The 118,464-nt window shown below is 48.8% G+C and overlaps 4 protein-coding genes across 26 annotated transcripts; 2 read left to right on the top strand and 2 right to left on the bottom strand.

Annotated features, from left to right (window-relative positions):
- Nucleotides 1-353: 353 nt before the first annotated feature.
- Nucleotides 354-42,493, top strand: PKD1L3 (polycystin 1 like 3, transient receptor potential channel interacting). Its single transcript, XM_039913627.1, has 31 exons — nt 354-651; nt 7,575-7,618; nt 8,388-8,753; nt 9,863-10,012; nt 10,988-11,119; nt 12,492-12,668; nt 13,180-13,307; nt 13,392-13,518; nt 14,842-14,970; nt 16,236-16,467; nt 18,367-18,560; nt 19,070-19,300; nt 19,865-19,966; nt 20,688-20,866; nt 21,725-21,871; nt 24,087-24,289; nt 24,932-25,131; nt 26,364-26,550; nt 28,506-28,695; nt 28,870-29,104; nt 30,811-30,910; nt 31,131-31,274; nt 32,924-33,109; nt 33,944-34,259; nt 34,992-35,125; nt 36,192-36,313; nt 37,751-37,911; nt 38,806-39,016; nt 39,421-39,522; nt 41,595-41,726; nt 42,212-42,493. The coding sequence occupies exons 1-31, from the start codon at nt 354-356 to the stop codon at nt 42,356-42,358; spliced, it is 5,406 nt and encodes a 1,801-aa protein (XP_039769561.1). The 3' UTR covers nt 42,359-42,493.
- On the bottom strand, nt 41,982-62,740 carry IST1 (IST1 factor associated with ESCRT-III). Of its 4 annotated transcripts, none has more exons than XM_029075982.2 (11): nt 62,644-62,739; nt 54,028-54,200; nt 52,851-52,950; nt 51,847-52,027; nt 51,210-51,297; nt 50,894-50,977; nt 49,196-49,306; nt 48,671-48,868; nt 47,813-47,905; nt 45,204-45,252; nt 41,982-44,595 (listed from the first exon to the last, which is right to left on the bottom strand). In XM_029075982.2, the coding sequence occupies exons 3-11, from the start codon at nt 52,936-52,938 to the stop codon at nt 44,396-44,398; spliced, it is 1,092 nt and encodes a 363-aa protein (XP_028931815.1). In that variant the 5' UTR covers nt 52,939-52,950; nt 54,028-54,200; nt 62,644-62,739; the 3' UTR covers nt 41,982-44,395. The 4 variants fall into 4 exon arrangements, with proteins under 4 accessions (XP_028931815.1, XP_028931818.1, XP_028931816.1 ...); XM_029075985.2 differs by having other exon boundaries at nt 45,204-45,210; XM_029075983.2 differs by lacking the exon at nt 54,028-54,200 and having other exon boundaries at nt 62,644-62,738.
- A 9,666-nt stretch (nt 62,741-72,406) lies between these two features.
- Nucleotides 72,407-102,200, top strand: ZNF821 (zinc finger protein 821). 19 transcript variants are annotated; one of them, XM_029076230.2, is made up of 9 exons: nt 73,161-73,171; nt 74,469-74,543; nt 80,391-80,507; nt 83,663-83,702; nt 88,610-88,735; nt 95,228-95,376; nt 97,163-97,267; nt 98,767-98,933; nt 100,243-101,241. In XM_029076230.2, exons 5-9 carry the CDS (start codon nt 88,654-88,656, stop codon nt 100,895-100,897), a joined length of 1,158 nt encoding a protein of 385 aa, XP_028932063.1. In that variant the 5' UTR covers nt 73,161-73,171; nt 74,469-74,543; nt 80,391-80,507; nt 83,663-83,702; nt 88,610-88,653; the 3' UTR covers nt 100,898-101,241. The 19 variants fall into 19 exon arrangements, with proteins under 19 accessions (XP_007670482.1, XP_007670502.1, XP_016084027.1 ...); XM_029076227.2 differs by lacking the exon at nt 73,161-73,171 and adding an exon at nt 73,465-73,593; XM_029076229.2 differs by lacking the exon at nt 73,161-73,171 and adding an exon at nt 73,765-73,953.
- ATXN1L (ataxin 1 like) lies at nt 83,574-118,160 on the bottom strand. 2 transcript variants are annotated; one of them, XR_003762991.2, is made up of 4 exons: nt 118,073-118,160; nt 113,342-113,409; nt 109,589-111,826; nt 83,574-84,974 (listed from the first exon to the last, which is right to left on the bottom strand). XR_003762991.2 is itself a non-coding variant. In XM_029076217.2 (3 exons), exon 3 carries the CDS (start codon nt 111,716-111,718, stop codon nt 109,658-109,660), a length of 2,061 nt encoding a protein of 686 aa, XP_028932050.1. In that variant the 5' UTR covers nt 111,719-111,826; nt 113,342-113,409; nt 118,073-118,160; the 3' UTR covers nt 104,453-109,657. The 2 variants fall into 2 exon arrangements, 1 of the variants encoding a protein (XP_028932050.1); XM_029076217.2 differs by lacking the exon at nt 83,574-84,974 and having other exon boundaries at nt 104,453-111,826.
- Nucleotides 118,161-118,464: the final 304 nt, after the last annotated feature.

Genomic DNA, 118,464 nt, shown 5'->3' with positions numbered 1-118,464 from the left:
GCACAAAAGATAGTTTTGCAGCTTTGAAGCAAAAGCCTGAATAGAATAATGAAAAGATCTGGCAACGTAGGGCAGACTTCCTGCTTTGACTCTGCAAACAACATCTATTCTACAGCTAAAACTCTATTGAAATATTGAATGATAATCGGGGCTTCAGTTCTCGGGGTTTCCCGTCACCTGATTGGTCTCCACTGTATAGCCTGCAGCTGCTAGAAACCTGAGCTTCGAGCTTTTTGTTTAGCTTTGGCTCTTTTCCCTCATTGTCTAGGGACTTTAAATTGAAAATCAAAGCTAAAAGGACCAGACCGCTGCTGAGGCAGCCCAACCGTGCGTTGGCAGAATCTCCAGCTATGATGGTTTTCCGAGCAGGAGCCTGGCTTTGGTTCTGCGTCGGGCAGGGCGTGATCCTTAGCGGGGGAGGGCTAACGTGCCCAGAGAAACATAAGGAAAAGACCTGTTTTGAACTTCACTGGCTTACTCTTAACTTTGGGGAAGCCCGGAACTACTGCCGATCCCAGGGGGGGCACCTTGCTTACACGTGGAACCAGGACGTTCAGGATCTCATCAAGGAATCTTTGAGAGAACAGGAGAAGTGGTGGTTTGGACTGAACTCAGGACCGCCAGTAGACCATCAGGGAAAAGGCAACCCAGGTAAGGTTCCGATGTTTAGGGAGGAAATCTGCCCCATTCTGTGATCCGGGCCAGGGGAGCGGTGCTAAATTGTAAAAGTTCCTTCGCCTCCGTGTACTGCACTCCTGCTTCTTCCATTGGTTTGTGGAGTGGCTTCATTTCCTTCAACCAACCGATCAATCGGTCGTATTGATTGAGCACTTACTATGTGCACGGCACTGTTCTAAGCACTTGGGAGAGTCGGTAGGCATGTTCCCTGCCCTCGAGGAGCTTTGCCTCTAGAGGGGGAGACGGATATTAACAAGAATAAATTACAGCTCTGCCACTTGTCAGCTGGGGGACTGTGGGCAAGTCACTTAACTTCTCTGTGCCTCAGTTACCTCATCTGTAAAATGGGGATTAAGACTGTGAGCCTCACGTGGGACATCCTGATTACCCTGTATCTACCCCAGCGCTTAGAACAGTGCTCTGCACATAGTAAGCGCTTAACAAATACCAATATTATTATTATATAAGAGCCGCGGGGCTGAGGTTGAGGCGCATAAAGGGTGAAAATCCAAGTGGAAGGGCGATGCCGAAGGACGTGGGAGAAGGGGAAATGAAGGCTTAGTTGAGGAGGGCTTCTCGGAGGGCTCAGGGATCGCACGACTATCAATCCCCCAGAATTATGGCGCAAAGAATATCTGCCTCATTTTTCCAAATGCTTGTATGCTATTCCTTCCCCTAGAAGCAGAGGTCAACCCAGAAGAGAGAGAGAAACTTCCATTACAGTCAGACAGTACAAGCCTGGGAATCGAAAGATCCAAATTCTACTTAGCCTCCTTATCGATCAATCACTAGGATTGATTGAGCATCTAGTGTGCGTAGCACTTTGATATCTTCTAAGGAGAGGAGAATTATTAATTTGGGGAGGTCAGTCTCTTCGTTTCTCCTGGCCCTTTTTCCCATCTGTAAAATGGGGAGAAAAAGTCCTACGCTCCCCCTTTCCTCCCAAGGATAAGACATGAAACTCTACAATCCTTAGATAAGGAGAGAAGTGAAAATCATTATTCATCTGAAAACCCTGGATGTGTGTCAAAATCTTGTGATATCTTGTGAACTCTGATGTCTTAGGTTAAAAAAGCATTTTAGAATACTCAAATCATTATAATATGAGATATTTCTTTGCCAGGGGCTTCTTGGCACCGTTTTGTATCACTTGCCGCTGGCTGATCTGGACTTGGTTTCTTTCCCACAGATGCCCCTTCCAGCCGGACTGCAATAAATGGATCCCCCCCTTCCAACGGTTGTGTTTACATTTCCAGAAACTCAGATTTAATCTCATTCAGTGTGAACCCATGCTCGGTGAAACAACATTTTATCTGTCAGTATGGTAAGTGATGAACCCACCCGACTATGGTTAGTCCAGGGTGCGGATCTACCTGAAGAAGGAGTAAGGGAAGCAGCATGGCCCTATGGAAAGAGCAACCGGCCTGGGTTCTAATCCTGTTCTGCCATTTTAATTGATCAATCAGTGGTATATTTTGAGCACTGTATTAAGTACTGGGAAGAGTTGCTGGACACGTTCCCTGCCCGCAAGGAATGGAGTGGGAGACAGAAGTTAATATAAATATATTTCAGATACGTACCTAAGCGCTGTGGGGTGATTATCAAGTGCTTAACGGGTAACCAGACCCAAGTACCTGGACGATGCGGACGGAAGGGGACGTAGGGGAAATGAGAGCTTCGTTGGGGAAGGCCTCTGGGCCTCCGTAATCTATTTATTGTACTAACGTCCGCCTTCCCCTATAGACTGTAAGTTCCTGATGGGCATGACACGTGTCTACCCACTCAGCTGTACCGTACTCTCCCAAGTGCTTAGGACAGTGCTCTGCAACGTGGTGAGCGCTCAATAAATACCGTTGATTGATTAGCGACGTGATTTTAATAAGACTCTGAAGGTGGGGAGAGTGGAAGTCTTTCCTTTATGAAGGGAGAGGGAATTCCAGACCAGAGGAAAGATGTGGGCAAGGGGTTGGCAGCCAGACAGACGAGATCGAGGTACAGTGAGTAGGCTGACGTAGGAGGAGTGAAGCGGGTGGGCTGGGCTGAAATAGAAAATTAGCAAAATAAAATAGGAGGAGGTGAGTTGATTGAGTGACTTTTAAAGCTGGGCTGTGATAGAGAGTTAGCAAGATAAAATGGGAGGAAGTGAGCTGATTGAGCCATTTAAAGCGGATGGTAAGGAGTTTCTGTTTGATGCGGAGGTGGATGGGCAACCATCGGAAGTTCTTGAGGAGGGGGGAAACATGGACTGAATGTTTTGGTAGAAAAATGATCAAGGCAGCGGAGTGAAGTATGGACCAGAGTGGAGAGAGACAGGAGGCAGGGATGTCAGCAAGGAGTAATCAAGGCGGGAAAGGATAAGTGCTTGGATTAACATGTTAGCAGTTTGGGTGGAATGGAAAGGGCAGATTTTAGTGATACCGTGAAGGTAGAACTGACCGGATATGCAGTGCTGAGCGCAAATTCAACCACATCGACTATGTGGATTGCACGAGAGAGACGAGTCACTTGTCACTTGTCTGCTGTGTGACTTTGGTTGTCACTTAACTTCTCTATGTCTCAGTTTCCTCTTCTGTTTCGTTTGTATCTTACCCCAGCATTTAGTACATTGCCTGGAACATAGTGAGCGCTTAACAAGTACCATTTTTAAAAAACCCCAACAACCTCATGCCTCGGGCACAGTGTCAGCTTCTCCTACTGGAAAATCGGGTATTTTCCCCCTAGGCTACCGAGGTCAGAAGCGTGGTGACGGGTCCCTAGGCTAGAGGGAACGTCCGTTGGGCCGGCAGCCGGAGTTCTGGAAATCTGTATGATGTCTGCTCACTGGGCGGATATTAATCCTGGTCTCGCCTCTGCTCCTCTTCTAAAACACGTGTGTTACGCTCCGAGATAGGAGCCGGAGAGAACAAGTGCTTCCGACATTGATTGATTGTGAATAGGAGCGCATCGCATTAGGTTAAGTGTAGTTGAAAACATTTAACCAATTCCCTAAATACTTTAATATTTAACCTGTCAAGATAAGATGGCAGTCTTCCTTTATTTGACGGAAAATGACTTCCAATTAGAATCCCCCAGAGAAGCATTTTCAGGAAGCTAAAAACGAGAAGGAAAAAGTCGTTCCATTTTAGTGCTGTTCTGTAACATAATTTTCAAAGAGATACGCTTACCGTTCCAAAGACGATAGATCGCCCAGCTATCGTCAGTACCTCTCCGTAATTAATTTAATTACCTAAAATCTCCCATTTTGGGTATTTTTTTGTACACGATAATTCATCCATTTTTATTCCCATACGGTTGGACTTCTGGGCTCTCGGCTCCTTTATTCTTCCATCTAAAATCTAGCAGCTGACATGGCCATTTTCATTTTTACTCCGGTTAGCATTTCAAAGACGCGTCTGAAGCAGCTACAGTAGTGCTAAGCATCCTGTGGAAGTTCAGTAAATACCTGGTGATTAGATGAAACCTATAAACCATTTCCAGTCCCAGGAGCAGGCAGCACACAGGGAATACCACCTTGACTCAATCAGTCAGTGATATTTATTGAGCACTTGCTGTGTGCAGAGCACTGAACTAAGCATTTGGGAGAGTACAATCCAACAGAGTCGGTAGGCAGGTTCCCTGTCCATTTAGCCCGGGAAAGGGACACATCTGGGGAAGTTGAATATCCCTTTCCCCTGCCTCCTGCCTAACCCGGAGAAAGGTATGATGTCTGCGTGCATAGTTTCCACATATTTTTATTTTTCTTTACCCTTTATTCACTATCTACAACTAGCACTTCCATTACAGAAGGCTTTCTAATTGCCAGGGCTTTGAACGCTTTTTTAAAAGTATTTGGTAAGCGCTGTCTACGGGCCAGGAGCTCGTGGCTCGGAGGAAAGAGCCCGGGCTTGGGAGTCAGAGGTCGTGGGTTCTAATCCCTGCTCTGCCGCTTGCCAGCTGGGTGACTTTGGGTAGAGAAGCAGCGTGGCTCAGTGGAAAGAGCACGGGCTTTGGAGTCAGAGGTCAGGAGTTCAAATCCCAGCTCTGCCACTTGTCTGCTGTGTGACCTTGGGCAAATCACTTCACTTCTCTGTGCCTCAGTTACCTCATCTGTAAAATGGGGATGAGGACTGTGAGCCCCACGTGGGACAACCTGATTCCCCTGTGTCTACCCCAGCGCTTAGAACAGTGCTCTGCACATAGTAAGCGCTTAACAAATACCAACATTAAGTCACTTCACTTCTCTGTGCCTCAGTTACCTCATCTGTAAAATGGGGATTAAAACTGTGAGCCCCACCTGATCACCTTGTATTTCCCAGGGCTTAGAATAGTGCTTTGCACATAGTAAGCACTTAACAAATAACACCATTATTATTATTATTATCATTATTATTACTAAGCGGGGGGGGGGGTAGAGACAAGCTAGTCAGATTGGGCACAGTTCCTGTCCCACATGAGGCACACAGTCTTCATCCCCATTTTGCAGATGAGAAAACTGAGGCACAGAGAAGTGAATCGACATGCCCAAGGTTACAAAGCAGACCAGTGGCAGAGCCGGGACTAGAACCCAGGTCCCTCTGACTCCCCGGGGTCCCTCTGACTCCCTGGCCTGTGCTCTAATTAATTCACATAAATAGTGAGAGTGAGCTCACTCAACAATAGTATATAAGCTGGACCCAAAGGAAGAGGAAAGCAGTAAGTAAAGGTCATCTCTCTTTAATAACGTAAGTCATTTCTCATTTCTCTTCTTTTAGAGAAGCAACGGGGCTCAGTGGAAAAGAGCCCGGGCTTGGGAGTCAGAGGTCCCACGTGGGCTCTTGGGTTCGAATGCCGACTCTGCCACTTGTCAGCTGTGTGACTGTGGGCAAGTCACTTCACTTCTCTGTACCTCAGTGACCTCATCTGTAAAATGGGGATGAACTGTGAGCCTCACGTGGGACAACCTGATGACCCTGTATCTACCCCAGCGCTTAGAACGGTGCTCTGCACAGAGTAAGCGCTTAGCAAATACCAACATTATTATTATTTAACATGTTCTTCCGCGGGTCTGATCCAGAAAAGGAGGCCTCTGGGAAAGCAACGTGCTCCTGCTCCTGGCTACGGTAGTTGAGAGGGTGGGCTTTCATTTTTTGTAGTTTTTCAAATGTTTTTATTTCACTCTGCTATCTAGAGGGGCCACATCAATATTGTTCCTCTTCTGACTGGAGCCCTTTCGTCCCGACAGAATGCCGTCATTTTTAGTCCGTGGGCTGGCCGGATGTGGAATTGATATCCCGATGAAGGGAGACAGGTGCTTGGAGGGGTCTTCCCTTAGTGGGGGGGGCGGTTACAGAGTCAGAGAGTTGCCGGGAATGGGAATCTGCCCAGAGAGAGAAGTGACTGCCTGGTAACACTGCATTATCCACTGAAACTATGACTCTTGGCTGTATCCGGTGGCCCAGCTCTGGCCTTTCTACAAGTTCGGAGGACACGGTATCTATTTTTTTTGTTGCTGTTCTCGGTGTTCTACAACTGATGCCCGTTTACCTGTTTTGCCGTCTGTCTCCCCCCATCTCGACTGTATGCCCGTTGTGGGGACGGATTGTCTCTCTTTATTGCCGAATTGTACTTTCCAACCGCTTAGTACAGTGCTCTGTACACAGTAAGCGCTCAATAAATATGAACGAATGAACTCGTCGTTTGTCTTTCGTATGTGTTCTTTCAAGCTGCTCTCCTCTCAATCTCTATCCTTTCTTCATCTTCCCAGTTCCTCTGCTCTGCCTCTCTCACCATTCTTCATCTCTCCCAATCCTTTCTAAGACTGTGAGCCCCAGGTGGGACAACTTGATCACCTTGTATCCCCTAGCGCTTAGAACAGTGCTTTGCACATAGTGAGCGCTTAACAAATGCCATCATTATTATTATTACTGTTGTCTGTACGGTTCCTGCTGCCTCCCTTTTACGTCAATTTTTATCGTCTTTGACAGAACGTCCTCTCTTCTCCGAGGATAACTAAGTTTTTAAAAATCAATTCATCGATGGTATTTAGTAAGTGCTTACTCTGTGATTTTTTTTAAAAAAGACTGGGGGCAGAATCTGGTCTGAATCTCCTGTATTTACATGCTCACTGACCTGATTCCTGACCGTCCTAATTTAGAGGCTTATGGGAATGATAGGTATTGAAATATGAAATGGTAACTATCACCCCAATAATATTCATAGAGTAATCATTTTGTAATTCATTTTATTTAAATAGTAATGATGGCTTTGGATAATGCTCCTTAGGCTTAATAGTATCTTCAATAATAATAATAATGACAATGAGGTATATTTTAAGCGCTATGTGTCAACCCCGTTATGAGGTAATCAGTTTGGGCACAGTACCTGTCCCACTTGGGGCTCACGGTTCTTAATCCCCATTTTACAAGTGAGGTTAACCGAGGTACAGAGAAGTGAAGTGACTTGCCCAAGGTCACGCAGAAGACAAGTGGCAGAGCTGGGATTAGAACGCGGGTCCTTCTGACTCCCAGGCCCATGCTCTAGCCACTAGACGATGCTGCTTCCTTGAGCAATTTGTCGAACCCAAATGTAATGACTCTGCCCCTTGTCAGCTGCGTGACTGTGGGCAAGTCACTTCACTTCTCTGTGCCTCAGTTCCCTCATCTGGAAAATGGGGGTGAAGACTGTGAGCCTCACGTGGGGCAACCTCATTCCCCTGTATCTACCCCAGCGCTTAGAACAGTGTTCTGCATGTAGTAAGCGCTTAACAAATACCAACATTAATGACACCTTGACAGGAAGTGGGAACGAATGATCTTAGGAACCCCATGAAAATGATTCTCTTCTTCATTTGGCTGAGTTTGTTTTCCTAAAATATAAGAGTAGACTTTATACTCTACATCCTGGTCTCTTCTTGACCTTAAGCTATTTTCTTTCTCCAGAGTTCACGTCCTCCAGAGGTCAGCATGCTCCTCACAATACTCCGGTAAGTGATTAACTTCTCGACACACAACTTGGAATTGAACTGGTCCCCTCACCGCTGCTTATAAAATCGGTCTGGCCACAGTTACGTCGAGATGACTGAATTCTCTTTTGTGTTTACACGAGGCCTGTAATGTGCAGGCCATAGAACTGCAGAAGGAATTTTGGAAATTTAGTCTTCCCCACCCCTCAGCTTCCAAGTGACACACAGAGCAACATCCTAAAGTGATTACCGTCTGTAGTCTGGTAGCCGATAGTCAGAACAGTGAATAGAGCCATTTGTCGGGCCGGAGCCTTTGCCGAAGGTCCACTGGGTATACGCTGAGCCCTGGACTAGGTGCTGGGAAGGTTAGGGATGAAGAAGAAAAAGATACATTCACTGACCCCAAGAGATTTACAACCTAATGGCGATGGCACAGTAAGCATAAAGACAAAAAAGTAAGTAAATTATACAGACTATAATAGTGCACGCTACTACACAGAAGCACAATGGCAAATGGCATGGTGTGGGCTGGCTCCTTTTCTTTGGCTCTCAGTTAGTGCAAGATTATAGAACTCCGCCTGCTAGCCACGCGATAAAATCTCATTTCTGGAGCTTCTCGGCATTGTAGCCTTTGCCTCCTCTATAAGGGCGGTAGGCAGGGGTGCTCACTAGTGAATTCATGTCACGGAGCACATGGGGAAGAATGAAATAGAACCGCCAAGATCTTTAACTACTCGGAATTATTTTGCAAAAGCAGACACTTTCATTTGCTCCCTTATATCTTTTCTAGTCAAAATTGTTCTGCAAAAGAATTTGCCAAAAAATCACCCTTCCGACCATTAAACCAAAGACCACCCAGGAAGTTGTTTCATTTACATCTGTACTTGACGAGCGGTCTGTTCCAGTGACACAAAAATACATCGAGCCTTCATCGATTAAACCAAGGACCACCCAGGAACTTGTTTCAGGAACAGCTGTACTTGACAAGCAGTCTCTCCCGGTGACACCAAAATACATCAGACCGTCATCGATTACTCAGCCTGAAAAACCTCTATCAGAAATAACCACAGTTGCAAAGGAAGAGCCATTCCTGAGGTTCTTGACTATTCTACTCCAGGGGTCATTTCAGAATAACTCCACCAAAGAGGCTATTCAGGTAGGAATCATGAACTATGACCTCATCTGGCTTATTCTAACTCGGGGTAGCGACACAGGAATAGAGATTTATTTATTGTTCCTCACCATGTGGCATTTTTAAACTTAAGAAGACAAAAGTTTCTGGTTCAAGGTTTCAAAGTTAGGCTGGCTCACCTTGGTATCTAGTGCCTGGCACATAGTAAGCGATTAACAAATGCCACGAGTATTATTATTATTATTACATGTTATGGTGACCTAATGGAAAGATCCCGTGGCTGGGAGTCAGAGGACCTTGGTTCTAATCCCAGCTCCGCCGTTCGTCCGCTGTGAGACCTTAGGTAAGTCACACTTAACTCCTCTGTCCCTCAGTTTCTTCATCTGCAAAATGGGGATTCAATACTTGTTCTCCCTCCTACTTAGACTCTAAGTCCGTGTGGGACCTGATTATCCTGTATCCACCCTTCCCGCCAGCGTTTTGTACAGTCCTTGGCACATAGTAAGCGCTTAACAAAAACCATAATTATTATTAATATTATTATAGCTTTTATTGTATTAGCCACTTACTATATGCCAGACATTTACTAAGTGCTGGGATAGATACAAGCTGATCAGGTTGGACTCAGTCCATGTCCCACAGAAGGCTTATAATCTTAATCCTCATTTTTCAGATGAGGTAGCTGAGGCCCAGAGAAGTTAAGTGACTTGTCCATGGTCACACAGCAGGCAGTGGCCGAGCTGGGATTAGAACCCAGGTCCTCTGACTCCCGGGCTCACGCTTTACCCACTAGGCCAATTATTATCATTATTATGATGTACCTATTTTTGCAATCGTTCATGTAAGCATGTGGATGGAAGGTCATATTTGGTCTCTACTTCTGCCTCCAAGGAAGACTTCTGCTGTGTGACCTTGGGCAAATCACTTCATTTCTCTGCACCTCAGTTCCCTCATCTGTAAAATGGGGAGCGAGACTGTGAGTCCCAAGTGGGACAGGGATTGTGTCCAACCCAATTCGCTTGCATCCACACCAACACAGTACAGTGCCTTGCACGTAGTAAGCGCTTAACGAATATCATAATTGTTATTATTATTCCCCTTAAACTCCCTCAGATATTTATCCTGTCTTTCAGTACTTCCAGGGAAGTATGCCAGAGCCTCTCTTAGTCACCAATTCCAATCTCTATCAGTCCCCACTTTCAAGACTCCCAAACTTACGGATGACCCAGCATCAGATCTCTACTAACCGCTCTGGAAACAGACAAGCTTCTAAAGGAGGGAAGGCAAAGCACAGTTCTCTGGGACATTCTCGTGAGGGGGTTTATTTCTATATCGATTCAAAAGCACATATCCTTGAGCTGCGAGGCCACAGCGAAATGTATCACTTTGCTGTTCCAGAATTATTTCAGCCACATTACTCCCTCCAGCCTGCTGTCATGGGCTACTTCAAGCACTCCTGCACTAAAAATCTGTTCCCAAGCATTAGATTAGGAAAATGAGCCTGAGAGAAGAACAGTACGGAATTGTAAAGGGATTATGCTTTTTTTTTAACTTCTCTCACTTCGGATAGTACCAAGGAACTCCAAACTCAAGTCCTATTTCTGGAGTTGCAGCTACCCTCATAATAATAGTAATAATTGTGTTTTTTGTTAAGCACTTTCTATGGGCTAAGGGCTGGGGGTAGATCCACTGCAGTCAGATCAGGCAGAGTCCCTATCCCTCATGGGGCTTACGGTCTAAGGAGAGGGAGAACAACTATTTACTCCCCGTTTTACAGATGAGGAAACTAAAGCACCGAGAAGCGAAGTGACTTCTCCAAGGTCACCCGGGAGGCAACGTGGCAGAGCCAGTTTTAGAACCCAGCTCTGGCTCCTCGACCTGTGTTCTTTCCACTAGGATGCACTCCCCTTCATTTCCTTGGTCAATCGCTGTTTAGCCGATACGCTGTTTCTCCACCAGCGTGATGGTATTCTTCTATCTATAGAAAAACTGCCGGTGTTAATCAGTATTTCAAGAAAGCCTGATGATTCATGTATTGAAAGTGTTAAATTGCAATCTAGTAAAACAAAGTCAGGCAGCCCAATGGACAGGGGCGGTGCCCAATCTGATGACCTCGATTCTACTCCGGCATTTAGCATAGGGCCGGGCACCTAATAAACACTCAGTAAATACCAAAATGATTCTCACGTATAAAGTGTTCTAAGTTATCAATGCTGCTGTGGCTTTGTAGCAGCCGTTCGGTCCTTTGTTTCCAATAGGCTATGGATGAAGCAATGGGAAACTTGAGGGAAGCAATCCGCCATCTGGAATCTTTCCCAGCGCTTCAGACAGCTTGCGAGGCCCTTCAGAAGTTGACAGACCTCAACTTACTTTTCTCCAGGACAGCCCAGGTAAGGAGACAGTGAGTAGAAGGAGAAAAGAATAAAGGAGAGGAAAAGCAAAGAGCAGTGAAGAGGGCGAATGGAACCAAGAAAGGGACAGAGTGAAAGAAATTCCCTTTGACAAGGAAAATCTTTATCACCCGTCCTCCTTGGGAATCAGTATGGAAGTTGGTCTTATTAGGCCTGTAGAAAAATTAGCAAAAACGATTTCCTTTGGGAGCCTGGGAACTATTTGACTAAAAGCGACTGTGTCGAGTTTTCCTGATTAACGTGTCATCCTTAACATTGTTGTCCTTTAAACATTTGTGGACCTACAGGGACTATTCCAAGCAGAACAGAATGAAGTTTTAATGACTACTTTCATTAGTCCTAGGAAAATAATAAAAGTACCTACTGATTTATATACTCTGTTATTTAAGTACTTCTTCCTCCTACCTGTAAATTATTTTGTGCTTCTCTCCCCCAGGAGATTGTAAGCATCTTGTGGGCAGGGATCAGATCCCTTGCACTGTGTGACTGTGGGCAAGTCACTTCACTTCTCTGTGCCTCTGTGACCTCATCTGTAAAATGGGGATTAACTGTAAGCCTCACGTGGGACAACCCCATTACCCTGGATCTACCCCAGCGCTTAGAACAGTGCTCTGCACATAGTAAGCGCTTAACAAATACCAACATTATTATTATAGAACCTATTGAACTCTCCTAAGTACTTAATACAGTACTTAGTATCTGGAGAAGAAAGTCCAGATAGCCAGGAAGAGGAGTTAACACAAGTAAACCTCGCTAGGGCTAATTCAAATGTGGGCTATCATATTTATAGGCCTAGTGGGTCTCCAGACCTCAACAAGATGGATGACAGGCCTTATTTCTTTCAGTCCCTAGGCACATAGGCCAGGGCTTGCAGCCCCTCGGACAGCTTTTCTCTGAATTCATTTCATTTCGTCTAATGAGGCACCGCAGGCTTATGCATTACAATGACTAGGAAGTTGTATCGGATTCTTACGACAGAAGTGCCGTGAGATTATTCAATTTACAGCCAGTAGAAATGAGATCATTTCAGTCCTACCAGATCTGGATGATGAAATTAATATTCAGGAGCCAGTTGAGCTTTGAATCGCACTTTCAGCACCTCAGTGGAAAGATTCCCAATACCTGTAAAATATTTTTTAAAAGATCTCACTTAAATGAGGTTTTATATAAGCCCGTCAAAGAGCAGGAACTGTCCCTATCTGTTGCCAATTTGTATATTCCAAGCGCTTAGTACAGTGCTCTGCACATAGTAAGCACTCAATAAATACTATTGAATGAATGAATGAATGAATCCTGCTCCTCATATGCCAAGGACCAATGCTCACTTTAGGTTTGCTTTTGAAATTTCCAGATCATTGTGAGTGATTCCCTCCTCTACCTGAGCGAGCAGTTACTGAGGGTCCCATGTCAGAACGGCAGGTCTTTTGACTCCAAATTCCCCACAGCCTCCTGTCTTTTTCATTCCTTCAATAACATCATGAAAGCCGGAGATAGAAATCTACCAATATCGGAGCAGGACACCAAGGAGGTAAGAGAGGTATCCGAAGCTAACTGGCTCTAGAGTTAAATCCTTTTTCGCTCCCTATAGATCCTGCTGCCACCTGTCCTCCCCCTGATGTGACCCAGGCCTTTCACAAGATTTCAGCTGTGGCATTCGCTTACCGCAGAAACCATCCAGCCCGGCCTGCATCTGGACTTTCCCACAGAGCAACACTGAGCTTCCTAGTGTCACGCTAAACTATCCTGTCCAGGAGGTAGCAGTCTGAAGAAGAACAAATAGCACCTTCCCCTTTCAGTATACAAATGTTCTTTGAGGATATTTAAGGATTAGTTCTTAGGGTGAGGAGTTATTTTACTGGGAAGAATCCTAGTTTGATTTGGTGGGGAAGAGGTGGACAGACAGACAGGTTCCTTTCTGGGGAAACATGGACTCTGAGTATCATTTTAGCCAGAATCATTTTTGTTCCCTGTTCCGGCCCCGAATGTGTCAACACTAACATTTCAGTAGCATATTTTGAAGGTTTCCTTTTCAAATGCAGATGGAAGACTTGTTGGCTGTTTCCCTGATAGTCCTAGAAAAGATACAATCTGTGTTCTTACAAGGTTGCCTGAACTCAGAAACCTCAGTGAAGGTGACCTCATCCCTTACCACTATGCTGCTGAGCAGGTAACAGAGAAAGAAGAATTTTCATATATGCCTTTAGAGAACACTTGAAAATGAATTCTCATTTTCCTTTTTTTTTCCCTTTAGCCAAAATATCTCAACTCTCCCTTTGAGTTCTTACACCCTGGGTGACCCAGCCCCAGTGAAATTAAGCTTCCCTTCAGCCTCTGCTTTGAATGATCTCCTGAATAAACATCCAGGTATTAATGTTCAGGTAGGTGAGAAACTGTTCCTGCCCAGTGCTAAAATGGGAGGAAGGCTACTCAATGAAGTCTTGGCTAATAACTAGGGCACTTATTTACATAGCTCACTCGCATAGCCAAAATTCACATTAGGAAAGTTGATGTTCAGTAGTAGTGTTTTCCATCCTTAATCGGGAAGGGAAGGGAAATTTTTACAGAAATACAGATCTGTAGAATTCAGGAACATTTATGCCTACCTAGAATTCAGCTGCAAGGTCCCACATATGAGTTGAACATTTTCAACCCTAGTCCATTACAGAACATTTTCCTTCTTCCATTTCTGCCCAAACAGCAGCTTCTTCCAAAGGACACAGATTTACAGCTCTTATTTGGCAGCATAGAAGTTGGGGAAGCCCAAAATAACTGCTGACCTAGAGCAGTAACTTGTTTGCATGGAAAAATGGTATTTTATTCATCATTTGCCAAATCACCATCAGTGCCAGGAGGGGTGGATTTGTCATTTATCTTGCCCTTAGTCTCTCAGTTATAATCACACTGCTCCTGAGGTAAGTCCCTTCAAAGACACTGTGGGGAATCTTACCACCTTGAATCCTGCAAACTCTGGATTTCAAGGTGTCCAGATTTTTTTAGGGTACAAGTTGCAATTGCAAAAATACATGATAGGTATTGTGGTTTTTGTTATAGAAGGGTTTGGGGGCTTGGGGTTTTTTTTGAGAGGGGGATACTTGAAAATTGCCAAACACCCCCATAATTTTTCTGCTGAGGGCCTCTAGGACCCATTGGGAAATCCAGCCCTGAAGTCAAGCCTCCAGTTGTTAATTGGGACAAGGTCAAGCTGCTGAAGGGAGCTCAGCTGCCTGTCTTGCATCTTTGGCTTTTTCACCTATCTGATTGTAAAAGAATGTTACCAGATAGCTATTTGCCCTTAATGTCTTAACCTAACACATTTTAATTAGGATTTTAGCATTGACCTAAACTTGTGCAATCAGGCTGATGATGATGTTGGTATTTGTTAAGCGCTTACTACGTGCAGAGCACTGTTCTAAGCGCTGGGGTAGATACAGGGGAATGTGAGGCTCACAGTCTTCATCCCCATTTTACAGATGAGGGAACTGAGGCCCAGAGAAGTGAAGTGAATTGCCCGCAGTCACACAGCTGGCAAGGGGCAGAGTCGGGATTTGAACCCATGACCTCTGACTCCCAAGCCCAGGCTCTTTCCACTGAGCCACGCTGCTTCTCTGATGAAGACTGAGGGACTGGTATTTGCTAAGCAACAACTTGTCATTTCCCAAAGCCATACCAACTGACAAGCTGGACTTTTCTTTGTGCATCAGGTAATGGGACTGGCTTTCAACCCTTTCAAATATTTGGACCAGAGGAACATTGTCGGAAGCATTGGAAGCGTAGTACTCACCTCTAATTATCAAGCACTCCAAGTCAGCAATCTGCGAGAGGACGTTGAGGTGCGTATTGAATCTTAGTCAATCCTCAAAAAAGATGAAGGAATATGGCAACCTGGAAGGAAATCATTTACTGTTTCTTTTTATTGTTGTTTTTTTCCTCTAGGAACTCTAGCAAAAGAATTAAAGTACCTTCATTCCCGCTTTAGAGTAATAATAATAATAATGTTAGCAGAGCACTGTTCTAAGCACTGGGGTAGATACAGGGTAATCGAGTTGTTCCATGTGAGGCTCACAGTTAATCCCCATTTTACAGATGAGGTAACTGAGGCACAGAGAAGTGAAGTGACTTGCCCACAGTCACACAGCTGACAAGTGGCAGAGCCGCATTCGAACCCGTGACCTCTGACTCCCAAGCCCAGACTCTCTCTGCTGAGCCTCGCTGCTTCTGTAAACTAAATTTCTAAATTAATAGTTCACAGCAAAAAGAAGGATCTCTAAACTAACATTCAAACCTATGCATTTGAGAGAAATAAGTAACGTGGATCTTAGGACTACTAAGTAAATTTAGGATACATAGTATCAGTATTCTTTGCATCTTGAGCCCTTGGAATTATAATGTGTTACTACATTTCGCGGAGAGAGTAGGAGGGGAGGAGAAAGAGAGAGAGTGAAAGTAAACTCGTTGTGGGCAGGGACTGTGATTGTTAACTCTGTTGTATTATACTTTAATTCATTCATTCATTCAATCGTATTTATTGAGCGCTTACTATGTACAGAGCACTGTACTAAGCGCTTGAAATGTACAAGTCGGCAACAGATAGAAACAGTCCCTGCCCTTTGACGGGCCTACAGTCTAATCGGGGGAGACGGGCAGACAAGAACAATGGCAATAAATAGAGTCAAGAGGAAGAACGTCTCGTAAAAACAATGGCAACTAAATAGAATCCGGGTGATGTACATCTCATTAAACAAAATAAACAAAATGAATAGAGTGATGAAGATATATACAGTTGAGTGGATGAGTACAGTGCTGAGGGGGTGGGACGGGAGAAGGGGAGGAGGAGGAAAGGGAAAAGGGGGAGAAGAGGGTTTAGCTGCAGAGAGGTGGGGGAGGGCGGGTAGAGGGAGCAGAGGGAAGTGGTTAGTGCAAGCCTCTGCACATAGTAAGTGCTCAATAAACACCACTGATTGATTGATTTAGTGAAAGAGAAAGATAGAGAAACAAAGAGAAAGTGAGAGAGACATAGAGAAAAAAAAGAAAGAAAAGAAACAAAAAACCAAAGCTATCTGAAAGCTCTAGTCCCAGTTTATTTTTTTTGTTCCAGCTCATGCTCTGGAGAGATGACAACAGTGACACTTCCCCCACTAGATTCAACATGAGCACAGACAGTTTTGTGATCACAGTGAACATCACGTCCTTGGAGGAATCTCTGATAGTCCAAGTGGAGCCTGAAAATCCCCTGGAAATCACCCTTTACCTGGGCTTTCTTTTTCAACCAAACAGTACTCACTTTATCCTGAACATCACCCTCCCAAAGGACAAAGTGTGGCAGAAAGGTAAAACCCTAGCAGGAGGGTTGAGAGATACTCCAGTCTTGATTCAAGAGACTCCCTGGAGGCCTCTGGGGGTTTCCCTGAAAAATGGTGACATTCGGCACTAACCGCATAGGCTATTCTAATAACACTGCAAAGCGGTATCATTTAGTGTTATTCTTCCTTCAGACGGAAGCATTTGCAGCATCCGTTCTCGCTCATTGCCCATCAATTATTGGTATTTATTTACCAGTCTTTAGTGCTGTCGATGGGCCCTCCAACCGACTCAGGCTGTGTACGATATTTTCCCAGCTATTCAATCTCTTTGGTTCCCTCTGATTTCTTGCCTTGTCCTGTGACTCATAAGAGACTGATTTTGACTTAGGTAGAAGTATATTTTGGGTTGCTTTTTTTCTTGTGTCCCCTCCGTAATTTGAGCTCACAGCCCCCTGTAGCACTCCTGTACATATAAATTTGCACACTCGACTCTTTACGCACTTAGTCATTTACATATTCATCTTTCCTAATTAATTTTTCTCTCTCTTCCCTATAAGGTTAAGTTCCTTGATGGCAGAGATTGTGTCTTCTAAGTCTGTCGTACTCAGGGGTGGAATACACATCCACACGTGTACACGCACCCACACACGACTCCAGCCATGTAGCAGAAGGAGATAGTGCCTCAGGCCAAGCCAGAGGCCGATTGCCCCATCTTTCCCTCCCCATCTCAGCCTTTACCTGCGGAACAGGGGACAGAAACCCCGAGAAAGGGGACATTCGCCTCCCCACACTCTCCCTTGAGGGGAGGGGCAGCTGGAACGGCTCTCCCACGGGCCAGCGGGCTTAGGCTTAGTCAACGCCTCCCACTCAAACCTGAAGACTTCCCCCTCCTCCCTGGGACAAATCCCCGCTCCTCCCACCACCTCTGAGCACTCCAGTGATTGTGGTAGGAGGGAAGGGAGGCGGGAATGGGCCATCACTGCCTTTTATCCCAGAAACCAGATTTGGGGTTGGCAGGAGATAGGCGATGGCAGCATATACCCAGGTGGGTGGCAAGATGGTGACTGGGCTGGCAAGGCACCACATGAGGGTGATTCCGTACTCCTTGCGGCGTAGTTTCCGGCTAATTCCCCTGCCGACGGTTACTCCCTGCCATCCTCGAACCACTCACGCCACTGCTGACCGCAGCCCTTTCCCATCCCAAGCTGGAGTTCAGGGCCTTCCCCTTCTCCTAGTGCTGCCACTCTCTGCAGAAGCAGAGGGTGCTGCTTGGCGTGGCTCAGTGGAAAGAGCACAGGCTTGGGAGTCAGAGGTCATGGGTTCGCATCCCAGCTCTGCCCCTTGTCAGCTGTGTGACTGTGGGCAAGTCACTTCACTTCTCTGGGCCTCAGTTACCTCGTCCGTAAAATGGGCATTAAGATTGTGAGCCTCACGTGGGACAACCTGTTGACCTTGTATCTACCGCAGCGCTTAGAACATAGCAAGCGCTTAACAAATACCAACATTATCAGTATGCTGCCCATGGTCACCACCTTGCACCTATGCTTTGTGTATGCTTCCTGGGTCCGTAAAGCCCGATGCCGCTGAGGAAAAGCTGGAACAACTGGTTTTAATTTTCTTGCCAGAGCCCTCTTCCGGTGCATTCCTGGTTACTTTCACCCCTGATTGGATTCTCCCGAGATCTTCTACAGTGGTCTGCACGTAGACCTTCAGTAAATACTACTGACTGATCGATCGGTCTAAGGGTCAGAACGGGGGCTCCAGGTATGAGCCCCGGGGTCTGTTGCTGCCTCTTCCGCGGCTTGACGCGTGATCTTGAGAAAATTACTTCCCATCCAGCCTCAGTTTCCACATCTCCAGAGGGTTCTGGAGCGTAACTGCGAAGCGTGTGGATTTAAGATGTACTGTACTCTTTTATGTTCAAAGATGAAGAGTATACTTGGGTGCTCTCTCCAGCAAGTCTTCAATACGGAATGGGGACTTACTACGTAACGGTTGAAATAGCTCAACCCAAAGAGTTCAAACTGCAGACTCCCATGGTATTCTCTGTCATAACCGCTGCCACTCAATGCTGCTTCTGGGACCATTACAATAAGACTTGGAAAAGCGATGGATGCCAAGTAAGAAGTAAATGATTTGTGTTGTTCTTTATAGGAAATATGAGCCCAAGCTAGGCAGTAACATGAAACTCTAGGGGAAGACAGAGAACTGATGCCAAATCCCAAGAAATACATCTTGCTCACACCGCTCAGTGAAGTCTGGGATGGGATTTCAGATGACAGAATTGTTCAGCTGGGATTTCCTAAAGCAATTTTCATTATTCAAGATCCAAACCGAGACTCAAATCGGGAGATCCCCCCAAATCTCAGATCCTGGTGTCTGTCCCAGGGTGGGAAACAGGGCCCAATCTTTCCTCTGCCCTCAATTCTTTTATGAATTTAAACTGCAACCCTCTCAGAGACTTTAGGTCCTTCCCTGCTGAGCAAGTTATTGGGGCTAAATACTCATTGATTAATTGGCTGGTTCGCTCATCCATAGCTCAGAGTCCAACCTCTGCCCGTGTGCGGCCTTGTCTCTTCCTTGGCTAACCCACTGAGTTGATTGTGAAGTTAATTTTCTGTTATTGTAGGTAGGACCGCAGAGCACCATCACAAGGACCCAGTGCCTCTGTGACCACCTGACCTTTTTTGGCAGCACGTTCTTCATCGTGCCCAGAATGGTGAATGTTAGGGATACAGTCCAGTTATTTCTTGGAGTGACTTCCAATCCTGTTGGGGTGTCTTTGTTGGCCAGCCTTTTGGGATTCTATGTCATCATCGTCATGTGGGCTTGGAGGAGAGACAAAGAGGACTTACAAAAGGTGAGGTGATACAGAGAATTTTGCCAAAATACCTTTCCTTCTGTGTGGGGTGTCAGACTAGAACATTTCTCTGTCATCTCTCCAGGTACCATCTTGATAGGGGCTGTGGAAATAGAACAGCCTAGCTGTTCTGTGAACATATTTGACCCTCCAAAAATGATGAAGTATTTTCCTAAACCTCCCGCCTATAAAACCTATCATCAGAATATTTAGAATTATCCTTTTGACAGGGATGTGTGTTTTGCATAATTATTTTAGTCTGAGTAAACTTGGAAGAGAATTTCATAAAGAAAACTGAAAGATAAATGAAACATCTTCACAGCCTTTAGCATTCTGTATGTCATGGCGATCTCATAAATGCTCAATAGATAGGATCATAAGATGGATGGCTCCGCTTCTAACCCATTTTGCTCGTACCCATCCCAGCCCTTAGTACAGTGCGTTGCGCACAGTAAACACTCAATAAATACCGTTCGTTGAATGACTGACAAATGCGGCAGTGCTTTCTGCTGCGTTCTGTGTTTAGAAGAAGAATGTGACGTTTCCATTTTCTTCATTCCGTAGGCGAAACTCACAATCCTGGCAGATAATGATCCGGTTGCTCAGTTTTGCTACCTCATCCAGGTCTTCACTGGTTATCGCAGAAGAGCAGCTACAACAGCCAAGGTAGGTGAAACCAGATAGGCTTCATTCCTTCACTAGACTTCTCTGCCCTGACCCTAGTCTGACCTGGTGACTTCCTGGAGAATAGCCCCATTCCTATTTTGGTAGACGAGTCCAGGGATCACTGTTTCCTCTTTTGCATTTCTGTTTCCAAATCCTGGCTTCTGTGACGCCAGAGACCCTGCCGTTCCTAGTTAGGATCCAAAAAAATAGAACCAGATCGCTCTCACATAATAATGTTGGTATTTATTAAGCGCTTACTATGTGCCGAGCACTGTTCTAAGCGCTGGGGTAGACACAGGGGAATCGGGTTGTCCCACGTGGGGCTCACAGTCTTAATCCCCATTTACAGATGAGGGAACTGAGGCACAGAGAAGTTAAGTGACTTGCCCACAGTCACACAGCCGACAAGTGGCAGAGCTGGGATTCGAACTCATGAGCCCTGCCTCCAAAGCCCGTGCTCTTTCCACTGAGCCACGCTGCTTCCCCATCAACCCCCACCTCCTCTGCTGTGGTCCACATTTATCATGGATCTATTTCCCAAAAGTCTACTTTCCCAGCCTCACCCAAACATTTCATCAATCAGTCATATTTACTTAGCACTTAATGGGAGGATACAATTCATCACAGTAGGTAGACAAGTTCCCTGCCCACAACGAGCTTGCAGTCTAGAAGGGGAGGATGTTAGACACGCCTGATTTTATCCTCTTCTGTTGAATTTGAGGTTATTCTCACCCTGTATGGGACAGAGGGAAGGAGCGAACCGCACCACCTGAGTGACCCCCAGAAAACTGTCTTTGAACGTGGGGGCCTGGATGTCTTCTTGCTCACAACCAGATCCCCGCTAGGAGAATTGCATAGCATCCGACTCTGGCATGACAATTCTGGCCCCAGCCCATCATGGTAAATACTGTCACTTTGTTTGGGCTTGCTTCCTCTCTCTGCGGCTCTGTCTATCATCAGCTCTAGTGGGAAAGAATAGCAGACTTTTTCAGGAAGAATTGATGGTGCTGTAGAAATATATGCAAAATGGCTGGTTACCAACTTTATTGTGCTCCAGGGTCTGAGCTGTTTAGAGGGAGAAGTCTCGACCATTTTTCTGCTTGGCTCTTGGCAGTCCAGAGCCATCATTCACATGATTTTTTTTAATGGTTTTTTTTAAGCGCTTCTCATGTGCCAGGCACTGTACTAAACCCTGGGGTAGATACAAGTTATTCACGGTGGACATAGTCCGTGTTCCACATGGGGCTCACCGTCTTAATCCCCATTTTACAGATGAAGTAACTGAGGCACAAAGAAGTGAAGTGACTTGCCCAAGGTTGCACAGCAGACAAGTGGCAGAGACGGGTTTAGAACCCAGGTCCTTCTGACTTCCAGACCCATGCTCTACCCACTAGGTCATGTTGCTTCTCATTTAACAATAACAACATTGGCATTTAAGCGCCTACTATGCGCAGAGCACTGTTCTAAGCGCTGGGGTAGATACAGGGTCATCAGGTTGTCCCACGTGAGGCTCACAGTTAATCCCCATTTTACAGATGAGGTAGCTGAGGCACAGAGAAGTGAAATGACTTGCCCACAGTCACACAGCTGACAGATGGCAGAGTCGGGATTCGAACCCATGACCTCTGACTCCAAGCCCGGGCTCTTTCCACTGAGCCACGCTGCCATTTCATCAACGATAGCGAAATCCGCATTGCACGGCCATGAATTAGTTCTCACGCTATAGGATGTGATTATTTCCTCCTTCTCTCCTTATAGGTATGTGAGCCAGGTTATAGTCAGTGATGTGGCAGCAAAGAAAAAATGGCATTTCCTGTGCAACTCTTGGCTGGCTGTTGATATAGGAGACTGTCTACATGACCGGGTCTTTTCATCTGCTTCAAAGAAACAACTGTTTTCCTTTAGGTATCAGCCGTGCATTTATATATATATATATATATATATATATATATATATATATCACCTGAAATCTGCTTTTCTAGGGCATCATTTTTTACATCTCTTTACATCATTTATGCTGAGTGATATTTGGTTGCTACTGTAGCTTCTAAAGTAAATCATATCATTGATAAATAGATCTGACAGGTATACTCCTCCCCGCTGCATAATTATATTTTAAGAAGTCCTCCTATGTAGTCTTTAGGAACAGGGGAAATATAATGGGAATAAATCAGTCATGAAAATAAACATGTGCCCTGGGCCTAATAGGATTCAGGATGCAGATAATAAAATTAAACAGCACTCCTAGAAAAAATACGATTTTCTCTGTTTAAAGGAGAGAGGATAGGACTGGGAATGAGAAGGCCTGGGTTCTAATCTTGACTCTGCCACTTGTCTATGTGGGGTTGATTGAGTCACTAACTTCTCTTGGCCTCAGTTACCTCATTTGTAACTCCTTTCCTCCCTCTTAGCCCATGAGTCCTTTGTTGGGCCAGAGACCGTATCCAATATGATTACCCTCTAGACTGTAAACTCCTTGTGGGCAGGGAACGTGTCTACCAATTCTATTCCACTGTAATAATAATAATAATGATGTTATTTGTTAAGTGCTTACTATGTGCAGAGCACTATTCTAAGCTCTGGGGTAGATTTACAGGATAATCAGCTTGTCCCACGTGAGGCTCACAGTCTTAATCCCCATTTTGCAGAGGAGGTAACAGGCGCAGGGAAGTGAAGTGACTGCTTAGAGAAGCAGCGTGGCTCAGTGAAAAGAGCCCAGGCTTGGGAGTCAGAGGTCATGGGTTCGAATCCCGGCTCTGCCGCTCGTCAGCTGTGTGACTGTGGGCAACTCACTTCACTTCTCTGTGCCTCAGTTACCTCATCTGTAAAATGGGGATGAAGACTGTGAGCCTCACGTGGGACAACCTGATGACCCTGTATCTACCCCAGCGCTTAGAACAGTGCTCTGCACGTAGTAAGCGCTTAACAAATACCAACATCATTATTATTATTATTGCCCAGGGTCACACAGCTGACAAGTGGCAGAGCCGGGATTTGAACCCCTGACCTCTGACTCCCAAGCCCGGGCTCTTTCCACGGAGCCACGCGGCTTCCTACAGTGTTCTCCGCACACCGTAAGCACTCAATAAATGCCATCGATTGATCTTGTACCTACCTCAGCCCTTAGCATAATGCTTGGCACTGAGTAAGCGTCTACTATCCATTAGGCCACGCTGCTTCTCATTTTATTAATAGTAGTGAAATCCAAGCTTACCATCGCACAGCCATGAATTGGTTCTCACACTATAGAATGTGATGATCTCCTTCTCTCATTATAAGTAGAGTAAGCAGTGTGGCTTAGTGGAAAGAGCCCGGGCTTGGCAGTCAGAGGACATGGGTTCTAATCCCAGCTCTGCCTCTCGTCTGCTCTGTGACCTTGGGCAAGTCTCTTAACTTCTCTATGCCTCGGTTCCCTCATCTGTTGTAGCAGCGTGGCTCAGTGGAAAGGGCCCTGGCTTGGGATTCGAAGGTCATGAGTTCGAATTCTGGCTCTGCCACTTGTCAGCTGTGTGACTGTGGGCAAGTCACTTCACTTCTCTGTGCCTCAGTTACCTCATCTGTAAAATGGGGATTAAGACTGTGAGCCTCATGTGGGACAACCTGATTACCCTGTATCTACCCCAGCGCTTAGAACAGTGCTCTGCACATAGTAAGCGCTTAACAAATACCAACATAATTATTATTAAAATGGGGATTAAAAGTGTGAGCCCCATGTGGGACAACCCGATTACCCTGTATCTACCTCAGCGCTTAGAACAGTGCTTGGTGCATAGTAAGCGCTTAACAAATACCATAATTATCATTACCTTCTAAACTCTTTTCATTTAATTTTCATGAAAATCTGTCTGAAATGATTTGTTCACATTGTACCGGTATGGGGGGATGATAAAAGGAGACGAGGATCAATTAATCAATGGTATTTATTGAGCGCTTACTGTGTGAAGGCCACTGGACTAAGCATGGGGGAGAGAACAAAATAACAGAGTTGATGTTCTCTGCTCACAACAAGCTTAAAGCTTAGAGGGAGAGACAGACATGAATATGAAGAAAAGACATTAATATGAATAAAGTTGGATGGAATAGAATCCAAATTGTTTTTTCTCCTATTTTCTTCTGTCAGACACTTGTACTCCTCCAAGATCATAGAAGGATTCACTCAGGATTACCTCTGGCTCTCTGTGCTGACCCGATGTCCCTGGAATCCGTTCTCCCGGGTCCAGCGGCTTTCCTGCTGTGTGACGCTCCTTCTCTGCAATATGGTCATCAACATCATGTTTTGGAAAGAAAGGAACACTGGGAACACCAGGGTCCAGCAGGATATGGGTAAAGTGTTCAGTATGGGGGCTCTAATCCCGGCTCCGCCACTTGTCTGCTGTGTGACCTTGGGCAAGCCACTAAATTCTCTGCGCCTCAGTTACCTCATCTGTAAAATGAGGATTGAGACCGTGAGCTCCATGTGGGACAACCTGATTACCTCGTATCTACCCCGGCACTTGGAACAGCGCTTAACAAACACCATAATTATTATTTTTTATTATCACAGTGCTCTGCACATAGTGAATGCTCAATAAATGCCACTGATTATTAAAGCCACCAGGCCATAGGGATCTTAAATATCCTGCCTTCATCCCTCCCTTTAGAAAATACCATCTATAGCTTCCTTCCTGTGCTCTCTGAAACAGAAGACCCTTTTTCAAGACTACTCTGCCTTCCGTCATCTACTAATGATACAACTTGCCCAGAAGCACATGAGGAAGATGAGGGTTTTGGGGGGCCCTGGAAGGCCCAATACCGGGTTGATCATTTTTATTTCTAAGTTGACCCGCTAACACTCTCCCACGGATATTCATCCCCAACAGCGTGCCTAGTGAAACAGCCAAGTCATTTTAGAAATAGCTCGGCGATTCCGATCTAAGTGATGGTGAGGGGAGCTAACGAGAGCATATCTTCTCCGCTTTCACTCAGTGGGCCCGTTTGCCGTGACCTGGTCTGAGTTGTTTAACAGCGTACAAACTACGGCCATCCTCTTCCCCATCAATCTTGTTATTGGGAGGATCTTCCAGCTGGTGCGACCAAAGGACTTGACCCCTCCGTCCATTCCCATTCAGGCCTCCCCTCCTTTGGGAACTTCCTCCAGGGTTGCCCCCGTCACGCAGATCGTTGAGGTAAGTTCAGTGTCGTGATTCCTTCCTAGTGCAGAGGAAAGTACAGAAGTGTATTGTGCCCAGAATGACAACTCCCCAAAGACACTTGTGACCCCACAGTTCCCGTATAAATTAAAAGAAATCCTAATCTACAACCCCTTATCACTTCAGCCCATCCATCTGCCGACTGTAAAGCTCACTGTGGGGCTCAGGCTAGAAACCTTACATTTGCTTTGGGCTCTGCTTTTAAATGCTCTTTTTCTGACTGATCTTTTTTCCAAATGTCTTTGGTAAAGGTATTGACTACCTAAAGATCGAGTTTATTTTTTGCAAAGGAAACCTTCACGACACAACACATTCCTCTCTTTCTCAGTGCACTGAGAAACCATCCCTGGTTTGATACCTCTCACAAAGAATAAAGTGGCCACTTCTGGGGATGCAGGAAGGAAATCCAAATTCGGTTACTTTCCCTTCAATAAAAGATCACCCCAGCTGAGCTTCCTCAGATGTGCCTGAAGCCATTTTAGGTGCAGCGGCCGGATGCGCGAATCACCTACAGAGGTGACTACTGGTCCCAAACTTCAGTACGTTGAGCCAGTCCAGTCAGTCCACCTTCCCTTGGGCAAGCCCGGCTCCTTCCCCTGGGTCCCCGAGACCCTGGCAGGGGGATGAGAACACCGCCCTCCTGCTCCGCTTGCCTGAGTCACTTCATCCGATCCCCAGCTGTGCCCCGGCCCCTCTCCACAGTAGGGTCCAGCAACTGCTAGGCCGAGGGAGAACAGGGCCTGGATTGGGGAAAGACTTAAGTATCTGCCAGGTAGTTTTTTGACAGCCAGGTGTGGGAAAGAGAAAATAAGCACAATTTGAACTTCCTACTTGGAAGCTCAGAGGCAAACATGCAGTGTGGGGTAGCTAGCCGCCAACCACGCAACTCTCTCGGTTGACCGGGGCTGGCACACGCACCAACATGCATTCATCTGAAATGCGGTCACTACCCCTTGCCGAATGAGGAAGCGCTCGAGGTATTCGGTCACGAACCCCGTGCATAGACACAGAGCGCCTCCTCCCCGGGGCCACCTTTCTGTTGGAAAATACAGCAAAAATACTCAACGGTTTACATTTAAAAATCTCCCACTTGAAGAAAGCAGTGTAGGTAGCGAACGTAGAAACTTTTGTTTTAGCAGCGCATAATGAGCAGAACCAGGGACATGCCATCTGGTCACTAATGTTTCTCAACTTCATTCTACAAGTAGGATTTAAAGGAGACCGTGGGATTTCTATGTAGGAAAAATGCACATCTCCTTGAAGGCTGTGAAGAATTCACTTGGAGTTCAAACAACATCACTGAGCTGGTGAAGATTTTATCCTCACTCATCTACTCTCACATAAAGAGTCAAGGTAGCTGCCCAGGGCAACAGAGAGGACCCCATCCAGCAAATGGTAAATTCTGGGACTGATGCGTCTAATTCACTTGCCTCTCATTCACTCCCACGCACTTTTCTATTTCTGCTCCTTCATTCTTCTGACTTGCAAGCACAATTTAATCTCCCACTGGTTTTAGGGCCCTCGAGTCCACCTCTGTGGTAGCACTGAAGATGAAGTATGTTGTACTGTACTCTCCCAAGCGCTTAATATGGAGCTCTGCGTATAGCAAGTGCTCAGTGAATAGCTTTGATTGAAATACTAAGGTCTCTTCAGTGTTTCACAAGATGGAGTCTCCAGAGCTGCACAGGATACATATAATATCGAACCCCAAAAACATCCCCGCCAGAAAAGAGCTGTCCCGCTTGCTTGTTGGAGACCGTCACCCGCTTTTCTAGACCATGAGTACATGAGAGTCCATGGACAACTCACACAGCTTTGCTGTCCCAGTGTCTGCTCAAGTATCTCTCACACTCACCCTGATTCTCCTAAAAAGACCCAGTGGAGTTTTAAAAGTCTTCCTGTCAGTCCCTTCCTCAAAATCCTCCAGCGGTTGCCTATCAACCTTCGCACGAAACAAAAACTCCTCACTCTTGGCTTCAAAGCTCTCCATCCCCTTGCCCCCTCCTCCCTCACCTCCCTTCTCTCTTTCTACTACCCACCCCGCACGCTCCACTCCTCTGCCTCCACTCACCTCCTCACGGTCGCCCGTTCTCGCCTATGCCGCCGTCGACCCCCGGCCCACGTCCTCCCGCTGTCCCGGAACGCCCTCCCTCCTCACCACCGCCGAACTACCTCTCTTCCCCTCTTCAAAGCCCTACTGAGAGCTCACCTCCTCCAGGAGGCCTTCCCAGACTGAGCCCCCGTCAATGGGCAGGCATTGTCTCTGTTGCCGAATTGTACATTTCAAGCGCTTAGTACAGTGCTCTGCACATAGTAAGTGCTCAGTAAATACTATTGAATCAATGAATGAATGATCACAGGGTAAAGCTCTGTGAGTCATTTCAAATTCCCACCAAATGCCTTAGGGTCCAATAACTGTAAACAGTAAAAGAAGCAGCAACTTGAGGAGGTGAGGGTAATCAATCAATCAATAGTATTTATTGAGCACTTACTGTGGGCCAAGCACTGTAGTTAGCACTTGGGAGAGCAAATACAACAGAGTATTCCCAAAAGCAAGAGTAAATTTGCCCTTGTCAGCAATCAATATTTACATAATGCCCACAGGTGTCAATAATAATAATGTTGGTATTTGTAAAGCGCTTACTATGTGCAGAGCACTGTTCTAAGTGCTGGGGTAGATACAGGGTAATCAGGTTGTCCCACATGAAGCTCACAGTTAATCCCCATTTTACAGATGAGGTAACTGAGGCAAAGAGAAGTGAAGTGACTTGCCCACAGTCACACAGCTGACAAGTGGCCGAGTCGGGATTTGAACCTATGACCTCTGACTCCCAAGCCTGATTTTTCTTGTCTAAGAAATGAAAAGGAGAGTGGAGGAGAGAGCTGCAGCAGCAGGAGCTGGGTCAAGGGCAGTGGGAGAACATGGGAGAAAGTCAGGCATTTGGGGGAGGTGAAGGGGGAGGACTGGTAAGGCACCCAGTTGTGGGGAGCCTGGCTCCACCAGCTTCTCCTCGGTTCTACTGCCCAGTTGACCTCAGCCAGATCTTTCCCTGGCCTCGTGGCCATCCTTCCCAAAGTTCCCCAGGCCTGATCCTCTCCTTAGCCCTCCCTGGGGAGTGGGAGGATTCATCCATTCATTCGATCATATTTAGTGAGCATTCACCGGGCGCAGAGGTGGTCAGATGCTCATGAGACATGCCCAAGGGTGGCTGATAATCTGCCGACCTCTTTGCTCCGTTGATATAATGGATTGAGAATCATGACGCATGCAACAGGAGTTTCGGGGCATTTTCCTAGAGGATGTTATAATTGAGCAATAAATAACACGCCACTGTCGAATGTGCTTTCAGAGAGTCCTTCGGATTGCGGCGATCTAAATCACTACCTGCTCAGAATGCTAGAGAGGCTGCAGTCTCGGCTCAGATCGCTGGATCCCTCCCAGTCCGACAGTCCTAACAACCTCCTACCCTCTGCCAATCTCCTGCAGAAACTTAGGGAGCGGCTAGAGAGGCAAATTCTTTCCGCAGAGAGGCCTCCCAGGTAATGGGTTTCTGTCTTTCTTCTCCTTTTCTTCCTTTCCTTCATCTAATACTCCTTTTCCTTCCTTCCTTCCTTTTCTTTCTTTCCCTTTTCCTCTCCTATTATCTCTTTTTTATCTGTCCGTTTGGGAGCGTATTTTCACCGGCTCTAGTTAATCCTATCTTTGTCCCTTAGGGAGATAACAAGCTTTCCCATCTTGGACCCAAAGGAAGACAAGGTTACACTTGCCAGATACTTGCCCTATTGGTTCGTTTATGTCTGCTGGTTCTTCGTGGCTGCCACCGGCCTCCTCTCAGCCTTTTTCACGGCACTTTACTCCCTACAGCTGGACAGAGAACGAGCTACCAGTTGGGTAGTTTCGATGATGCTGTCGATCCTCCAGAGTATCTTCATAATACAGCCGGTGAAGGTAAATGGGGACAGATAATGGTCGAGATCTTGCTGCCATTAGCACAACCGGTTTGGGGGGGCCTCATTGAAAAAGGGATTACCAGTGATTCGGGATCAATCTTTGGTCAATATTGCGCATAGGGTGAGTCCGTCACAAATTTTGCCTCTTGATCCTGCCACCCGAAAGAAGGTTCCTTGGCCATCTGCAGCCGGGATACCGGTGCAAAATGGAGCAGTTGAGGCAGGGTCAGTGGAAGCTCAACCAAGCATAGACAACTTTGTGGGGAGATGCTGTGGCAGGAACTCTGGAACTATAGTGCCAACTCCCTTTCTGTCCTTCTCCTGCTAATAGAACTCAGTTCTGGACCGAGCGTATCCATCTGGGTGAGGGTCACGCTGTCTGCCTCTAGGTCTCTCTCTGCTTCTGGCTCTCTTCCCTACTTTTTCATCCTCCCCAGATGCTTGGATCATTATTAACTAGTCCCACTCTGGGCTCCTGAAAATGCAGTCTCTTTTCCTTTGATATATTACGAGGCCACGGCTTGAATTACCAAGGAAAGTGGTAATGCCTTCTCCTCTGGGTTATTTTAAAGAGAAAACCATGCCATCATGGGGCTAGAAATGACACTTCATGCCTGACCTCTCGAGGCCATGCCTACTCCTGAGATTATATCTTATAAATCTACAAGTCCCTCTGAATTCCCATCCAGGTATTTCTGAAAAGATTGGCAGCCATAAAGGCTTAATCAGAGGAACAACATACTAACCACCTTCTCGGGCCGGAAGCTGTGTGATTTACTGGTATTAATTCATTTACTGCAAATCAAATATTTTAAAGTCAGTGGTGCAATCCTCCTCCTCTTATTGAAACATTTACTTATTTACTATCTACCTAGAATATATAAGCTTTAGTTGATCGACTAGTCCTTGGAGGGGGCAGTAGGACAGTTATAAACAAAGAGACTCGGCCAAGCAAATCTTACGAATTAGCCAACGTGAACAAACGATCAATCAGTCAAATCACAACTCAAATCATCCAGCACCAGGGCAGTTCCCTAATAGGCAGTTCGTAAAATCAGTCTGGTGCCACGGCAGCATTAACGTCAATTTAGAAAAAGGATCCTCCGAAATCAGGCTCTCTGCTAGACTGAGCAGTCTCTTTCCCCGGGGGTGTGCTATTTTCATACTGTTAGGTGTCCTGCACGTGATCAGTGTCCAGGGACGGCTCATTCTAAAGGGAAAGACCTCAAATGGGAAGCAGGAATTTTTGGCCCCATCCCTGCCTTACATGTGTGCAGAGCACTGTATTAAGCGTTTGGGAGAGTACAATGCAACAGAGTTGGCAGGCCAGTTCCCTGTCCACAGTGAGCTTCCAGTCTAGAGGGGAAGGCAGGCATTAATATAATCTGTAACGTATAATTTATAGATATGTTCCTAAGTGCTGTGGGGTCCAGGGTGGAGCAAATACCACCCACAGCCTAACCTAGACGGCCACAGTGCCGGAGGGAAAGGAGGTGTCAGGAAGGAGCGAAGAGTTATGGAAAAAAGGAGGGTGATGCCATCAAGTCCTAGTAGGTTTCCACTTGGAACTGCTCTAGGGCCCCATAATGTCTGCTTAGAATCAATTAATCAATCAGTGGTATTTATTGAGTGCTCACTCTGTGCAGAGCACTGTACCGAGCACTTGGGAGAGTACAACAGAGGATGTCATCTATTTCCCTTTAGATAATAAGCCTAACCCTGTTGCTTTCACTGGTGCTAAGAAGAGTTCTGGGGAACAACAAGGAGAAAGAACAGGAAATGAAGATGATCCTGGCACTCGTAGGTAATTACGATTCTGCTTCTTTAGCCTATCGACGTCGCCATTGCAGGGAACAGTGGAATACCCAGTCTAGCGAATGCCACTGAATCGAATCATTCTTCCAGACAGATCCCCTGTCTCTGAGCAAGCAATACCGGACACTCCTGCTCAGACTAGGCTAAGTCAGTGAGCGGTTCTCAGAAGTGTAACTTTTTCCTCCCCTTTGTGTTTGGACATTCGGCAGTAAGATGCCCGTCTTCGGCGCTTCCTGGTTCAAGAGACGAGAGCGACCCCATCTATAGACCGCCAGCTGAGAGTAGCCCAGCTCGACCTAAGGGGAGGACCTCGAGAGAGAAGAAATTGTTCAAGTTTACCAGGGAGGTTGTTGGTATGGAGAACGCTAATCGTCATTACTCTGTTTCTCCACTCCGCAGGGGTGGAGGAAGAAAATACGGGGAAGATGAATGTAAGAACCTTGTGACTCAGAAGGCAATTACTTGCTCCTACCAGTGGAGGCAAATTGAATCCAACCTGTCCAAACACGGTATAATTGGTTCACTGGAATTATACCGAGCTCTACGGGGCAGTTTCGATACTGAATCGCTTCTTCTCTTCCGCCACTTTGAGAAGGGGCACTCTGCAAGCAGCTGAGTCCTGAGAACACAACTAAACCAATATCATCTCTGTGGCCTGCATGATACATTCTCTAAAATGAGAAATGATGCAGAACGCAGTGAAAAGATCCCAGGAGGACAGCTAAGCCGCACTCACTTGGGAAACTAGTTTTCTGAGGGGTGGGATGTTGTTTTTCCACACAACCCATTATGTTAATATAGTTATCTGGCTTCGCAGCTGTGTAGGATTATGGAAGAAGGGTCACCTACAACTTCAAGGGGTTCATATGGATTTTTTTCCCCTCTCATTTGAAAACTATCCAATTCTGATATTTGTAAATAAGTTACTTTCGGAATCAGAGCTGTCTCCTATTTTTTTTTCTTCAAATCCAAATTTTGCGATCAGGGAAAAGTTCATTCCACATTTTTCCAATTTTACTCTTTTTTTATGGTATCCGTTAAGCGATTACCATGTGACAGATACTGTTCTAAGCGCTGGCTAGATAAAAACTAATCAAGTGGGACCCAGTCCACATCCCATATGGGACTCACAGTCTTAATCCCTATTTTACAGATGAGGTAACTGAGACAGAGAAAAAAAGTGACTTGTCCAAGGTCACACAGCGGACAATGTTTCTAGATTGTGAGTCCATTGTTGGATAGGGATTGTCTCTATTTGTTGCTGAATTGTACTTTCCAAGCGCTTAGTACAGTGCTCCGCACATAGTAAGCGCTCAATAAATAGGATTGAAGTGGCCGAGCTGGGATTAGAACCCAGATCCTTCCGACTCCCAGGACCGCGGGCTATCCACTAGGCCACCTGCTTCTCATTATAACAATTCCCCTCTGATCAGCTCCATGGTCACCCTTATTTGGAGTCTGGTCTTTCCCGGTTCAATTGGAATTTCAGAGTACGATCACCCCAATTTTGGTTACTCCAAGCAGGACGGGATGAGGGTCCCAGAGTAGAGTGGACTAGGAGATAAGGAGAGAAACTGGGAAGAGAGAACTCATTGTGTGCTGCCATGCTGTTTCTGCCCTATTCTGTCCCTGTCAAAGCCACAGCACCTCTGCTAGCCAATCTGGGACGAGCCCGTTGAGGCAAGACAGTGGCAGTGGAAACCCCAGCTCTGGATCCACTGGCCTGACCCCCCGGGTACTTGTCTAGGACCCCTTTTGTCCCCCTCCTTCACCCATTCACCCCTCTTCTCTGCCCCCTAAATCTGGAGGGCGATGTATGTTGTCACACATCCCCCCTCTTGTCAGCCGAGACGCTTGAGCATCAAAGGGAGGCCCGCCCCTCTTTCATCAAGACCAACTTCTCTAAAATTTTGGTTCTTTCCTGCCACAGTGGGGTCCCTTTAGTTCACAGGACAAGGATTTCCCAGACCGGGTACTCAAATGTGATTTCTTTCACCAACAGTACAGGTTATTTTCCTTGCGATGCTGATATTTTTGATGCATTCTGAAAAGAGCTACAATGAGTTTTACTTCAACCAAGCCATTCGGAAGAGCTTCACTCACCAGTTCACAAAAATCAGGCTTCTTAAACACTTCTACAAGTGGGCTGACAGAACGCTGCTTCCTAACCTGTTCGGGAATTACAAAGGTAAGCGCTACAGAAGCAACGTGGCGTAGAGGAATGAGACCAGACCCGGGAGTCAGAAGACCTGGGTTCTTTTCCCAGCTCTGCCTCTTGCCTGCTGTGTGACCTGGGGCAAGTCACTTAACTTGTCACTGCCTCAGTTTCCTCATTTGTAAAATGGGGATTCAATTCCTGTTCTCCCTTCTACTCAGATTGTGACCCCAATGTGGAACAGGGGCTGCGTCTGACCAGGTTATCTTATATACCCAGTGCTTACTACCGTGCTTGGCACATAGTAAATGCTCCCAAAAAACCCCAACTATTATTATCGTCATTATTATTGGGGGAGTCAATAATAATTTTCCTGCTCCAACAAGAGTGATCCAACATGCTTTTATCAGCCTATGCTACACCTCAAAACAGGACCTTTACACCTTCGGTTGAAGAAAATGAAAGGAAGAAAAAAGGAAAACCCAAACATTTGCAATATTAATTCATAGAATTGATGCCTGGCACATAGTAAGCGCTAACAAATACTATGAAAAAAAATCATCATTAAAAAAACCCAGACACTGCCTCCTTTATGAAAGAAGAAATGATTTATTAATATAAGTTCTGTCCATGTGTCTCTCATACTCTCTCCTGCTTCTCCCGGTCCCTCCTTACCCACTTTCATTCTCCCAACTCTTGTTTTAAAAGCTACAGTCCCATCCCCATTTAGCCCAAGACAACCACCTCTACTCTCCCGGCTTGGTAGGGCCTTGCTCTGGTTGCCTAATTCTACCTAGAGAGCCCATGAGAGTTGTATCAAAACCTTTAATGAAGAAACCTCTTAATGGGCTTCTCTTTCTTCATCAGGATTCATTACTGAGGGGCACGCTCTCCTCCTGGGCACTGCAATAATTCGTCAGATCCGCCTGCCAGCTTTCGCATCCCTTCCGAAAAGAGCTTCTCCCCAAACACCAGTGCCGTCCTATTATTATGCCCAAGAGGACAGAGAGGATTATGGAACTAACTGGAGCCCACTTGACCAGAATAGCACAATTCAGGAGAGTATTTGGCACTATCAGAGTGAAGAGGAACTGGGCCGATATCCCATCCAAGGGCAGTTTGCGATCTACTCAGGAGGAGGATACGTGGTCAATCTTGGGCAAAGCTCCAGCGATGCAAGAAGGTGGGAAAAGAATCTCAAAAAAGGGTTTCCTTTTGTGTTTCCACCCACTGTCAGTGGAAAAATCAGACGTCTGCCCTCCCGTGTCTTCTACTGATTTATAGCAATAGCCAACCTGCCAACAGCAAACCTTCTCCTGCCCTTTTTTTAGGGTTTCAGTGACATAAGCACTTCTCTTAATAATAATCTTGATGGTATTTGTTAAGTGCTTAACTAGGTGTTGGGCATTGTACGAAGCCCTGGGGTAGATACAAGCAGATGGGGTTAGACACAGTCCCTGTCCCACATGGGGCTCACAGTCTCAGTCCCCATTTTACAGATGAAGTAACTGAGGCCCAGAGAAGTCAAGTGACTTGCCCACGGTCACACAGCAGACAAGTGACGGAGACGGAATTAGAACCCATGACCTTCTGACTCCCAGGCCCGTGCTCTAAAACGCCGTGCTGCTTCTCTTTGTTTAAAAGAAAGTTTTAAGAATGGCCAGCGTTTAAAATAAATGTCCCTTCTTAGTGAAAACATCCAATTTTTTTGGTCTGATCCGGGGTATTTAGATAAAATCAACTCCATTCCATGTTTGGAAAGAAACTGCATTCTCTTTTACTCCCCCAACTCACTGGTGCACACATAATTCAGATTGGGCCAAAGCCTAAACAGAGAAAACATGGGAGGCTTTGCTGCTCAGGTTGATCGATCACAGAATGAAAACGTTTCCCGTTTCTCCTCTCCATTTTTCAGTATTTTGAAGCACCTGAAGCAGGGACACTGGCTGGATAGACGCACCAAAAGCCTCTTTGTGGAATTTACTGTCTACAATGCTAATGTGAACTTGTTTTGCGTTGTTACCCTGATCATGGAGTCCAGCGAAGTGGGTAAGAACTTCTCTTCTTGGAGCTGCATGCTAAATAGCCCCTGAGATTATTTTTAATGGTATTTAAATGCCATGTGCCAGGCACTGTACTAAGCACTGGGGTATATGCAGGTTTATTAGGTTGGACACGGTGCCCTGTCCCCATCTGGGACTCACAGTCAATCCCCATTTTACAGATGAGGTGAGGCACAGAGAAGGGAGTGACTTGCCCAAGGTCACATAGCAGACAAGTAGTGGAGTCAGGATTAGAACCCAGGTCCTTCTCTGTATTCCAGGGCCATGTTCCATCCACTAGGTCACGCTGCTTCTCAGATTCAAGTCGCTTAACTTCTCTGTGCCTCAGTTCCCTCATCTGCAGAATGGTGATTCCAAACCTGATCTCCCTTCTTCTTAGACTGAGGGCCTCATGTGGGACCTCATTACCCTTACTGTACAGTGCTCGGCACATAATAGCCCTTAACAAATACAATCATTATTTATTATACAAGAACAGAATTTAAATTGTTGGCGAATCAAAGGGAGAGCCTCCATATTTCCCACCATTTCATTTTCTTGACACCTACCACCTCATCGCAGTTTTGGTTTTCATCATAATTTTCCTCAAAACATACTATTAGAATTTTTAACACTTTTCCTATTTTTTCTTCTTCCCAGTCATGCAAAAGTTAGAGTTCTAAATCTTTGTTACGCATTTGACTTTTCCTTTGTTGCCCGTCTGGAATGTTCTGCTTTTGCTACAGTCAGCCTCTCTCCTATATTCTTCTTGTTATTGTCAGGGGATCAAACTCCACCCCAAACCAGCAATAATTTTCACCCTTTCCTCATTGCCTTGTAGCGGCACTTTTCTTTATCTTTCAGACATTAAGCTTTCCCTCCTTCCCTTTTCCAGTCCACATAGAAACCAGGAACAACCACTGAGGAAGAATAGGTAGACTGGAGCTCGGGGGATCTGAGACTTGATGATGAAGGCGCACTGGGAAATCTGTAGAAGAATGGGGAAATTAACGGGAAAAGGACAAGCTACTTCAGGTGTTGGAATTGGACTCTCTCTGCCCTGTTTTTCCCAGGAGCATTCTCCACCTCTGTAGAATTGGACACTTTACATTTTCATTCTCAGAAAGGCTTCACCCAGGAGAATGCTGCACAAGTCATCTTCTGCCTGCTGCTACTTTATTACATCTTTCTTCAGGTGAGCTGAGCATGATCCTCATTAGTATGTCATCATTAGTGCTTGCCAACTAAGGAGTGTGGCCTAGTGCAAAGACGACAGGCCAGGAAGTCAAAAGGACCTGGGTTCTAATCCTGGCTCTGCCACTTGCCTGGTATATGGCCTTGGGCAAGTAACTTCTCTGTGCCTCAGTTCCTCATCAGTAAAATGGGAATTAAATAGCTGTTTTCCCTCCTATTTAGACTCTGAGCCTCATGTGGTTCGGGCACTGTGCCCAACTTGATTATCTCGTATCCACCCGGGCATACAGTACATAATAAGAGTTTAACAAACACCATCGTTACCATTATTAAGGATGATTTGGGACTTAATGGCCACGGGGGAACACTAAAACTGTGGCTTGAATTCTGACATTCCATCTTGTGAGACCCAGGTAACTGCCCCCATTTTCAGGCTGCTGCAAATCTGAGGGAGGAATACAGTTATGTAAAATTAAATGAAAAGCTCCACGTAAAGGGATAGCAATGTAACAGAACATTCATTCATTCAACCGCATTTACTGAGCGCTTACTGTGCGCAGAGACTCAGCGTTTGGACAGTACAATTCATCAATAGAGACAATCCCTGCCCACACTGGGCTTACAGTCTAGAAGGGGGGAAACAGACATCAAAACAAGAAATATAAATGAAAGCGTTCCTTTATTCAAGGGAAGAGCAAAGCGAGACAAGGTATTTTGATCCAAAACAACCATATCTTAAAATACAGCCACCCTTTCCTTTCGTGTTCACCCTCTGGAACAATGATCTATTTGTTCCAAATGAGGGAAACCAGAAAGTTAGGGTGGGGACCACAGCTTCTTTTTCTGCATAAGGTGTGTGGCTCAATAAATTCTGTGATTAATGAGTACTTGGGAAAGGAAGCTGAATGCTACGCTGATAAAGCCCAACTCCCTACTTGCTCATTCAGTTCTCTTTGATAAGGAGGAGCACAGCTCTGAGGGACAGTGGGCCATGACAAGAATCCCAACCCTTAATGTATGTTTCAATGTTTGGGATATTGAAGCTGGACTATGCAAAAGGGAAAAACTGCCCATCTTTTTTTTTTCTGGTAGGTCATTTTTAATGGTGTTTTTTTTAAGTGCTTTCTATGTGCCAGACACCGTTCTAAGCACTGGGGTAGATACAAGGTAGTCGGGTTGGACACAGTCTATATCCCACAGATGAACTAACTAACACACAGAGAAGTGACTCGTCCCACAGCAGACAAGTAGCAGAGGTAGAATTAGAACCCAGATCCTCCTGACACCCTAGCCTGTGTTCTATCCAGTAGATCATGCTGCTTCTCTAAGATAAGTGGCCCGTACAGAGATCGAACCCGTGACCGTGATTTTATTACCACTACGCTCCAACCAACCGAGCTAACCGGCCTGCAATTCTGACCCCTTCATCTGTGTTTAGGGCCGGCGGTTGAAACAACAGCGGAAGAGTTACTTTTTCAAGAAAAGCAACATTCTGGATTTAAGCATAATCCTCATTAGTTTTATAGTAGTCGGGCTCCACATGAAGCGTGACTTCTTGCATAAGAGAGATATGAAGCGATATTTCCGGGACCGCAGCAGGTGAGCAGCTAGCGTGGGTTTTCTTTTCCTAGTTACTGACCAGCGGCTTCCGACTACAAAGAACAAATAGCGCAAATGGGCCAAGCCTATAAAACTTTCAAATCATGCTAAGCATCTGCTTTGGGTCTGAGGGACTCTCACCGACGGCAATTTCTGACCCTCAAACGTGACCGTTCCAGGTTGGCAGTTCAGTTAGACGTATTTGCCATCTACTGGGCTGCAGAGTTGAGGAAGATGCCAGTTTACTGGCAGAATATCTCCTTGAACAGAACAAAAGAGCTACATATGCACTCCATTTGGCCAACGGGCAAGCACACGCAAACTCCATCCTTTATCCGGTCCACCCTTTATCATACACACTCCTGGCTTTAGTACCTTATGCCTTGGCACGTTGAAGATGGTTTCGGGTCCTTGTCCAGGGCCACAGTCCTGACGGAAGGGGCTCTCGGCCAAGCCACTGGGTCATCAGCTCTCTGACGATCTTCTGTTCCTCTTGGCTCCCCGGGCCCCTCCCAGGGCTTCGGGCTGGCCTGTTGAGAGCTTCCACAGGTGATGGGGTGCTACTCATCAACCACCATTCTTTTCTCCTTTTCTTATATGTGAAGAGCAAACTGTCTTCTCCAAGGACCTCCACACCCACCCATCCTCTATTAGGATAACCAAAGATTCTAATGTTATGTACCGAGACCAGTTGATTAAAATCCCAGTCCCTTCCTTATCTTTGCGGTACTGTCTTTTCTTTGACAGAGAACGACAGTTTAATTGTAGCACATCAATGAGTAGGATTCGTTAGAGAGCCTCGACGCTTCAGAAATCTGGAACAAAATTTGCCAACAGTGACGGTAACCTTCCCTATACCGAGCTGCTGAATGACCGTCCGGCTTCTTTCGGCAGGAACATCAGTTTCTACCAAACAATAAAAGTGAACTCTGCGCTCACTTACGTCACTGGTTTCCTGGTCCTGCTGACAATTATACGGCTCTGGACCCTGATGCGGCTCAGCGCCCGACTGTACGTGATCACCAGGACTTTGAAAAGAGCCTGGGACGAAGTCTTAGGCTTCCTGCTGATTATCACGATCCTACTAGCAGGCTACTCCATTACCGTAAGCTTCAGTCATTTGTGCTTTTCTCATCGCCTTATACCATATTTCTACTTCCGGAAGAAGGATTTCCACTGACCCTTTCAATCTATGAGTGGTATTTATTGCATACTTACTGTGTGCTGAGCTTGGGAAATCGCAATACAACAGAACTGGTGGATGGGATCTCTGCCCACACTGAGCTTCGTCAAGTCTAGGCCCCTAGTTTTTGTAAAGTGCAGCACAGAAAGCTAAGGATGCAGCTATGACATTGCTAATATTCCACTTTATGGGAATGGTGTTTTCAATTGCTTTTGGCCCCCTCAGTATTTACAAGCATGGGCAAGGCCCATGAAACGCTTGGAACGGTACTATACCGCATGAGTCGTGTCCTTCCCTGTTCTTATTTGTTTTTCTCCCTTAAGCAGTTTAATCTTCTGTTTGGATGGAGCATCTCTGACTACCGGACCATTTTTGATTCAACTGTGGCTATAATCGGTCTCCTGATGGGGATCTTTAATTACAACGAGGTGAGAACTCAGCCTAATGCTTAGAATTCTTTTTAGTTGAGTGAAACTATCAGAGTTTAACTTCAGCCCTGCAAGGCTAATAGGGGGAAGAGAGCCAGACAACCCTTTCCATCCCCGGCTCTATTCCACAACTCTCCTGAGTTGTTATAGTCTCCTAACCCCTCCCTTCCATCTCTAACCATGTTACAGGATATAGCCTGAAAAGTCCATCAAGAGCATCATAAGCCTTCTTACTTCTCTAACACTAAAGGACTCTCTCTTTTCAATGGTATTTATTAAGCACTTGCTATGGGCAAGGTATTGTGCTAAGCATTAAGGTACATACAAGTTAATCAGGTTGTACTCGGTCCCTGTCCTACATGAGGCTCAGTCTTAATCCCCATTTTACAGATGAGGTAACTCTTTTTCACTAGGTCACTAGAGAAGCAGCATGGCCTAGTCTATAGAGCATGGGCCTGGGAGTCAAAAAGACCTAGGTTCTAATCCCGACTCCACCACTCGTCAGCTTTGTGACCTTGGGCAAGTCACTTCACTTCCCCGGGCCTCAGTTACCTCATCCGTAAAAGGGGGATTATCCATTACCTTGATGCTTAGTGCAGTGTCTGGCACATAGTAAACGCTTAACAAATGCCATTAAAAAAAAAAAGACTATGTTGTAAATTGCAAATGAACACCCTAAAATACCATAGTAAAATTCCATAGTAAGCCCTTAACAAATGCCATTTAAAAAAAAAAACTAAGTTGTAAATTGTAAATGAACACCCTAAAATTCCAAAAGAAAGGAAAAACCTTCTTTAGTTATGTAAAAATGTGAGGATGGGTTTCAATTTCAGTAATACCACGGCTATAGACAGGAATATGTCCACCACCTCTTATATTGTACTCTCCCAAGCGCTTACTACAGTGCTCTGCACACTGAAACGCTCAATAAATACGATGGATTGGTTGATTCCAAAATATAACCTGGAACTGCTGCTACCCTGCTTTTATTGTTCTTATGTTACTCCAGCTCCCAGCACTGCCACAGAGTGGGATTCTTCTGGCATTTCTCACACGGTTCATTTCATCAAAACACGATCAGTACATATTTAACTACTTCTTTTGCCTCATTGCTCCTTTAAACCGAATTCTCCTGAAACGTAGAAGACAACTGCGAATAAAAATATAATTATGGGAAAGTTGGAAAATTTTTGATAGGAATGTTATAATGGAGTTTTCAACCCTGTAGTCATTTGGAAAAAGCCAAACTAACGGCAGTTCAGATGCAGGATCAGGCTGGCAATCAGAGGAGTAAGCATCTGTCACAAAAGGGAAAAGATGCTGCATTCCCACAATACTGTTAATGAGTCTGAGAAATGATTTCCTGAAATGGAAACCAAAAAAGAACGAAATGGAGCCCAGAGTTTTTCCTCGTTTTGGCCTTTGGAGAACGCAGTCATCCAGGGAAGAAATGAAGGAATCATTTTACAAGTCCTAAACCACAGATTAACTATTAAACGTTTATCTGGACGATCCAGTTGTGCTTAGTTTAAACATCCTCTCAGCTTGGGTGTCCTTATTGTACATCTGGAATTCTGTTAGCATGTTTCTGTTACCCCCTAGAACCACATTTTTATTTTTCTCAAAATTTGATTATGCTTTCTAAATTCTCCCATCAATCGATCGTATTTATTGAGCGCTGTGTGCAGAGCACTGTACTAAGCGCTTGGGAGAGTGTAGAGTACAGAGTCGGTAGAACGTCGGAAAAGGCAACGATCTTTTACAATTCCAAGCAGTTCACCATAGCCTTCTTGCTAAGACCGACAGCAACACCTCTTATTCCATATCACTCTGTTCTTTGGCCTTACCGACACAAGATTCTTTCCTTTTTTTTTTAAGCTCATCACTTTCTAAGAAAAATCCAAACAAGATAAAGTCCTTCTGGGCCTAGTTCTGAATCACAAATTGCTTCGAACAAATTCCGAATAGTACCATACCATTTTAATGGTTCCCAGAAGGGCAAGTAAACTAAACTACCACTTGTATTTCCAACCTTGGATGTAGTTTGGTTTTTTTTGTTCTTACCTCTCCAGGTTATCGACTTGGACCCAGTGCTGGGCTCCTTTTTGATTATCACCATTGTTGTCCTGATGGTGCTGGTGGTCATTAACCTTTTTATTTCTGCCATTCTGCTGATCTTCCGCACTGAGAGACAGCTCATTGGGGTAAGTCAGTCCCCAATTCGGTGGGGAAGCTAAACTCTGTAGGATGAGGTTAAACCACTTTGGGAAGAAATGCCCTGGGTAAAAACTGCTATGGTGCATCACCTCTTAACCTGTTACTGGGAGAACCCGGTTATGGTGATATTCAAAGGGCCAAGAAATTAATATCTATATAGCTGAAAGGAAAACATCTCATAGCTTGCATATATTCTGTGGGCAATTCTTCATGACAAGGCTGAGTCTGATGCTGTAAGAGGATTAAAGTATTAAGAAGTGATTTATTGATTTTAGACACCATTTGTAATAGTAACAGAGAACACGCTAAAGTCAGCGTTCTGTACTGGTTTCTACACACAGTTGGTCCTCAGTTACTGAACAAGTCAGGATTCAAGACAAACATCCCAACTCAGACAAAAAGACCGTGCATTCGTTCTTCCTGCTTTGACACTAGAAACAATTTTAAAATTCTCCCTTCCCACCACATCTAGGCACTAAAGGAAGCAGGGCTGATGGAGGTGCTGCTGCAAAAGCTCTCCAGTTTGTTGGGAATCCGGAGGCAGCTGAAGATCCAGACGCCAGCGAGAAATGAGACAAAAGTTTTCAATGAGGATGAATCTGCTCAGGAGAAAGCATGAACCTGTCCTCTTTCTTTGACTTTAATGTACTTATTTACTGTCCTGTTTGGGGGCAGAGGTAGGTGGGTGAATGTTAGAAGCACCTATGTACTAACTAATCCGTAAATTTCAATAAAGAACCCCCTCAACACTGCAGCATGATTTACTGATTCGCAGGGGAACTTGGTGTTAGTAGGAAGATCTGGCATTGGAAGGATTCAGTGCAAAGGCCCACATGACCAAAGGTACTGGATAAATATACAGAGAGAGGGTGATGGAAAGTGAAGAAAAAGGGGAACAGAGCTATATTTGGATTCTCTCTCAAGCCTTAGTGCGATGCTCTGCCCCCAATAGTGTGAACTGTACTTCCCAAGCGCTTAGTAAAAGTGCTCCGCAGGCAGTAAACCCTCAATAAATACGATTGAATGAATAAGCACTCAATACATATGACTGATTCAAGAGCGACCATAAGAATAACACCCACTGGCCAGAGGCCAAGAGCCAACTACTTGCACGGTCAAGTGACACACTACCACCCTGTTCCAAAGTCGCTTTTCAATGAATCAATGCTAATCTTTAATCAGAACCAAAAAGCTACTCCAAGATGCTGGTTAAGCTGAAACCTAAGTACAATCACTTCTCCAACAACATGGAGATGGCATTCCTGCAGACCCCAGGTTAAAGAAAACTCACAATTCAGTACTCATCACGTTGAATGCCCAAGACATGCGTCCAACCTTTCCGTCCAACCCTGCCCCGCATTCTACTGGAATGGCTGGTGTTGCGGCCTACCCCTCTGCCTCAGACAACCGATGCTGAGAATTCCCAACTCCACCCTGGCACTCATTCTGCCACGTCATAACCAAACAGCTGGGAGAAAAGGGCACTGAGTCTTTTCTTTTATTAATAATCACTACCCGATGATACAAACTAACCGAAGAGCTACAGAAGAGCTGCCTGAAATTATGTACAGGTATGTTACACCGAAGAGGGGTACGGCCTTCTGCTGAAAGAGAAGCCTTCCCACCTGGGGAGGGTAGGAGTGGCCAAGGACCTATCCGTCTGTCCGTCCGGGTCGACCAGAGAAAGAACTACACTGGCGGGTGCGTTTTGGAAAAATGATCAAGACTGATATCTTAGGTAATTCAAAAAAAGGCTCTCATTCGGCCTACCAGTAGACAGCAGTGTGAATTCGAAGGCAGGCTGGGATCCCACCCCAGCCTTGAGCTGTCCTGGGGCTGTAGTTGTTCGGCTAGTGTTGCACTTCAGAGGGAAACGCTTCAAAGAGCAATGGACTGAACGTGCTGTGGGCCAGAGGGGAGAACGTCCAGTGCTGGCCTCCTGTGAGAGGAAATCACTCAAAATGAAGCTGTAAAAGGCCACAGAGGGCTCCCTGAGAATCCAGCAGACCTAGAAGAGGCCACACGTTCCACTCGCACTTTGCCACTGGATCCAGATGCAATAGCATCCTGCAGCCAGGAGTGTACACGCAATGAAATCACCCAGCTTTCAAGAACTATTTGTTTCCGCAGCTTGCTCTATCATTCTCCCGCTCTTCTCCACCCCCAGTCTGAGGGAGCAAGCATCCACCGTGTCCTTGTGTGTCATACTTCACAATGTTCCTTGATATACAGATTGGGGGGTTGGGGCCCAGAACACAGGGGTAAGCAGCTTTATGAGGCACTCTCCCCAGTGTGCGGTCATTCTGACTCCCCTTAGGGAGCTTTCCCCTTTCCTTACCCCGGTGGAGTCGCTGTTGAAGTCGACACTGGATACGACTTGCAATCACACTCACAGAAGACAGACAGAGCTCATTTCAAGGCGCTTCCCATACCTGACAGTGTTTCTTATAGGGCCTCCATCAGTGTCTCTCTCCTGAGCGGCGGAGAGAAGGAAAGCAGCAGAATTCGGTACAAGGGGAGCAGGAAGAGAGCTCAAGAGAAAGAAAATTCAGTGAAGGTTAATACAGGAAACGGGAATTCTACGGGAATCTTCATTACAGGTGAAAAGCTGCTCAATCCCAAATCCCGGCCCCTGGAGGTACACAGTCAGAGAGTCTTATGTTTTCTTTTTCAGCTCTTCAAATCTTCGGGAGAGATCATCAAAGTCAATGTCTTCAGAGGCAGAGGTGTGGGTGCCGACAGAAGTCGTCGGTAACGTGTCCGGAACGGATGGCAATTCGGGTAACACGAAGTTGTCATAGTTGTCCACGGGCCTTGGGGTCGGCTTGGCCGAGGCTTCGGGTTTAGGCCCAGGACCTAGGCAAATAGCAGGGGGTTATTATGCGTGGCAGGTCTCCCGCTTTCCACAGAATCGTTCCGTGACATTTACTGAGAGCTTATTACGTGCAGAGCACTGTACTAAACGCCCGGGAGAGTACGATAAAGTCATAAAGACAATGAATTGATCTGAATAGAAGGAAGAGGGACAACTGGTTAAAATACTGATGAAAACTTGGATTACTTGAGCCAATGAGATGCCCCAGAGAGGCAATAATTACTGGCTAGTCTTCATCTATTTTTACTTTTTTATGGAGAGGAGAGGAAAGAGTGTCTTGGAGGAGTCAAAAGAAATCGGACATTCGGGCAAAGGGAGCGTTCACCAAAACTGACCGTCTCCTCTCAGACTTCTTGCTAAATTACCGTTACTCTGCAACCTGCATCAGCTCTCCCTCTGTGACCCTGATCATTCTGACTGCCCTCCCCTCTCCTCGGGTAGCACCCTGTTAGGTCAGAATCTGATTTTTCATTTTGTGGACTGTTTTTAAACTCTGGTCTCTGAGAGTGAAAAACAAACAAGCATCCAGGAAGAACTGGGCACTATCAACTCATAAACGTTGCGATTTCCAACCCCGTGACCCACTCACCAACAATCTGTGAGGAAGAGATATTCTTATCAGGATTATGGTCATCGACCTGGAAAAAACAGCCCATTACCACATTATAGCAAAACTGTCCTTCCCTTTCCCCCATCCACCTCGGAAAATGTACTATTTGCTCCAAAGTGTATCCTCAATTTACAGCCACTCACTCCCAGCAAAAGACCCAAGCACCATGCCCCAGGCTTCCTCTAGTTCCTCTCTACTGGCCGGACTTACAGGGAGCTCATTTGGCAAAGGTCAGGAAGAGAAAGGAAGGCTTTTACTGCTAAATACAAGCAGCGCTTACACTTCAGCCTAGGGGCTTGTGAAATTTTTCAGGTTGGAACCACCCCCGCGAGGGCCGCTTTCATCAAAAGACAACAGGATTTGCTTGCGAGGGGAGTGCACGAGTAAGATCTTCTCTATGATAGGCCCGGGAGTGAAGAGGCTTATGGGGAAACTAAAGATGTCGATAATGAAGCAGCGTAGCGCAGTGGAAAGAGCCCGGGCTTGGGAGTCAGAGGTCATGGGTTCGAATCCCGCCTCTGCCACTTGTCAGCTGTGTGACTGTGGGCAAGTCACTTAACTTCTCTGTGCCTCAGTTACCTCATCTGTAAAATGGGGATTGAGACTGTGAGCCTCAAGTGGGGCAACCTGATTACTCTGTATCTACCCCAGCGCTTAGAACAGTGCTCTGCACATAGTAAGCGCTTAACAAACACCAACTTATTATTATTAATGGTAATAACGAAAAGAAGAGAAACTTCGGAAAGTACTTAAAGTGTCCCCATAACTAATTTTTGACAAGACGGAGAGGGAAACAGAGGAGCAAATGACGAAGCAGGCTTCTGTCATAAACAATGGATGAGCTTCCGGCCAGTCACAAAAATTAAGGACTAAGAACTTATGTGAAGGGTTCCCTTATGGTGCTAGTCGTTTGTTTGTTCATTCTCATGTTCTCTCTCTCTCTCTCCCTCTCCCTCCCTCACCATTGCACCGAGTGAGTAACGCAACAAGGACAACAGCACACTGAATGCAAGAGGAGCAGAGAGCTGGAAGAATGGAGGGAGATTCCAATGACGAGATCCTTCTGCCACCGCGGATGGACTAGCTCTGAAAAGCTGACTGGGAAATGCTCGCCTTCCTCCTGAAAGCTTGGGAATGGGTGGGAAAGGATGGGGTGTTTGAGGAAAAGTAGCTCCTCTACTTCCAGATGCCATCTGCACAGGCTTCCTTGCCACTTCCAGGCAGTCCCATGGCTGCTGACAGTTCTGTCCTTTACCTTGTGCCCCAGAGCCACGGTACAGCCCAAATCAGTCCTCGTGGGCACCAAGTGGTGTCCACGTAAGCCAGTCCTACCCCTGGCAGCCCCTATTTAACATCCATTCCTTCTGCCACCTCGACTCCTCACCACGGGGAAGTATTAGGGCCCAATGGATGCTGTTGAATGGTACTATTTTTTAAAGATTATCTGGAAAATTTGACTAGATTAAAAAAAAAAAGACAGCTTTTCATTTCTTAGCACCCCAAATTAAGCATATTTTAGTGTTAACTTTGGGGCAAAGTATCCCCACAAACCCTGTACACTTGGAGACACTTCTGAAAGAAAGTCTGATCTACTTCAGCGAAAATAGTTGAAAATAAAAGTGACTGCAAGGGGTGAAAATTAAAAGCTTACTACATGTAGGTCTCCAGGCATAAGTGGCATATAAACGCCTCATGCACTGAAGATACTGTCCCTCCCTTTTCCCTACTCCAACGTCTGCCTGATAGGATCTTGATAGTAGTAGGAAGAAAATGGAAGACCGATTCACATTTTAAACATCGAAGAAAAAATCCCATGCAAAACTTAGGAACAGGAGGCAGCATTCAAATAAATGGTACATGCCAACCAGTGCCAACTGAAATACATCTTCGATGTCCCACCATCTGATGGGCAAAGGCGACAAGCAACTATTCGACGTCACTTGATACGAGGCTGCCAGGAAGTGGGGAGTCACTATCCCGGACCTGGTCACCAGGACTACAATGTGTATCGGTGTGAGGCAGAGAGGGGAGTCCCCCTGACCTAAGCAACTTGTCTCAGCGTAGAAAAGGGGGCAGTTTCACACAAAAGCTACCAACTTTCACAGAGAAGCCTGAAATGAGAAACTAATTCCCAGAATAGGCAAGTCAACAGAAAATTCAATTTATTAAGACGGTGCGCTAAAGACTGTCTTCGAGCCTCTCGATATCTAGACTCCTTGAAGAATGGAATTTTTATTAGCAATCATCCGGGGGTCAACTGTTAAGAAATACCTCTGCCCAAGACAGACTTCACCAGCTGCATGTATTGACTGGATGCCTCCGTCCAGCCAATGTGGTTACAGGCCACTTACTTCTCCAGGGTTCCCCTAGGAGTTTGCTTCCTCTCCTGTTGTTAGAGCACAGGCAGAGAGGTTTTCCACCACCATCACTACCCTACCCCGAGCGATGACAAGCAGTAAGAAAGCCCAAAAGCAGGAAAAGAGTTAGTGCTAGGGATTGAATAAAATGTTGCCTTCCCTCTGGCCAAAATTCTGCCCTCTTCATGGTAGTCTCATTCTGCTGCGTATAAAGCAAGCTCAGGAACTTACAGATTCATACGTTGGGGGAGTTGCAGGTATCTGAGGTGGATGAATATTGGGAAAAGGCTGATAAGTCCCAAATGGCAATCCATTGAAATCCGACTGCAAGAGGAGAAAGGCAGACATCAGAGGCAACTCGGTTTGCAACTCTGAGGGGCTGCATGCAGGTCTTGGAGATAAGACCTAAAACACCGGGATCCAACACAGGAAGAGAGCCCCATCCAGGTCAGATTGCTAGCAAATGCCACGGTCGAGGAGCTCTGCTCCGACCTGTCAAATCATCCGAGGGCGTTGCTTCCTGTCCCAGAGTGAAGCATTTCAAATCAGGCCTACCTGCTAGAGGTGACCCAAGATAACGCTGTACAGGCCTGGAAGGAAGGAAGTTTTCCAACCTCATCTCCCCTTCTGAAGGGTTGTGCGTGGTGACGGAGGGGAGAAATGGGAGGAGGAAAAAGAAGACAAAGAAGAGCTGGAAGGGGACACACATTTTCTAGCTCTATGGTCCCCCCCAGGACTCCTTAAAAAAATGTGGATTACAGAACTCTCCTTTCCTTACTTTCTTCCCTCTCTCAGAGAGGAGCTGACTGACAAGGAAGGAGAGGCTCTTCTTACCCCTTAAAGGGAAACTGAAAAGTTTCACTACGTGACAACATAACCTGCCTCTCATCACCCATAACTGACCCAAAGGTGGCCCCCACTCATTTTAAAATATGCTCTTTCCCAAACATCCAGTTCCACAAGTAGATACACCCGATTCATACTAGGTGCTTATACCTCTCTCTTTCTCTGCGTATCTTATATGAATTCCCTGGGCTGACATAAAAAGAACCATTCCATTCTCTAGAGCCTTTGTTCAAAATGACTTACCGGTCCCTTTGGAGGTGGATATGAGAAGGGAGAATTTGGCGACGGCATAGGCATAGGCATAGGCACCGTTCCATCGGGACCAACCGGTGCTGTAAACCCACCACCTCCTCCTCCTCCTCTCCCATGGCCACCTTTCTTCACGTCGTCGGTGAATCCAACATCAATAAGATCCGCCTCAACTCCAACAGGAGCTTCCGCCTGAAAAAGGCGAAACAGAGATCTTGGCTGTAGATCAAAAGGATCTTTCTTTTCCTCTTCCCATTCCCTCTACCCCCTCTTCCCCCCGGCCAGAGAGAGCACGATGCGTTCAATTCTTGCTTCAGGTGAAAGCTAGTGGGAATTAAGGTGGGCTCTTGATCCATGATGCCCGCACGATCCTTGACTGATCTAAGGCGGAGGTTCTTTCCCCAGACAGCTCAGCTACTCTCTCAGCGGGAGCCATTATACAGAACGTTATCACTTGCTGGGAAGAAATCTAAATTAAATGACTCAATTCCCCTATACCCAGGGCCCAGTGCTACTCACCATGACAACAGAGTCAGGCTCATATGGCACATTGTAGTTCTTGGCAATTTCAATCAGGTATCTCTCCACCAAGATTTTGGGTGGAGCTTCCACACTCAGCTTGTGCATCAGCTGGAAGATACAGGCCCAGAGGGGACTTAAGGCGCGTTTGATCAGCGTGCACAACACAGACTCAAACACGGGAACACTATCAAGTCTCATATCGATAAGGATGCCTGCACATAAGGTACCTATTGGGTGGTCCACTGGAAAGAGCGCAGGCTTGGGGGGGTCATGGGATCTGGGTTCTAATCCCAGCTCTGCTACCTGCCTGCCGTGTGACCTTGGACTAGTCACTTAACTTCTGGGCCTCACTTTTCCTCATCTGCAAAAATGGGGATTTGATATCTGTTCTCCCTCCTACTGAGATCTGTGAGCCCTCTGTAGAACAGGGATTGTGCCCGCCTGATTTTTCCTGTATCTACCCCGGTGCTTAGTACGGTGGTGACACATAGTCTGTGCTCAAACGCCACAATTATTCCACTTACCTACTCCTTCATAGCTTCAGCATATTTAACAACTGTTCATGGATATTGTAAATCAGTTCTCTTCTATTTTGGGGAGGAACTTATTTTAGAGACCCAGAGAGGTGGCAGAACAAATGTACGAGGATAAATGAAGTATCCAAACTGCTGCCTGATCTGAGTCCTTTCTCCCCACTCCATCTTAGGTTACTGTCCCGGCAGGTCCTACGTTGGCAGTGTAAGGAGTAAAACGGGCATGGTAACGAAATACTGAACTATAGTACGTAACGTCGTTTCTATCATCATGTGCAACAGGTCAGAGTCATGACTAAAGTAAGAGGACAGAAGAACTTAACTCTGCCACTGTGGTAACCCAGAGAGCAACTGGGGGAATTCTGAAGGGTGTCCCCTGTCATGAACGGCAGGTGAGTTTTGGTCCAGCGACTTCAGGACGGAGAACCTGCCCGGAGGAACTGACCACAGTGCCGGTGACTTGCGCAGGGCCATTCAGGCTTTCTTGTCCCTAGCAGTCGGGTTCTCAGTGGGGCGCGGAGGACCGCGACTGGCACGCAAGCAGGAGTGCAGCAAAATGCCAAGTGCATGTATGATCCTTGCCCATATTAGTTAGCTACAGGAAGAACCAGGACTAGAACAATAATAATAATAATGATGGTATTTGTTAAGCGCTTCCTATGCGCCAGGCACTGGACTAAGCGCTGCGGTGGATACAAGCAAATCCAGTTGGACACAGTCCCTGGCCCACGTGGGGCTCACAGTCTCAATCCCCATTTTACACGAGGTAACCGAGGGACAGAGAAGTGAAGTGACTTGTCCAAGTTCACACAGCAGACCAGTGGCGGAGCCGAGGTTAGAACTCATGGCCTTAGAACGCAGATTCCCTGATTCCCAAACAACCTCAGCACCCCGCTCACGAAAAATAAAGGGGCACCCAAACATTTACTCTCAGATGGTGAGCACCTCTGAGGGCAGGGCCCATGTCCAACTTTTCTTTCAGTTTATTTTTTCCCCAGTGCTTCGGGCAGTGGTATCTCTACAAATGATCGGATGACCTGAATGAAATATTCCATGCCAGACCAATCCAGCAAGTCCTTGGGAGTGACCTAAAGGAGTTCCCAAGGAGCCACAGATGCATCACTCTGCTCACTCCTTCATTTTCACAAGCGGGTTCATTTACCCTGTCATTCACCGTTCCGATCTGATTAGTTCTGCAAAGCTTGCCGTATTCTTTGCTGTACTTGGCACACAGCTGATCTGCAACCTACAGGAAAACAAAACAAAAAAAACAATAACCAAAACACCACAGTGAAGAGACAGAGAAGTCAGGTGCTGCACTGAGCCCCAAATCCACCAGGTCTATTGCCTGACGCACCCAAGAGTGTCTCCTCCTGCCCTCAAACACCAAGTGTTCTCCCATAAAATATCCAATTCATGGGCAGCCCACTCGCGTGTACTCACTTACTGAAGCATAACATCATTTGGATCGGACTCACTATTTTTAACTCGGCCACTTCGGACTGGAGTCGAGGAGCCGCCCAGATCAGAGTGGACACAGATTCAGCCAGACCGGAGTCTAGTTCCCTAAGCAAAATGCAGAGAAATAATGTTGAAAGATAATAATATTTGTTAAGTGCTTACACTATGTGCCAAACACTGTATTAAGCACTGGGGTAGATACAAGATAATTAGCATGGACCCCCCCCCCCATCTAAGTAGAAGGGAGACGGAAACAGAATCCCCATTTTACAGATGTGGAACCTGAAGCACAGAGAAATTAAGTGACTTGCCCAGGGTCCTACAGCAGACGAGTGACAGAGTCGAGATTAGAACCCAGGTTCTCTGACTCCCAGGCCTGCGCTCTTTCCATTAGGCTTCGCTAATTCTCAACTTTTTAACTCCACTCTTCTACGAAACTCACGCGTAGCCCTGGCCTGCCATCTTCCACTCAGCTAATCTATCAGTAGTCCAAGAGTAGAGCTGCGGTTCCATGACATAAAACGCTCTCTAAGAGCGCCCAACCAACCTCCTCGCTAAATGGAAAGAAATCTAATGTCACTTTTTCCCACTCAGAGAATCCCCTCTCACCGAATCCCCAGAGGAGGTCCAAATCCAGAATACGACGTGACTTACTTCATGGACTGAATGAGGCCGAATCGAGCCAAGAGCAGGTCACAATAGAGCTCCAGAATCTCCATGGCCTCCACGAGATAATCTTCCCGGATGATGTGTTCCACCCGGATCCGGGCCCGCTCGTCCTTCCCCGCAGCCAGGTAATCTGCAATCTCTTTTCTTGCTTTCTGGGCCAGTTCGGCTGCAACGCAAACAGGACGGGATGTGATTTTGTTACTGCCGGACTAGGAATCAGCTAGGCACTAATGCCCACTGACCACAAAGCCCCAAACTGCCAGAAGCCATCAACGGTTGAACCCATGGCACTATACGTCATCATCAAGATTTTACCAGACTTTCATAGGGAACCGAACACTTTCCCTGAAGTCCTCACTCCTGCCATAATGCCTGTTTTCAATTCACATTTTAGACAGAGCGGATTTAGGTAACGTTCTTTCAACAAAGCAGGTCTAGTTGGGGCTGAGTTCATTCACTCATTCACTGGTATTTACTGAGCGCTTACCGTATGCCGCGCACTGTACGGAGCGCTTGGGAAAGTATAATACAGCAACAAAGACTGACAATCCCTGCTCAGCGTGCTGTGTTATCGCAGAAACAGCTTGAGCACATGCCACCAACACTGGAAGCTACAGCGTGAGCTTTTCTTAAAGGAAGTTTTCACGCGAATGCAGCTCTGGTGTCATCGGAGAACTGGGCGTCTAGAAATGTCCATCCGAGTCTCAGAAACGTTGCATTCTACCTGGAATACCTATAATCCTGAAGCCCCTCTCTCCACTGAGCTAAAGGAAAGTCACAGGGCCCCAGGGGCATCAGTATCAACTACATTTATCAAGCTCCTGTGGTGTACAGACCAGTATATGGGGCCCTTGGAGAACCCACCCAAAAGCGGGGAAGACGCAGTCCCTTCCTCCAAGGAGCCTGCAATCTGGCAGGTGAGACCAAAGCTCTGGATCGGCAAACGTTACATAGTTTAGTCACTCGCCATCCTCCCCTGCAGTACTCACTTTTCTTTTTCTCCAGCAGTTTAAGGCGATTGATAACCAGCCGCAGGTTGACCCGTAAGCGCTCAGCTTTGAAGCCGGAGCCCAGCATGATGGCGAATGCCTGTGGAGAAAAAGGCGGGAAGCCCAGTAAAACATCCCTGCCTTCCTCAGGGGACCAATATCCCCGAAGTATGGGAATCGACCCTAGTTACAAGGCCAAGTGGATCCTAAGTAAAAAACGGAGCGGTAAATCTAGTGTATTTTTCCATCGAGCTACCATCGCTCATTGCTCCGATGACATTTTACTACAGAGACGTCACGCGTGAGAAGCTGTCAACATACCATAAGAAGTTGGCCTTAAAATGCTCATAAAATAAACCCGGCCCCAGGCGTGTTCTGTCTACTGAGTTTTCCATTTCTTTTCTGTCAAAATATTTGAAGTGTTATTTGATGATCATAACTTTCTGCCACAATGTAGATGGACAAGGTTACAAGTACTATTCGAAATGATGATTACTTTGTCCCTAAATCCCAGAAAAGTTATGGATAAGTCAAAAGAAAACCCCTCAGACATATGATTACACCAACTAGCGCAGACATGCTCCCTAAAACAAGCCCCTCTAGTTCAGCTGCAGAAGCAATCTGTGAGACACATTAACATGGGGTTCTGGGTGTCATAGACAGAACAACAACCGGTCGAAAAGTCCCATCCAACTTCATTACATCTGATTAACTTGTATCTACGCCAACACTTTAGAGTAATACTAGTAACCAGGATCACACCTGATTAACTTGTATCTACCCCGGCACTTAGAATAGTAATAATGACGATGGTATTTGTTAGGTGCTTACTATGTGCTGGACACTGTACTAAGCGCTGGGGTGGACATGAGCAAATCAGTTTGGACACAGTCCCCGTCCCATGTGGGGTTCTTCGTCTCAATCTCCATGTTACGGATGAGGTGACTGAGGCCCAGAGAAGTGAGGTGACTTGCCCAAACTCACACAGCAGACAAGCGGCGTAACCGGGATTAGAACCCATGACTTCCCCAGGCCTGTGCTCTATCCTCTACACCGTGCTGCTTCTCAATGCTTGAAGAGTGCTTGGTACAGAGTGAAGCACTTTAATACCCTAATTACAATTTACTATTATTATGGAGCCGTTTCTAAGAGTCTCTTCATCACGCACTCTACTGACCTGAGATTGCTAAAAATAATCTCTCCTCCTTAGGCAACATATGCAATTTAGCTAATTTAGAACTCCCCTTCCTTTTTAGGGCACCTTCTTCTTGAACTACAAGATGAGAGAGCACTGAAAGCCGCTCTGATTAGGCCATCTGAAGAGAGAACTCAGACTGGATCAAGTACATTCTGCAAGAGAAAAAAACAAAACAGAGCTCGAACCAGGAGAAGTTTCAGAGTCTTTCTCTTTTCCCAAATACTAAAGGAGAAACACAGGAGCCAAAATCAGAAGAGAGTCATATGTGACCTTCTTCTAGATTTCTCGCTTTCTCAGCCTCTCCCCATGGGAACAATCTGGTGCCCCAAACTAAGACTAGACAAAGCACATGCTATCATCCCCTTGTATACAAAGAAGTGTGTTGTGAGCAAAAAGAAAAACTGCCCTGGGCCTGATTCCACAGCAGATTATTTACCAGGAGTTTCAGAGCTGGAGTCGGCAGAAACTCAAATAAAAACAGGGCTTGGACTGTGGTATTCTGTGTCTACCACTGCAACTCACAGACATTCACAGAAAGTACTCCATTTCCAGAAAGGAAACAGTTTTTGGCTCCAATCGATTTTCTACATGATCTTCAAAATTTTTCTGTCTCCAGAAACAAGAAAAAGGCTAGATTCTTCACCTTATGAAAAAAAAAGGACAAACTCAAGAGTGTTACATAGTAAACAACTGGAGCAAGGAAATAACAATTACTTTGAGCTACAGAATGGAAGTCACCAATGGAAAGCACCACATCCTACGTATTTTTCTTTATTGAACCCACATCTTAGACCTCTTTAGTTATAAGAAAGGAATCATTCAAATCAATCGATGGTATGCACTGAATGCGTAATAAGTGCACACTGTACTAAGTGCTTGTGGGAGGGCAACACAACAGAGTCGGTGGACACGATCGCTGCGATCCCATGATTTGGCTCTCGTGCACAAGATGATTACTTATGTTTCTTTTAAGTATCTGAAGGAAACATTTTCTTTTCCAGTCGTTCCCATGCATGGTCTGCTCAGACTGGTGGGGATGGGTAGGAATATACATCTGCACGATTAGGGGAAACACTCTGCCCTTTGTCTCACAAGGCCATAAACTCCTAGTTGCCATCACTGAAACCTGACTCACTCCCCGGAACACTGTCTCCCCTGCCACGCTCTCCCGAGGGGCTCTCACTTTCGCCCACTCCCCCAGAATCAATGGGAATGGGGGAGGAGTTGGCCTACTTTTTCCTCCCCAGGGCTGCTTTTGCCCATCTCATCCACTCCCTCCCTTTCTCTTCCTCTGGAAGTCCGTGTCGGCCGCCTCCTAGCACCCACTTCGATTACTGGTCGCTGTCACAATAATAATTGTGGTATTTGTAAAGCACTTACAAGTAAGGGCACTAAGCGCTGGGGTGGATACAGGCAGATCAGGTTGATCACAGTCCATGTCCCATGTCGATCACCATTTTACAGGTGAGATAACTGAGGCCCAGAGAAGTGAAGTGACTTGCCCAAGCTCACACAGCACACAAGAGCCAGAGCTGGGATCTGATTTCTGACTACCAAAACCGTGCTCTAGCCACTAGGCCTTGCTGCTTCTACTGCTGCTCTGAGGCTCACCTCAGTGATTTGGATGCCACTCACCCTCACTTAATTTTTTTTTAATATTTGTGGAGGATTTACTATGTGTTAGGATTTTTCTAAGTGCTAGGGTGGCTGCAAGTTTATCAGGATGGACCCAGCCCTCCTCTTCTCCATCCTGAAAATGAAACTCAGGGACTTCAATGTCCATGGTGACAATCTTGATGATCTACCTTCCAGCCATCATTCATTCAATCAATCATATTTATTGAGCACTTATTGTGAGCCCTAAGTGGGCCAGAGACTGGGTCCAAACTGATTAGCTTGTATCTACCCCAGCGCTTAGTATAGTGCCTGGCAAAACTGCTAAATACCATTTAAAAAAACAAAAAACTGTCCTCTCCCTCCAGAGACCTCCAGTCTCCTGACCCCGCCCACTGCTAATCTCAGACCATCATGCCCCATTTGGACTCCCTTCCTAATCTCTAGTTGCACAAATCTGTGCCTTCAACTCTACCCTCTCAGCTCTTGTATCCCTTCCGTTGATCTCACACCACCAACCCCCAACTCTGAATCACCTCCACAGTACACTTCCTCGGCTCAAGTGGGCATGCCAGGGAGCGCTGCTGGCAAAAATTCAAACATCAGACTGACCTCATCCATCTCAAAGTCATCCCCCCGTTACATAACTCTGCCCTCTCCTCTGAACAACACTACATACTCGCCTTTTAGTGAGTCCCATGCCCACTGACCAAACCAACTATTCCTGACTTTTAACTCCCTATCTAAGCCTCCTGAGCTCCATTCCCCCCTCACTTCTGGGGACTTGACCTACTACTTCGATGACAAAACCGAAACCACGAGGTGCAAAATTTCCCCAAACCTCCCCCTCACCTCCCCAACCCCATTTAAAAATCCCCAGCCCCTCTCCCTTCCTGGCCTTCTCTCACGAGCGCTCTCATCCGCTTTGGAAATCTAACACCTCAGTTTGAACCCCTGACCCTGTTCCTTCTCATCTCATGCGTGCACCCATTCTTCGCCCCTCCTTGACCATCATCTTCAACTTCAACTTCAACTTTTCAGTCTGGGGATTAAGACTGTGAGCATATGGGACAGGGACTATATCCAAACTGTATCTAGCTTCTATCTCCCCCAGCTCTTAAAATAGTACTGAGCGCTTAACAAATACCATCATTATTGCTGAGCTAAGGCACAATGGGTGCTAGAATTGGGGTGGTTGTAGAACCCCCTCAGGGCCAGTCTTCGTAGCTGCCACACCATTTCATCATCTTTTCTTTCCTCATCACGCTGCTCCCTTCAATGCTCTGCCTCTTGCCTGCCCAGGTGCTCACTGAAGAGAGCACTAGATAAAACCAGAGCAGGTCTGAGAAGACAGATAATCTTATTCGTCTGCTGATTTCCATCAAAAGAAGATGCAGCATAAAATTCAAGACCATTAACAATTTCAGGGTACATTTGGGTCTTCCACAACATGTGTATTCACCATGAATTTTGGACAGAGTGCTGTCAGGGAAATTAAGGGATGTGATGGAATGCGAAGCAACTTCAGAATGCGACGCAATGTCCAAGTGCTTAGTATAGTGCTCTGCACACAGGAAGTGCTTAATAAATACAACTGAATGAATGAAAGAACAAATAGTTGGGTGTCTGCAGGTGGTACCCATCAAGGCAAGCTGACTAAAATGTGAAGTTCACAGAGAACTAAGGATATATTAGAAATACCACTTGTAAAAGCACTGAAGGTTTAAAGCTAATTTATAGTAGGATGTGGTTATTAGTAGTATTAGTTATTAGTACCTCTTCCCTCCTCTCAAATATCTACCCCCCCCACCTGTTTCTGACCTCATCCTTTCGCACCTTATTAAAATACTTGTTCTCTTCCTTCTTCCCTCCTTGACTGTCACCTTCAACAGCTCACTTTCCACTGGCTTCTTCCCTCGGCTTTCAAACATGTGAACGTATCCCCTAACCTTAAAAAACCCTCCTTTGACCCCACAGCTCCCTCCAGTTGAGCAGCCCATCGCTCTCCTACGGTTCCTCTCCAAATTTCTTGAGTGTGTACATCCTTTGTCTCCACTTCCTCGCCTCCAATTCTCTCCTTGATCCCCCTCTATCTACTTTCAGCCCCCTTCATTCCAAAGCAACAACCCTAAAGTAACAAATGACTTCTTAGCAAATCTGACAGTCTCTACTCCATCCTAATCCTCCTAGACCCCGCTGCTGCCTTCAACACAGTAGATCACCTCCTACTTCTTGAAATTTTGTCCAACCTTTTATTTTTTAAGAAAAAAATGGCATTTGTTAAGTGCTTACTATGTACCAGGCATCGTTTTAAGTGCTGGGGTAGATGCAAGGTTGGATACAGGCCCCGTTCCACGTGGGGCTCATCGTCTTAATCCCCATTTCACCGATGAGGTAACTGAGGCACGGAGAAATCACATAATTTGCTTATGCTTAAGGTCACAGAGCAGACAAGTGGCGGAGCCAGGACTAGAAGCCTTTTCATTGAAAAGCCCCATGGCTTAGTCGAAAGAGCATGGGATTGGGGAGTCAAAGGACATGGGTTTTAATCCTGGCTTTGCCACTTTTCATTCATTCAATCGTATTTACTGAGAGCTGTGTGCAGAGCACTGTACTAAGCACTTGGAAAGTACAACTCATCAATAAAGAGAGACAATCCCTGCTTACAACGGGCTTATAGTCTAAAAGGAGGGAGACAGATATCAAAACAAGTTAACAGACATCAATAGCATCAATATAAATAGAATTATATATATGCATCAAAACAAGTAAACAGGCATTAATGTAAATAAATAGAATTATAGATATGTACATATATAAACAAGTGCTGTTGGGCAGAGGGGTAGAGCAAAGGGAGCGAGTCGGATAATGCGGGGGGTTGTCTGCTGTGCGACCTTAGGCAAACCACTTAACTTCTCTGTGCCTCAGTTACCTCATCTGTAAAATGGGGATTAAGACTGTGAGCCCCACATGGGACAACCTGATTAACTTTAATTCAATTGCATTTATTGAGTGCTTACTCTGTGCAGATGACTCTACCAGGTGCTTGGGAAAGTACAATACAGCAATAAATGGTGACAAGCTCACAGTCTAGAGTGGGGGTGACAGCCGTCAATACAAATAGAATTACATATTTATATGTAAGTGCACTTTCTACGTGTAGCGCACTGTCCTAAGCGCTTGGGAGAGAACAATATAACGGAGTTGGTGGACAAGGTCTCAGCCCACATGAGTTTAGTCTAGAGGGTGAGCCAGACATTACTATAAATCAATTATGGATGTGTACATAAGTAGGTAGGGAGGGGTGACTAAGGGTGAGAATCAGGATGATCCCAGGGAGGTCTGTGTTCTAGTCTGCAGGATCCGGATGCGATAAAGGCAGTGGGGTAGAGTGGAAAAAAATAAAAAAGGAGGAAAAGGAGCAGCAGCAGTAAAAGCCCCACTGAAGGTTCGCCTCCTCCAAGAGGCCTTCCCAGATTAAGCCCCCATTTTTCCTTAGATGCCCCTCCCTTCCGCGTCACCTCAACTTGCTCCCTTTGCTCTCCCCCACCCCTGGACCCCACAGCGTTTATATATATATATATATATATATATATAATTCTATGTATATATTGGTAACTGTTTCCTTGATTTGATATGCATTTATGCATTCATTAGTATTTATTGAGCACTTACTATGTGCAGAGCACTGTACTAAGCGCTCAGAACGTACAAATCGGTAACAGATAAGAGACATTCCCTGCCCACTGACGGGCTTACAGTCTAATTGGGGGAGACAGTCAAAAACAATAGCAGTAAATAGAAACAAGGGGATGAACATCTCATTAAAACAATAGCAGCTATATTTCTATTTATACTGATGCCTGTTTCCTTGTTTTGATGTGTATATAGCTATAATTATATTTATAGTGATGCCTCTTTCCTTGTTTTGAGGTCTGTCTCCCCCTCTTCTAGACTGCAAGCCCTGTGGGGGCAGGGATTGTCTCCATTGCTGAACTGTACTTTCCAAGCACTTAGTACAGCGCTCTGTGCCCAGTAAGCATTCCATAAATACTTTGAATGAATGAATGAATGAATGGTGGAAAAATAACAGCTACGCCGGGGCCATCCCGAAGCTGGAATTCCTCTGAGAAGCAGCACGGCTCAGTGGAAAGAGCACGGACTTGGGAGTCGGAGGTCATAGGTTCTAATCCAGCCTCCGACATTGGTCTGCTGGGGGACCTTGGGAAGCCACTTCTCTGTGCCTCAGTTACCTCATCTGTAAAAATGGGGATTAAGCCCTATTTGGGACAACCTGATCCCCTTGAATTCCCCTGTCTCCCCCAGAGCTTAGAATAGTGCTTTTGCACAGAGTAAGCGCTTAACAAACACCATCATTATTATTATTCTTGGGCCGGGAGGCAGCTGCTCCTGAAGCCTGGGGTGGGCAGGTGACTTCCAGGGGCTCCGGCTCTCACTTTCCACAGGCGACTGAGAAATTTCCTGCTGGCCCAGGGTGGGGCTACCGGCTGATTAGGACGGCAGAGGCGGCTCCCAAGGTCTTCAAGGTCTTAACCTTTGAAGCTTTGGGGGTGGGGGGAGCCTCAGGGGTCAGTGCCCACCTGCGAGGGTCCCGCCCCGGGGGTTGGGGGCCAGAATAATAATAATTTATAATGATGGCATGTAAGCGCTTACTATGTGCCGAGCACTGTTCCTAGCGCTGGAATAGATACAAGGTGATCAGGTTGTCCCCCATGGGGCTCAGTCTTCATCCCCATTTTACAGATGAGGACACTGAGGCACAGAGAATAATAATGGCATTTAAGCGCTTACTGTGTGCCGAGCACTGTTCTAAGCACTGGAATAGATACAAGGTGCTCAGGTTGTCCCCCGTGGAGCTCGCAGTCTCCATCCCCATTTTACAGATGAGGTCGCTGAGGCACAGAGAATAATAATAATAATAATGGCATGTTAAGCACTTACTATGTGCCACGCACTGTTCTAATTGCTGGAATAGATACAAGGTAATCAGGTTTTCCCCCGTGGGGCTCGCAGTCTTCATCCCCATTTTACAGATGAGGTCGCTGAGGCACAGAGAATAATAATAGTAATGGCATTTAAGTGCTTACTATGTGCCGAGCACTGTTCTAAGCGCTGGAATAGATACAAGGTGATCAGGTTGTCCCCCGTGGGGCTCACAGTCTCCATCCCCATTTTATAGATGAGGTCGCTGAGGCACAGAGAACAATAATAATAATAATGGCATTTAGGCGCTTACTATGTGCCAAGCACTGTTCTAAACGCTGGAATAGATACAAGGTGATCAGGTTGACCCCCGTGGGCCTCACAGTCTTCATCCCCATTTGACAGGTGAGGTCACCGAGGCACAGAGAATAATAATAATAATAATGGCATTTAGGCGCCTACTGTGTGCAAAACACTGTTCTAAACGCTGGAATAGACACAAGGTGATCAGGTTGACCCCTGTGGGGCTCACAGTCTTCATCCCCATTTGACGGGTGAGGTCACAGACACAGAGAATAATAGTAACCATAATAATAATGGCATGTTAAGTGCTTACTATGTGCCAAGCACTGTTCTAAGCACCGGAATAGATACAAGGTGATCAAGGTTGTCCCCCGTGGGGCTCACAGTCTTCATCCCCATTTGACAGGTGAGGTCACTGAGGCACAGGGAATAATAATAAAAATAATGGCATTTATTAAGGGTCGGGGGCCCTTCTCCTGGCACCATAATAATTATGGTATTTATTAAGGCCTTACTGTGTGCCTATCACTGTTCTAAGCGCTGGGGTGGTTAATAATAATAATAATGATGGCATTTGTTAAGCAGCCTGGCTCAGTGGAAAGAGGCTGGGCTTGGGAGTCAGAGGGCATGGGTTCGAATCCCGCCTCTGCCCCTTGTCAGCTGGGGGACTGTGGGCAAGTCACTTCACTGGGCCTCAGTGACCTCATCTGGAAAACGGGGATGAAGACTGTAAGCCTCACGTGGGACAACCTGATGACCCCGTATCTCCCCCAGCGCTTAGAACAGTGCTCTGCACAGACTAAGAGCTTCACAAATACCGTGTGACTTTGAGCAAGTCACTTCACTTCTCGGCGCCTCAGTTCCCTCATCTGTAAAATGGGGATTACGACTGTGAGCCCCACGGGGGCCAACCTGATTCCCTTGTGTCTCCCCCAGCGCTTAGAAGAGTGCTCGGGCACATAGTAAGCGCTTAACAAATACCAACATTATTATTATTATTAAGCGCCTACTATGTGCCAGGCACCGTTCTGGAGAAGCAGCTTGGCTCAGTGGAAAGAGCACGGGCTTTGGAGTCAGGGGTCATGAGTTCGAATCCCAGCTCTGCCACTTGTCGGCTGTGTGACTGTGGGCAAGTCACTTAACTTCTCTGTGCCTCAGTTCCCTCATCTGTAAAATGGGGATGAAGACTGTGAGCCCCACGTGGGACAACCTGATTCCCCTATGTCTACCCCAGCGCTTAGAACAGTGCTCGGCACATAGTAAGCGCTTAACAAATACCAACATTATTATTATTATTATTATTATTAAGCGCTGGGGGGAGATAGGCGGTCACCAGGTTGTCCCCCGTGGGGCTCACAGTCTCCATCCCCAGAGGAGGCCAGTGAGGCCCAGAGAAGGGAGGTGACCGGTCCCGACTGACGCAAAGGACAAAAGGAGGGGTCGGGATTAGAACCCACGACCTCTGGCTCGCAAGGCCGGGCTCTTTGCACGGAGTTTCGGAATGGCCGGTCACCCCAAAGCTGGGGGGGGGGCTGCTGCGGCCTGGCCCAGCTGACTAAACCAGACAGGCCCCAACCGGACTGAACCGGACCAGACCGGCCTGGCCAGGCCCGACTCCCAGACTCCTTCGGGGCCCCACCGGAAGCGAGGCCCTCTGCTCCGGTCCTGTCGGTCCCCAACTCCGCACCCAAAAGGGAGGCCCATCGGCTCCCACCCCCCGTGAAGGCCACTCACCGGGACGACACCTCAACCCAAAGCGACGGCGGCGGCGGCGGCGGGAGGGGGCGGTGGCGAAACCGCTTGTCCAAAATGGCGGGTCCCCGGGCCTCAGCGCAGGGCGCGGAGGGATCCGCGGGAGCCGACCGCCCCCTTCCCTTTGATTCTGAGCGACAGGCGGGACTACTTCTCACAGCGGAAGCTTCTTCTCTCTGAGGAGAAAGAGAGCCGCAGCACGCCCTTGTGTCACGCTCCTCTGACCTCTTTAGCATGAGGCTCCTCCTCATGGTTCATCTCTCATCGAGGTCCCGCCGAACGGGGTCTTTCCTCTCCTTCTCCTCCCCTTTTGCTTTCTGTTAATGAGAAGAAATAAAAGGACGGGCAGAGTGGCTCCGTGGAAAGAGTCCGGGCTTGAGAGTCAGAGGTCGTGGGTTCTAATCCTGACCCAACTCCTGTCAGCTGGGTGACTTGGGGCAAATCACTGCATTCATTCATTCAGTCCTATTTATTGAGCACTTACTTTGTGCAGGGCCCTGTACTAAGCGCTCAGAATGGACAATTCGGCCACACCTAGAGACCATCCCTGCCCACTAACAGGCTCACGGCCTAAACGGGGGAGACAGCAAAACAACACAGAACAAAGCAAAACAAGTAGTCTGACGTAAATATCATCAAGATAAATAGAATCATAGATACAGACATCTCCTTAACAAAATAAATAGGGTAATAATATATACAAATATGCACAGTGACCTCAGTTACCTCATCTGTAAAATGGGTATTAAGACTTTGAGCCCCAAGTGGGACACCCTGATTTCCTTACCCCAGGTCTTGGAACAGTGCTTGGCACATAGTAAGCGCTTAACAAATACCATCATCACTACTATTATTCCATCCATTCTTCTACATCCACTTCTTTCAAATGTTCCTCATCCCTTCGGGTTTACCTCCCTACAGTTTCTGCTCCCTTGTCAGCCTCCTCCTCGATCAATTTGCTTTTCATTATATCCCGCTTTTTATGAGCACGGGTTTTGGAGTCAGAGGTCATGGGTTCGAATCCCGTCTCTGCCACTTGTCAGCTGTGTGACTGTGGGCAAGTCACTTCACTTCCCTGTGCCTCAGTTACCTCATCTGTAAAATGGGGATTAAGAATGTGAGCCCCACGTGGGACAACCTGATTCCCCTGTGTCTACCCCAGCGCTTAGAACAGTGCTCTGCACATAGTAAGCGCTTAACAAATACCAACATTATTATTATCGCTTCTCACCCTAAGATTCCCCTTGCCCCAGGTTCTGGGGTAGCAACGTTTCTTTGTTGTGTAGGTTATACGAAAGGTTATACTAAGACTGGCCATTCTGAAATCTAGGTACTTAACAATAATAATAATAATAATGATGGCATTTGTTAAGCACTTACTATGTGCAAAGCACTGTTCTAAACCGTGGGGAGTATACAAGGTGCTCAGGTTGTCCCACGTGGGGCTCAGAGTCTTAATGCCCATTTTACAGATGAGGTAACTGAGGCACAGAGAAGTTAAGTGACTTGCCCAAAGTCACACAGCTGACAAGGGGCTGAGCTGGAATTTGAACCCATGACCTCTGACTCCCCAGCCCGTGCTCTTTCCACTGAGCCCCGCTGATTCTCAAAATTACATCTTCCAAGAGCCTTTCTCCAATTCCTTTTTAAAAAATAAATGTTTTCACTTAAGCACTTACTATATGTCAAGCACTATACTAAAGCGATGGGACGGGTACAAGTTGCAAAAGACAACAGTGTGGCCATAATGACAAATAAAAATAACACCAAGCCGTCTCCCTTTCTCTGAATAAAATCTGCTATATTTTGTTTGTAATGTAAAGGATTTCCTTGTAATAATAACAGTGGTTGTTAAGCGTTTACTATGTTAATCAATTTTATTTATCAAGTGCTTACTATACTCACTGTAACAGATTCTGATCCATCTCGCCGTCAACCCCTTGCTCACATCCTCCCTCTGGCCTGGAACTCCTCCCCCCTCCATTAATGGCAGACCACCATTCATTCAGTAGTATTTATCGAGCGCTTAATTCTCTCCACTTTCAAAGACTTTTTAAAATCACATCTCCTTCAAGAGGTCTTCCCCAACTCCCCATTTCCCCCATTCCCTCTCCCTTCTGCATTGCCTATGCACTTGGATCTGTACCCTTTAAGCACTTGATTCTTCACCCCACTCTGTCGGCTCACTGCCCGTCGACCACCTCCCTATGACGTTCCTATTCAACTTTTGAGCAGTGCTTCTGTAGGAACTGTATTCACCATCTTCATAATGACACCAAACTCTTCCTCTAGCTTGATCTTCATGGCTCCCTGGACTCCTCCCTGGAGCCATGGTTGGCCATATGTCCACCTTCAATTGATTCAATTCAAAATACAGCTTTCTAAATACATCTTAGGGAATTTTTTAAAAAAGCCAGAACCATATTTCTTTGAACATTTGCACTACAAAATCTGGGTGACTCGTAATTCTCACAAGAGCCTTTAATGCACAGTTAAGACAAATAACAAATCTGCATCTATAAGTGTACACTTCATGCACACATTTTTATAAAATAGGGGAAATGAATGCAGCCTTGATCATCTCGTATGCACTCCAGGTTTAGCACAGTGCCTGGCAGTCACATAGTTCTTAAGAAATACCATCATTATCATATTCAAAAGTTATATAAACTATGAACCAGACTGGTTGAATGTGAACAATTTATATGCATGGAGATGGTGAGCTAACATTGGAAGGAGATCACTGTAGCAAAGTTCCATGATGCAAGAGAAATTTGATTACAGAGGAGGCCTTAAAGAGTAGATGATGTTGGACAAAAGAAGAAGTCAGGAAATGAAAAAAGAGTCTACCGGAGAGAATTTAAGGCAAAAGTCAAGTGGGTAGCATTCTAAGGAGAATTTGGGGCATTTAGATTTAATTTGAAAAGGCAAAGTGGATATTTCTAAGACAGTGCTAACCTCTCAACTTTGCTTCTTCAACTCCCAATTTCATGTCCTTCTCTCTTGTCTTCTTCCTTTCCACATCTACCAAGCAGTGTCTTTACCTTCTTTTTCAGTTTGGCTCAAACCCATCTTCGCTAAGAAATCTTCCTGAAATTTGATACTTAAAGTTTTGGTGATTGAAAAATATATCAGAAATATATTTTCTTGGAAAGGTTCTGGAGTTTCCTTTGTAACTGCCCCAAATAATAAGTTTCTGCCAACCTCTCTGAGTGTCATCCCTCCAATACAATATGGAGACCTCAACTCGAGACCAAGATTTAGGTATTGTTAAGTTTCAGCTAAACCCTAAATTAAGCAAGAATAGTTGCATAACACTTCTTCATATGCTAGCAGGTAGCTGTGGTGTTAACTCTCCATTTAGCCAATTTACATCATTTGCAAGCACTGTAAAGGACTAGAAGGACCAAAGGAATAATTTCCATGCCGATGTTGAGTATCATTGAAATTAAAGCTAAAATAAAACCTAAAATTTTTGGACTTTTGAAATTCAAACTTTTACATGAATTAATATTTAAAACTGATAATCATCCCTCCCCCATTGAGTTGTACATTCATCTTATCTCCTTTTGAATTCAAGCTCTATGAGGGCTCTCTTTCCTGTAACCACCACTTGCAATATATATTAGCTATAATTTATTGTGGGTATAAGTGTGAGTTAATAAAAAAATTTCTCAAGGGGAGGCCACAACTGACAGATGAACAGGATAACTGATGATGATGGGATTTCCTGTAAAACACTTTCATTCAGTTGTATTTATTGAGCACTTAACTGTGTGCAGAGCACTGTATTAAGCACTTGGGAGACTACCATATAACAACAGACAGTCATATTGCTGCCCACAGTGACCTCACAGTCTAGAGGGGGAGACACATTAAACAGTATGATGCAGTGGATAGAGTGCAGGCCTGGGAATCAGATGGTCATGGGTTCTAATCCCAGGTCCTCCACTTGTCTGCTGTGTGACCTCAGGCAAGTCGCTTCACTTCTCTGTCCTACAGTTACCTCATCTGCAACTTGGGGATTGAGACTGTGAGCCCCATGTGGGACAGGGACTGTTTCTGATCTGATTCGTTTGTATCCGCCCCAGTGCTTAGAACAGTGCCTGACGCAGAATAAGCGCTTAACAAATACCATAATAATAATATAAATAAATTGTGCATATATATATCTCCAAATGTGCCATGGAAATGGGAGGGAAGATGAATAAAGGAGCAAGTAAGAGAGGCACAAAAGGGGGTGAGAGGAGAGGAGAGGAGGGTTTAGTCGGGGAAGGCTTCTTGGAGGAGATGTGCCTTCAATAAGGTTTTGAAGTGGGGTAGAGCAATTACCTGCCTGACAGGAGGAGGGAGGGTGTTCCAGGCCAGCAGTAGGATTTGGGCGAGAGGTTGGCGGCAAGATTGATCGAGGTACAGTGAGAAGGTTAGCATTAGAGGAGCAAAGTGTGTGAGCTGGGGTGTAGTAGGAGAGTAGCGAGGTGGGGTAGGAGGGGGCAAGGAGATAAAGTGCTTTAAACCCTTGGTTGAGAGACTTCGGGATCTAAAATGGGCACAAAGGAATTGATTATATTGACAGTCATCTGTAAAGCACTACTTACATTCTCTTGTCCCTGCCAGTCTTATTTCCTGGGACACAGAGAGCAACAAGTAAGAAGGCGGAAAAGAGTGCAACACATTTTGAAGTGCGTGCCAAGGCTTTTTTACATTCAGAACCTATTTAGGTGGGCATTGAAGACCCGGGCCATTACCAAGGCAACCGCGTATTTAGGTACGGTGTTATAGCACGGCATCAACACATAGTTACAGGTGTTCTGAAAGAGAAGTAAAAGTGTCAAAGGGAGAGAAAAGAAGACTTCAGTTGTTGTTATAAGAAATAATTAAATCATGAGCTAGGAACTGAGTGCTTGGAGTAAGCAGGAGAGCAAAGCCTGAAGGAAAAGGAGAAAAACAGAAGTCTAGGCATTATTCACTGTTAACTCAATTTTAAACCCAAACCACAGAAAGGTTTTGTATGTGGAGAAACGGGATTTCTGAACAGAGGTTAAAAAAAACAACAAACCAAAAAACCTGGTCTGAAGGCAAGTGGCCCTATCTGCTTGTGATAATGGTATCTTTGGAAGATTTTTCGAGGTAAAAATACTTTATCTCCTTCCTCTGCTTGGGCCATGTCTCGGACTCAGCCCCAGTTCAATGTTTGCAAGAAGAGCCCCTAACAAAAAAAATTATTATTTCTGAAGCCCCGTATCACTAGTCCCATTCTAGAGTCTGCTTTGTACCTAATTGGCACAGAGTAGCACAGGCTTTGAGCACCCCTTTACCATAGTAACTTCTTATTATTCCCCAGCCTGTCCAACTTGTCCACCCGCCACTTTTCAGCTGTCCTCACCCCCTTTCTCCCCTCCCCGCCCCGCCTTTGCATCTTCTTACCATATCCTGCTCCCTGTTTCAGTGCCAAAGGAAACCACAGGTTTGGGCAAGGTAATGAGGTTACCTTATTTAATCAAAGCAGTTTAATACACTTCCCCATCTTGCACCCCCCGAAGGCATTGCTTGGGAATGGATACACTGCCTGTCCCTGCCATCTCTGCAACTCTGCCGCCTGTGTCCTCCCAAGGAAGCACAAACTATCCTTTAATTTAGCAAACAATACTTTATTATGAACAGTCTGTGACAGGAGAGGGAGGAGAAGTCTCTCGAAATTGGGTATGCCATGATGAAGGGCTGCCAAGGACAATATAACCACGGCTAGAGCCAAGACAAGAAGTCAATCCGACACAGCGATCAGTTCCTGGAGTTTTCCCTCTAAAGGGATCAGGAGTTAGGCCACAACCCTAACAGCTTCTTGACAGCAAGCTCCGAGACCACTGCCTACACAGCCATCCATAAAGCAACATTACAGAACAACAAAGAGGCCAGAAGTACCTCCTAATGTGAGTTTGCAGGCCCAGACTTGCCTGCCAACGCTTTGACCCACCCATGACCAAAGATACCTGAGAACAGGGGAACTGAAGGGTGATCTGCCTGGCTCCTGAGGAGATTCATCTGTTCAAATGCAAAGATGGAGCACGACCTGTAGTTCAGTAGAGCAAGTCTTCTGTAATGATCTGGACTTCTCGGGTGGTCCCCCAGTCTTAACGAGAGGCCCAGGCCTCCCACTGACAGTTGCCGGAGAAGCAAGAGGACTGACGAGGATGTACTCCGCAGAAAGGCTGCAGAACCAGTGAGAAGAGTGGTCTTAATCCAAAGCAAACCAAGAGAGGTTAAACGGTACTTCTTTTTGGTCTTCAAGCGTGAAAAGAAGCATTATGCATAGATATGTAATTGCCCATAGCAGTTAGACTAGTCCAGGCTACGAAATATAGGTTCAAAAAAGGATTATGATGAGGAGGAGAGGGAGGAGGAGAAAGTATAGTTAGTTTTATGGCTGACCCACTCTGGGGAGGTGTTCCTCTCATGATTTTTTTCTTCATCCTCTATTCCTAAACTCTTTGAGTAAAAGACTTCATCATTCTTCTAACCAACAGTATTTCTAAGTGCCCTCTGTGTGCCAAGCAAGTTTCTAAACTACCGAGATCCTAACTCCCCTAGCTGGTGCTAATAATAGAGGAGAAGCAGAAAGGAAGTGGCCAACCCAGTGGGGATGATCAAAGTGGAGTTCTATTACTCTTTCCTTTAAAAAAACCAAACTATATTTTAATGCTATTTATTAAGTGCTTTCTTTGTGTCAGGCACTGCCCTAAGCACTGGGGTAAATACAAACCAATCAGGTTGGACCTAATCCGGCCCCACACGGGGCTCATGTTCTTAATCCTCATTTTACAGATGAGGTAACCGAGGCACAGAGATGTTAAGCGATTTTCCCAAGGTCACAGAGCAGACAAGTGGCAGAGTGGGGATTAAAACCACGTCCTTCTGACCCTCGGGCCCATGGTCTATACATTAGACCATGCTGCTTCTCCCAAGTCCTGTCCTTGGGAACCCAACACTCCGTAAATTCAGTCCTATCCCCAGACTTCCCTTTCTGTTTTTTGGAAGGGAGGAGGGTACATGGTGAGTGGGGAGGGACATGGTTTTAACTTATCTGACCTCCCTGAATGTGGACTCTTCTGCTTGTCCTGACATTTCAGTGATGTGGTGATAGGTGCTCTTCTGGATTTACCAAACTCCGTAGTACTGTGCTTGCCCAGATAAATCTTTGGGAGCAGAAGGAAAAGTCAGCTGTGAAGCAGCAGAACTGTTCCTTATGACGGGTCACGGGCCTACGCAGAAGCTTCGCTCAGTTAAAAATCTACCCCATCATAGCATAAAACAAGGACTTTCAGCCCCCTCCCAAATTATTGCGATGACAAGTGCATTTTCCAATCCCCTTTCAGGTCTGAATAAGAGTGGAGAAAGAGAATCCATGGACTGTTAGGAAACTTCCACGTTCTGGTTTCTTTAGGGAGGTCAAGCAAGTGATTTAGAAGTGAATCGAAGATAAGAAGCAGACGCTTCCTCTCAGCTTTTTTTCCTCATTAAATCATCATCTTCCTGACAAAAAAAAGTTTTTACAATGAAGCCGTGTTTGTAACCCCTGAGCAAAACTGCTAAATGGGAAAAGTATGTTTATTTTCTGTTCTAATCCTTACCTGGAAATATGCTTTCAGCATTATCTTGGGCTGAGAATATATTGGAAAGTTTTTAATCCAGAGGAAAATTGGGAGAAAAGCTTTGGCTGAGATTATTTTCTTGCCTAGAATCTTAGTGTTACACCTTTTCTATCTAGATTTTCTGTATTTACCACTAGATTATAAGATCCTTACTATAAACTTCTCAATAATAATGGTATTTAAGCACTTACTATCTGCCAACGCTGTTCTAAGCACTGGGGTAGATAGAGGGTAATCAGATTGTCCCATGTGGGGCTCACATTTTTATCCCCATTTTACAGATGAGGTAACTGAGGTACAAAGAAGTTAAGTGACTTGCCCAAGGTCACCCAGCAGACAAGTGGCAGAGGCTGGATTAGTGCTATCCCAATTGCTCAGTGCAGTGGTCTGCTCACAATAACTCTCAATAAATATCATTCGTTGACTGATAACTAAATATATCATCTATCACTAATAATAATAATGACGGCATTTGTTAAGCACTTACTATGTGCCAAGCACTGTTCTAAGTGCTGGGGTAGATACAAGGTAATCAGGTTGTCCCACGTGGGGCTTACAACGTCCCCATTTTACAGATGAGGTCGCTGAGACATAGAGAAGTTAAGTGACTTGCCCCAAGTCACACAGCTGACAAGTGGCAGAGACGGGATTAGAACCCAGGACCTCTGACTCCCAAGGCTGGACTCTAGACTGTAAGCTCCTTGTGGGCAGGGAACATATCTGTTTATCGTTATATTGTACACTCTCAAGCGCTTAGAACAGGGCTTTGTACATAGTAAGCACTCAGTAAATACAATTGCATACACGAATGAATACCTAAAAAAGAGCAAAGAATCAGGAATTGGGGTGGGTGAAGATGATCTTGTTTTCAAGGTTTGCACTATAAAATGTGAACCATGAGATCCAGACATCTGATTTCAGCAGACAACTTTCAGTTTATTGACTGAAATTTGGGGTGAGTGTGTAAAATATTCTTTAGAGGGGATGGGGGAGGGGGGTATGTTTGGTGGTGAAAACCCAAGACAAGGTTATTTTCTAAAGTAACAGACTCACCTTGTGGAATGGTTTAACCAATAAGAGCCTTTTCTAATGCCATAATGATAAGCTCGTGATGGGCGCCGACTGTGTCTGTCGACTAGTGTATTGGCACATGGCGTAGAGGCTACAGCATGGGGCCTGGGAGTCGGAAGGTCATGGGTTCAAGTCCCAGCTCCACCACTTGTCTGCTGGGTGACCTTGAGCAAGTCACACCTCTGGGCCTCAGTTCCCTCATCTGCAAAATGGGGATTGAAACTGTGAGCCTCGTGGGAGAGGGACTGTGTCCAACCCAATTTGCTTGTATCCACCCCAGCGCTTAGAACAGTGCCTGGCCTATAGTAAGCGCCATGATTATTATTATTATTCTCTCCCAAGTGGTTAGTACGGTTCCCCACGTGTACTTAAGTGCTCAATAAATACCACTGATGATAATAATATTGGTATTTGTTAAGCGCTTACTATGGGCAGAGCACTGTTCTAAGCGCTGGGGGAGATACAGGGTCATCAGGTCGTCCCACGTGAGGCTCACAGTTAATCCCCATTTTACAGATGAGGTCACTGAGGCACAGAGAAGTGAAGTGACTTGCCCACAGTCACACAGCTGACAAGTGGCAGAGCCGGGATTTGAACCCCTGACCTCTGACTCCGAAGCCCAGGCTCTTTCCACTGAGCCATGCTGCTTCTCTATGATCTAATGGTACGGACTAGTGATCCTAGGGCTTAGATCAGTGCCTGGCTTATAATAAGCACTTAACAGATACCATGATGATGATGATGATGATTCACTGGTGGAAAGCAGGGGATCGTTCTTTAGCATCCTCTTGGAGCATGAAGTGGATTAGAGTTCAGGCAGGATTTTCTCTCCAGGTGAACAACCACATTATTTAAATACTGGGCTCTTCTCATAGCTATGGCCATGAAGCAGATTAGAGTTCGGGTGTGATTTTCTCTCCAGCTGAACGACCACATTATTTAAATACTGGTTCTCCATCTCAATTCCCTGCAGGGTTTCCTCTGAAGAGCCGTACCCGCCTTCCTGCTCCCACCCCCAGCACCCTCACAGCTGAGGCGGGATGGTGAGTTTTGGGGAAGAAGAGGCCAAGCTGAGGTGGGGTGGTGAGAGGAGGAGGGAAAAGGAGGAGAAGGGAGGAGGAAGAGGAAGGAGGGAGGAGGAAGGAGGAGGGTGGAGGAGGAAGGAGGAGGAAGAAAGAGGAGGGAGGAGGAAAAAGGAGGAGAAAGAAGGAAGGAGGGAGGAGAAGGAAGGAGGGAGGAGAAGGAAGGAGGGAGGAGGAAGAGGAAGGAGGTGGGAGTGGGAGGAGAAAGGAGGAGAAGAAGGAAGGAGGGAGGAGGACGGAAGAGGAAGGAGGGAAGAGGAAGGAAGAGGGAGGAAGGAAGAGGAAGGAGGAAGGAAGAGGAAGGAGAAGGGAGGAAGGAGGAGAAGCGCGGAGGATAAAAGAAGAGAAGGAAGGAGGGAAGAGGAGGAAGAAGAAAGGAAAGAGGAGGGTGGAGGAAAAGGAAGAAAGGAAGAAGAAAGAGGGAAGAGGAGGAAGGAGGGAGGAAGAGAAAGGAGGAGGAGGAAGAAGAAAAGAAGGAGGGAGGAGGAAGGAGGAAGAAAGGGAGGAGGAATAGGAGGCAGGAGGAGGAAGGAGGAGAAGGAAAGAGGGAGGAGGAGGAAGGATAAAAAGGAGGAACGAAGAGGAAGGAGGAAGGAAGAGAAAGGAGAAGGAGGAGGAAGAAAGGGAAGAGGAAGGAGAGAGGAGGAGGGCAGTGGGGCTGTGGCCAAGGGCTGTGGTTTTTGCGGCCGCATCTGATTGTCGGGGAAGGTGGTTGTCGGGGTCCGGGCGAGGGCAGTGGGGGGTGCGGCTGTGCGGTACGCCGTGCGTGCGGTACCCCGTGCTGTACGCTGTGCTGTACGCTGTGCTGTACGCTGTGCTGTACGCTGTGCTGTGTGCTCTGCTCCGGGCCGGGCCGGGCTGGGCCGCGTGCGCTCCTCCCGCTCCCCGGCGGCGCGCGCTCCCGGGGCGGGCCCTCCCTGTGCACGAGCGGCGCGCCCCCGCCGCCCGCGCCGCCATCTTTGGGTCCGTCGGTCGGTCCTTTCGTCCGTCCGTCCGTCGGTCGGTCGGGGGGCTCCCCCGCCCCCCCCCCCAGAGGCCCCCGGAGAGCCGGACAGACAGCCAGGGGCGCAGCCGGGGCCCTCCCGGCCCGGGGCCTCTGCCCGCCCTTCCTTCCCTCCCTCCGGACCCCGGTAAACACCCCGACGCCGCCCCCACCCTCCGCCCAACGCTCCGCACCCCCGCCCGCTGGGGGGAAGGGAAAAAACGGGGAGGGGGTGGAGGAGGAGGAGGAGGAGGGCGGACCCTGCCGGGCCCCACCCCCCGCTCGGCCTGCCCTTTTGTCCGGCCGGCCGGCCCAGATGAGGTTGGGGGGCGGCCCCGATCCCCCCTCCCTTCTCTCCCTTTTCCTCCATCTTCCCGTCCGTCTGTCTGCTGGGAAGGGGTTGGCGTCGCCCACCTCCCTTCCCCTCCTCCTCTTCCTCCTCCTCCTCCTCCTCCTCCCATCTGCTCCTTTTTGTCCTTCTGCGAAGCCTTGGGGCGGGAGGACAAGGGTGGGAATGAGATGCAGGCCCTCCCCCCCCCCCACTCTTCCCTTTCCCCACCCGCGGGGGGATTGCTTCATTTCCCCCCTTTTTTTAATCCCCCCCCCTTCACCCCTGTCCCACCCCCGGCCTTAATGCATGATGGAGAAAAGGTTTTCCACCCCTCGCCTCTCCTCGCCCGCCTCTCCTCCTCCAGAGTCCGATGAGGGCGGGAGAGCGGTCCTTCCTTTTGGCCGAAGGACGAAGACGCGGATTTGGGCCTTGGGGGTGGTAGGCCCGAGACCCCGGTCTCGTTGACGTCTCCCGGCCGAGCTTCCCGTTTTAGATTCCCGGGAAAGCTCCGTTGTGCGGGGGCCCTTGGGGAAGACCGCCGGAGCACGGCCCACCCTTCGCGGGAAGATCCACGGCCTCCTCTCTGGCTTGAGCGACGCGCCGGCCGGTGTCTCCGGAGGGTGGGGGGGAAGACGGGCCGGTAGCGAGGTGCCTGGCTGACGACTTCTTCTTCTTCTTCTCCTCTTTGGCAGATAAGATCGGCTGGATTCGGACGAGTCGACCGGCTCCGTGGGAACGGCGGCAGAGCTGGAGGTGAGAAATGCACGGTCTGTACGGCGTGGTGTTTCTGTGGCGTTGCCTCTCCGGGTTTGGGGTGTGCTGGGTTGGTGGAGTGGTCCTCCGTAGCGTCACAACCGGGGGAGATTCTTCAGGCCCCTTGGTGGGAACGTTACGGGCCGATTTCCTGCCGGCCTTCGGCGGGACATGCGCAAAAATTCCCGCTTTTCCTTCGTTCCCTCCGGAGAACGTGGTGGAGGCAGTCCCCCCCGCGAGGACCCCGATCCTCCCATCCGGGCGAGGGTTTCAGATCCGAGTAGGGAAACGACCCTGTTGAAAAATGGGATTTTTCTCAGTCCGAGACCTGCGCTGCGCCCGGCGCGAAATCTCCGCTCGGCCCGGCGGCGCCCGGCGCCGCGATATTCCAGAAGCGGCGGGGCTCACTTGAAGGAGCCCGGGCTTGGAAGTGGGTCATGGGTTCGATTCCCGGCTCTGCCACTTGACAGCTGTGTGACTGTGGGCAAGTCACTTCGCTTCTCTGTGCCTCAGCTCCCTCATCTGTAAAATGGGGATTAAAAGTGTGTGAACCCCACGTGGGACGACCTGATGACCCTGTATCTCCCCCAGCGCTTAGAACCGTGCTCGGCACCTAGTAAGCACTTAACAGATACATTATTTGTTATCAGTCACTTCACTTCTCTGTGCCTCAGTTGCCTCATCTGGAAAATGGGGATGAAGACAGCCTCACGTGGGACAACGTCATTACCCCGTGTCTACCCCGGCTCTGCAGAACAGTGCTGTGCACATAGTAAGCACCTAAATACCAACATTATTATTATTATTATTACCACCCACGGGCCCTCTCTGGGTCGAGGGGTCCTTCGATGCGTTTGTTTCAAGTGAGGGGACCCAGGAGATTTTTATCTGGGAATATTTGTTCATCTCTTTTCCGTGATAACATAGTTGGGGGGGTCGGAGGGGACCCCCGATGCCATCCGGTCAGCCTCCTATTGGGCCACTAGGTGGGGACTGTGAAACGCCTGGGACACTGCAGCCTAAAGCGTGCAGGTGATGCTCAGCTCTGACTCATCTGCCTCTTACCTGAATTTTCTGTAATAATAATAATATTGGTATTTGTTAAGCGCTTACTGTGTGCAGAGCACTGTTCACAACGCTGGGGTAGATTCAGGGTCATCGGGTTGTCCCACGTGAGGCTCACAGTTAATCCCCATTTCACGGATGAGGTAACTGAGGCACGGAGAAGTGAAGTGACTTGCCCACAGTCACACAGCCGACAAGTGGCAGAGCCGGGGCGCTTACTATGTGCAGAGCACTGTTCACAGCGCTGGGGTAGATTCAGGGTCATCGGGTTGTCCCACGTGAGGCTCACAGGCATCATCCCCATTTTCCAGATGAGGCAGCTGAGGCCCAGTGAAGCGACTTGCCCACAGTCACACAGCTGACAAGTGGCAGAGCCGGGATTCGACCCCATGACCTCTGACTCCCAAGCCCGGGCTCTTTCCATTGAGCCTCGCTGCTTCTAAAATATTGCTACCAGGAGTGGGGTTCGAACCAATGCGGTTATCATCATTCCACGGGGTAGGAAGCGGGATCCCGTTTAGACTGTGAGCCCGTCATTGGGCAGGGATTGTCTCTATCTGTTACCGAATTGTCCATTTCAAGCGCTTAGTATAGTGCTGTGCACATAGTAAGCGCTCAATAAATACTATTGAATATGCCAATTGGATCTTAAGTCCAACGCCTTAACCACTCGGCCATCCTGGTGGGGTGTAAGTTTCTGTAGGTCTTACCACTGGCCTTTTGCCTGGCCCGAGATGATCTGGACGAACGCCAGCCGACTGGCTGCTTAACCTGACCAGGATGGGTGCTTGTTGACAGGGAGAGAGCAAATAGCGCCAGTGATGGCCGAGCGAGGGCTCCCTCGTGGATCTGGTGGAGCTTTTCGATTTTCTTCCCGTTATTCATTGAGTCCAAGCCTGCTTCTGTGACTCCAGGGCCATCAACCAGTCCTGGAGGACCGCCCTTATAGCTCCCTGCTGTGGCTGCTCCCTTGACTCTCATCCCTCCTCCCCCCGATCCCCTCCCAATCTCCCAACCCCTGAAGACAGTTTGTGACATCTGAATGAAGCCTCTGGACGGTTGATTTGAAGGCAGAACTGCTGTCCATAGAAGCGTGGACATCTGACATACTTAGATGGTAGTGATTCTCTGGGCACCCTCATTCTTTAATCTCCACTTCCCCACCCCGTGCCTTGGCTTCGGCAGCGTCAACCTGAAAGAAATTAGAACACCTGTACAAAGGCGGAAAGTCAAATCATTATAGGTAGATGGGGGAGCAGAAGTGAAAACCTGGTAAGGTTCATCTGTACATTTTCATCCTACCAAGATCTGGTTTGCAGGATGAAATGTCTTAACGGTACAGATCTCGGCAAAATTCTAGATTTCCTCCAGATCCAGCGTCTTCTAAAAATGAGGCAAATATTGATGTCGGTTTTCAGAGGAGACCGATCCAAAGCATACGTGACTTTTGAGATATCGTGGCGTGTTGTTTGAGTCTGATGGCATCTCTCCGAAGGAAGCTCTGAGAGAGTCTGTTACAAGTGCAGGTTAACTCCTGATAATGGGAAATTTCAAAGCTGAGTTAGATTTGTCTATTGCCTTGTCGTTACAGATGAGTCTTTGAATTGGTTCTAAAGGTTCCGAGGGATATTGGCTCTATCCATTTCCAGGTAGACACAGAAGTCTCTTCTGGTTGCCTCTAGCACTCGTTCTGCTCAACGATTACGTGCTTTTTAAGATCGTAGTGGTTGTTTTGGGATGTATTTGTCGTTTTCGGAAGTTAATGGGGTTAAAAGTATCTGACATGCAGAAAAAATGGGAAACTGCTTGAAAACTGCATCTCTTGCCATTTCGCCCTCAAAATCTGTCTTTCTGTTCTGGTCGTGACTTCTTTTTGCAAAGGATCAAAATATGTGATTGTAAGCCTTGAAGCAGGCCCTCAGAGCCCCAGAGAGGTGGTTACTCCTCTTCTTGGAGTTCAGTATATTGCAAGGGTCCTCTTCTTTTTAGGGTATTTTATTACCGGCTAGTTTACCCATAAAACAAGTTACTGTTTTACATTTAAGTGATCCGCTTGAAAGGGATTGCAGGGCAAGAAGAGGGTTCTCTTTCCAGAAGAAAAGGGGGGAGGGAAGGAAAGAGGAGAGAGGTTCATAGAATCAGAGGGCTAGAAAGGGCTTTCAAACACAGGATGTTGCCTCGGATTTTTTTGGGTTTGTGATTCAGCCCAGTTTGTGCGCCCAAATTGCTTTTGGTAAACCTACAGCGGCGTAGCTGGGTGGTGGTGTATTCAGCACAGAATGGGTAAGAATACTCACCCGAGGTACATCTTGCAGCCTCTCTCCCCCCCGAGTAAGTGCGGCATCCTCGCACACACATACACACACAGCCCCTGCTGTCCTGCAGCTTTTTGTAGCCAGTGTGTATCTGCGTGTGACTGGAAGCAACAGGATTCTAACCCTCATTATTTTTGCCTCCGGATAAGTTTCCCCTTCCCATCCTTCTCTGTCCCCACCCCCTTTCCATAATGGGGGAAAGAGTACCTTGCTTTTAAACCCCTCCAAGGGATAAAGTTGTTACTTGTGCTATTTGTTAAGTGGTTATTATGTGCTAATAATAATAATGTTGGTATTTGTTAAGCGCTTACTATGTGCAGAGCACTGTTCTAAGTGCTGGGGTAGACACAGGGGAATCAGGTTGTCCCATGTGGGACTTAATCTTCATCCGCATTTTACAGATGAGGTACCTGAGGCACAGAGAAGTAAAGTGACTTGCCCACAGTCACACAGCTGACAAGTGGCAGAGCCGGGATTCGAACTCATGACCCCTGACTCCAAAGCCCGTGCTCTTTTCACTGAGCCACGCTGCTTCTCTGTGCTAAGCACAAAGTGGCCTAGTGGAAAGAGCCCGGGGGTCAAAGGACCTCAAGGCTGTAAGGTTATTGTGGGCAGGGACCCGCGACTACTCTCCCAAGTGCGTAGTACAGTGCTTTGAACTCAGGGCTTAGTAAGTGTGATAGATTGTCCTGGGTTATAATTCTGATCCTGCCACTTGCTGGGTGCCCTTGGGCAAGTTGGTTAACTTCTGTGCCTTCGTTTCCTCATCTATAAAATGGGGATTCAATACCTATTCTCCCTCCCCTGTTAGACTGTGAGCACCAATGTGAGGACAGTAACTCAGTCCATTCTGATTGAATCTACTGTATCTACCCCAGTGCTAAGTATATGGTGTGGAACGTAACGCTCAACAAATATCACAAGTATAGTAATAGTTATTATTGTGATCGATAATAATAATAAGTACTGGGGTAGATACAATACAGTCAGCCTACTGAGTCACAGGGAAATTAAGTAACTTGATCAAGGTCACCCGGCAGACAAGTGGTGGGGCCCAGGTTTCCTGACTCCCAATCTCGTTCTATTCCCAATTGGCTGTGCTTTTCTCTGGCAGTGGCCGCCTGGGATGGCAAGCTGTGTTGAGAAATGATGAAGTTCAACCCCCTTCACACCTACACCATCCCAGCAGTACAGCAATCCATCTTATTTTAAAATGTCTCCAGGCAAGGAGATTCCACAACCTATCTCCCCACGGACCCATTCTGAGCTTTACCAACACTTACCGGTTGGATACTCCAAAACCCTCATGCCACAATTGGAAGTCTTTTTCTGCTCATAGGCAAGATGAGGAAAGGGGTAAATCCATTTTGCACTTGAGAGTGGGAACCCCACGGACCCATTCTGAGTTTTACCAACACTTACCGGTTGGATACTCCAAAACCCTCATGCCACAATTGGAAGTCTTTCTCTGCTCATAGGCAAGATGAGGAAAGGGGTAAATCCATTTTGCACTTGAGAGTGGGAAGCATTTCTCCCTTTTTGTTCTCCATCCTTTAGTGAATGGGCTTTGAGGCACAAATTGGGGGTGGGGGGGTGTGAGAGTGGGTTAAGGTAATTGACAGTGGCCAAGCTAATCTGAAAGGATTCAAGGAACCAGGACCCTGTGTATGCTGTGGACACTGCTTTGTGCATGGTGATTGCTTAGTGAATTTTCAATATCTGTGGCTACATCTTCAGTCTAGAACGTTTTTCCACTTTTCAGAAGTCAAGTTCAGTGCTTCTTCATTTGTAAAACATCCCATATATGTCTTAATTGCTAAGAAGCTGCAGCCATTTCCATGTCATTTCTATATTTAGGTACCCGACAGTTGGGGACCTTTTCTACCCCATAGGTTTATACTGAAAGTAAACCTTCATTTGTCCCCTTTGGGTGAGAGTACTCTAATGGGATCATAAAAGCCATCGGGACAATCCAGCGGGTACAGAAATGCAGCACTTGACTTCCTGGGGGCACATGAAATCAGAACTTCCTGAATGGGTTTCCTGTTTATTCCCGAGGGTAATTCGAGAGGATAATCTCTTTGAACACTGAGTGGTTCTGGGCCCGGTTTCCCTGCGAATCTGTCTCCCTCCATGCTTGTGGCTACAGTTAAGATCAGGTGACTGGCTCCAGCAGATGGATTCAAAGTGGAATTGCCTAGGACCATCCTTTGAACAGGACCCCTCTTTCACCACACTATCTTCCCTTGATGAAGCCTGGATCCTGGGGCTCTTGAAACTACGCTTACAATCGATCGGTTCCCTTCTCTTTTTTTGTGGGTAACTTTGTTTTCCCTTCGGCAGCTCTGTTTCATATGTTCGTTTGAATGAGAGTGTATTTTGCTACCTCACGGGGGCCAGTTTTGAAATCTCTTCATTTATTTTAGTCTGTATGAAACCCAGGCAAAGCGAGAGGTGCCTAATAATGATCCTTCTCCTTAGGTCAGCGCCTTGCAAGGAGGCAGTGAGGTCTCCGGCAGTGCAGCTGGGAAAGGCCCGAGCTTCTGGGTCGGGAAAACATGTCCCGTCGGAAACAGACCAATCCAAATAAAGTTCACTGTGAGTATCGGTCTTGTCATGGCCTGTCTTTTCTAGGAGCTGGGAATGATGTGGTTAGGGAGTGGAAAGGGGAAGAGAACTGGATTGGCAGTGGGACAGAGGCTAGACTCGATCTGGCTATGTGGAAGGGCAGTTAGGGCTGGTAAAGCACCTCAGAAATGAGCCTCGTTGCCACTTAAAGAAGGTGGAGGCTTTCTCAGGGTTGGAAGAGAGGATCTATGCAGTTTTGAGGAAGCTAAGACTTTTCTCTGATTTGATTTAAGAAGGTAGTCAGCATCAGAGTTGGGAAGCTAGACTGGGCTAGATCAGGTAAGCCAGTCGATCAGTCAGTGATACTCTACTGTGTGCAGAGCATTGAACGAAGTGCTTGGGAAATATCCAGTAGCAAGTTGGTAGACTCAATCCCTGCTAACATGGAGTTTACAGTCTGCAGGGCCAAGTGCCTAACGCACCAGAGGAGACGGGCTGAGGAAAGAGTATTGGAGGAGAGTGAGTAAGGATTCTCTAAGCAAGGAAGGGTGCAGGAGTCCAGGCTGGTCTTCCCTAAAATGGCAGAAAAGGAGGATGACCTGGATGTGTTCTGGAAAAGGATCTTGAGCTAGGAATGGGATGGTGAAGTTGGAGAAGATGTTGGTTGCTCTCTGGAGTGGGAGAGGTGAGGATAGAGGCTGGGAGTCAAGGAGAGTTGGAGATCTTCCCAGATAGGAGTATTGCACGCTTCTGGCAAAGATTTTTCCAACTTGAGCGAATTCGGGCGTTGGACTAGGAGCATGATTTAGCTTAGCAAATGAGTAGAGTGCTCTTTGGAAGAGGATTGAGAAAGCAGTGTGGTCTAGTGGATAGAGCATGGGTCAGGGAGTCAGAGGATCTTTGTTCTAATCCTGACTCCACCACTTGCCTGCTCTGTGACCTTGGGCGAGTCACTTAATCTCTCTGTGCCTCAGTTACCTCTTCTGTAATATGGGGTTTAAGCCTGTGAGCCCCATGTGGTACATGGCGTCTGTCCAACCTGATTAATTTGGATCTACCCAAGCGCTCGGTACAGTGCCTGGCACATAGTAAGCATTTAACAAATACCTTTAAAGAAAAGAACGCAAAAAACAGGATCCCTGGCTAGAGACAGGTAGGAAGGGTGGCCTAAAGGGGTTGGAGGTTGAAAGAGAGAAATTACTTAAAATGGTAAAAGATGGAGATCTGGTGCCCGTGAGTAGAGTAGGCCGGGTGTCTGTGGAAACTAGCTGCTTTTGGAAGTCATACTGGTGGAATTCTGAAGCAGGATTAGGTGAAGGATGAATGTCTCTGGAATGCCCCCCCTGCATATCAAGTCTCTGAGAGGTGGCAAAAGAGACTGGAAGATTGGGCAGGGTTGCATTCTTTGTGAGGGGAGCAGGTTTGAGCTCTGGGTAGCCAGAGTAGTCCAGCTTTAACCAGCGGTCAGTGCCTATCTCGAGGCGAACCGTGGCTAGGCTCGACGAAAAGAATGCCTTTCTAGTTAGCGGGCATACTCAACTGTTGGCCTAGTATAACCGAAGCGGAGGGATAAGGTAAAGGCTTTGGCTCTTCCTCGATTTTTGAGCCTTCAGGCCGACCAAAGCCGGCTGCAGCCTCTCACGCTGCAGGCCGCCATCCTCCGGGGAGCTGGTGTCCGAGCTGGGAGACAGATGTACGGACAGGCGGCGGTGGGGGAGGGTGGGTAGTGCACATCTGCAGCTGCCGCACTCTAACAGAGCAGAGTGACCTTTGCGTGCAGGGGGAGGGGAAGCCCCGGGCCCGTCTGTCTTCTGAGGCTACTCCGAAGGGAGCTGCTGCTGCTCCCTGGCTGTGAGCTGAAAAGTTCAGCTGCTCCCGGAGTGCCGGCCGCCAACACCAAGTAGAGGCCGGTTTCACGGATCTCCTTGAAAGTCAGCGAGCAGGGAGGGGAAGGGGGAACGCTGAGGCAGTGGGTCTGACATTTTCAAAAGGGAAGTGACTGAGGTTTGTTGGACTGTTCCCTCACGGCCCTTCTCTTTGCCGTAAGGGGAATGGGCCTCTTGAAAGCAAGCTTCTCATCTGCCGTGACAGTCATAAGAAAGTGGGGGGAAAGGAAGTTTCAGCCCTTTGCCACGCCCCCTCCCAATCGAATGGAACCAATCTAATTCACCGAACGCGGTGCTCTGGCGGTAACTCACCTCCGTTAACTAACTGGTCTTGGCCGAGGAACGACTGGAAGGGGCTCGAGGTTTCAGAAGTGGAGCTGAAGAAGACCTCAAAGCCCTGTAGCTTTAAAGAAGAGTGTTAAGTGCTGGAATTCATTAATTCTCCTTTCCAGGGAGGAAAAAAAAATATCGTCAACGCGGGTGGTTTCTGTTAGGGGTCTGTTAGGGAAGGATAGTCAGGTCAGACAGAGCAGTGGAATCAGCTCACGGTTAAGACAGCTTGGAGTGTGTCGGGGGGTCTATTATGCTTTCCCTCCCAGACAGCTATCAGTCACCGATAGACTGAGCCTATCGTACCCTTCCAAGACATTTGATTCTAAATATCCTAGGTCAAAAGGGAGGAATGGGCAGGATCCAGTAACTGTAAGCTGGGCAGTTCAAGGCACCACGGCCCCCTCTTTCCTTTTATTCCTTGTGGAGAGGCTGCAGTTACCCGATTCCTTGCACACCTTGCGTTGAGCAGATGTGTTTGGACAGTCCGTGCTAAATGAAGGAAAACACTCCTGAAGGGGCCTTCAGTCGATCGCGAGGCGAATGGGGATGTTAAAATGGTTCTTGATACTTTGACATTCCCTTTCATCCAAGGAGCTCAGAGCCTTTTGCACTTTATTAATCCCGCTAACGTCCCCGTGAGGTAGGCGCCCAGGGTTAGAACGATTTACAAGCCCAGAAAGCTCAGGGTCAGAGACGGCGGCTAGAGTCGTCGGGCCAGGTTCTTGACTCCCAGGCGATACGCTCATACTCCAGATCAGATTTCCATTTGAAATGTGCTTCTGCTGTTTAGAAAGGTTTCAGGGGGACTGAGATGACATTTAGCTATGTACATTGTCTAGCATCACAGTATGCCGGCCACAAATAAGGAATTGGAATAATCAATCAATAGGATTTATTGAGTGCCTTTTCTGTCATGCTCCCTTTCCTTCTAAATTTTCCAACTGCTCGCTCCTCTGATTTTTCCAGTGTCCCTTTTCTGTAGCAAACTGGCTGAAGCTCAGGCCTGGTAAGTCTTTGCATTATTTAGATTTCTTATGAAAGGAAAAAAAGTTCAGAATGTCACCTGTATTGGCTTTTGTAGCATCTAAATGCCCCCTCGTCTTGTTGTAGCCCAGTGCCTCTATTAAATAAGTTGACTATTGGCCTGATGCCATTTAGCCTTCGAGAAAGATGGACTGTTAAGGACATAAATGCTAATCTAGGTCTGACGGAGCCTATCCCGATCAAAACCTGCACTTAAAAATGGTGCTGGAAGATGACGCCCCTTTTAGCTTTTAAAAATGCTTCATGGGTTTGTTTCCTTCTATCTCAGTGCTCCTTTAGCCTTCTGGTTGTCCTCTAGCATCCTAACAATTCCCTCAAGGAACCTCCCCCGGGTCTCCCATCCATGAATGCATCCAAACCCTTCTTGAACTTATTGTTTTCGGCCTCCACAGTTTCCTGTGGTAAGGATATCCAAATGCTTAGCGTCCATTCAACCCCGCTCTTAAAATGGAAGGATGTGAATGTTCTAATGAGCAGTTTCATAGGCAAATCCAAGCTAAATCTTTTTTCAGTGGTTTGTGAATAGGTTATTTCTTCAGGGGATTTAACCCAACTCACTTTTAGTCAGTCTGGGGCCTCTATAGTATACTCGGTTCTGCCAGAGTGCATGTTTGCACCGTGCGTTCTGCGTAGGATAGGACAACAGAATGGAGGAACGTTTTTCCAACAACGCGTGCCTGTCCGGTTTCAGCATAATATGGTGTCGGCAGACAGTGGTTATGTGCACGTGGGCAGTATAGGGCATGGGGTGAGTACTACGTTGCCCATTGACCTCAGCGTGGGGTTTCCCAAGACCGCAGCTTCCATGTTCCAAGAGAAATGAGTGTATCCATACCAGCAAAATCTTTGTCAGTGGGACTTGCGGGCAAGGCAGGTAATGACTTCCCTTAGCTTCTTCACTGATCATTCCATTCGACCAGGGCTGCCAGAGCTCCTCTCTAGTACTCTTCACCTCAAAAGATTGGAGTTGGTCACTGTTTTTTCATTTCAACTTGGTGCCAGATACACTGGTGACAACCCCAAGGGCTGAGATGCAGATTTCTCCCCAGAGCAAGAGCTGGTGATGTAGGAGTTGAGGCTCACCTGCTGGCAGGGCACCTCCATTCCGGGCTCAGGGCTGCTCCGTTACCGTAGATTGTTGGTCCTGACTGTCTTTCCAGAGGACGGGGTAGGTGGTTTGTGAAAAAGGAACTTCGGTCCATTCTGTGCAGACACTCTGCCATCCATTTTGTTCCTACGGGCCAAGAGACAGGAAGAACTTTTGAGACTTAATTTGGCGATGCCCGAAGTTGAACTCTGCTGGTTCCCTCTGTACCTCTCTGGCCATTTCTTCTCATTTTGCTTCACTGGGCCTTCCTCCTCCCCTCACTCTTTAAGGCTCCATTCTGAGTCGTGAAGCATGAGAAGAGTCTTATTCTACACTCGGTCCCTTTAGGAACTCATCTACTCTCATGGCTTCAACTCTCTCCTCGATGCAGATGACCCGCAAAGTGACTTCTCCAGTCCCGACATTTTATCTGGCCTGTGATCTCATGTCTCCTTGTGCTTCCAGGACTTCTCCAGGGGGATAATCCGTGGCAAAAACTAAACTCATCTTCTCCCCTGCCTTTCCCATCACAGTGAGCAACACCTCCATCCTCCCTGTTCCAGAAGCTCACGACGTTGCTATCGTCTTTGCCTCCCACTTCCAATATCCAGTCTGGGTCTAAATCCTGCCAGTTTTTCCTCCACGATATTTCTCGGCTCCCCCCCCCCTTTCCCTCCACAGGTATGGCCACCACGCTAGTCCAGGCCCTTGTTACCCCCTGGCTGGACTGCTGCTTCAGCTTCCTTACTTATTTTGGTTTTAACTTTATTTAGTTTTTTAAATTATTATTATTTTTTATTTTTTACAGTACTTTTTAAGCACTTACTATGTGCCAGTCACTGTACTAAGCACCGGGGTGGGTACACGCTAATGAGGTTCGATACAGTCCGTGTCCCATTTGGGGCTCGCTGTCTTAACCCCCATTTTACCGGTAAGGTAACTGAGGTACAAAGAAGTTGTGACTTGTCCAAGAGTCACACAGCAGACGAGTGGCGAAGCCAGGATTAAACCCCAGTGCCATGCTCTGTCCACTGGGCCACGCGGCTTCTCAGAACGTCGTTGTTACCAGTTGTATCTGGATTCCCCTTTTATAATAATGATGACATTTGTTAAGCGCTATCTATGTACCAGGCACTCTACTAACTCCTGGGGTGGATACAAGCCATTCAAGTTGGAGACAGTCCCTGGCCCATGTGGGGCTCACAGTCTCAATTCCCATTTCACAGGTGAGGTAACTGAGACACAGAGAAGTGAAATGACTTGCCCGGGGTCACACAGCAGACAAGCGGCAGAGCCGGAATTAGAACCCATGACCTTCTGACTCCTGGGCCCGTGCTCTATCCGCTATGCCATGCTGTTTCCATTTATATATTCCTTTTGCACTTGCTAGTCACCCCTGTTTAGATGGTAAAATCGTGAGGGGCAGGGACTGTATCTTCTAACAGTATTGTAGACTCTCGAGTGACCGGTACAATACTTTGCACACTGGCTCTCAAAAATATGATGATGACTCCTAACTGGGCTATTGCGATATTTCCTTTAATTTACTTATTCGTTATGAAACAACAGGAGAAAATTACTTTGCTTTTTTTTTTTAAGTATAGTGTAAGAAGAACCCAGTTTGAGTGCTGAAACTGGTGCCATCCTCTGTAGCTCAAGAAGATATAACACCCCTGCTGATTACATTAATTCATGTGTAACGGGAAATGTTATCAGTCAAAGAGCTGCAAATGTAATCATTGATTTCTCACTAAAATAGGTTTCCTCCCCCCCCCCCCCCCCCCCCCACCCCCACCGCGAATAACTCTTTTTTGCCCTTCAAATTCATGTCATCCCACCACAGCCCATGTCTGAGAACACACACCCTGCCTAAGAGGGCAGAGTTACAATTCCAGTAAACCAACTCTGTCCTCGGTTCTGTGGTTACAGGGGGGCACTGTAAAGGAGGGGCTACAGCACAAAATGAATCCCTAATGCCCTCTCTTCCCTCCCAGCCCCAACACACCATCTTAGGTCATTCGTTGGATCTCTTGATGTGAAAGTTACAGTCTCAAGCGGTGTGATACCTTCCAATATACTCTTAAGGCTGGAGTGGTCTTGGACTGAACCAGTTTCCTCCCACTGTCTATATAAAAGCTTTTGTAACCACGACCTGAAATCCTCTCCCTGACATTATCACGATCAACAAAAACTTATCTGTTTCAGCGGTGCATCCCCACCTCCATGATATCCTAACCCAGGTTTTTCCTTCTGGTATGCCCAGTGTTCATCCTTTTCACAGTCTTTGTGGTGTTTGGGATGTCTCTTTCCCTTTCTATGGAAGCAGTGAGGACCCGGCATAAGGAGGTGAGAGTGTCAACATGAAACTTCTCTCTCTCCTCACACTTAAGAGACGCTCTAATGCCCGTATATCAGCGGTTCTGCCTTCCAAATGTGAAGCGTAATTATTTCGACAGTCTTTCCTGTCGAATCACAGCTTTCAACGTTAGCCCTTTCCCCAGCCTCAGTCCCGAGGGAGGAGAGTGGGGCTATGCTTAATGTACCCCATCTCCCAGGTCCTCCAGACACCTTGGTGAAGAGTGACAGCCCCCATACCAATTCCCCTGGCCCCCAGGTGCTCTAGTTAGGAACCTGAGCCCTTGTTCCTTCCGTTCTCTTTGCCAGAGAGAGACCTCACCTTTTGTCAGCATTTCAGCTGGGCTTTTCATCTTTCCTGCTGCCTAGGGAATGCTGCCTGTAGTTTCCACTCTGAGGTCATGGAAACCTTAAGAAACCCAACTCCTCCTCCTCCTCTTCATGACTGTTCCACACGAGGGGGCGAGGAGCTGAGCACTCAGACATGTTAACTCCTCAAGTGCTTTCTAGTTTTAGGTTCAACACACCTGGAAGAGGGTATGTGTCAGGGACTCAGGGCTTGTGGACGGCCCCTGGCCTGGAGAGAAGAAACATATCGTGTCAAGAGAGAGCAGGAAACACGGTTTTTCTCTTTGAGTTGTATTGCTGGCCACATCAAATCGCTCTTGGTTAAGTATTTCCACTTGGCCCGTCCGGTCTTTGAGTTTCCCAGATTTCCCAGGAGGTTGCCCAGTGGTAATCATCTCTCTTTTTCTCTCTCCAGTACTGGAACAGCAGTTTTTTGGATCAAAGTTCCAATGTAGGCGAGGGCAGGTAGCATTGGAAGGGCCAGGAAAGGAGGCTTGAAGGGAGCGGGCAGAGGTTTGTTTTATTTGAGATGGAGGCAGGGATGACGATGTTGCTTGATGGATCCCATGCTTGGGGCTAGAGGGTGGATACTGGCTCAGCTTGTTTTAATTTTGGTTTCTGGCTGAATATTTTGGTACCCCAGCTGCCATAGGAATGTGTGAACTGCCCAGACCATGATATATTATCTTCCTTCCTTCCCTCCTTCCTTTCCGTTCCCGTAGCCGAGGCAGGTTGGAAATAGGAATGGGACCCTGGAGTAGAAGGACGGTTTTCTCCTTTTCTAACAAGATTGGAGACTGGTGGCTTTGGAGGAAGTCTGTGCTGCGCCGTCATATCCTCCTCCGTTTTTCTTTTCCCCTCAACCCTTCCAGAGTCTTGTCTAGTAACAGTTCAGGGAGAGAGTTGGCCCAGAGAAGCCTATACTCAGACTCTCGTTGTCTTGATGACAAGGGACTAGCTTCTGATATTTGAGTGGAATGGTCTGATCTGACCTCCTTGGGAAATAGGATGCCCAGCTGCTGACCTGATTGTCCTTTTGTTTTTTGTTTTTTTTTTTGTTTTTCCCTTATGACCATTAGGGGACCAGGTGTTTGCTGGGCTGGAGGAGCACGCCCGCCAAGCGATGATGAAAACTGATTTTCCTGGAGACCTTGGGGGCCAGCGGCCAGCCAGCCAACAGCTGAGAGATCAGGACTCCAGTAGCAGTGAGTTCTGCACCTTCTGGTAATGACTCAGGGCAAGGGGGAGAGGAATGATAATGAGTGTGTGTGCTGTGGAGAGCGTGCATGGGGCCCTAACGAGACGATATGGAGTCTCAAGGTCCCTCACTTGGTCACCCGGAGTCATTCTCGTGTTTGCGTTAGCCCGGGCTCACCTGGAAGGCTAGGTCAGGTTGGGGCAGTGCGTGAGTCACTCTGCTCAGCATTGCAGACAAATAGACGTTGGGCAAATCTATTTTAATAATAACTGTGGCGTTTAAATGCTTCCTCTGTGCCAGACACTGTTCTAAGCGCTGGGGTGGCTACAAGCTAATCGAGTTAGACACAGTCCCTGCTCCGCATGGGGCTCACTGTCTTAATCCCCATTTTGCAGATGAGATAACTGAGGCACAGAGAAGTGAAGTGACTCACCCAAGGTCACGCAGCAGACAAGTGGCAGAGCCAGGATTAGAACGCAGGACCTTCTGACTCCCAGGCCCGGACTCTATCCTCTAGGCCGTGCCGCTTCGGATGATGATTATTAGGTGTCTGTTACAACGCTCACTATGTCAAGCACTGCTCTAAGCGCTGGGGTAGGTACAAGTTAATCAGGCCAGACACCATCCCCGTTGCGAGCTCAGTGTGGGCAGGGAATGGCTCTGTTATATTGTTTTGTTGTACTCGACCGACTGCTTAGTACAGTGCCTTTCATAGGGTAAGCACTCAGTAAATACGGTCGATCGATATGGGGCTCGCAGCCCAAGTAGGAGGGAGAACAGGTGTTTAATCCGCATTTTGTCGATGAGGGAACTGAGGCACGGAGAAGTGAAATGACTTGCCCAAGGTCACACAGCAAGCAGGTGGCAGAGCCGGGATTAGAACCCAGGTCCTCTGTCTTCCAGGCCCGTGCTCTTTCCGTTAGTCTACGCCGCTTCTCACGGTAAGGATAATTATGTGTGGGTTGTTCCATTCCCAGATAACATGACAGGAGAAAGCTAAAAGAGTCCTACGCACACCAAAGGAGCCCTCGTTTTCACCGAATCCTAATTGCCGGACACTTCATAGAAATGGGAAGTTGAAAGAACTCATTGCTCTAATACCTAAAAGTGGGCAGAAATCTGTGGGAGCCCTGTGGCAGTGTCTTCAGCACCGGACGTTAATCAATGGTATTTATTGAGCCCCTACTTTGTGCAGAGCACTGTACTTAAGTGCTTGGGAGAGTACAGTAGAATTAGTGTACATGGTCTTGGCACTCAGTCCAGCCCGGAAGACAAACGCTAACTAAATTATAGGTAGGCGGACATAAAAGAGTATAAATAAGTGCTACGGAAGGTTGGGGGCACAGGAGTGCCGAAGTGGCGGTTGAGGGGGAAATAAGGCGGGGAGATGAGAAATTAATCGGAGAAGGTCTCCTGGAGGAGATGGGATTTCAGAAGGACTTTGGCGTTGGGAGAGAGCAGGGAAGCTGTCACATTTGAAGGGGAAAGGAGTTCCAGGGCATAGGCATAAAGTTGGTGGTGAGAGAGATGAGAATGAGACATAATGAGTAGGTTAGTTTGAAAAGAACAGAGAATGTGAGTTGGAGTGCAGTTGTAGAAGAGGGGTTAAGTACAAGGGAGCGATCCATCTGACTGAGTGCCTTTGAGACAAGGGACAGGAATTTCTGCTTGGTGCAGAGGGGAATGGGTAACCGTCGGAGGTTTTTGAGGAGTGGGTTTTGCGTGTGCAAGAACGACGTTTCATAAAAACGTTTCGGGCAGCGGAACGAAATACGGAGTGGAAGCAAGAAGATCAGTGAGGAAGCCGATGCCAGAGCCAAGCGGGGATATAGCAAGTGTCTGAACCAGGGTGACCGAGCGGATGGGGCAGAAGGGACGGATTCTGGAAAGAACCGACCAGATCTGATGACATTCTGAGCAGGGAGATTGAAAGACTGGGAGGAGTCGAGGGTATTGCTGAGATGATGGACTCCAGTGACGGGAAGGAAGGAGTCGTTAATGTAATGGAAAAATGAGTTGGAGAGCAGGATTTGGAGGGAAGATGAGAAGCTCGGTTTTGGACGTAATGAGATTCCTGCAGGACATCCAGGTAGAGATTTCCTGGAAGCAGGAACAGATGTAAAATTGAAGAGAAGGAGAGAGGGAAGGGCTAGCGGAGTAGATTTGGGAGTCATCCACAGAGAGGTGGTAATTGAAGGCGTGGGAGAGGATGAGCTCCCCAGGGGAGTGAATGTAAACTGAGAAGAGAAGGGGAGGCAGAACAGAGCCTTGGAGGGAAACCTACAGTAAGGGAGTGGGAGGCCAAGGAAAAACAGGTGAAAAAGACTGAGGAGGATCAGCCAGAGATAGGAGGAGAATTAATCAAGGACTGTGTCAGAAGAACCAAGGTTTGGTAATATTTCCCGAAGGAAAGAATGGGCCAGAGTGGAGTACATTAGATGCTGGGCAAGAAGATCAGTAGTGGCTTGGGGAGGGTGGTCTCGGTGGAGCGAAGAGAGCAAGACCCATATCGTGAAGAGTCAAAGACTGTGTTGGAGAAGAGAAATGGAGTCGGCGGGAGACTCCAACCCATTTGAGGATTTTGGCAAGGAATGGGAAGAGGGAGGTGGGGTGCAGGAAAGGTTTTTTTGAGGATGGGTGGGGCATATGCATGTTTGAAGACAGAGAGGAAGGAGCCATTAGAAAGTGAGCTGTTGAAGATGGCGGGAGGAAGGGAAGAGTGATCAGTCAATCAGTGGTATTGATTGAGCGCTTATTGGTTATAGCGCACTGTACTCAAAGTTTGAGAGACTACAGTACAACAGAGCTTGGAGAAACATTCCCTGTCCACAGGGAGCTTACAGTCTAGAGATACAAGTGTTTTTAATAATTAGATGAGAAGGGATGGAGTTAAAGTTGTGGGTGGAGGGGAGAGATTTTGAAAGCAGGTGTTGGATCTTCTTCGAGAGATGGCAAGAAGGATGAGAGAGCGAGTGGTAGGGGAATGCTGAGGAGGTGATGGGGAGATCTGATTAACGTATTGCAGAGTCAGGGGCAAGGAGGGAGGGACACGAGGGTATTGAAGGTGACAGGAGGGAATTAAAGGTCTAGAATAGTTGGTGGGCTGCAGTGGTGTGGAAGTTGATGAGGGAGGAGGAGCAATACTGCTGAGAAGAGAGGACCGAGGTCTAGCAGATAAAGGATGAATTTGTAGCTGCCCATGTTGGCCTGAATTTCTGCCAACGGCCCTTGGTGGTACAAGCACAAGAGGAGAGGAAGTTTACTGTGGAGGCGATCCCCAGCTAGGAATTGATGTTATACTACTACTAATAATAATAATGGTGGTATTTGTTAAGCACTTACTATGTGCAAAGCACACTACTAAGCACTGGAGGATACAAGGTGATCGGGTTGTCCCACGTGGGGCTCACGGTTTTAATCCCTATTTTACAGATGAGGTAACTGAGGCCCAGAGAAGTTAAGTGACTTGCCCAAAGTCACACAGCTGGCAAGCGGCGGAGCCGGGATTAGAACCCCGTGACCTTTGACGCCCAAGCCCGGGCTCTTTCCACTGAGCTACGCTGCTTCCCAGTTATGGGATCGGTAGAGAGCCAGTGAGGCGAGGAATTTGAGTTTGACAGAGATGGTGGGATTGAGGGCAACAAGAGCGGGGCGGTTGCGTAGGGAGTCCACTTAGGGCACGAAGGCCTGGGATAAGCGGAAGAGGTGTAGAGATCGAATGTCTCTGTAGCTGGAGAGGACAGTTGTACCGGGAGGATGTGTGCGGGAGAGAAGGCAGACTGGGAGGTTGTGAGGGTCTGAAAGTGGGATTGCAGAGTTGGCAAAGTTATAAATGGTTCAGTGATTAACGTGGTTGAAATTCAGGATGTGTCCAAGTTGATGAGTGGGTAAACTGGAGTGAAAGTGGTAATAATAATGATGGTATTTATTAAGCACTTATATAGGGCAGGCACTGTGCTTAGTACTGGGGTAGATATAAGATAATCAGACATAGTCCCTGTCCCCCGCCAGACTCACGGTAGAAGATGAGATGAGGCACAAGCAGGTGAAGTGACTTCCCCAAGGCCACCCAACAGGTAAGTGGCAGAGAAGAGGCTAGAATCCAGGTCTCTTGACTCCCAGTCCTGAGCTTCTGTGGGCGGAACTGAGGAATGAGAAGGAAGTGGGCGGGTGGCAGTGGGCATCGGGAGCACCAGTCTGAGTGTTCAAGTCCCTGAGGATCAGTGGAGAGCAGAAAGGTGAGAAAGGCATAAAAATGTGACCAGAAATCCCTCAAAACCAATTTGTTCCTTTCTTGAACAAACCCTTATGAAAGGGAATCACCTAAAAAAAAAAATGATTCTCTGTAAATTTTTATAAATGTGTTTGATATAATCTGTTGTCAGCTGACTTTAGGAATATGTGAAAAAGTAGCCGGTGAGAAAACTTGATGCTCCTTAAATCTGCATGCCAGACTTTCTAAGATGAGATCTAAACAAACTCCAGGCTACTGTGGGCCAGGACAAGATGAGGTTGTAGCTTTAGTCCTACCCCGTTTAGCATTTAAATATATTTATAGCATCTAATAGCCCAGACCGAAACCGCCAGCCTGTTTGGGAATAAAACGTAGGTGCCGGGCAGCCTATCCGGACAGATGGCCACCCACACAAAGCCGTAACCTGGGTCGGGTCACTAAGTTGGGGGCAAAAAAGAACACTTTGGCCCATCCCATAAACCGGTCCTCTGAGTCACCAAGCCAGTGCGGTCGCTTTGAGGGCGAGGAAGGTGGCAGGGAGGTGGGGAAGAGAAGGGAACTCACCATGGTTGGTACTGGAGGTTACGAGGTGCCTCCTTGTCTGCCCACTGTACCCTATCCTAGAGGCAGTATCGGGTTCGCGAGTTCCCAGCCGCCTGGGAAGGAGCGCTGCTAGGCCCGGGTGGGGAAGATTGGAGAATAATAATAATAATGATGGCATTTGTTAAGTGCTTACTATGTGCAAAGCACTGTTCTAGGTGCTGGGGAGGATACAAAGTGATCAGGTTGTCCCACGTGGGGCTCACAGTCTTACTCTCCATTTTACAGTTGGGGTAAATGCCCAACTGTCACACAGCTGACAAGTGGCTGAGTGGGGATTCGAACCCATGACCTCTGACTCCCAAGCCCGGGCTCTTTCCACTGAGCCACGCTGCCTCTCTAAGCGTGGGGTGATGGATAGAGCGTGGGCCTGGGCGTCGGGAGGACCTGGGTTCTCATCCCAGCCCTGCCACTTGTCTGCCGTGTGACCTTGGGCAAGTCACTTAATTTATCTGTGCCTCAGTTACTTCATCTGTAAAATGGGGGTTAAGACTGTGAGCCCTGTATGAGCCATGGACTGTGCCCCACCTGCTTAACTTGTATCCCAGCACTTAGTACTAGTGCCTGGCACATAGTAAGCGCTTAACAAATATCATTTAAGGGGGAAAAAAAAGATGCACAGGGTAGAAGGAGTTGTGCATCACAGTTGACAGCTGGATTAAAAAGGAAAAGAGAAATAGAGCTTTTTCCCTCCCGCCCGTTTTAAGCCGGGGAGCTTGAAAGCTGGCGGAAGTTGAGGACGAAAGGAGGTTTAAAAGGAGTTTACAGGATGGATCCCTTTTCCCCCATGACGGGGGCTGTGGAGTACTAGTCCTTGTCTGAGAGCTCAGGCTTCACAAGCCGCCTTGGAAAAGATCCAGATCACCCTGTTCCACAGCTGCTCTTCTCTACTCTCCTCACAGAACCAAAGCCATCTTACATTTTGTTTTAAGGCCAAGGAACAGACCAGTTGGTTCACCGTGAGCTCAGCAAAACAAATGGGTTAATTTATTCTGGGGCGCTTCTGAAACGGAATTAGAACGGAGCCAGTGCAAATACCGGTTTCAACCACGGGCCTGAATTTTGTTGATGTTAATCTAGTCGGTGAATTGAACGTCCTTTTTGCTGCAAAACTGCATCACGATTGCATCGTTTACCGCTATTACTGTTAGAGCGAAGAAGTCGTCAGCATATATTTGAGGATTTGATGGGAGGAAATTGGCATTGCAGTATTATTCAAAAGATTGTGTATGGCCTCGGGGAGAGATTTTTGTACAGGAGAGAATGAGGGAGAATGTGTGCGGCGGTTGAATGTTAGGAGCCTCTAGGGGAGGAACGGGTTGGAGATTTGTGTTTCGGGAAAGGTGAATTGTGTGGGAATCCGCTGGGAAAAGGAATGGGTGATTCTTGGGGAGCGTGTGTGGGGAGGGATGCTCTTGTGACCCCGATGGATAAGGTGGCTCAGAACTGGAGTCACCAGCCATTTTCCAGCATAGCATACAGCTTCTCGGGTGTGCGGCGAGGAGTCTGGAAGCAGTTGGCCTCCCTAGTCTGTACCCCACACTTGTCTGAATCACATCAGACTCGAGCCGGATCACAGCTTTGTTGTAAAACGTTTTCAAGCACAAGAATTAGCAGAGTCTTACCTGCTAGAATCAGAGCGAGTGACTGGTTTGTGTGTTCCAGGTGACAGTGAGGGGGATGAAGAGGAGACCACCCAAGACGAAGTTTCTTCCCACACGTCTGAGGAGGATGGCGGGATGGTGAAAGTGAAAAAAGAATTAGACGGTGCAGAGCAGAATGTTGGTGGGAATGAAGTGGTTGGGGGACAGGAGGCAAGTGGCTACCTGCTGTTTGGTCTCTAAACTGCTCTTTCGGCTTTAAAGCAGTCTATCCCCTTGCCCCCTCCTACCTCACCTCGCTACTCTCCTACTACAGCCCAGCCCGCGCACTTTGCTCCTCTAATGCCAACCTTCTCACTCTACCTCGATCTCTCGCCCATGTCCTGCCTCCGGCCTGGAACGCCTTCCCTCCTCCTATTAGACAGACCATTACTCTCCCCACCTTCGAAGTTTTCCTGAAAGCGTATCTCCTCCAAGAGGCCTTCCCTCACTGAGCCCTCCTTTCCTCTTCTCCCACTCCCTTCTGCATCACTTCGACTTGCTCACTTTATTCATCTCCCCTCCCAGCCCCACAGCACTTATGTACGAATCTGTAATTTTATTTATTTATATTAGTGTCTCTCTCCCCCTCTAGGCTTTAAGCTTGTTGTGGGCAAGGAATGTGTCTGTTTTATATTGTACTCTCCCAAGCGCTTACTACAGTGCTCTGCACACAGTAAGAGCTCAATAAATGTGATTGACCGGTCACAGGTTCTCCCAGCCCTGTCCTCTCAGGCCTGGTGCCTCTCTTCTTGCCTTGCACATTCCAAGCACTACCAGCCTCTACTGCTTTCAGCCTCCTTACTCAATAGACACCCTACCTTCAGATCATCAGGTCTACCTTCTCACACAAGTTTGACCTCCGCGGTAGAGCCTAAGGTCAGAAATGGGGGTCCAGCTAGCTCCAATACCCGTACTTGCTGCTCCTGCCAGGGTGCAAGGGGCAGCTGCATATATGTTGCAAAACTGGGGTTTCTCTTGGCTCTTTTCCGGTTTGGCACGGCCCAAGCCCGCACACTGGGGTCCCTCGTTTGAGAAAGGGATAACCCAATCGAAGCCCGGCCAGGTTGGCTTTGCGCGGTCAACCCAATCGCAGTGGCTTGGGCTCCTCGGCTACCGTGGGCTGGCTGGAATCCGTGCTGGGCTCCCCTCCCCCTTCCTGCCCCCCAGACTCACACAGCACTTACCCCCCCCGCCCACTTTCAGTTCTGCCTTCTCATATTCTCCTCTTTCCTGAACTTTTCACTTCCTCCCTAACATTACGCTTCCTCTTGCCCGTCCTCATTTTCAGCCTGGCATTATGGCTCACCCCTCGGTCAAAGGAATGTAAATTGCCTAGTTAGGCTAGAAGCTGCAGACCTTTTTTTAAAAAAAAAAAAAACAAAAAACTTTTTTTAGGAGACCTGTACTAGGACTGTGATCTGTGGGGTAATAATTGTATTTATGTGGTTACGATGTGCCAGACACTTTACTAAGCGCTGGAGTAGATAGACGATAATCGGATCAGACACGGACCCTGTCCCACCTAGGGCTCACAGGCTTCGTCCCCATTTTACAGACGAGGTAACTGAGGCACAGAGAAGGGAAGTGACTTGCCCAGGGTCACACAGCAGACAAGTGGCAGAGCCCGGGTTAGAACCCAGACCCTCCGACTCTCAAGCCCGTGCTCTTTCCACTAAGCCAATTGCCAGCAGAAAGGAGGGGAAGAAACATTGGAGGACCGTGGCTCTTTGGGAGCGTGGCTCATTTTGCTCTCCTCCCCATTTCTTTTCTTTCATTCTGCAGAGGGAAGCTAAAAATGCGACTCGATATCAGGCAGTGTTCCTTTCAGTGGTGCCCTGGAAGGGGGTAGGGTCTGGGCAGAAAAGAGCGGGAACAGACACTTGGCTGGTGTCCAGAGCAGCTGTCTGGGGGAATCTCTGGTTCGCATCTCACTGAGTTGGTCTCTCCTTGTTCCTAGGTTACTGAGAATTTGAGCTCTGACCCTATGCTTGCGCTCTGCCAGTGCCCCCTATGTCAGCTGGACTGTGGTAGCCGAGAGCAGCTCATTGCTCATGTATATCAGGTATGAAGTCTGAGACGGGGTAGACGTTTATGCTCACCCCTCCCCTCTCTCTTTTCAGAATCAGGTAATTTCACTCATTTTCTGACCTGAATTCCCCTCTTGGCTCTGGCTTTTGACTAACTCTGGGGCCTTCCCCCTCTCTGAGCCTCTGTTTTGCCACCTGTAAAATGGGGAAACAAACCCCTGCCCCTGTTCACTTCGCAGGATCGTTGGGAGAACGTAGGAACGTCCAGTGAACTGCCAGGTAGAGAAGCACTAGGGGAAGTATCCTTCATTATCAAAATATGATTTAATAACTGTTAAAAATGGTGAGACAGAATCCAAAGTCTATTTAATGAGAGAGAGAAAAATCTTCTCAAAAGGCCTCTCAAGTCCTGGTAGTTAGGATAGGGGTCTGGGAGATAGGGTGGAATAAACTTGGCCCATTTTTACTCTGCATTTAAACCAAGAGCCTCTGACCCTTGTAATTAGTACCAATGAGCCGTTAACTCTCTATAGCCTGGACTGTATCGAAAAGGTGCCTGATTTTATAGGAGGAACGTTTTTACAAGTAATTTTCAAAGCAAAGAATAAGCACGTAAACTCCTCCCGTTATTCTATCCACTTGAGTCTCCGAAGCCACTTTCCCCCTCAAAATTCCGTACCAGTCACCTCGTCTTAACCTGCACTTGGATCCACGAGCCTCTAAGTTAAAAAAAAAAAAAAAAAAGGACTCTTCTGATGCACCGGTTCTTGCTAGGCCCTGAACAATTCTAATAATCCAAGAGCCCTTATAGCTGCAGGTCTCACTGAGTCCCAGAACGTAACCTTAGACCAGACCCATAAGGTTAACGCCAACCTGAGGAGAGACCCCAGGTCCAGACAGAAAGGGCCCACTGCTTCACGCTTGTTTTGTTATTTGTGACACACTTAAAGTTGGGACTGTACTAAGCGCAGGGATAATTTTATGAGGATATTATTGATTCAGACTCAGACCGTGGCCCACAGGCAGCTCCCAAACCAGAGGGAGAAAGACATGTGGGGGAAAGAACAACCGGATGCATTCATTATAAAAAGAACATAGTTCCAGCAGGAACAAGAGCAGTACAGTATAAGCCGAACAGTTTACCCCTGCTGAGAGGGAATAGTGTTTTAGCTCCTCATCACCACCAGCAGGGCCGTCCCTGGTTGAAACGGTTTCTAAGTCCCAACCAGATCAGCTTTCATCCTTGCCCCAAATGGGAAGACTGGGTTCGGTGCTGAGGCGGAGGGTGGGGAATCGGCACTGGGGGACCCGCAGCTGGGGTATACCCTGGTGGCAAGGGGCGCTTTGGCCCTCCAGCTGGTCTTCTATAGCATGAGGTGACTCTCTTGGGCCTTGGGTGCTCCCAAGAGGGCAGCTCCAAGTTCCCCATCTCTTGAAACCAGAGAGCATTACGTGTCAGGTAGGGGTGGGAACGCTCCGGGGCCGGCGTGCGGGAGGAGCGGGAGAGGCTGACCCCGACGGTTTTGTTTTGCAGCATACGGCGGCTGTGGTGAGCGCCAAGAGTTACATGTGCCCGGTGTGCGGCCGGGCCCTCAGTTCTCCGGGATCGCTGGGCCGCCACCTATTGATCCATTCAGAAGATCAGCGGTCCAACTGTGCCGTGTGTGGGGCCCGGTTCACCAGCCATGCCACTTTCAACAGGTCAGCGCAAGACTTTTAGCCTACTTGCTCTGGAAACAAGCTGCAGGGAGGGAGGAGCAAGGAGGAGACTGTGTCCCGCGGGGACAATTCACTTTGGAACCGAATGAGATTTGGCTAGCATTTAGTCCTGACGACTTGAAATAGGAAAAGTGGCAGTCGTCCCCAAGGGAGACCAAAATCCCCACTTCCTTCTCCCAATATTGAAAATTAGTTGGAAAGGGGCAGAGCAGAGGTCAGTCGATCGCATCGAGCACTCACTGCGTGCAGAGCACGTACTGAGTGCTTGGGAGAGTACAATATAATAAACTTCCTGCCCACAACGAACTTAGTCTAGAGGGGGGACAGACATTAATAGAAATAAATGACAAATACGTACATAAGCGCTGTGGGGCTGGGAGGGGGAATGAGTAAAGGGAGCAAGTCAGAGTGATGCAAAAGGGAGTGGGAGAAGAGGAAAAGAGGGCTTAGTTAGGGAAGGCCTCTTGGTGGAGAGGGGCCTTCAGTAAGACTTCAAAGTGGGGGAAGAGTAATTGTCGGATGCGATGAGGAGGGAGGGCGTTCCCGGCCAGAGACAGGACGGGGGCGAGAGGTCGGCGGCGAGATAGACGAGACCGAGGTACAGTGAGAAGGGTTAGCGTTAGAGGAGCGAAGTGCGCGGGCTGGGTTGGAGGAGGAGAGTAACGAGGTGAGGTAGGAGGGGGGCAAGGTGATTGAGTGCTTTAAAGCCGACGGTGAGGAGTTTCTCTTTGATGCGGAGGTGGATGGGCAACCACTGGAGGTTCTTGAGGAGAGAGGAAACATGGCCTGATGAACGTTTTTGTAGAAAAATGATCCGGGCAGCAGAGTGAAGTATGAAGGTCAGTGAATCCACTCTAAGAATCACCAGTGTACCCGGACCGGGACCTTCCGGAAACAGGTTGGGGGAAGGATTAGCTTGGACTTCCGGGACGCTGGGTCGCCAGAGCCCTAGTCCCCGTCGGGACGCGCAGAACTTCCCCATGTCGTCACTGCGGTCCGGCCCCTGCCTACGCAAAGGGGTCTCCGACCGTATCGCCGGCCACGTCTCGGGGGAAGAGGAGGATCCGTCGAACGTCTCCTCCCGTTATTGCTGTCTGTCAGATCGGGGTGGTTGCTTTGGCTTTATCTCTGGGTCAGGGATGGGGGCCGGGGGGGAGAGAGAGGGGAGGGGACTCGATTCCCAAGGGTCGAGACGCAAGGCATCGACCCGGGTTGCATAAGGGAACGCGTTAGGGAGGAGGAGGTGGGCCTGGCTGACAGGTTTCTGAATGTCCCCCTTTCTGCTTTCCAGTGAGAAGCTCCCAGAAGTTCTGAATGCCGAGTCTCTTCCCCCTACCCACAGCGAAGGCCCCTCCGGCGCCGAGGGGAAGGACATTGCCTTTAACCCCCCCGTGTACCCCGCCGGCATCCTGCTCGTGTGCAACAACTGTGCCGCCTACCGCAAGCTTCTGGAGGCCCAGACCCCCGGCGTGCGGAAGTGGGCGCTCCGGCGGCAGAACGAGCCCCTGGAGGTGAGGCTCCAGAGGCTGGAGCGAGAACGCACGGCCAAGAAGAGCCGGAGGGACAACGAGACGCCCGAAGAGCGGGAGGTGAGGCGCATGCGGGACCGGGAGGCCAAGCGCCTGCAGCGGATGCAGGAGACGGATGAACAGAGGGCCCGCCGGCTGCAGCGGGACCGCGAGGCCATGAGGTTGAAGCGGGCCAACGAGACTCCCGAGAAGCGGCAGGCCCGGCTCATCCGGGAGCGGGAGGCTAAGAGGCTCAAAAGGCGCCTGGAGAAAATGGACATGATGCTGCGGGCCCAGTTCGGCCAGGACCCCTCGGCCATGGCCGCCCTGGCGGCCGAGATGAACTTTTTCCAGCTGCCGGTGGGCAGCGTGGAGCTGGAGAGCCAGCTCCTGGGCAAGATGACCTTTGAAGAGCAGAACAGCAGCTCACTGCATTGAGCCGGGACCACCCCCCCGCCACCCCCAGCAGCAAACAGAAACCCGGTCTCTGCCTGTCCGTGAGACTCCCCCTCCCCTCCAATCCCACAGTCGGGGCGGCCCTTGGGTTCGGACCTCTCTTAGCCGGCACAGCTGCAGGTGGACCCGAGCTCCCCTTGCATGCGGGAGGCGGGGACGGGTAGAGGAAGGGTCCGGCTCAGGCGGCGCTTGAGGGAACGGGCACCGGCAAGGAACCGGACGGACGGCCCGGCCCCTGCCTCGGGGTGGGCTCGGCGGCCCGTGGGGCCGCCCCGGGGCGGCCCGCCGTGCCGCGAGGGCAAATAAATTAATTTTATCTTCACCGAGTCCCCTTCCCTGCTTCTCTCTCAACTCCGTCCCGGGCCGAGGGGCCCGGCGTCGCGGCGGCTTCGAGAGGCCCCCCAGACCGAAGGGTGTCCTTTGCTTCCCGGGGTTTGGCCTCAGTCCTTCAGTTCGGATAATAAGTTTGGCTCGTAAGGCCACCCTCTGTCTTAGCTGCAGGGTGTTGATAAAATTCTTCTAAAGGCACTGAGCTGGGCTCGAGGGAAGCTTCCCCTTTCCCATCACCAGGACAGCAGGAGACACAAAGGATCTTTTCTCAGACCAGTGCTATAAGGAACGTTTTAGCCCTGGGTCCCCCTGCCAAGGCCGAAAGAGGTAAAGGTGCTTCAGGAAAGGAGGCAGCAGCCGTCCTAACATTCCCCGGCGAAATCTAACTTGCTCACACCTTAAGTTACTGTCTTTCCAAAGAACAAGTTACCCACCCCTCCGGGGTTGCACCATAATAAATACCGGCAGTGATGAGGCCCACGTCATCAACGGGGGAGTTGGGCGGCTGACTGGTGGGTGGGCAGGGAGAGAGAATCGATCTTCTCCCAGCCTCCAACGGGGTCCCACAACGGTTGGAGAGTCAGTTTTCTCCTGTCAGCGGAGGAACACAAGTGGTTTGGTTATTTTTTTTCCCCCGGCCCCCAAAGTCTCTGGTCATCTTCGGGTGTCCCGCCTGCAGAAGCTGCCCCAGAGCTTTTCAGAAAGAGACGGCGGAGGTCGGTAGCCCTTTCGCGTCTCCCAACGCTACTGCAAGCCAGTGGTCGATACAGAGGGGTCGATACGCCACATCCGTTTTGCCCGGCCAGTCGGCTCTCCCGGTCCCAGTCGGTCCTTGCTGCTCTCCCACAATCACACTGGACTTCCTGCTACTCTCCCCCTTAACCCCCTCATCCTGTTTGGGCATGAAGAAGTCTCCTTAAAACTCAGCTGAAATATATATAAAAAATGTTGCTGATGCCTGCTCTATGTCCCTTTTGTTCCCGTGGTAATCCACTGAAGCCGGAATGGAGTATTAAAACGCATCTAGAAAAAAGCCAAATGAAAGTGGTTCTAGAGCCCGGGGCAATAACGCTCCGAGCCGGAGCTAAGATTAACTGCTGAGGTTGCCTCTGTAACTGACCCACGGGTGGGGTGGCCGGCCGGGAACTGAGGTAATTAATTTCAAAGAAGCCCCTGTGGCACCAGCCAGCACACTGAGTGAAATTTTCCCCACAGAGCCTCCCTTGACCTGCCCTGAGAGTTGTGTACGGTTTAGATAATTATAGCTTCTTGAGGTCCAGAAGGAAGTGGCCCAGTTAAATTTTAACCAGAAAATAACGATGCTGGGAACCCTGTCCGCTGCCAACAAAACAATCACAAAAGCGGCCCTCGGCCTGCCTCTTTTCCCTGGGGCCTGTCTTAGAGGGCCAGGACCCTGGGAATTCACTGTTCACAAAAGAAATCGAGGGAGAATGTGACTGTTTTCAGGTCCTGGTATAGAGAGAGCAGAAACCCTTTGAAATCTGTTGCCAGATGAATCCTTAGTGATAGCCCAGGACCTTCACAAGAAACCCTTTTAAAACGGTATTTGTTGAACACCTCCTATGGGTGTTCAACTTTACTAAGCACCGGGGTGGCTACAAGCGAATGGGTTGGACGGGGTTCCCCTCCCACCTGGGGTTCACAGTCTCGATCCCCATTTTACAATGAGGTAACAGGCACGGAGAAGTCCAGTGACTTGCCCTAGGTCACCCAACAGACAAGCGGTGGAGTCGGCACTAGAACCCGGGTCCTTCTGAGACTCAGGCCCATGCTCTATCCACTAGACAACACTGTTTACCGATCTATTACTTTCTTTTTACTTCCTTATTGCGGGCCGTTGCCTCAGCTCTCCAAGGACAAGGCTGCACTGATCCCAACAGCCCGAGCCTTAAAGGCTTGGAGGTTCGTTCCACGTCATCCCCGTTTTACCGACACGAGAAGCGTCAGAGGCAAGAGAGGAAATCAATCCGCGTTTACAGCGGACGAACGAGGAGCGACGTGCAGACCTCCCCAGCCCCGGCCGTGGCCCAAGCTAATCCTCCGGCCCTCACCTCCACCGGGAAGTTGCCCCCGTTATAATGCGAAAAGAAAGACCACCATCACCGGGGAGGGCCTGGGCGCCGACATCAGATCGAGCACTTCACTTAACTGCTAGCGCGACCGCATTCACCGTTCGTGACGGACGAAGGCGTTTCGGCCAACGCTGGCGGGGTTCGCCTCTCCGGCCAGGCGGGGGGTTAGAGGAAAGAGCCGACGGAGAGGCTCCCTGAGCCCAGGGACGGTCCTACCAAATTCCGACACAGATCCGGCCAAGGAATATCACCAGTTCTGCCGTCCAGGGAACCGAGCCCCTACTTCCAGGGCCGACCCCTCCGAACGCGGGCTCCCCGGAGCCTTTGGGGTCTCAGGGCTAGGATGGGGTTTTTTTCTCTTCCAAACGTAAAGAATGGGTTTCGTTCCCTCGCCCCTCTGGCAGCAACCTAGGGAGGAAGAAGGCGCAAACACCAAAAGGAAAAGCTATTAGTTTATATAGATAGAGATATATAGATATATAGATATATATATATATATATACTGTGTTTACATAGTCCACAAGTTAAATGCAGATATCCATAAGAAGAGCATTAACAATAAAAATACAATCTGTGTGTAGCCAAGTACAGAGACTTAAAATGGTAAAACAGCAAAAAGGATCTCACAAAAGGTACAAATATACAGTACAAATTGATTTATTTAAAACAGTTACAAAAAAGCACAACAAAATAGAGATTATCCTTAGAATTATTAATGCTTTAGTTAAAGATCAGGTAGGATTAGAGGGGAAGAAACAGTATTGGGTGAGGGGAGCACCTGACTAGTTCTAAGGCTTTAGATACAATGCAGTTGGTTACATGTTAATTCAGCCATTACATACTGGGGATTATAGTTGAGGGATTGGTAATTTATCTACAGGGAACTCCTACCTAAAATAGTTCAGTCCATCCAGTCCTCCCCAGCGAAGTCCTTCCCTACTCCTCGGGACCCGAAAGTCACCTGGATGACCACATTCCCTCCCCCCCGGCCCGCCCGCCCCCCACCCCAAACCCCCGCCCCCCCAATATAAGGTGCTGTGCAAACAGAGCAATTTGCTCCCTTTGCGGATGGGATGTACGCTGTTTGGCTCAGGGGCCCTATTTTCATTTTTTATTTTTAAACTAGAAAGGATGCCGGGGACCAGCCCTCTTTTAATACTCCAGGTCTGCCTTACGGGCGCCGAAGGTCCGCTTCAACGCCCCCGCCCCCGGCAAAAACACAGATTCTCCTCAGTGTACTCCGGGCCTCGAGGCAGCTGAGGGGATTCACCTTACGCCTTTGGATCCCTCAGCATCGGCCTAATAATCTGTAGCTTAGGCCTAAGTGCAAACTCCCAGTCCAGCCAGTGGATTGGTCCCCACCACGTCAACGGCTCCCTTTGAAGAATCTCAGTCCTCACGACAGCCAAGAAAGACAGGAGCCAACGCTCGTGAGATTGACGGCGGGTAAAGGCACGAGGGCAGCTGCCCCAGATAACTGCAGGCAGGAACCCGACTTCCAGGCCATCTCACTGCTGGGGGTTTTGCAGTACAGATAGCTTTTTTTTGGGGGGGGGGGGGGGGGTGTCATGCGGACTGTCCATTTTCTGTCTACGGGGTTGGAAGTGGGAAAACAACGACGAAAAAAATCTTTAGTGTGAAAAGTGCATTTTATTACTAGCGCTCCAGCTGGGGAGGCTCAGCAGGGCCGAGGCTGCACCCCCCCCCCCCCCCTTTCTCCTCTTTCCATCCACAGTCCTCTGCATAGTCTGCAAGTAGGGGTAGGGCTGGAAATCAACTCCAGCTCTCTGGGGGCCGGTTTATCTCCTAGGCCCAGACCGGGCCCGAGAGGTCCGAGATGGGCCTCGAAGGAGAATAAAGGAAGAGCAGCAGACACTCAGGTGCTTCTTTAATTATTGCATAATGCACGAACTTCCCTTCGGGGTGGGGAGAAGCTGATGGGGCAACGGCTCCCCAGCCAAGCCCGAGGAGGCTTCTGACCACTTCGTCGGATCTGAGCGGGGCTCGGCCCTCCGGCTGTAGTGTTACTACGGCTATTCTCATCTGGAAAATATTGCAGCTTCGGCAAGTGGGTTACACCCTGCCCCAGTCGGGCGGGAAGTCTCCGCAAGACCCCGGCCCTCACTCTGATCACCTTTCCCTTTGGGTTCCCACCTTCTGTTCAGCTCTTCCTGGGCCCTAGCGGATGATTCCCAGGTGAACTGTTCAGTGACCAGAGCGTTTCAGATGACCCAGGGAGGGGACTCTGGGGCAGAGATCGCCCCGGGGTCTAAAAGAAATCCCACGGGTCCAGAGAAAACTCAGCCGACCTCCACCGTGGTTTAAGTGGGAGAGCCTTTTCTGCAGTGGGCTTTGGGTTAAATTTCATAAACAAACCACACTCCTCCGTGACCTCTCGGTGATCTCTAGCCTTCCGTCGGCAGGTTTGAATGTTGAAACCGTCCCGCGAAGGTTCTGCGACTTGCTTTTCAAAGGGTGAGGACCCATTGCTTCAGATGCCTGCCCCTCTCCTGGCCTAGGGTTCTAAGTAAATGGAACTAGAGAAGTGTTTTTGCCGAAAGGATCCCCCTGCAATCAATCAATGGTTGAGCTTCTGGCTCCTCTTCATCACTTCTGAACACAGGTCACAGGTTACCACTAGGAGAGGAAATCAAGGAAATACAGGACACTAACAGGTACAACCTGCTGGTTTCCCCTTCGGGGCACTGGGAGTAGACTCATCCCGGAAGCAGAAACCCGTATCACCACGGTTTGGCAAGACAAACCGGATACTTTGCTGTAAAACGACAACGGTGTAACACCGACTTGGAAATGATCAGGATACCTCCCCCGTTTCTCCCCCTCCCCCCGGCCCACCCCCGACACCGACGCACAACTTGGACTTCAACTAAACCACCAAGAGAGAGCCTGGGGAGCGCGCCACCACAGAGCAGGAGCCGTGAGCAGGGCTTCGATGGCAAAGCGACACAGATCGCGGATCTCCGGGGCACCGAACCCGGCCTTGCGCCTGCCGCGCTTTGGTAGGGGCCGGAGCGCTCGGCCCTAAGCTCCAGGCCAGCGGGCCTGGGAGGGCTCGTGGCCTCAGAGATGTACGCTGGATTCCCCCCGTCGCAGTCGGAGGGGGCTTTTCTGCAGAGTAGTAAAGGCAGGGGCGTGTCACCAGGTAGTACTATCTAAACACCTCTTCCTATTACCAAACCCCAAGGAGCCATTCTACCTACGGATCAGCGAGGGCCTCCTCCCCGCTACTTCCATCCCCTAGCCGGACTGCCAACGCCTCGCTCCTGCCCTCTGGAATTCCTGATCCCTCACCACTCGCTCCTTCCTCGGCCAGGCCTCTCCGTTGTTCGAATCCCAGAAGGGAAGGGTTCCCGCCGACTTGATGGACAGGAGGAGGAGGAGGCTCTGCGGCCAGCCCCTGACAACTAGGAACGCAACGCGAGAGAGGAGCCCAGCTGGAGGGAAAAGATTGGAGCCGAAACCCCTTGGAAGCTATTGCACCGGCTCATCGAGATCAAGGGATGATACGGTGCCTGAGCGCGCCACCCGCCGAAGGGAAGCAGCTGAAAAACACCGATTAACCTGGGAACGAACAGAGAGGGCGATGCAGCACAAGAGCAGGGCACAGCATTCCGAAATCAGTGCAGTCGGCGGGGGCGGGGGGGACCCCTGGGTTTGATAAATACACTTTGAGCCAAGAGGGTAACTTTCTGCTTAAAACCGAGTTACGACCTTTTACGGGGCCACGTCGATCACCGAGGAATTATTTCCCAAGACCCGCCCCCGGGGCACACGGCACTGGGATGGAACTTCCGACAAGACTGGAGGATGCCACCGGCGGACTTAAGCAAGAGAACAACATTCACGGGGAGTCCAGGTGCCCAAGATGGCATATCCTCCCAAGGCTTAGTGTCCAGAGAGAGCTCCCCCGAGACTCACCCACCAGGACCCCACTGAAAGTCAGGGAAGCAATACTTGAAGGGAGAGGGACCGAGGGAAGCTCCCTCGAGCCTCGGCCACGAGGGTTAGCGTTTTTCTCCTCACTGTATAGAGCGGATGGCTCAGGGAGTCTGCGCTCCGGTCGGAGGCTCCCGGGGGATGGGCTCCAGGAGCTAGCCACAGGACTACGTTCGCAGAATAAAACACCGCAAAGCAAGGCAGGCCCCGGACAGGCAAAGTCTCAGCGGCTCTCCCGTCCCCCCCGGGCTAGGGTGACAGGGGACGGCAGCCCCGGACACCTAGAACTACTCTGTTCTCAGAAGACCCCAGGAGGTAGGTATAATGATCATCTCCGTTTTGCGGCTGGGGAGCGACTGAAGCCGAGAGGTCACGAGGATTGCTTACAGTCCCGGAGTCGGAGCTGAGGTCAGAACTCCGCTGCTCCGGGGTCCCGGTTCCGAGCTCGGCCCGAAGCCTGAATCTACACGCCGGACGGGATCTAAGCGGGTGAAGTCTGTAACCTGAGGGAAGCCAAATGAGAGCTGGGGTGTCACTCGCTGCCCCGAGTTCCCTTCCGGAACCTTCAACTCTCCCCGTCCAGCTGTCCCCGGGATCATCGGCCAAGGAGAAGGACCGTTCCCTGTCCCCTGGGAAACGCCGTGGGCCCGGCTGGAACGGCCGGCAGGCAGCAGCACCTGGGATCATCTAGACCGGTGATTCTCAAACATTTATTGAGCGATTCTTGATCGTTTTGGTTTAGCTTACCAACAAGTTATTCGAATAGTCAAAATCACAAATGCCCTCATTAAAAATAAAATATGCCTCTTTCATGCACTTACTTGCACGAAAGTCACCTTCAACTCAGACTTTAGCATTATTAGTCCATTTGTAAAAAGGCAGGGCCATAGCAAAATAGTCTTTGAGAACCAATGATCTAGGATAGGCCTAAAAAAAATCTAGTCGGGGAAGGGGATCTGCAAGGGGACACCGACCTGTAGACTGCGGGTTTGGGGTGGGTGAGGAGGACTCTCCCGCTGACTTGACGGCACAGCCTGAGGGTTGGCGGGGGGCGGGGAGAGGGGGGCGTAAACCGGGGGAAGCCGAACACCGGGTGAGGCAGAAGGGAAAGAGGAATCCACAGAGGAGGCAGCCTCGGTCAGCTCGCCCTCCGGGTCTGTACTAGCATGGGGTCCAAGAGCCGCCGAGCCCCGCCAGGCGGCTCGGCGGCACGGAGGCGGGGCCGGCCCGGCACGCCTCGAGAAGCAATGGCCCAAACCCCAGCTGAAGAAGGGGTGGAGGCGGAGGGCGGCGCAGTCCCAGGACGGGGCCAGACGCCACAGCCGTGCAGGCCGAGGGGCACGCCGGGAAGGACCAGGCACTTGGGCACCGCGTGGGCCGGGTACGCCGATCCTACAGTCACAAACTTGGGAAATTAGATGCATTTTCTGAGCCGGCCAAATGTGATCTGGAGGCTCACCTTCCTCGGGCCCGGCCCACCCGGCCCTCGTCCCAATTCGGCTCCTTCCCCTGCCGCCCACGGCTGCCGGCTTCCCTGCCGCCCCCCCCAACCTTTCCGCCCCCAACCTTCAGTTGAAAGCTAGACGTGCTCTGGAGTCTCTCTCTCACTCTCTCTCTCCCCACTGACCAGAAAGTTGCAGGAAGCTTGTGGGATCGGGTAGGGTGAGGCGGGAGGAAAAGGTGGGGCGGGAGGCCAAGCGGAGACTTTAGAGGAGAGCCCGCTCCTTGCCTCCGGACCCCGAGATTTCCGACGGTAACCGAATGACCTTTTTAAAGTGCACATCTCTCAAATGAAAGGCCCTAGGGCGGGGACCCCTTATTTCCAACGGCGGCCCCGCTCTCCTCCCGCCCACAAAAGAGAAAGGAAAAAACTTCAGACAGTTAAACTGCTACTATAAGCTGCGGATCATAGTTTTTGGCTCTTTGTCGCCTTCCTCCCTCCCTCCTCCACCCGCTTTCGACGCTTGGACCCCCACCTTGCAGGAGCCGTGGGGGCGGGAAGGGGGGGAGCGGAGGGAGAAGGGCACGGTGGGAGAACCCCGGCATTTGGAATGCTTGGCGTCCCCCCTCCCCTCCCGGATCTGCGGCCTCCCTCCCCAGCACCCTCTCCGGAGGCTCCCCGGCACGGCCCGCCCCGCCCCCTCACCCCGAGCGAGGGACCCTATCGCGCGGCGGGCGACGGAGCCCATGGGGAGAGACCGGCGTTTCTCACCCGCAACCCCATCCCCGCTCCCTCGGCCAGGGGGGCGGACTCCCCGGCCGACCCGTCGCTCAACGTGTGCAAATTCTCCACCTGCTCACGGCGAGGTTCGCCCAAGGGCCGGAGCCGCGTCGGCGGGCCGGGTCGGGGGGGGAGGACCGATCACTTTCCCGCGTTGGAACGGCCTTCGATGGACAGCTTCACCTCCTGCGGAATGAAGGAGGGGCGGAGCAGAGCGGCCCGTGCCTCCTCCCCCTGTGCACTGTATCTTTGGAAGCCCGGGGCCGGCCAGCAGGGCTGAGCAGCGGGCTCAGGCCGGGAGAGGTCGGCGGCGTGGGCGCTCGGGGCTCCCGCCCCCTCTCCCGGCGGCTGGCACTTCCTGTCACTGTCACATGGCTCTCTGGGTCCCAAGACCGTCCTCTCGGGCCTTTCTCGGGCGGGACCTAGCCGTCCCGGGGAAGAGCAGCCGGCCTGAGAAACGGAGTTACTGTTCAAACTCTGTAAACTAATGGAGATGCAGACGTCTCCCACCTGCAGCCGGTGGCAGGGCAGGGAGAAGAGCTGCGCGGTCCGCCCGGGGCTGCAGGAGGACCAGCCCTGGCCGTAGACGAAGAAGGGGTGCTCCGGGGGCACGTCGATGCTCACTTTGCTCTGCTGCTCCCCAACCACGAAATGCAGCATGACAAAGCCGGGCCACTGGCTCTCCTGGATGTCCACCACCGTGCTGGAGTCGATCTTCAAGCCCCCGCTCACCTCCGCGCTGCGGACGAAGTCCTGGGTCTGCAGGTCCTCCACCCGCTTCAGCTCTCCGGTGGCCAGCTGAATGATGGCGCCTTTCATGAAGTGCGAAGGCAGATGGGACGTGGCGCCGGGAGGCGGGGCCGGGTCCTTTTCCGGCGCGGCGGCCCGGGCCGGCGCGGCCCAACTCCGCGCCGCCGGGTTCTCCGGGCCCGGGGCCAGCGAGCTCCGGTCGGCTCCGACGGGCGCCAGGCTGCCGTTGGCTATGGCCGCCGCTTTGGGTGGAAGAGGTCTGTGCTTCGCCAGCCCTTGGGGCGGCGGCGTGTGCGGGCTCCGGGCCGGACTCTTCTCTGCCTCCTCGGCGAGGCCCCTCGCCGAGCCTCTCGCCTCGCCCTGATGGTCAGAAACGTGATGGGACAGGTTGAGGGGGCTGGGCTGGTCCCTCCTCTGAGCCGAGGCCAGCCGGTAGTCCTGAGAAGCTAAAGCACCGACCACCCTCTGGACCTCCAGGTCGGTGTCCGGGGTGCCTCGGTGAGCCGGCACCGCCGCCTCCGGCCGAGGAGCCAGGGGCCCTGAAAACAGGGGCCCGTCCGCCGCGCCGTCCGCCGCCCCGAGGTCCCGGGCGTCGGCCCCGGCGGCCCGCCTCGCCGGGTTCCTCTCCAGCTGCCTCTGACCTCCGTTGGCGGAGGCCGCGTCCAGAGCGGGCCGGCCCTCCTGCAGGGAGGGATCTGGAGTCTCTCCGGTCGGGGCGGCCTCGTGCGCGGCGTACCCCGCGGGGAGCCGAGACATCTGGTAATACACGGGCATCCGGCCCGGCGTCAGATCCACCGGCTGGGAGCCGGGACGGTGCTGCAGCTGGCCCGGGGGCGGGGTGCCGGAGGGGACTTTGTTGAAGGGGTGAGCCGGGGAAGGGGCCCGAGGAGGGGGGGTGGCTCCTTCTGACAGAAGGGAGGCGTATGGCACAAAGTGAGGAACGTGAGAGGCGGTGAGGTTGGCGGGAGGGGAGAGGAGGGGGCCGGGCATGAAATTGGGGGGCACGGCGTACGGCAGGGTGTAAGGTGACCCGATGAACTGCAGGGACGTCGGGGGCAGCTGGGCATAGTGGATGGGAGGGTAGTGGATTCCCGGATGCTGGATCAATGACGACGCTACATTAAAGGCCGGGGGGAGGGGACTCATATTCACCACGGAATGGAGGCCCGTCGGAGAAAAAGTGGCCGGGGGCATCGCCACTTTATACAGCATGCCATACTGGTCCACCGTCAGGCCAGCGACGGCCTCGGCTCCGTCGCCGCTCAAGCCGGGCCTCGCTCCTGCCTGGCTCTGCCCGGTCACCACTACCCCCCTGGACCAGTCAGGGGCGTCGCCGCCGGGGGTGTGGTTGGTGGAGCAGCCGGTGGTCCTCCCCATATCCTCGTTGGTTACGGGGAGATCTCGTTTCTTTGGTGGAAGGCATTCCTGACTCCTCTCATGAACAGGTTTCATATTGCTTTGTGGGGTGCCCGGAGCCCAGAGGGGGTCGACCTGCTCCCGGGGACATCAGAAGGGGCTCCTCTGGGGCTTCCTTTCTTCGGTGGGGCGGGACACCCTCATCTGGTGAGAAACAAACCAAAGGCAGAGAGAAATGACCCGGGGGGGAGGGTGGCTGGGCGAGGGGAAGCCTTCCTCATTCGGACAAGCTTACCAAGGAGGGACAGATGGCCAGAGGGGAGTGGGGGGGGGGAGGGGGGAAGAAGTGAGGGAAATTGGGGATGATGAGGCAGAACAAAAGAAAGCCAGATGGACCCCAAACGGTTCTAGGGGTGGTTCCCTCTCACCCCCATTTGGGGCTGGTTATTGGTGGGGGGCTGGAGGCGGAACCCGGGCACCCGACAAAGAGATGAAAGAAATGCATTAGATGATGATGATGATGAAGGTGGTGATGAATAAACAGCTCTAGGGCTTTGCCCCACTACGGGGAGGGAAAGGGATTCAAGATTAAACATATCTGAAGATGGCCTGGCCTTGACTGCTCACTCCTCTCCGCTTCCTCTTCGGTAAAGACGCACAGTCCGGGGTACTGTGACCCTTCTTCCTTAAGTTCCTTGGTTTCTCCGGGCTTGGCTAATCTGTCATCCATCTCCCTCTCATCTTCAACTCCATGATCTCATCACCACTTCCTCTCTCCTGCCCGATTCTATGATCTCACCTACTCCAACCCTCCACCCCCATCGTGGCTGAATTTTCTCTTCTGCTTCCTCGGCCACACCATCTTGGCGCTCTCAAGACCCCAGGACTCCCAACGTCTGAGGATTTTTGGGGGTTTTTATGCTCTGGGTCTGTCACACTTTTCCCTTCTGCTCCCAGGTCTCCAGGGTTCATCTCTCTGACTCTGCCTTCTGCTTATCATCAGTTCGGTTCTGGGCACCAATCCAATTTCCCATGTACTTTTCTTCTCCTCTGCTCACATACGGAACTGACCCCCAAGGGATGGGGATTTTATGGCTGGGGAGGAGGGAGGGAGAAGAAGCGCCCTTCAAGCTGCAGTTGATTTTTCTTCTCCGCAATCTTTCTGCCCTCTGTGCTATCGCTGACTCGCTATTTCTCAGTTTAGGGAGAAGACATGGCTTCTTTTCTCCCACCTGATTGTCGAGACGACCCCCTTCCCGGACCGCTCTGACTTCTTCCTCTCTGCTTTGCGGGGTCTCGTTGTCTTGATTCTCTCTCCCATTTCCTCATGGCCTTGCAAATGGCTTCTTCTCCTTAAATTCTCAAATCTACCGCGGTCCACCCACTTCCTAAAAGTCTGACCGTACACCACAACACGGTCCCACTTTCCCTTTTCTTTGGGCCTGGACAGTTCCTAGAAAAAGGATCTCTTCCTCTACCTTTCCTCTATCCATTCTCTCCAGCATTCTTCACCGCTGTCAAGAGTATCTTAAAACTTTAAAGCCTTTCTCCTTAGGAAACTCACTGCCTCCACCTTCCAATCAGACTTCAACTCTCGGGGGATATTCTTGGAAGATGAAGATATTCCCCCATTAGCTGCACCAAGCGCTGTTCACTTTTTCCACTCTTAAACCCCAGGGCTGCTCTTAACCAAGGAATCTAACGAGATGGCTTTGTTACCTGAATTCTCAGCGGGGCTCCTGGGGAGTTGTAATTTGAAACAGTTTCCTCCCGGCTGGCCTGATAGCCTGGAAAGAGAACAGGAGTTGAGTGAGAGGGCAGTTTCACCCCAGCCCGGAGCCACCTGGACAGGGACGAGAGCAGTAACGCTTGCAAAAGGTCCCAGTCCTGGTCCATTTCTCTACCCCAACACATTCGACTCCAGCTTTCTACAAAGGAGAGAGTCACCGGACTTCTCTGTGCCTCCGTCTCATCTGTAAAATGGGGATAAACGACCCGTTCTCTCTCCTCACACTGTGAGCCCCACGACGGGCTGGAATTATGAGAAGCAGCGTGGCTCAGTGGCAAGAGCCCGGGCTTGGGAGTCCGAGGTCGTGGGTTCGAATCCAGGCTCTGCCCCTTGTCGGCTGGGTGACTGGGGGCAAGTCACTTCACTTCTCTGGGCCTCAGTGACCTCATCTGGAAAATGGGGATGAAGACTGTGAGCCTCACGTGGGACATCCTGATGACCCTGTATCTACCCCAGCGCTTAGAACGCTGCTCTGCACATAGTAAGCGTTTAACAAATACCAACATTATTATTATTATGTCCCGTCTGACTATATCATATAAACCCCAGCGCTCAGTACGAGTACTGGCACGTAGCACACGATAACTACCATTTAAAAAGTAGCTTAACAAATACCACTAGAACTAAGGCCACAGAAGGATAGATGCAAAATCAGGAGAAACACCCCAGCTCTTTCCTGTTAGTTGTTGGTGAGGCAACCGCTCAGGAAGAATCTTTCACTCTGACTTTTTTCCTCCCCTAATATTACGTTCCTTGATCTGTTACCGTCTAACGTTACCTATCCTGTGATCACACACATATTCAACCCTCATCGGCAGCTGAATCCACGGACAAACGGGCAAGCCACGATACACGGAGGCTCCTTTTCATATGACCTCATCTTTGACCACGGGGTGATGAGAGCAAAGGTTGGAGGGGGGCTTTCAATGAGGGAGGAGATGGGGCAAAGAGAATGTCATTGTTTCTGGAATCGAAAAGGACAAGAGGGAATAATAATAAACGACAGCTTTCGGACAAAAAGGGACACCAGCCCATATGTGGCCCAAATGCCATCACAACGGGAGCACTGAAGCAGAGTGGGTGAGGTTTCTGTTGACAGAGTGAGAAACAGTGTGGTCTAGTGGAAGAGCACAGGCCTGGGGCTCAAGACTCGAGTTCTACTCACGGCTCTGCCACTGGTGTGCTGTGTGACTGTGGACAAGTCACTTAACTTCTCTGTGCCTCGGTCACCTTACCCTTTCCTTATTGTAAAATGTTTTTCCTGCCTCTTAGACCGAGCGCCCCAGGTGGGTCAAGGACTGTATCCGATCTGCTTAGTCTGGATCTACCCCACAATTAACACGTACGACAGTTATTACTAAACCCAGCACAGTCAAATCTTTTGGGAAAGGGGAATAATCAATAAGATATTGCAGATCTGGGCTACCAAATATACAGTCCCGGGAACAGGAGGCTCAGGGGATAACATGGAAGAAGGCGACAACCGGAGGCACATCGAAGGGCAAATTCCAGGCCACAGTTACGGAAACCTAATATCACAGTAGAAAAATTAAAAAATCATATTTCTTTCTAGACCCCACGCGGTTTCCAAACCGTTCGATTTGGCTTTAATAGCGAAACGCTATTTCAACAAGATTGTCCACACTCTCGACTCCCCAGCGTAAAGTTCTAATCCATCAGTCTCGGGATACGGCAGGACTAGGAATGCAATGAAGAGGGGGAATGAGGGGGACACAAAACCCGCAGCAAGAAAGACAGGTAATTCGTTCTTTCCTTGGGACCAGATACGAGCACGATTCTTCAGAACAGACCCCGGAGGAATCGTTTCTCCGAATCTTAGACAAAGGTTCTTTGGTGCAGGGAGAAGCTGCTCCCGTCCCGCCCTCAACTGATCGAAGAAGGAAGTTCCAAGGAACCACCCTTTAGCCGTGACCATCACTTAATGAAAAGTCACATTTTCCCCGTTAAGCCCGGGGCCGAGGCAAACCAAGGACGGGCGGTGAAAAAAGAAAGGGAGCAGCGTGGCCTGGTGGCAAAAGCCCAGGCTTGGGAGTCCGAGGTCATGGGTTCTAATCCCCCCTCCGCCACACGTCTGCTGGGTGACCTAGGGCAAGTCACTTAAACTCCTCTGTGCCTCAGTTCCCTCATCTGTAAAACGGGGATGGAGACTGTGAACCCCATGTGGGACAGCCTGATGACCTTGCATCCACCCCAGCGCTTAGAACAGTGCTTGGCACATAGTAAGCACTTAATACCATCACTATTCTTCTTCTCTGGGCCTCGCTTTTCTTTTCGGTAAAAGGGGGATGAAGACTGTGAGCCCCATGGGGGACCACCTGATGACCTTGTACCCTCAAAACCCGGAGCAAGAATAACAGGTAATTCATTTTTTTCTTGGTACCAGATACAGAAGCAGCGTAGCTCAGTGGAAAGGGCCCGGGCTTGGGAGTCAGGGGTCATGGGTTCGAATCCCAGCTCCGCCACTTGTCAGCTGGGTGACTGTGGGCAAGTCACTTAACTTCTCTGTGCTTCAGTTACCTCATCTGGAAAATGGGGATGAAGACGGTGAGCCTCACGTGGGACCACCCGATCACCCTGTATCTACCCCAGTGCTTAGAACAGTGCTCTGCACATAGTAAGCGCTTAGCAAATACATCATTATTATTATTCTTCTCTGTGCCTCAGCTCCCTCCTCTGAAAAAGGGGGATGAGGACTGCGAGCCCCACGGGGGACCACCTGATGACTCTGAATCTCCCTCAGCACTTAGATCAGTTAAGCACATAGTAAGTGCTTAACAAATACCCTCATTATTTTTCTTCTTCTCTGGGCCTCACTTCCCTCCTCTGTAAAAGAGGGGTGAAGACTGTGAGCCCCACGGGGGACCACCTGATCACCTTGGACCCTCCCAGTGATTAAAACAGTGCTTGGCATATAGTAAGTGCTTAATATCACCATTATCATTCTTCTTCTCTGGGCCTCAGTTCCCTCCTCTTAAAAAAGGGGATGAAGACTGCGAGCCCCGCGGGGGACCACCTGATGACCTCCTATCTCCCCCAGCGCTTAATACAATGCTTGGCACATAGTAAGTGCTTAACAAATGCCATCATCTTCTTCTTCTTCTCTGGGCCTCAGTTCCCTCCTCTGTAAAAGGGGGCATGAAGACTGAGCCCCATGGGGGAACCACCTGATGACCTTGTATCTATTCCAGTGCTCAGCACAATGCTTGGCATATAGGAAGTGCTTACCACCACCATTGTTATTCTTTTCTGGGCCTCGCTTCCCTTCTCTATAAAAGGAGGATGAAGATGGGGAGCCCCATGGGGGAACACCTGATGATCTATCTCCCCCAGCGCTTAATACAGTGCTTGGTACATAGTAAGCGCTTAACAAATGCCATCATTCTTCTTCTTCTTCTCTGGGCCTCAGTTCCCTCTTCTGTAAAAAGGGGATGAAGACGAGGAGCCCCCTGGGGGGCCCCCTGATGACCTCGTATCTATCCCAGCTCTCAGCACAGTCTGGGCACATAGGAAGTGCTTAAAAAATACACCATTATTATTATTATTATTATTCTCTGGGCTTCAGTTCCCTCCTCTGTCAAATGAGGATGAAGATGGGGAGCCCCATGGGGGACCACCTGATGACCTCATATCCATCCTAGTGCTCAGCACAGTGCTGGGCACGTAGGAAGCCCTTAACAAATACACCGTTATTCTTCTTCTTCTTCTCTGGGTCTCAGTTCCCTCCGCTGTAAAAGGAGGAGCCCCACAGGGGATTCCCTGATGACCTTGTATCCATCCCAGAGTTCAGCACAGTGCTGTGCACATAGTAAGCACTTAACACCCCCATTATTATTATCATTATTCTCTGGGCCTCAGTTCCCTCCTCCGTCCAAGGGGGATGAAGACGGGGGACCCCCTGATGACCTGGTATCCATCCCAGCGCTCAGCACAGTGCTGTGCACATAGTAAGCACTTAACACCCCCATTATTATTATCATTATTCTCTGGGCCTCAGTTCCCTCCTCCGTCCAAGGGGGATGAAGACGGGGGACCCCCTGATGACCTGGTATCCATCCCAGCGCTCAGCACAGTGCTGTGCACATAGTAAGCGCTCAACACCCCCATTATTATTATTATTTTCCGACCCTCAGTTCCCTCCTCCGTCCAAGGGGGATGAAGACGGGGGACCCCCTGATGACCTGGTATCCATCCCAGCGCTCAGCACAGTGCTGTGCACATAGTAAGCACTTAACACCCCCATTATTATTATCATTATTCTCTGGGCCTCAGTTCCCTCCTCCGTCCAAGGGGGATGAAGACGGGGGACCCCCTGATGACCTCGTATCCATCCCAGCGCTCAGCACAGTGCTGTGCACATAGTAAGCGCTCAACACCCCCATTATTATCATTATTTTCCGGGCCTCAGTTCCCTCCTCCAAGGGGGATGAAGACGGGGAAGCCCTCACCTGGTGCCCATCGCAGCGCTGCGGTGAGAGGAAGGGCTTGAGCGATGGGAGGGTTGTTATGTGGGATGGGGGGATGCGCTTGGGTGTCCCCCCCTCAGCGGGGGGCGGCGGCCGGTCCTGGGGGGGGGGCGCGCGGGACCGACGGTCGGGGCGGGGCCCCGCTGGGGGCGGGGGGAGGGGACGGGGACGACTCACCGGCCCATGTCACGGCGCGGCCCGGCTTCGCCCCGCTCCTCCGCGCCCCGCCGGTCCTGCCGGTCGTCCTCCTCCTCCTCCTCCTCCTCCTCCGGCCGCCATCCCCCGCCCGGAGCCGCCCCTCAGCCAGCGCCCCCCGCCCGGCGCGCGCCGATGCCGTCACCGCCCCCACACCGCCGGCGCGCACTCCTGACGTCACCGCCAGGCGCGGAGGGGAGGGCCGTCGCTAGGGGGCGGGGCCTGTCGCTAGGGGGCGGGGCCGGCGCCACCGCCTCCCTCCCCCCTCCGGCCTGCCGCCTTCCACCCCAGCCTGCTCAGTTGCTGATGGTGGGAACTGGGCAGCGCTGACTCTGTGCAGACCGTTCATTCACTCACTAGTATTTATAGAGGGG

Source organism: Ornithorhynchus anatinus, chromosome 11 (assembly GCF_004115215.2).
Source record: "Ornithorhynchus anatinus isolate Pmale09 chromosome 11, mOrnAna1.pri.v4, whole genome shotgun sequence".
Lineage (NCBI taxonomy): Eukaryota > Metazoa > Chordata > Mammalia > Monotremata > Ornithorhynchidae > Ornithorhynchus > Ornithorhynchus anatinus.
This window is presented reverse-complemented; position numbering and strand designations above follow the sequence as displayed.

Coding starts and splice junctions, on each gene's coding strand:
- ATXN1L (XM_029076217.2), bottom strand. CDS start 111,718: ATGAAACCTGTTCATGAGAGGAGTCAGGAATGCCTTCCACCAAAGAAA.
- IST1 (XM_029075982.2), bottom strand. CDS start 52,938: ATGCTGGGCTCCGGCTTCAAAGCTGAGCGCTTACGGGTCAACCTGCGG. Junction 49,307..50,893: donor TCGGAACGGTGAATGACAGG/GTAAATGAACCC, acceptor TGTATCTTCCAG/CTGATGCACAAGCTGAGTGT. Junction 45,253..47,812: donor CTCCCCCAACGTATGAATCT/GTAAGTTCCTGA, acceptor TGTTTTTTCCAG/GTCGATGACCATAATCCTGA.
- PKD1L3 (XM_039913627.1), top strand. CDS start 354: ATGGTTTTCCGAGCAGGAGCCTGGCTTTGGTTCTGCGTCGGGCAGGGC. Junction 25,132..26,363: donor CCGTCACGCAGATCGTTGAG/GTAAGTTCAGTG, acceptor TTCTACAAGTAG/GATTTAAAGGAGACCGTGGG. Junction 30,911..31,130: donor GATGATCCTGGCACTCGTAG/GTAATTACGATT, acceptor GACATTCGGCAG/TAAGATGCCCGTCTTCGGCG.
- ZNF821 (XM_007672292.3), top strand. Junction 88,736..95,227: donor AGATCAGGACTCCAGTAGCA/GTGAGTTCTGCA, acceptor TGTGTGTTCCAG/GTGACAGTGAGGGGGATGAA. Junction 95,377..97,162: donor AAGTGGTTGGGGGACAGGAG/GCAAGTGGCTAC, acceptor CCTTGTTCCTAG/GTTACTGAGAATTTGAGCTC.